The following is a 117,570-nucleotide window of genomic DNA, read 5'->3' as shown; positions in this document are numbered from 1 at the left end:
CTTAAGAAAAAAAAGGTTTTATTTTGTGTTTGTGTGTAATGGGGAGAGACGTGCACGTAAACCTATGCTGATTGTCCTCATTCTCTTCCTTCTTAAACCCTCCCTTTTCTTTTGTCTATTTCTCCTAAATAATGCCTTTTTCTTTTTTTCACTTTCATTTCTATCTCTCACACACTCTTTTTACACTTAATCCACACCTTCATTCTCCCTTTCTCCTTCTAAATTTGGAAAAAAAAAAGAGATTTTTTTTCAGTGATGATTAACAAAAACAATTGAAACCAGTTACTTTCTCTTTGCAGCTTGCGACGGTTGAAAAAGAGAATACAATTAAGCAAATGTTAGATGATGTATAGTCGTTATTAATGACTTAAGATTTTGGAAAAGAAATCTTTTCAAGATAAGAAACAATAACCTTGAAAGGATGTCAAACTTGTAATAGTATGAATTGTTTTCTTGTCCTGCGTAGAAACGTGATAGAAAAAATTTAAAAGTGAATTGTTAATAGAGTTTGTAATATAAATAATATCTTAAAGACTATGATATTTACATAAAAATTTGTCCTTGGAATTTCAACCTACATTATACTTGCACTTGACTGCCAAGAGATCTTACAAATAACAATAATAAAAAAAGAACTTCGGTCTATACTAACATATACTAATGCTCCATTCTTTGCCAAAACTCTTACAACCTCTTAAAGATTGTCGACCAACATGATCAAGAACAATCTACTCGAGCTTGCCCAAACCGTTCTTTCTTTGACCAAGCTTTACATCAACTATCCACCTTATTATATATATATCGCACACACATAAAAGCTTGTTCATATTAATTAAAAAGAAAACAAAATAATATATAGAGAGAGAGATAAATAACAAAGTTGATTCATATTATCGTGAAAAAGTAAAATCTAGTACATATAGTTTATGAAATATTTCTCTTAGGATGAAAATATGAACTTCAAAGTTTAAATCATGCATGGACTAAGATGTATACTAATAATATAAATGGGGAGTTGATATAGATATATTTACATGGCCGTATATATTAACTAAATGAGAGTTGATTCCTTTAATATATTAACTAAATGCTATATATAGAAACTATTAATTCTTAAAGAAATTAAATAGAAAATTTATTAATTCTTGATTTTAAATTAAACTTTCCTCTAATTATTCAAGTATATAATTGAATTATTAAATAAAATTGAAAGTTTGAATGTTATATATATAATTGACTTAATTAATTCGTCATCTAAGAATTAACATGGTAAAGTTTTTCTTAAGAATGATTCTTTTCCATGATTTTCTATTCTCTGTGATGAAAAAAAAAAAAACTATCATGAATTGATTGAAATTTAGAAATTAGAATGAAAAGGAAGAAAAATGATTTTGATCTAATTAATTTATTTGATTTTGAATAAGGGATTAGGTGAAGTTGGGAATGGCGCAATCACCGGTTCCTAACTATACTTTATTTCTCTCTCACCTTCGGTCAACTCATTCATTATTTCTTTCCACCTTCATATATTCATTCTATTATACCTATTTCTTCTTATTACTTTTATTTATTTGATAATAAATTTATAATTTAGAGAAATTGTAACTAATTAGGTGAATAAACCTATACGTTCGTGTCGTGTTTCCCATATACATATCAAATATATAATTGAAGTTCTCGAGTATATTATAAATAGAGATAGTATCGATCTCTTTGGAGTTGTTATAATGTATATATAATTACATATACAATTAATTTAGATATGTCTTGTCACGTAGGTTTTAATGTTGTAATATTGAATTGGAATTATTCTTTCTCCTAGCCATATTTTGGACTAAGATGATCGTTTTGGTTAAGGTATGCATGCACCGTTAGATATTTTGTAGGTTTTGTTTTAAGCACTTGGACATGGGTCAAGCCTCTTTTTCTTATACTCGTTTGCTTCTTATTAAGTTGCCATTTTCTGCTCGAGTTTTTGTTTTTGTTAACCCTGTAGGTTTTTTCTTTACTCAAAGACTAGTTTTAAAATCATCCCTAATGAAGAATGTCATTAATAGTTTAGTTAACTAACATAATATATATACTAATAATCGAAATATTAAAGTTTTGAATCTCTCTACTTGTATTCCACCTATTTTACAATACTTGAAATGTATATATAAAAAGTTTAGAATAAATAAAATTTTCACTCTTTCATGTTCGTTATACACAACAAACGTTGACTAAAAAGTGATAGTCACTTGAATCACAACCCAATACTAATATTAACAAAAATAGAAGCAAATGGTTAATGTCTCTTGACAATATCAACTCTACGTGAGTATGACAAACTCTCTAATTCTATTCTTTCAATAGATAATTATAGGAATAATGCATTTAGTCTTAAACAAAATCTTATTAGTCCATTTTTAATTGATTTAATCAATAACAATATGTATAGTTAGAACTCAAGTGTTTACCGTTTTAACTCGAAAATATATCTAAAACGTAAATTAAATCTCTGAACCATAGCTAGATATATGTATATATGTACGTATGGTGAGAAGTGTAACCATAGCAATAGAGAAGTTTGAATATCAAAATAGAGAGTGGTTTTGATATGTTATTTTTGGTCAAAGGATAAACAAGAATCAATCAAGACCTAAAGTCTGAGAGAGAGAGAGGGTTTTAGCTGTTGATTATTATTATTTTTCTTTGAATAATAGAGGTTTGGATGTTGATTAAGCATATAAGCTGTAATATAGATAGACAGGGGATAAGTCTAAAAAGTTGATGGATCCCACTTTATGTGAAAGGAATATTTATGTGTTTATTTATTTATTTTTGTATTACAAAATTAGCTTTTTATTTTTTAAAACAAATAAATTTCTCCATCATAAAAACAAAAAGAAAATGCTCATATTATAAAAAGAAAAAAGGGCATGTTGTTTCCTAGAAACTTCTCTCTCTCTCTCTCTCTCTCTCTAGAGAATATCAAAGCAACCTCTTATGGCTCCTCAAGAAATTATATGCATTATTATCAAAGGAGTTTTGTTAATTTATTGCATCTTCTGTTTGTATTTAAAGTCACTTTCTAAATAATTAATACCAATCTTATCTAAACTTTCATGCCCTAAAGAGGAAAATTAAGTGTTAGATAAATATAGTTTATTTTCACATGGAATAAATTAAAACCTTTTCCATATTCATCTTAGGTTTAAAATCTTTTTTTTCTTTTTTTACTCCATGTCCACTTTTTTTTTTTAATTTATATATTCTGTTTTTGTATTTTACTATGACCATTAATCTTTTCAAATGTCTATTTTAGTTTCTCAACCTTAAAGTTTAGAAATGACTATTGAATAAAGTGGAAGAATATGTCATGGAAATGATATTAGGAATAGTTATTTTTTAAAAAAGTTTAGAGCATAGGAACATTTTAAAAGTTAGAAATCTAGTTTCTTTTTCCTGTTTTTTATTTTAGAAAGAGGTATAATTTTTATTTTATCTCCATATTTTTCCAAATATATAATATACTTATAGCACCTAAGTCTTTAAATTGATTACAATATTTAGTCCCTGAATTTTATAATCTTACAATTTTACTTTTAAAATATAAATCTTTTAGTTCAATTTATATTTTTAAATTTCACTGTATAATCATTTTAGTGGTTTATTGAGACTATAATTAATTAAGTCTTACTTTAGTATTATTAAAATCAATTTAAATATTCACTGCATAATAATTTAAATTTAGTCAATCAATACATCTAACATTCAAAACTAAAATGGATATTTAACTAAAGATTGAGGTTAAAAAGTGAACTATCAACGTACTAAAACTTAAATTTATGATAACACATTTTAATTTAAAACCTCCTAATTAAATAAAAATGAAACAAAAAAAAAAAAATTAAAGAATAAGAGTATGACGTTATGAAAATTTAGGTTAAAAAGGAAATTTTTGCTAATTACCAACGTTTAAGTTATAACTTTTGTATACATATAGTTGAAAAGGGCATCCCAATATGCATTGTACAAAATAAAAGTGCCATAATTGGAAAACATGCAACACACACAAATAAATGAAAGGTGTGAAAAGTTCATTTTTAATGCCTTGTAAGTTATTATATTAATACACTAGAGAGATAGCTTTTTGAACAACTTTTTTGTTTTAATTTGAATGTCTTTTAAAAGGTAGATTATGTATATCTATATATACATTACATAGTAGTATGAACTTTTATGATTTTAGATCTTGCAATAGTTAAATTATCTCGAATAATATTAAAATTTATTCTCTTTCTTATCACGTCCTATCAAACTTTGTACTAGTTAAGTCAATTAATTTATTTAAATATAAACTAAAATAATAATAATAATCAAACATATTAAAAGAAAAAGAAAATTAAAATATTTAAAATGTGCAAAAACTACACAAAATTAACCTTATATCTAATAGGTCAAACCGAAAAAAGTTAGGCAAGTGGAGTCAAAGAATAATTGTGCAAAACTATTTATTTAGTTACCAAAAAAAATTAGATGAGACCAAATATTCATTCGTGTTTGTGACGTAAGACTCGTATGGAATCCAAAATTTATAAGGATCGTGAAGTAACTTGAAGTAGAAGTAACTTAATTAGTGAACTTCATTTTTTATCCCATCATATCAAACTTTATATCAACCTTTATCCCATGCATGCATAACTAGATAAATTCATTTAAACATATGGTGAAATCTTTAATATATATATATATATATATAAACAGAGTAAAGAGTACATATTAACTTAATTGAATAGGAAGAAAGTTATAGATGGTGAGTGATTGAGTTAGGGGAAATTGTAATTGTAGGGAATGAGAGACTTGGAAGGGAAGTAATTGAAATGATAAAGGGAAGTAATTGAAATGATAAAGTTGAAAGATGTGAGTTAGGAAAGGGAAAGAGAGAAAGAGAGTCCCTTTTAAGTAGATGGATGGATGGATGGTTGGTTGGGTTTATAAAGAGCTGACTGATAAACTCATTGTTCAAAAGCTTTGACGTTCTAAGTTTGACCGCTGTATTTTAGAGATCTCTTGATCCCTCATATCGCGACACATTGAACCGCCTTCCCATCCAACCATTCCCCCTCTCTCTCTCTCACACTACATTATTATCCTTTTAAAAAATTTAAATTTAAATTTATTTTTGGTCGGTCCCGCCTTAGTTTTTGTTATCTGTCGTAAATATTTTGTCAAATTTGTTGTTTTTTACTACCCGATAATAGTAAAATATAACAAATTTGATCAAATTTGTTATATCAAAAATAAATTTGAACAAACCATATATTTTAAGTTAAATTTGGATTTTAGGTTTAATGAAAGTTAGAGTTCCAAATTTACATTAATTGGATTTGTGTGGATTTTTCAAAGAAATAAAATTTCATTGACTAAACTTGTAGTTTTGAAAGTTGGAAGAGATTAAGGAAATACAAATTTCAAAGCCTGTGGGACTAAATTAGTAAAAGTTCAATAACTTTTTCATTCCAAATATACACTAAAATCATAATGGTAAAAAAGAAATTAAATCTATGGTCACTACTAAAATTATGATTATATTATTGATCTCTTTTCAAATATAAAATAACAAATCATAAAATATTTACACAAATAAATATGAATTACAATTTGAATTTCGATTGTTTATTTTAAAAATTCTATCCAAAATCTTTCAATTTATGAAACTATACAAATTAAATTATAAAAAAATAATAATATTGGAGTCTTCAAAAGCAAATCACAAAGTTATGGGCTCTTTTTTTTTTGGGGGGGGGGGGGGGGGGGGGGGTAATTTAGTCTTTTCGTTTTTATTTGTCCGATCTAGTCGGTGAGCTCTCTTTTTATTTCTCCTTATGAACCACGCTCTACATTATGTGGTGTAAAACACGTGCATTTTGAGGGCTGACTTTAGAGCGTGCATCTCACGGAAATACCTGTGCAAATGGGGGTTTTTAATGTGAAAAGAATAAAGACGTTATGAATTAATATATTTTTAAAAAAATGAAAATAAAAATGACAGCGCCTTTAATATTTGGTCAATACGTGAGACTCTTTCCTTTCAAACTTACATCTTCCAATATCAATCTCCTACTTTTTATTTTTAATAATCATTCAAACCCCCACCCCCCATTCAACTCAACTCTTTTTTAATTCACTTCACATTTCTGCTATTAATTTTCAATTTGGCTTTTCTATTCTCTTACTTTCATCCATGGTTTATCTATAAAAAAATTTCTTTTGATGGTTCTTTTTTCTTTAGGAAGAAACCGTTATATTACTATTGTTCAATTTAAAATTGAGAGGTGGGAAACCATTTAAATGAAAAAGTGTGAGTGGTTGGATAGGAATAAAGCAGAGGAGAATAATGTAATTTAGTAGTTTTTATGGTGCAAATGGGTTTTTGGCTGACAAATACTGACCTTCCCCTGCCTTTTGAATCTCAATTTTCTTATTCATACGTCTTCTATGATCTAAACTTTCCTTGTTTTATATAATTCATGTATACATATATATGATTATTGTTATTTTCTAAAGTGGTGCAATGCTAAGAAGTTATGAAGAGATGGGATTAAATATTTCATAAGATTAAAACAAAACAAAGGGAAAAGAAGTGAGGGTGTAGTTGGAATTGCGGTGAAAGCAAGCATAGACGATAAATAAAAAGGGCACGTGCAGGTTAAGAGAGCCGTCCGATGAGACACGTAGAAGACAGGGTAAGAGGAAAGATGTGGGAAGGGTGGGCAGACGTGTAAGTCAGGGATTGGTTATTTTTTGTTGAATTCAAACTTTGGGCGGTGGGGACGGCGGCCATGTATTGTGGCAAAGATCAATGCGCTTCACGTACCCACTCCCGAGGTCCGCCGGAAACCAAAATAATTATCACCAAATTCGATCTCTTCAATTACATTTTTACCCCTTCCCTTTTCAAGTTTATTTTTATTTACTCTCTTAAACTCTAAAAAAAAAGAAAAATTATTCCACATTTTTAATTGAAAATTAAATCTAAATAACTAATAAATATTTTCAAAATTTTACTCCTTTATTTTGTTATATTTTTAAATAGTTTAATTTCTAAACTTTTAATTTTTTTTTCAAATAAGTGTTTTATTTATTCAACATATTTAAAATGATTGACGTGTTTGTGAGATATCAAATGAAAAGATTAAGATAGAAGTACATATCAAAATTCAATTTCGTTAGTTTTAAAAAATAAAAAACGTGCATATTAGATCATTTTAGTTCAGGAAATAAATAAACACAAAGATAAGAGTTGAGAGAATAAACTAGTTTAATCTATAACATTTTGACATTATCTATACCAATTTTTAGTTCAATGATACCTGGGATGGCGATAGTAACATTTTAATCTCAAAGTTAATTGCATATTTTGATGTCTATTCAACCATATATATGCATGCTGGAACCTTAGAGTACCTAATATATTGTATAACATTCCTTATTTTTAAAAGAAAAAAATTGTTTTAATTTTAAAAATTCAATTATATTTTATTAAAAAAAAATGAAAACCATCCTAAAAAATTGACAGAAAATAATCTTAATTTAAAAGGAACCAAAATCAAATAAGTTAGCAAACCATATCACTTTAGATTCATCTAATTAATTTGAGGCACATTAATTTTTTAATATGACACTCATATTGTAATTGGAACCAAATCAAGTAGAAAGAAGTTAATATATAATTAGAAGTAAAAAAGAAATATAGAAGACACAATTTCAGTTCACCAAACATATGGTTGGAAGTTGATGAGATGGATGAAATGTCAATATTTATAGCCACGTGTCATTTAACTTTTTCAACCTAATTAAAAACATTATTACAATAATCTTTTAGTTCAACAAAATATTAAATGTTTTCTTAAACTAGCTCTCTAACTTCATACTAATAATATAAATTTTAACCAACTAAACTATATATTACTTGAAATAACAATAATAGCTACGTTAAAAGCTTGATTTTCATAGTGTTTAAAATGTGATATTATATTGTTAATTAAAATTTTGATTTAGTAATTTAGGATATATAATATTAAGAAAAAGTAAAAGAAATAAATCATTGAAAAGAAGATAGTCTATTATGTAATCATAATTATTGACTTTTTATATTTAGTTGTTATATACATACATACATATATATATATTCAATTATATATTTTCTACATAGTTCGGTAAAGAAGCAAAACTACATGACCTTTTTATACTTCATATCAAACCCTAATTTATTATTCCATCATCATAGTTTTAGGGGAAAAGAATAAAGTTTTGGTATTTGATCCCTATATAATTTTTTTTTTTACCCTTTAATGTCATGGTTGACCACTGTTAAAAAGTATATCAAAATAAACTAAATATTTATAAAATATATCAAAATCTTATGATCGCGATAGACCAAAATAGATTACCATTCTTGTCTATCAAGATTTTTTATATATATTTGTAAGTATTTACTAAAGTTTTGTTATTTAAAATAAATTTTTAAATATGTACGTGTATTTTTGTTTTTATTATTTGAATTAAGTTTTAAAATAATTTTCGTACAATAACAAACATTACTTGAGCGTAGTTTAAAAATTGTAAAATGAATACTAATGTAGTCTAAAATATTGTTTTAAAAAGACAACAATACTCATGAAATACAACTTATTGTAAAATACATAAACATAATTTAGACAATTGAAAAACATATAAGGACTACAATGATACGCCTTAATTAATACAACAAACAAATCCTAGAGGGTTTACAAGTATAAAAGGACAAGTTTTCAAAATAATATATATATATTAGTCTTCCTTCTATAGATTTTAGAAACATATGGCCATCTATGGTCGATGATATAGTACTTTTATTTCCCTTTGAAGCAAATTATTATTGTTGAGGATTATTAGGGTCAAAGCCTAACTGCGAGTCCTATTCCAAAATTAAAAATTTGAACACTGCCACATGGGGCAAAACATGTCTCAAAAAAGAAAATTATAGTTTGTGAAACGATCAACTGTGAGCATACGTGAATATATGCCAATCAAGAATTAATCTAATTGACTCGTAGTCGACTTGGTGTCCTACAATACTCAAACTACATCAACATTATCAAAATTCCACTATAACCATGGACATATGTCAAGTAGAGAGAAATGTCATCATAAATAAGCTCTTTCAATTACTTTGACATGTATTTAAATGTTAATAAAACTCCTCGTACTAATAATTTAAAACATTAGAGTATAATATAGTAAAATTGAAAGTTTGACCACACAACAACAAACCAACCATTTGTTATTACGTAACAAATTTCAATATTGAGAAAGTAATGTAAAATTTATCATAAATAAAAACAAAACTTTAAGTACCGAGACAATTTTTTAAAAAAGGAAAAACAATAAACCAAAAAATTCTAATGAACAATGAGAGATAGTTACTTAAGAAGGACTATTTATTTATTTATTTATTATTATTATTATAATTTAAAAGAAAATAAAAGTTTAAAATTGGAGTGAATATTAATTTATTATATGGAAAAATGGGTTTGGAGTTAAAAGAGCAGTTGAATGAATCCCAAATTTCGAAATAGAACTATAAGGGAATAGTGGTAAATTGGTAATTTACTAAGGAGGCGTAAAAGAATAAAATAAAAAGAGAAAGAGGGGGGGGGAAGTAATCAGATGTGGAGAAGAGTATATTTATTAATTACCGAATGCCACGTGTGAAGGCAGGCTAAAGAAGGTCAAAAAATCCGCGTATAAGAGAAAGGGCCACCGGTGGTCCCGGTTGCATTTAATGTTACAACACCGTCCCTCAGTCGACATATTCCGTACACATAACAACCGACACCTGCCGGTCATCCTCCCTTTCTCTCTCTTAAAACCTTCCTCCCCCCCTCCCCGGCCCCTTCCTTCTTCTTTCACATTTCACCACTCTCTTTTCTTCATTCTCCTCACACACAACAACCCCCCCCCCCCCCCCCCCCCCCCCAAAAAAAGCTCCAAAAAATGGAATATGTGCTTTTATTGTTATTATTATTTCTAAAATAAATTTGTATTTATATATATGTGTGTGTATTTTGTATGGAGGAAGAGAAGATCAAGGAAGAAGTGTTGAGAAACAATAGAGATCAGAATTCGATGGGAAATCCTGGATTGTTATTCTCCGATGCGATTATTCCCAATAATCATACTACTAATTTGTTCGATTTTCCATTAATCGACACCATTGATTCTTCTTTCAAGCCGTCCACTTTCTTGGATTTGTTAGCTACTCAAGATTATACCCCTTCTTTGTTCGATCTTTTCTCTCCTCCACCTCCGCCGCCGCAACCGCCGCTTCCTCTGCCATCCTCCGCCGTGGCCGAGTCTTCTGAAGTTCTTAATACTCCGACCACTCCTAACTCCTCCTCCGTCTCTTGCTCCTCCACCGAACGTGCTTTCGACAACGATGACGTGGATCGGGATAAGTCCCCTTTCAACAAACAGTAAGTTTCTTACTCTATCTCTCCTATATTATATTGCCATTTCTTAAGATTTTGAGATTATTTTTTTCAAGACAAATTAAGAGTAACCATTTAAAAAAATTTTTGTTTTCGAAAAATGAAGGCTTATACACACTTAACCTCAAATTCATTTGAAAACATAAAAAATATAGTTCCAAATTTTGTTTATTTTGTTTAGCTGAAAATTCAACTCAATTCATGAAAGATGCATATGGAGAAACAAACAAAAATAATAAAGTTTAATTTTAAAAAAATTAAGGAAAAAATTTCTTTTCTTTTCTTTTCGGAAAATTTCCATTAATTTGATGGGGAAGAAATAAAGTAGCTTTGCATATGATGAGGCGTAATTTAAGGACCAAATCTAGGGGTGGTGTTATGACAAATGGTTTTATATAAATATATATATATATATATAAAAGAACCTAATGAAATTAAATAATATATTATTTTTTCATGTATGAATAATGTGTAATTTTAATTATTTATAATTAAATAAACGCAGATTGAAAGCAAAAAAGAAAAACCAAAAGAAAGGAAGAGAACCAAGATTTGCGTTCATGACAAAAAGCGAAGTGGATCATTTAGACGACGGTTACAGATGGCGAAAATACGGTCAAAAAGCCGTTAAAAACAGCCCTTACCCAAGAAGTTATTACCGTTGCACCACCGCCGGCTGCGGCGTCAAAAAACGAGTCGAACGATCCTCCGACGACCCTTCCATCGTCGTCACCACTTACGAAGGCCAACACACTCATCAAAGTCCAATCATGCCACGTGGAGCTTTATCCTCCACCGCCTTCACCCCCTCACCACAACAACAACCCCCGCTTGTTTTCTCACAGCCCCAACAATTATACCGCAACCAATTTACGTACGCTCCGGCGCCGCCTGCGGACGTTGTCACCTGCGGCGGAGGGTTCGGTCACGTGTTTCACAGTTTTGGAGAAGAACGACGTCTCATCGATGGTAGAACCACCACCACTACTTCTACTACTACAACTGATTCTTTCCAAGACCATGGCCTTCTTCAAGATATGATCGTACCTTTCCCAGAAGAGAAAGAAAAAAAAGTTAATTAATTATTTAATTAATTAATTTTTATTTCTTTTTTTAAAATTTTTTTTCCACGGTACGTCGTCGTATTACTCTAACAAAAAATTATGGGATTTTCACCATAAACCATCTTCACTAATCACACAATCTCCATCACTGTATAATATTTATATAATTAGTTAGTTTTTTCTTTCAATTTTCCTCCATTGATCATATGGAGATGATCTGATCACCAGTTTGGAGTTTTGGATTTGGATTTTTTTTTTTTTTTTTTTTTTTTTTTGGGTTCAAGCAATCTAGTTAATTTCCTAGAAGGGATTCAATTTATGGAAATATTTATATATAATATATATATTATAGTTTTTCTAATGAATTAGTTATATGTTTAATCGATTTTTTAAATCTTAATTTATTGAGTTATGATCAAATTGATGGCTATGATTTTAGGAAACTATCAATATCATTAGATGTTGTAGTATAGTATTACGTAAGCTGGGATTTATGAAAAAGGAGTTGTTTATTTATTTATCTTTTTAGTGTTATTAGGGTTAGGGTTTTAAAAGCCATTACGCAATGCCAACGCAAGAAGTGTAGAGTTATTGTTTTTACTTTTTGGTTTGTTGTCTGTCTCAAAAAGTAGGGTTGTAGGTTTAGGGTTTGTAGAATAGAGAAATAGTAAGAGAGAAGTTAAAAAGAAAAATATTTAGGTTTTGTTCTCAGGATTGTATTTATCTTTGGAGTGATTAGTAGCCTAGGTTCGACTCTGAGTATATTACTAAAAAGGAAATTATATAAAGCAAGGGAGAGTGAAATTTTGGAAATGAGAATAGTTGAAAGCTAAGCTAGTTTTTTTCTTTTTTTCTTTTTTTTTTTTTGTGTGGGGTAGAAACCTATGATTTAAGTTATAGGAGATGAGAGGGAGAAGAAGAAGAGTGGTTGTGAACAAACAAAGCGTAAAGAGTTCAACATAAATTAAATGCCATGACACATATACACATATTTGGTCGAGAATAGCATTGTTTCATAAAAATATTCGATAAAGTAGTCACAATATAGTTACCTTTTAATATATAACTCTTACTTATATTTGAATTTTAATAGTTTATCGCTCTTATTATAGATTCAAAATACTTTTTTGTAGTTTTTTCCTATCGTGGTACAACGTTTTACTTATAGTTTCAATTCATACTAAATTTCTTATCTTAGGTCGTGGGTTGAGAAAAGAGATAAAAGAAGTGTGTAGATATATAATGATAAGATCTTGATGAAATGCATCCTATGAGTACATAACAATAATAATATAGATGTAATTAATATATTCTCTATTCAGGACCTTTCCCTTAGGGTTTCTGTTGAATTTTCATTATATTCAGTAGTTTTAACATTAATTCATTTCCCTTTTTTTCAATATATATATATATCTAGTATTTTGTTGTACTTTGCTTTATACTTCCTTTGTTGAACATTAATTTATTGGTTGAATGAAAAGTTTTTGGTAACATTTAACACACCATTAAATAAATTTAATTTACTTCTTCAAAAGCAAATCTCAATAGATGAGACTGTACATTTATATTAAAAGATGGATAACTTAGATGTAAGGGTTAAGTTTAGGGTTGGAAAATAGTTTAAAATTTTATTTGGTTTACTTTAGTTTTTTTTTTTCTTTTTTAACGTATTGATAGAGATAGCTGACTGAAATATATATATATATATAGTACTGTTTATTTTAAAATATTATTGCATTTAATTAATGAGAACTCAAGGGATAAAGTTTGGTTGTATGGGAAAGGGTATACTAAATATATATAAAGTCAATCTCAATTTCTTGAAGAATAAGATTGAAAATTTGTTAAGAATATAGGCATTTGATTCCACAAGAATCTACTTTCATGAATAAGTTCAAATAAAAAACATGAACTAAGATAAAAAACACATGACGCATTATGCCACAAACATGAATATAAGCTTTTAATAGACTCTTCCAAAATATCATCTTAACTGTCAACAGAAACTTAGCTCAACCAGCACACATAAATACTCGAGAATATTTACAATGTGTACTAAAAAAAGTTGTATTGACTACGGAACATCAATTCCAAAAATTTTCAGAACCCTTGCAATAGATTCTCAACACTGCCTTTAGTTAGAGGGTATGATCGTCCTATCGTTGAATTGATGTTGCAATTGTTAAAAACGGTATGATAGATGGTAATAGGTATTTTTTCTTGAACGTTCAGGAAAGGTCGATATATATAATTTGACTATTAGGCTTTTTACATCATGAATGTATGAGAGAGGAATCACATAAACATTTGAAATCAACATCTGGAACCAACATGTAGAAATGTTTAAATCTATTAGTTCATATTAGAGAGTAAGAGGCGTGCAAAACTTTGAACCTAACTCATCCAATAATTACTACTATTGTTCATAAAAGGAATGTGTATGGGATCTTATTTTTATTTAAAACATTGGTGAAAAAAGTAAGATATTTATCCTTACAGAAGATATCAACAAATTTGGTAGAAAAAGAAAGTTAAAATAACGTTATAATTTAAACATGGAATAAATTCATTTTCTACCTTTCTTGGTTAACATAATCCATTTTCTACCATAGATTGAGAGGATGTTATTCGAATCTATATATTGAATGATCTCATGACATACCTTAAAAAAGTGTTTGGGAGTGATTTTTTTTTATTACAATCACTTTTTTTATTATGGTAGTAGATTACCATTAAAAAAGAATTGTAATCGTGTTGTTATATTCAATATTTGCAAAACTCAATTTGACTCGTACGCGTGTTAAAAAAAAAAAGATAATTTTCTTATGACGATGGAAATGTTCTCACATATACTTATATTTTCATTTCCTTAACTAATGTACGTAGGACTTCTAAATTATCCTCTTCCACCTAATAATTCTCAATATCTATCATCTTTGATAGAACTTACGACAAATCACACACAACTGTCTTTTTCCACACTCTCTATATATTTTTTTCACTTACGAATTGCACATAGAGATCATGAAGGTCTTCCTTGAGCATATAATTAAGTGTTCACATGGATTTATTATCGAACTTCACTCAAAAGATCTTATAGTTTCCTAATTTTGAACCAATGTATTGAACTATGTTCGTATTTCCAACAAATATTAGGTACACCGTACACATTCATCCAATTATCAGACAAAATCATATAGATGATCACCATACTTGGACACAATTTCGTCTTTCTTATGTACATGCCTCTTTATACTTTATTATATTGATGTTAGTGGGAATGGAATCTAGAGGTTAATTGGTGTCTAAAATAGGTGTGACAGGAATCAAAGAGGAAATAGGAAAAGAAAGGTAGGGGGAAGAAGCCATTGGCAAAAAAAAGAGAGAACATTTTGATTAAATGGTATCAATATGGTATGGTAAATGAGACCTAATTAAAGAAATTCATGCATATAGATAGACATCCATTTCCATCCCATCAAATTGCTTTGCAGATAGAACCAATTTTTAAGAAAGCTTTGAAATAGTGAACCCTTCAGATTGATTCAACATCAAATCATTTTGAAGATCATAAAATTAAAATATCAAATGTCGATGGTGCACAAATCTCGTTGTCAAGTGGTTGTGGTTGAAGAATGCATTATTACATTTACGCTTATTCACAAGAGAAGTCATATTTATGTGGTGTTGAGTTGAACACGAAGCGTTTAGTCTGAATAAACACTCGTAATATTGATTGCTCCTTAGGATAGAGGAATAAAACTATTTATACATCAAACGTCTGGTATTCTTTGAGATATGTGCAATATTGACAATGTCGGTTGCAGACCTCCACTCGATCATTATCACTTTTTGTGATAAGAAATAGACTAATTTAGACCAACTTTAGCTAAGAGGCTCGCGAATTTAACTTTTGGACCTTCAAATTTTACTCGGACTTAGGACATGCCAATGGGCTTGCACAACATCACCAAGGAAGGTGTTTAAAGAACGTTAAGGAAAAAGGAAAAAGTGGAGTTGTTGGACTGTTAATTGAAGTGGTTAAGAACTGTCCACATATCATAACAAACAAAGGGCATGGAAATGGTCCACAACTACTACAAATATATCTAAGCTCATCAAATCCACTTACTACCCAGAAAAATAAACCTCTTTAATCTCTGTTCTCTTCAGACATTCCACATATAGCTCTTCCATGGAGACTAATTTATGGCAAAATGATAAGCCTTTTGGCTCTCTTCAAAACTCTCAACTAATATTTTGGGCACAAACCCACATTATTGTATCCCTTTCTAAGTAATTGATTGGCCACCTCAACTAATCTTTATGGCTACATTATAAAGGGGAACAACCTTCAAATAGGCTCGTTGTTCTAAAAAAATATTTGTATTCTTTCTTGCAATATTATATCTTGAAGTCCAGAACTAATATGATCTTGGAGGGGAAATCATGAACGAATTTTAGGATTGATACAGTGTGAGTGACCAAGAACAAAAATTAGAATTTGAACACGATCAAACAAGTTTCTAGTCATTGCCATACTTGTTAAAAATCCTAAATGAAAAGACAAGGGTGATGGTGTAACTTTGGAAACAATACGTTTTTCTTTTTTCACTTTCATCAAACTTTATCCTCGTTGCCATTTCTTCATATTCCAACTAACGCTTTGCAATTAGCCCCACTCACTGCCCATTTTGGCATACTTCGCTTTTCTTCCCAACAACTCACTGGTCGTGTAGCAGTTTGATTTCTACCACTTTATACATATATATAAGCTACTCCATTATCACCCTCAGCACTTCATTTCATTTTCCTTTGGAACTCAAAAATGGCCAAGTATCTTTTTTTCCACCTTTCTCTAACTATATTTAACCTTTCTGCAATTGCGTTGGCAAACATGCAAGCTTCGTATGGAGGAGGAGACGAAAACCTGCCACCATTCGGCACACCTCCTATATGCCCGGAGGCAGAAGCCATTGTCTTCTCTTGGGTCCAAACAGTCATCGCCGAGGACCCCCGGATGGCGGCATCTCTGCTTCGACTCCACTTCCATGACTGCTTTGTTAATGAAAGTCGTACTGTTCTACCTTTTCATTGCCTTGAAAGATTTCCATGAATAATGTGAATGAATTTTTTTTGTTTTGATACAGGGATGTGATGCTTCTGTTTTGCTGGATGATAACGAGAATTTTGTAGGTGAAAAGACCGCAGCTCCAAATGTGAACTCACTTAGAGGATTTGAAGTGATTGATGCAATAAAATCTGAGTTGGAATCTGTTTGCCCACAGACAGTTTCCTGTGCTGACATTCTAGCTCTTGCAGCCAGAGACTCTGTTGGACTAGTGAGTTCATTATTGACTAAAAAGTTCTAATATTGTAGTCAAAGTATTTACAAGAGGATGTTGTATTCACACATCAAGTTTATTTTCTCATTAAATTGTAAATTTGATACTTACAAAGTTAGAATTTAATCTCTCTATCTTAACAAAATTAATTCTCATAAATAACCTCTATGATTTGGTGAAGTTCTTATAAATAGTTCCATCCACTTATCTAAATTCGAACTTTCTCTAACTTTTAGAACTAAATTTGAAATTTGACCTTTTCTTCTTTTTTTTCCAAACAATTTGTAGTCAGGAGGACCCTTTTGGAAAGTTGAATTTGGAAGAGGGGATAGCATAAGTGCCAGCAAATCAGCAGCACAAAACAACATTCCTGGCCCAAACTCCACTGTAGCTACCTTAGTTACTAAGTTCCAGAACCTTGGCCTTTCTCTAAGAGATATGGTTGCTCTCTCAGGTAAATTTTTTTTTCTTTTTCCCTTAATCTTTTCATTTTGGTTGATCGTTTCGAGAATTTGTGAAGGGGGACACACACTGGGAAAAGCCAGATGTACTTCATTCAGTTCTAGGCTACAAACGAACGGAGGCAGCCCCAATGAAGGAGCAAACCAAGAGTTTATAGAGTCATTAAAACAGCTCTGCTCGGCACCTGGTAGTAGTTCAACACTGGCACAGCTCGACATTGTAACCCCAGCTACATTTGACAACCAGTACTATATTAATCTTCTCTCTGGAGAAGGGTTACTCCAGTCTGATCATGTTCTTGTGACTGGGGATTACCAAACAAGAGAGATAGTCGAAACCTATGCCGTCGACCCAGTTGCCTTCTTTGAAGATTTCAAACAGTCAATGGTGAAGATGGGAAGCCTAAAACCACCTGCTGGAACACAGACCGTGATCCGAACTAATTGTCGAACTGTAAGCTAGATTATGTTCAGTTTCAATATCTACCTAACCGAAAAATAGAAGGAAGAAAAGATTAGATAAGTTACTACATTGGAGAAGGTACTATTGTCAACTAGTATTTCAAGTGAATGAATCACAGCTACAAAAGAAAGTCTACATATCCTCTTTTTAACTCCAACTTTTATGATGTAACATAACAAAAGAGCCGCCAGTATCTGCTGAGAAACTAAGATGGCAGCACAAAAGACTAATTTATAAGTACATACACGTTTGTGAGCAATACAGGAATTTTAAGCAATATGATACATTTATAGCATTATGTTAAACTAAGCCGATGCATTTAAATGTTCTCTACGGTGCCACGCTATTAACTGCAATAGAATATCATTTCACAGTAAAGAGAATTTGTGGCAGACAAACTCCCTTGAAGCATTGCTCATCTTATCTGTGGTTTCTGTACCTTACAAAGCTGTTACTCTCTGCCTTAGAACTTATATCTTCATTTCACAACTTGAATGGCAGATGCATGCAGATCCCATTGTTCCACTTCAAGTTCCTGAAGACCAAATAGTTCTAATTTCTATCATAGAAAACGAGGCTACGTAATTCACAAAATCGTTCTAGACCCAGTTTATCATTTCTCAAGTCAAGTGGTCTTGTTATAAGGAATATGAAATGAAAATATAGACACGTCTACAACATTAATCAAACAGTGTGCGCTTGACACTTCGGATAATTGAGCCCAAGAAATACGACATCCAACTATCACACTTGCATTTATTTGTTTCTTCTTATATACAGTTGAGCACAAGGATATGGAATCCAAACCTTACTAATTGGAGAACCACATGCCTGTTCACTACATCATTTCGTGTCTTTTGCATAGTATATATCAACTCAAGGTTAGAATTTTCACACATCATTAATGATTTTTACATACGTGTATATGTGAGGGCATGCATGTATATCACGATGTTCATCCTAATCCCAGCCCTAACAAACTCAACTCTTACAAACCGAACACACACAACGTGTAATTAGAAAACCAACCTGCTGATTATTTATTCTTCCATGCCCACTCTTGAGTCGTGGGAAATCCCTGAGGTACATAATCAATTACATGAATTTGACTCAGAAATAAACTGGTTGCATTAAAATAAAAGAAACAACGTACCTGATGGAAGCGAGTAGGATCATTTATTGAGTTATTCGCTGGCTGCATTTGTGTATATGCACCTTCCTGCATCACAAGAATAAAATAAGCTACAATATACGCAGGCTGAATAACAAGTCACAGTGGTAGTAGTGTAACAAAGGCGGTAGGTACCACAAGCAAAACCAAAGAAAAAAAGATGAAGAAATCGTAAGAGAATACAACAAAGATATTGCATTATCTAAAAAGTCACTGTCGTATAATAAAGTGAAACAATAAAATGAAGAAAAAATTTCCAGAACTCTCAAATCCAACAATGAAAAGTGGAACTGCCAATAAAGTAGACTGGCCTGTGAATGGAATGAAGGTTGCTGCAGCGGCTGAGGATGGGGCATCTGTGACTGTGTCTGGAACTGAGTTTGAAGCTGGGCTTGGGGAGTTTGAGAAAGTTGCTGGGTTGATAGCAGTTGGGGATGTGGCTGGTTATGGGGCTGCAGTATTGGTGGCTTTTGTTGTTGTTGCTCAATCACTGAAAGCTCTTCAGGTCTCTCCCACTGCAGGTTTACACATGAGAACACTAACCACAAAAATCACTTCAAAGGTTCATAAAGTTGGAACCTTCAATGAAACTCACCTTGCTCTCACCGGTAACACTGTTATAGTAGTATTTATAGCCATCAGGAGATGTGTGCTCTGTCCAATTGCATTTTACAGGAGCAACAACTTGGGTGTTTATAGCTGCAGGAGGAACAGTAGATGTATGTGCATCTGAAGTGGCGGAAGCGGCACTGGCAGCTGTATGTGTCACAACCCCTGCCCAATGAGGCTGCAATAGCATTTAAAACAAACAGACATTATATGTTTAACCTGAAATTGGGGGTTTAAAATGCCTTAAAATCCAAACTTATTCTACTAGTAACTAGTATAGAGATATCCTCTTGCTATTACTCAATACCTGCTGCTTAATAGTCTGGGAACTCGGTTGCAAAGTTGAACTTTGATTTGGTGGTTGTATCAGCTGCAACTGCTGTTGTAGCTGTGAGAATGCCTGCTGGGAAGACTGGAACCTAGCCTGTAGAGTTTGTTTTTGTTGTGACAGCATGTGTGCTAACTGAGAAGGTGAATTCTGAGGTGGTTGAATTGGCGTAGGTAGTTGCTGTTGACTCGGGGCAGCAGCATGGGATTGTAAATTCATACTCAAAGGAGTATGTGTAGCTGCAGCAGATGAGGCACCCATAGACTGAGATACCGCCAACTGCCCACCTAAGCCAGGTGACTCCTGGGAGGGTGCAGGCTGACTAAAGGGCAGTTGACCAGAAGAATTGAAGTTTTGTGGTTGATTATGCTGTTGCGCTAATGCTGGAGATGTCTGTGTCTGAGAATAGGTAAGGGCATGAGAGTGCAATTGATTCGAAGGTGGCAATTGTTTAGGCGACTGAGAAGTTTTTAACACTGGCGACACTTGCAGACCAGGCGGTGGATGTTGGCTTGCAGACTGATTAAAATTCTAACAAATGCAGATGACATTAGAAATATTTTGGAAAGCCTAGAGTTCGATGTATCAGGTAACCTAAAAAAAGATCATATATCAGCATCCAGTTACCTGTTGAGAAGCTGAAGATGCTGGATTGACTAACCCTTGATTGGGACCTCTAAACCCACCAGCAAGACCACCCTAAAAGTTAGCAGGTACATTCGTTAGACAGTGTACATCCATACCCATAGAGTACTGCTAAAAGTAAAATCATGAGTGAAATGAAAAATAGTCCACGGAAAGAAAAGCCAGATCAGGAAATGAAATTTTAAAACTGAACTCATACACGATGATGATTGATTTTATCATTCACAAACTGAAAAGTCCAAAATATGATCATAACATCAAATGATTTGATAACCAAAGAGGTTATCATTATTTTCAGTACCATCAGAAAATATTAAGAAAAAGAAAGCCCAATTAGGCGCAAATACCTGAACCCTAGCAAAACTACACTATATAACTGACTATTGAACTACCAGATGCAGCAGTGTCCTCTAGTAGAGCCTTGCAAACATATTTTCAGGTTTTTAGCAGGCTGTGAATGTGTAAGAATTTTTTCATGTACACTGAAGCTGATTATGTCTAATCGGAGGCCTCCTTGTAATTACCTATATATCTAAACAGGACTAAGGCAAGACCCAACACGTGGAATGGGATTATACAGTTAAGGCCCACAGAGTCCTTGTGTCACTGCATCGGGATTGGAATTTCACTCACAGTAATGTTGCTTTTGTTAGTTAAATGGGGCCGGAGATTTTTACACCAGCGTGATTCTTTATGAAGAAAGACAATTACTAGCACCCATGGCACTAATGATTTTGCTTGGCACACAAAGAGGAATCATTGAATCTTTCAACAGTATTCTCAACATTTCTCATCCATCATTGACTCAACTTGATTAAAATATTCTGTGTTATCTTTTCAAGAAATTTGATGCAATTCAGGATATCTACAGTCTGCAATTGGTTGGTGTTTATCAACCCTCCCTAAGTTTTTCTTTCTTGTTTTAAGTCTCTTGGTTGGTGTTTATTTACGCTATGTTTTGTACATTGTAGTAAGCTTTTGTACCTCAAAGCACTAGTTTCTTTTTATTCTCTTAATAAAAAGATTTGTATCTTCTTTTTTTCTTTTCTTTTTTAGAAAAAATCCTCATGCCATTGCTCTTTTATGATCGATAAGTAGGTTCCCATATTTAATGTCTCCCTTTTGAATGGGGTTCAGATGAAGAGTTTAAGGCTTCTTATAACAGCCTCTAATTTTCTACTACTTTGAGCTCGCTATCCTTTGTTCTCTCATCACATGAAATCTTCAATTGGGGTGGATCGAATACCTATATAACCACCCAGTTCCTCGTTCCCTCATCTTTATCACCGGTAGAAGAAAAGTTCGCACTAGGTAGCCTTTGTCTAGCCTTCCTCTAATAGTCCTTCCTTTTCTCAGTTTTAATTGTGCCCTTTTTGTTTCAACCCTCCTCGTCAGAAGCCCTGCATTTTTCTCTCTTTGAATGGTCAAAGTTCCGAAGAAAGTGAATCTTTTGCCCACCAAGTTTTGCATGGGAGAATGAATACTCAAGATTGTATCCAAAAGCTTTCCTCCATGGTGTTGCACCCTTAATGTCAAAGGTGTGCTCATTTTAAGAGAGTGGAAAAGAATCTTGGCCAATTACTCCAGGATTGTGCATTTGTTACATCTTTGTAGAACAGGCTCTTTAGAATCTTTATGCTTCTGCTTGCTTGTAATAGAGGTCGTTGTTCCATGTTTGAGGAGCTACTGAATCCTCCTTTTCAGGACAAAGAAATGGTTCTTTGGCAATCTTATTTTTTCCTCGTTGTGAGACATTTAGCTTGAGAGGAATAGTAGAATTTATTGTGTAGACAAGCAGTCTAGAGTCGACCTTTGGTTGTGGTTAGGTTTAACTCACCTTCGTGGGTGTTTGTTTATGGTTTTTTCTGTAACTATCAGTTCAGTATAATTCTTTGGATTTGAGCCCCTTCTGTAATTGGGCGTTAGAACTTCTGTTTTTTGAATTGGCTTAGTATTTCAATGATTAGATCTATCACAATGGAAATTTAAATTCTTATGATATAATATACAAGAATTTATAAACCCTGAATCCTAATACATCGAGATAAAATGACACGTTAACTATTATAAGTGAGAAAGTTGAAAATTTTGAGGTTGTGAGGTTGATGATTTCTTGACTATGTATTAAAATATTAATATCATATGAGTTCTCCAGTTACAAATATGCTTCGGTTAAAGAGGGTGAAATGACCAAAAATACTGCTTTTACTACGTAGGCCTACATAAATAGCAATCAAAATTATATGTCAAACTCAAAAGGTAATAATAAATTACCAAATTCAAAGGTAGTCCCATTTCACTGGACCTAGGTGGCAACTGACCCCCAAAGGGATGAATACCAGCATCAATGGGTGGCCTGAAACCTCGTACATCAATTGGAATTCGATCACCCATAAATTCACCAAAATTAGGTGTTGGTCTGCTAAAAGCACAAAAAATGAACAGCGTGATTAGAAAATGTCAAGTCAATGCAAAAACAAGGAGTAATATAGCATGCTATGAACCATGGCTCAAGAAGGACGTTATAGACCATGTACTTGTGGCTTTTCTGTGGGAAGTTTTTTTGGGAAGAAACCTGCCATTTAGGAAGATGTTTGGTAGGTTGCCAGATTTGTGGCCCCTAACTGGAGCTCCCTTTTAAAACCATTTTCCAACTATGATTACTTCTGGTGAATGCCAGTTGGAGAATGTTTTTATTCCCTACTAGAGGATTGCCCACCTTTTGTTTTTCTCATTTGCAATGAAATTTGGTGATTGGATTTACTTTTTCTTTTTTTTTTATTTTTATAAGAAATATCAAGCAACTTCATGCAAACCCCTCGCGAACTAAAGACAATGGGTATCTTCCACAGTGAATTTTACCTTGGCCCAGGTGGTTGAAAGCGAGAGCCAAAGCCTGGACCTCCAAATGCAGGAGTGCCCCTGAAAAAGCAAGATCCTCAAGTTATAAGGGCTTTTAGTGATTGACTTTTTTATTGAGAGAGAGAGAAAAGAGACAGAGAGAAAGAGGAAGAAGAAGAGGGAGAGAGGGAGAATACATGAAGTGAAGTTAAGGGTGTCAAATAAGATGTTAAAAGAAGAAAATAAAGGAGAAAATCCTTCAAAGAATCTATTTCAATTTCAAAATTTGATCATAAAGCTACATGATATCAAACCTTGAATCTCCAGGTCTGGGCTTCTTTGGGTCAGCAAAGCGGACACTTAATGGTTGATCACAACCCTAATTGTAGTTAAGGAGATTCATTAAGTAATAGGCTTTGGTAGTAAATAGTGTGCAGAACAAAAAGAAATACCATGAACTCAAGAACATAGACTTACTCTCATTGTAAAAATTCCATTAAGAGCATTTATAGCCGCCAGTGCCATGTCCCTATGTGAATACTTCACAAATCCACACCCTAAATTGCATGATTAGAAATATACTGAAAACCAAATAATGGTAGCAATAGGAATAATGACGTGATGATAAATTTTGAATCTAATAGTTGAACAGCCTAGCATAGCAGTGAATAGCTGAAGATGGGCAAAGTAGAATAGTATAATATCATATTGCCACCACTGGACGCAAATTTATTCAGTTCAATTAACTACATTCTATTTTCTCAACTTTTGACTCCAAAGATCCATCTTGCACTGACATTGGAAGACACTCTACAAGTTTCCGTTTAAAATAATAAAAATAAATATAATAGTAAAAAAATAAACAAATGGTATCATAAAAGATATTGAGACTTGTTTTCTTATTTCATCTCACATTAGTAGATCTAAGCTAATTTTTAATCCTCCCTTATCTTCTCTCTTAGAATTTTGTCAGACAAAACCTTTAATCAAATTCCTAGATTCTGTTAGTTATTGACGATCTGATGGAGTAGCCAAAGTTGGTCTCCCATGGCCATCGCTTCTTCTCCACTAGAGTTATTGCGGAAGTGGAGACTAATCAATTCCTAGATTTCCATATTGATAAACGTTGAATCAAAGTTGAGAGTCATCCATTCATTTTAAGCACGAAGCGTCTATGACTCCTTCCAATATAAAATAATGAAGAATTCTAGCCAACAGAGCATCAACATCTAAATAATTTACATTTAACAACATACACTCTCCACATTACAAAAAACAGGGACCAAAAATTCATATTAATATCTAATTGTCAAAGTAACACTTAAAACAAGATCAAATAAATTTGAAAAGCATACCACGACTCTGTTTCATTTCATCCCGCATTAGATAAACATCTTCAACTACTCCATAGGGAGAAAAGATCTGTAATTAAAAATATTGATTAATGTCTTGAACTACTGGAAGTAACCCACAAGATCTTACTCCATGCAGAAGCACTAAGATGACCAAGGCATACACACCACCACAACCAAAAACCAAGTGACAATATGCGAAGAAAATAAACTTCCACTCAGATAGCAAACTTCATAATTTATTTGATGGCTCAAAAAAAGAGAAACATGTGACAGTAATATCGGGGAAAAAGGGTATAGCCAGACAGTTATGACATACTTCCTTGACTTCTTTTTCTGAAGCTTGTTTATTTAGTGAACCAACAAACAATTTGTACTCAACTGCACCTGCAGAAATTAAGTATGGCAAAAAATGAATTAAATGATCAAAGGAAATTTTTATAGCAGACCGATTCAACTTTCTCCTGACTTGGAATGTCGGTGTGCCTAATTCCAGAACCATTAAATCATTCTTTAAGCTTTTCATTCACACTCATAAAAATAAAAGCTAAGGGGGCGTTTGGCCCTAGGACTATGGGGGAGGGGAGTGGGTTACGTTTGGGGGAAGGATTATGGAAAACCTAGGGTAGATCCTAGGTTTTCCATAATCCTTCCTTTCTCTCTTTTTCACTATTCCACTTTTTCCCCAATCCTTCTCACTCCTCCAATCCTCCCCCAAACACATACTATCATAACACTACCTATCATAGTCCTTCTCTCAAATGCATACTATCATAACACAGCCTATCATAGTCCTTTCCCCAAACGCATACTAAGTATTAGAGATAAGTTCCACCAAATAAACTATCTCGCATTATACTTCAATCACGTTATGTTCAGATTGAAATTCACATCTTAGTCTAACTTCTGTTTGTCATTCTCAAAATTGAATTTCTTAGATGTAACAACAAAATGTTAAAAAATAACAAAGCTTAGTACTGTCTCTAACCCCTTCCCACATCCTATCGCACAAAAAAATGAGGGGAAAAGAAGAAAAAAGAAGATGGTGAGGATTGATGAAGGTTAATAAATAAGAGACAAGCCAGAAGAGTCAATTACCAAGGCGCTCTCGCTCACCATCAGCATATCTAACTTGAATCGGGCCCACTCCCTGTAAACATATTTAAGACATATAGTAGCATTGCACACAAGGTATATATCAATAATATTTGGGGGAAAAGAAACTCACCCCAGGAAGGGTATGTTGATTGTGCAGGTTCCTAATTGCTCTATCAGCTTCTTCTGAGGTAGTATATTTTACAAAACAACATCCTGCATGAGTAAAGGCTATTCTGATTGGGCTACGTTGAATCACAACTTTTAAATAATGGAATAACATTTATGTGTGAACAGATAGGTAAACAGACATCTACATATAACGATAACGAGGCAAATGAAGAGGTAATAACACAGTCGCATGTAAAATTAGGTGCTACACCCACATTTATCATTTCATTATAGTCTACAGAAAGGCCGACTTTGCAGTTCCATTATAAAAAATATGCCTACTACAAAATCATGAAAATGTAATAGAAAGGGATACAAACACACACACACAAATGGAGAAGGAAAATTAATATCTATAGATGTTGATGGTCATGTTGGTTACAAACTGCGATCTACAAACACACAGGGAGAAGTAGGTAAAGAACACCAAGAACCCCACAGCTTTCATAAAGATAAAAAGCCAGTTAAAACCATCCAGAGAATATAAGTACACAACTTTAATTCCATTCATTCAATCCAAATAGAACAACTGTAGAGATAAACTATAGCAGACATCCACGTAAGGTTCTATATGTAAATGTCAAGGAATTGAAATCCACTGATTAACCATCTTATGTGAAACAGAAACTAAAAGACTGGGAAGAGTTCAAATGTTGGAAAAGCCAGCTATCAAGAAGTTCTCAGCATCAAGCATTCAGAATAAGCTAGTAAAAACACTGACATGCACATTATGACAGCCTAAATAATCATATGATTGATTGTTGTCTTCATCCATCAGCACCCCCACCACAACCACCATTCGATACCAATGATTATAATGGTAGAAAGAAGCCACAAGCTCTATATTTAAATGTCATTGATAAATTCTTTTACCATTCCATTTCATAAATATCCGTCTTCCGTTAGCTAGAGAATGTCTCATTTACAAACTTGAAGAAAATATCATATTCCAGTCCTAAAAACTTTAATTTAGCAAGCTAAGCTAGTAATAATAAAGACATCAAACAGCCTACTATCCTATAATTTTCTTTTATAGAAACAACTTTCACCGAGATAAAATTGAGAAAATATAGGGGCATACAAAAAAAAAACCCACCAAAAGAAAAGCCCTAAAAGAAAGGACTCCAACTATACAAAATAGAGCCTATAGAGGAGTTACAAAAAGACTTCGAAACCACAACCCAAAGAGAAACATGATATCTAACAAGAGACCAACCCACAAAAGATCACCTCTCTAACCCCCAAACAACCTATTATTATGCTCCCCCACAAAACCCAGAAAACAACACACACCGTTCATCCATAAAAACACGAAAATGCAGATGGAGGGGAAACTCCCCCTTCAAATCATTAGAACCCCTATGTCGAGCAAGTGAGAACCCAAACGTCTGAAAGAAAAAATCCCACATAGCTCTTGCAAACTCACAATGGCAGGCGATATGATCCAAGTGTCACCCCACCTTCCAACAAAGAATACAACAAAGTGGTCCAACAAGCAAGGAAAGCTTCATCTATTAAACAACACATTCACTCAATCAATAAAACGAGAACTTGCTGCAATTTAACCACAGAAAAGTACATATTGATTACTGACTACATGCAGCCATGAAATACGTTAAGTAAAGCCATCAGAAACCACCTCAACTACATTATTCTACCGTATCAAAATTTTTACATAATAAAATTCCAAAAGGTTTGATAACGACCTTATACTGCCTCCTACAATCTAAAGCAGAGAACTTGAATAGGAAGACACACTATCATCCAAGTTAGAGTGAAGCTCCAAACGTGTAAATTCAGGGACTTCAGCAAGTATCCATCCAACAGAAGTATTGAAATCTATACTTGACACGGGATATATAACAAAAGAAATGTCACTTAGCACGCCAGTCACCAGTGCCTTTAGGTAGATTGAAGGACATATCCTCAGAAACTCAACATGATTGCATTGACAGCAGCATCGTGTTACTCAAACTAATTCTACAGTGAGGCTATACTAATTATCCAAGCCCCAAAAGAAAGTTCCGTAACTCCTATGGTCTACGCCTATGAACTTAATATTTCATACGTTCTACAAATTGTTTGTTTCCAGAAAGAAAAAGGTTTGAGGATTTATCCTGCAGCTGCCACAATGCAACATTGATATAAGGTAGTGTTCATGATAATAATAATATTTGTATGGACTGGAGAAAAGCATCATCAAACATCACAACCAACACACAGGATCTCCTTCTGCAAGAAGGAGAGAAGATCAAGACTTCAAACAACAGAAGATAAACATCAGTGCTGAACACTATAATGTTTTCATAAATTCATAATTCATGAAAAAATAGCAAGCCAGATAAAATTAATCACGAACACGGGGTACAAGCAAAAGATACAAGTTAACAGTGGAGCTAAGTGTTCCTTTTACAGGCTACAGCAAAGATACAAAAGGGAATTTTAAAACATCACTAGATAAATGTGGGGAAAAAGAGGATGGTCAAGTGGTCAAAAAGGCAGAGTTTCATGTCGCAGCAGAACTCCTGAAGAGTCTGGCTTGAGACAACATAATTTGTTACAAAACCACATCTATCATCAGACATGATGGGTCTTCTTTCATTTGAAGGATAAAAATGAAAAACATGATCAACAAGGCCACAAACCAATCTATGTGCTCCATACCACAATAAACTTAACCTACTCAGAGAAACATACAAGCAGCCCGAAAATCTCGACACTCATCCATTCATTCTATGGATATCACAAAAGTAAACTATCAGTTACCAACTATCCATCCATATATACACTGTACGAAATCCATCGCAAGCCACTAGGAGATTCAACTTCATACCCATCACCATTTTACATTCCACACCAATAACAATCCAACGTTTGAAACCATTTAGAAAAAAACAACATTCACCACAACTAAAAAGGGGTTAAAAAAGAAAAGAAAAGAAGAAGCACACACTCACACACATTCATATCTTCCAAACTTACATTATATATGAACATAATTTTTTTATAAAAAAACGTGTATTTTCTAAATTAATAATTCTGTACATTTGTCACTATAAATCCTGACATAAGAAAACCCAAACTGCTGGCAGCAGAAACTCCCATTACAAAAGGAAAACAAAAAAGGGTTATATCCTTCATTGCTGCAGCTAGTCAGCCAAGGCACGGTCTTTTGTGCTCCACTGCCATACAAAACTTGATATTATAGCAGGTTTACATGCCTTGTCTTCTTCTTGTTTGGCATGGTGGTCAAAAAGTTAGGATCGCAACGAAAACCAACAAGCACCAAACTTGTTGCAAAAACAAACTGAGACGAGCTCACGATTTCCTCGAGCCTCTCAAAACCTGAAATCACATGCGTATGAACCAAAAGTGATTCATACAAAATAGAAAGTTATGCTTACCTTGTTGTTGGCCTGTTCTCTTATCCTTTATCAAAGCTACTTCAATCACATTTCCATGTTCTTCAAACAATGGACGAATCTGGTATCAAATAAGCAAAGTTTTATCTAAGAAATCCATCTACTTTTTTAATTTAAATAACAACTTTCATTGAAAAAAAATGAAAGAATATGTGGGGCCATGCAAAAAATAAAAAAATCAAAGAAATCCATCTACATGCCAAAGCAACTAATTGAAGCCCCCAAAATTACACTGGCTCCAGGAGTTAGTGATCTAAGGGTGACAACATAAATAATTGGTCGCACGGAATAAAAACTTGGGATTGAAGTGAGCTAAACATCTTTTTCCAAGTTCCCTCACTCCCTATAATCCAACCTATTTCTCGCAAACCATATATCCATGGTCACAAAACATTGCTAGCCACAAAGGACTTATATCCAAAATAGAGGGTGTGAGACACCTTTCAATGAACCCTTTGAACAACAAATGAAAGGGAGGAAAGCTCAATAAATTAGTCAGATAAGACCATTCTGTAGTTGAAATTATGAGATACAAACTCTATTAAAAAGTATACGAACAATCAAATGGAAAAATTATTTGATAGAAAAAAATAAGATAAGCACTTGGATGTAGCTTTCCTTAACTTTCTTTAATTGCCAATTTGCCAGCAGCCATGCTTGTGTCCCAACAGTTGTAAGTAACATTAAGTTTCACATCGATAATGTCATAATACCTTCTTATGGAACCAACCTAACACCTTGAGGAAGTCCAATTTCATAGCATTCTAATATCCAGAAGAGAAGGGATGCAGGGAAGGGACCAGGACCATAAATTAATCATCAAGATCTACAGCAATAGAGCCCCAAAACCAATACTTTGCCCTCCTTATCTCTTCCAATGTGAAATGGTCCTCTACAACTCCCTATCCTATATATAAATGGACTACCGCTCAAGACCATCAGCATTGAAGTGTTAATAGGGAACCTCATAAAGCAGGAGGATCTCTCTCTCTCTCTTGATACATGTGTATATCCTTGGAAAACAAGGACAGTGTCCTCATTCCTCCATAACAAGAGAAACAATTATGTTTCTCTCTTTCCTAACAAAGGCGATCCTATGAGAAATATAGAAATTGTAAGATTTACCCTATTGGGCCCACTTGACTTAAGTCTTCAACATATTCCACCCATGAACAAACCATGCATAATTTCAAACTTATTAAAAGTACATTCCGAGAAACACCAATTTGTATGATCCTAATCTCTCACCACCTCAAAACAAGAGAACCAATAGGAATGTCATGCAACAATAATGCTTCGATGCCTGCCATTCCTTAAACCTCCCAACTCACCAAGAGCCCATTCTATAATACAAGTAAAAGAATGTGAAAGCATTTCATCTCTATAAGAAATCCCACAAACCTAGAGTTTCTCATAACATAAAAGAATTTAGACATGCCTAGCTTCAATTTTGTTAATACAGTGTGAACAAGTGGAGGACCGACTTTGAGGATTTTCAACAACTTAATGAATACTTAAGACTTACAATTTCTTCCGTGGCTGTCCTTGGAACCGATCCAACAAATAGCTTGGCAAAATTGCTTCCATCGGAATGATCTGAAGATAGAAGATGACGAAATTAGCAAGCTGCAAGCTAAGTGCTGCCTGAAATACATGAGAACTACACAAAAAATATATCTCACACATTGATCACACTGAAAGGAGAGTAAGTGTTTCTTCTCAATATACGTTAACATTGTCTTTTTTGGGTTAGAAAACAATTTCATTGATGAATGAAATAGCCAAAGATACAGAAGGAGTGCATTAAAGGGTTGTTTCCCATTTTACCCTAAAGAAAGAAAGATTATCGCTTTCTATACCCAGTATATCTTTACACCAAAATGTTCATCACTCAATAACTAAAATGACAGCACACTGAAAGGTCAATGCCTCTCATAAAAAGTGGAATTACGATCACTAGAAAATGAGAAAACATTAATAGACTTTAGAAGACTATCCACCCCAAATTGATGCCTAACGGTTACCATAAGCTTTTTTTTGTTTTTTCCCCTTCTGACGGGAGCTAATTATGATCAAAGTAATCGATATAACTTCACATTAACAATAAAGTTCATTTTTTTAAGAACATAATTCAGACATTGTATAGAGTTTTAATAATCTCTCAAAAAAAGCCCGAAAGGGTGAAGTAAGCACAAAAATCATTTAGAATCAACGAAGCGAAAAGTTGCGTGAAAAATAACTGCAAAAAAATTACCTAATGTTCTTATCAATAAACGAAATAAAAGAAACAGAAATTGAATTAATCCACAAAATCTAACCTAACCTGGAGAACTTCCACGGCCGGCAAAAGGGTAACCCCGTTTCTGTCCAACAACAGGTGGCGGTTGGAAACCGGACCCAAAACCACCATCCCCAGGACCAGGAATTGGACGGAATCCCCCGGCAGTTCCCATCGGGCGAAACCCAGCAGCAGGGGGAGTAGAGTATCGAGGAGGGCTGTCGAAAGGGCGACGGTTAGCTCCAGCAACGCCACCACGGAAGTTGCTGGGACTCCGTCGAGTGTCGTGGTGGTTCACGGGGGAGTCCGAGAAGCGAGAAGGAGCTGCAGAGTGACGAAAGGGGTGGGAATCTTGGTCGGGGCCATAGCGGTCTCCTCTGTGCCTATCCAGCTTTGCGGAAGTGAGAAGGCGAATACCCAAAATTTGTAAAGTCCTGCTGGAGAACGGTGAAAGAGAAATTCCAAAATCTTAGCACTCGGTCGGTATCTTTGAGCGAGGCGAAGAAGAGAAAATGGAGTCAGAGTCGGGAGCAAAAAGAGGAATCCCGCCCTGTCACATAGAGGAGAGAAGTACATTTAATAATAAACAACGATCATTTATATGGGCCCGAAGGTAAATAATAGGCCCATCAAACCCATTGGGCTGTTTTAGCAGCCTATTCCGATCTCGGCTGTATTTTGAGTCCGTCGTTGATAATATATTTGAAAAAAAGGGCTAAATTGCAAACAAACCCACAGAGGAAAGTTTTAGACAAAATATGAAAGATAATATTTTACAAACCATTATAACCTTTCATTAATTATTAATTATATAATATGAATATTAATGACATATTATATTTATAAGATTATTTGAAAAATTATCTTTTTAAATGGTTTTAATTTAATATGAATTTCAAATCTTTCTTAAATTAATTAATATGGTATAAATTTGAAGTATCTTTTAAATTAATTATAAATTAAAATATTTTATAATTTTTATAATTTTTTTCTAAATTGTAGTAAACTATTTATATATTCTTTCCAAAATTATATTTTTACCTAATTCTTTTCTTAGTCCGATAGTCACAATATACCTATTCTTTTTCATCACCGACAACTATTTTTACCTATTATTCTCCATCTTTTGAAGCTTTTAGATATTCAATCATAAAATTCGAATTTTTTATTATATTGTTTTCTCAATTTGTATCCAAATTTCTCATAACTGTAAGCTGCAAAATCTTAACAAGTCGTCGGCATGTACAATTCTTCATCACACAATTCTCCATCACCTGAAGCTACGATAAAATCCACAGTAAGTCATTTGTTCTTTTACCTATTTAAAATTAAATAGTTAAACAACAAAACTACCTGATTAGTTCATTCTTATTATATCATTTGCGTATATATCGTATATATTAACAATATACCCCTCGTTTTAATATTATTCTGATATGATTTTAGAAATATATATCACATATTATTTATTATTATACTAGTTTTATAATATTGTCGCATTTGTATACGTTATTTATTATATATATATCACATCTTATTTACATTTATATTAGTTTTATATTACTCGTGAGATATAATATTTTTAGTTGATGTTTTATATGATATATATCATATAAAACACTAACTAATGTTTTTCTCAACATCACATATACTATAAAATAATTAATGTTTTAATGACATATATTATATATACTTATCATAATTATTTCTCATTCATGTTCATATAGTCATAAACAACTTTAATACATAATAAATAGTATTTCAAACATAATGTATTATTTACCACATAAGATATAAATATTAAAATAAAAAACATAAACAAATTGATATAAGAACCTTTCACTAATAAAATATACACTGAATTTATATATGTTATTTGGTATATATACCTCATATTATATACAATAATACTCATATTATATACAGTAATACCTTATACATAATTCCTACAAATTTTGTGTTTAAATTTGTTGTTTGTAGAATAAATATTACTAAAACAGTAGTAAACGACATGATCATACATACTTTTTTTTTTATATATATAAATGTATTTGATTACATTATACTTTAATATATATGCAATCTACGGTAGTTATGTTCTATGTTTTAGTATATATATACCTCATATTATATACAATAATAGTATATACTGACATATAGTTCTATTATTATTTTGATAGGATGATCGTTCTTTTTCAACGTTGAATTCTTAATAAACTCTATAATGTATCACATTCAAAACTAAATTTTCGTTTGTTTGCTTATTTAATCGAATATTTAAAATATACCTAATATATCAAATGTTTCATATATTTTGAATATAATCTAAAATATACATAATATACCAAATGTTTTTTTACCTCCGAACTCTCTAAAATTTCGAAGTAAAAACAGTAATCCACGATGGAAAGGAGTAGACAACAGTTTTCGTGGAAGGAATTCTTTCCAAAATTGTATCTCACTATTTCTTCCATTTAGATATTTGTTATAAATCAATTAAATAATAGAAATTTGTATTAAATTATTTTGGGCACCACTCATTTTCAATACGGTATCTCATCTAGATATTTGTTATAAATCAATTAAATTAAATAATAGAAATTTGTATTAAATTAATTTGGGCCCCACTTCTTTCCAAAACTATATCCCACGATTTTTTCCATTTAGATATTTGTTATAAATCAATTAAATAATAAAAATAGGTATTAAAGTAATTTCAGCCTACATTTATGTAATATACTAGTCCATTTAGGACTTTTATGAAATTTATTAGTAATTTGGATCATTCATGTAATATCATGTAGCAATTTAGGCTATATGAGTTAAAGACCCAAAAGATAAATGAGAAATAAATAACTATGAAGTTTTAGTTAATATGGGATATACACCTAAGTTTGCTCAATTTTAGTCTCGATTACGATAAATCGTACATCTAATTTTCCCGTTTCCTTTAAAAAATTGTTGATAGAACTAAGACATGCACAACGGAAAAAGAATCGAATTTCTACCCTAATCGTCACAATTAACATGAACCATAAACTAATCAAATTAGGGTTTTAGGAAATATTACCTTTGAAGCTTTCAAAAAACTTTGATACCTCCTTACCAATTCAAACCGAGACCACCACTAGTATTCAACTACTATCCTCTGGACAAAAAACCGGGTTGTGGGACCCAATTTGGTGTAGAAAGTAACGGAGATAAAAGGGAATTGGAAGGTAGAAGTTTTTTTATTGGTTGAGATATTGGAGAATGATAAAAAAAGTCAAAAGTTTTCAACCATTTGAAAACACCCCTATTTATAATCTAATTACATGCAAAAATGCATGTAATTAATTTGTCAAATCTCAACACCTAATGTTCCACTAACAATTAGTGGAACTTAGTGGCTAGGTGTTTACATCTCATATAGCCACATATCCCACTAACTTAGTCCAAGGGTAAAATGGTCATTATATATTTTCAAATCAAACTTTGACTTTTACAAGTCAAAAGTCAATATTTTGACTTTTTAGCATTTTGTCCGTCTTGACTAATTCCAACCTCCCGAGCATGAATCCGCATTCACTTTTTCAAAATTCAAATCACATTTGAATATAAGGTCGGTCAAAGTTTGACTTTTTCAAAGTCAAAAGTCAACATTTTTACTTTTTACAATTTTTGACCAAATTCCATCAATTCCGAGCTTCTTAGTATGAATCCGCATTCATACTTATAGCATGTAAAACACAAAGCTCTATTTCTAATTAGAAGATCGACGACTATATCACTATATTTGTTGATTTATCTTTCTTCTCCCAATTCGAACAATTGGGCTTATTTCATCACATTGTTCTAAATTTAATCCATATGAGCTAGCAGAGGAACCTAATGGACCTATAGATCATGGGCTCCAACGATTCAAGATTAACTAGTTAAACTCTTAGACCCAGTTAATTAACATTCGTTAACTAACGGGTCATTCCACTAAAGTCCCGTAGTTGCACTCCCCTCACTATAGATATATTTTGTCCATTTGATAAAATCATAATCAGTAAGTTAATCATTCACAGGTTGCTCGTAACCTTGGCTGGGGCAAAATACCGTTTTACCCTCAAGATTACATCTTGCTCCTTAAGTCTCACTAATCCACTATTGAACAATTGTTTAAGGTTCAACCTATAAACTTAATCCCTCTCATATCAATGAGAGAGTGGGCCCCATTGTTCAAGACTTGGATTCAGTGCTTAAGAAACAACCTATCTACTAACCTTAAAGTGGGTAGGAGTGAATTTCATCTTGTACCCTATGTTTCCAGCTATCCACCCGATCTACCCTTGAAATGGAGGCTTATTGGGCCAACTGATGAGCTGCCCTCACCTATGCAGACCTAAGGATAATTCGTGTGAACAAGAGTTCATAGTTAACTCAGGATTAAGTTACCTAGGTCATCAATAATCGGGATAGTCAGTTTGAATAGTAAACAGTGTTATAACGTAAAAGACTAATTCATGGTTCAGTCTTATGTAAACACTTTACATAGGATGCCCCCAACTTTCATGTCTCTACATGAACGATTCAGGATCACCTCGTTTGTACTACAAAGTGGGCCGCATCCATAGTTTATCTAAATAAGGCGCCCAACCTTTATTCGTATATTATGGACTATTTAGGCTATATACTAACTTGATCCACGTTATGTTTACACATAAAGTTCAAGTTTATTAAAAAAATAGCATTGGAACTTGATTTTTGGATTTAAGATTATAATATTTAATTTATCAATAACAACTTTGTTGAACATAATATGATTACAAACTACGAGTTTTAGGACAAAAAATTTCAAAATTGTCACTTAGATGAAAGGTAGTTGGTAAAAAAAATGATAAAAACTTATAAAAAAAAAAAAACTAAAAAGTTAATTTCAAATGTTTTTTTTGAGTTTCTCAAAAATGGATAGTTATTGGTAATAAGGGCCATTTAATGGGGATTTGACATTTTAAACAAAATTACTAGTTGAATGTTGAGCATTAGCTGTTTTTACAGATATTTTATGGTGTGTTTTTAATTATTTTCATAAATTGTGCTATTTGCTATATTTAAAAAAATAAAAAATAATGTCATTTTGTATGTATTTTCATTCTAAAAGTATATTCACTTAGCATAATAATTACAATGAATAACAAGTTTTGTGGCTAATAATTAAGCGATGGCAATTGTTTGAAATAATTAAAAATACAAAAAAACTCTTATCACTAATATTATATGTAGTTGACTATTAGTGATGTAGTTGCATTTCATAATTGAATTTGAATTTGATTGTACATGCGAAGGATTTTGCCATGGTATCATATTTGATAATAGTTTGGATCATTGGTATGTCTGCATACATTTCTATTCACACACTCTATTGCACTATGCTGTAACTACTGTCGTTGTTCAGTAGAAATTAATGTTTAAGCTATTCCAATTAAAAATGACTGGAAGTATGAAGCTGCAATAATGACAATCAAGAGTACACAGTGTATACATACATATATTTATTATCTTCCTTAGGTTATTGAACTTTATAAGATATACAATTCAGTTAATGACATCCCTCCAATCACTTGAAATTGGTTCTTATACCTCATCCAATTTCGGGCTAGAATAACAAAGAATCATATGTTTGTGGTTTCATTTGTGACATTCATCGATGAGGATATATGTTCATGGTTTTCTTTTGGTACGTGTAATTAAATATCCGCACACGAGTTGTCCACTCACACTCTAGAACTCAATAATTACAAAACATGGCTTGATGACATTTTTACCGAACAAATTTGACATTTCATCTTGACGTGTTTCGTTCCCAATTTCCCTTGCTGCCTTATGTTGTACTAAACAAACTAGCGTACTTGTAAAATCATTTTTGTTGTTATCTAATAGGTCATCAACCTCGAACACTTTATAATGTGATGACGATCAAATATAAAAGTTAACATTCTATCCAATCAGATAATCGTCAAAATTTTAAACAACAAACACATTACACACTTATCATACAAGAAATTGAAAAGTTTAAAACAAGTTAATCATTACACATGTAGAGAATAGATTTATTAGACATAAAATTTAAAATTTATATACCCATATATTTGGTTAGATTTAAAAAACAAAACAAACAATAAATTCAAAATACAAACATTAAACCTTCCTTTTCAACAACAAAGAGAAAATATGGTATTAGTGAAAGATGACCATGGAGAAATGTTTCTTTTTAATTCAACAAACCAAAATAACAATTCAATAAGCGTACATTAATCCCTCCAGAAAAGACTATCACACACACAAAAAAGAAAAAAAAAAAAAATCTAGACAACATTTAAAATTAGCGATTATTCTATAATCGTAATTAGCGACATAACTAACCATTAATTAATAATTTGTAAACAACACAACTTTATTATAGAACTCCCCATGCATTTGCAAAAAAACGTAGAAAATAAATGAACCAAGCTTTGACTACACGCCAACGTTCCCCCTCCGTGCCGCCGCCCATGGCGGTGCCAAATTCTCGCCCCTGGAAGAAACTCCGGGCTGCAGCTTCCGCTAAATCAAAACCAAATTCATCTCGAATTCACGCCGAAGACAAACTTCAACTTCAAGTTTTCTGTAGCGGTGATCTTCGGCGTTTGCAGCGTTTTCTCTCGAATCGGTTTCACTCTCAGTAACTTCAACGTTAGTAACTCTTCAATTTGTGGTTATGCTTCCATTTATTGTTTAGAGCTTTCTTCTTTCTTTGATTTACTGTTCTTCTTCCTCTTCTACATATATATATATATATACACTTCCGATGGAACACTTCTCTTCACTCGCCTTCTTCTGTTTTCTTCTTTTCATTTGCCAGCGCCAAAACGTAATCTGTAATGCTTCGTGTTGTATTGTAAGCATTTCTTCTCATCGACTTCTTCCATTTCGGATTTTCGGTAATTGACAGCAATGGCTCTACTAGGCTGTGACTCACGCCCAGGTTTGTATTCCAGTCACATTCCAACTATTTCAATTCATTAGATTATCTGATACCTTGATTTGAAGCTAAATTCTAATGTTGTAGTTTTTCTTATTCTTTCGTTCGCCAGCTCCACTATTTATTAACGACAATTCATTATGAATGGAACCTCGTTTAAAATCATTATGGATTTATACGTCTTCGTCACTTGATCGATACAGGTTTCATGTCTTATCGGATTTGTATCCATTTTCGTGCGTGGATTTATTCGGAGTACTTAGTATTTAAAAAGAAGTCTTCCAAAGTGTAAGTTGAACGATTCCTTTCTAACTGTAATTTTTGTTGTCCTCTCTTTTCTTAAGACGTGTTCATTTTTACGTCATCTCTCTTCTCTCAGCATACTTCTACATCTGTTAATCAAGAGGAGCGCAGAAATTAGGTTTATTAGGAAGAGCTACATTACTTTTGATTAGAAATTCAACTTTTTTTTCTTTTTGACCCATTAGACGATATAGGCTAACCTTTTGTTAAGCAGTAATTTAAGATGATATTAGAGCATGTAGTTTAGGAGATCTTGTGTTACTTCCTCTTCAATTAATATCAATTTCACCTATTAAGTCTTTCAAGTATTTCAAATTTACAAGTGAGAGAGAGTGTTAGATGATTATAATATTAAATTTGATTTCACTCATTAGTTTAAGCCTTTGAACCCGTCCCATTTCTTGTTTTCCTTGAACTCAAATATAACTTTTCATTGATCACTAAAAGGTTTGGTTTCTTGTTGAAAAAGTAAACCAGCCTAGTCAGTAAAAAGAAGACTAATAATTGTAACATTGAGAGAATGTAGTTTCTCCGAAAGTGGTAGTATCTGGTGCTTTTTGTTATATATGTTGGCTCTAGATGTGAGGGTATTTGAGGACAAAAGTTTTCATCTTTTAACATTTTCCATGTTGAAACTGAATTATTTTTCAGAAGGCATTCTGATATTGGCTTGACTGAGGTAGAAAATCTTACTGGAAAGGAAGATGATAGAGCTGCTTTATTAGATGGGGAGGCTATCAAGTCTATTCCTTATGGAGCTCGAATTCCACCTTCTTTCTCTAGTTTTATCAGGTTTACAAAGGGAAGCATTAGTTTCTTCCTACTTCAGCTGCTGTTCCTTTAGGTTTGCTTATGTCTGTTTGCTTGTGTTTATTTTGCTTGCTAGGTTCGTTATGCTGGAAGAGTCATTCTTGATAGAAAATCGAATGTTACTCAGAGCAGCGTACGTAAACCCTTGCATTGAATTTAGCTAAATATTTACACGTGCATCTCTCGAATGTTGAATTTTGTTCCTTTTTTTTATTAATACACACTTCTCTCTTTCTCACTCAGATCCGAACTTGGTCTTCTTTTAGCATACTTCTACATCTGTGACCGTACTGATATATTTGGAACAGGAACAAAGGTGTCTTAAATGCACTCCTTTCTTCCAATTTCTTTTAGTAATTTATTTATTTGTTTTTCTTTTTACATTGTTCATTAGAAACCATTTTGATATGTTCTTATCACACTAGTTGTCCCTGGTCTAATCTTTCTTACATCGTAAAATTTTGCAGAGTTACAATCGAGATCTTTTCGCCTTCCTCTTGCTTCTTCTCATCACGGTTTCTGCAATTACTACATTCAAAATACATCAAGATAAATCACCATTTTCAGTGAAACCCTTGCTCTTCTTGAATAGGCATCAAACGGAGGAGTGGAAAGGATGGATGCAGGTCAGTCACTCGTACACATATTTATTAGCCTTTTCTTCATTACTCTCGATGAAAGCACAGTTTTTTTTATCAATATGTGTGTGTATGTTTGAAATAAGCTTAAAAAAATTTGCATCCATTTAACAGGCAGTTGTTTATTTGTTAGTTGCTGACTCACATCAACCAGCAGATTTGAATTTAGTGAAGCATGTTTCCTATTTACGTTTAGTTTTATTTTCATCCCTAATCTTGCCATTCTTAATGTGAAGTTGTTTACAAAGTTACAAGTGCTAACTTCATTTTTTTTTGTTCCTCTACAGGTAATTTTTCTGATGTACCATTACTTTAATGCAAGAGAAATTTACAATGTGGGTCGTGTATGTGTTGCTGCCTACGTGTGGATGACTGGATTTGGGAATTTTTCATATTACTATGCTCGTAAAGATTTTAGCCTCTCTAGATTTGCTCAGGCATGTTCTCCTGTTGATTCTTCAATTTCTTGCTAGTAAATTTTGAAAGAAAATTTTTTTGTGATCAAAACTATTATTCCATTGACTTTTTACATCTTTTTTGTTGAGCAGATGATGTGGCGGCTTAATTTCTTGGTGTTTATGTGTTGCATAGTCCTTGACAACAGTTACATGTTATACTACATCTGCCCCTTGCATACCTTTTTCTCTCTCGTGGTATGTGGCATTATTGGTGTTCTTCACAAGTACAATGAGATTAAAGCCGTCATTGTGGGCAAATTTTTTGTTTCCTTTTTGGTCGTTGTCCTGGTGTGGGAAATACCTGGAGTGTTTGACGTCCTTTGGGAACCATTTACCTTCCTTCTAGGTAGCTTTAGATCTATTTTATCTATTAGAGGATAGAGAATTTCCTCCAACCAACCTAAACTTTGAAATTTTGATTGCAGGATATAAAGATCCAAATCGAAAGGTAGAAAACTTGCCCCCTATGTATGAGTGGCACTTCCGCACAGCTCTTGATCGCTATATCTGGATATTAGGCATGATATATGCATACTATTATTCAACTGTAAGTTTAAACGTGCTCGATCATGTACTATCTTCATGTTTTTAATACCTGAAAATTCTAGTTCTTTCGTGGCAACATAAGCCATCTTATCGTCCATTTTCCTTTAAGAAATTCTTTACAATGGAATGCTTTTGATAGATTGAAAAGTGGATTGAAAAGTTAGATGATGCAAAACTGAAGCCCAGGATATTCATCAAAACGACAATTGTTGTGACATCTGCAACGGTAGAATGTTTGTTACTTTAACATATAGCGCAGTCTTGTCCTGGTTTTACCTTCCTCTAGTTCAAGCCGTTTTGTTACTTTTCAGGCCGCATATCTATGGTTTGAGTACATATTCAAATTGGACAGCATTACTTACAACAAATATCATCCTTACACTTCTTGGATTCCCATCACGTATGTGAACCTTTTCTTATATGGAATTTGAAATAGAAAAGCTATATATGTTAGTTAAGTATCGTCTTGTTCACGTGGAGCAGGGCCTACATATGTATACGAAATGTTACCCAGAGTTCCCGTAGCTATACGTTGACCCTTTTCGGGTAAATCTTCTTGTTTGCTATTTTATTTGTTATTTAAAACCCATTTACTGCTTTGTTTTATAATGTAATTTAACATTTAATTACTTTAAACCCATCCAGTTGGATTGGAAAGATTTCACTGGACACATACATCTCGCAGTTCCATATTTGGTTAAGGTATGAAACTATGAACCTCTTTTTTCAGCTAGTGTTTTGTCGTTACATGCATAAATTAGTTTCCAAGAAACGCAATACATTTTTATGAATTCCGAAATTTCAAATTCTGTAGGCATAACAATTTATTAACAATGAAACTGGTAACTGGAAACTGATCTTGTAGACTGGCTATTTTGTATATCCTTTAGATTATCTCACCCATCAATGAAATCATTTCTTATCCAAAAAACGATCATACCCTAATACATGTATACTAACTTTAATAACGGTCTCTACTCTACGCTTTAACTTGATCTTCCAGATCAAATGCTCCTGATGCCCAGCCGAAGAAGTTGCTCATTATCATTCCAAATTATCCCTTATTGAACTTCATGTTTACGACTATCCTATTTATGGCGGTAATTATTACTAGTTATTTACTTTTACGTGTTGAAGCTTTTGAATGTGCACATTTTGATCCCATGTGTGTCCTTGCCTCGCCTACAGATTTCTTACAGGCTTGCTGAGCTGACAAATACATTTAAAATGGCTTTGGTACCTAACAAGGACAATAAGCGCATTATGCATAACATAATTACCGCAGCTGCAATCATGGGCATCTTATACTCCTTGTCATTTCTATTCCTTTAAGTTTCTCCAATCTTGGTAAGTCACCCTCTACTTGGTTTCTTAAAATATTTTTCCATTCTTTTTCTTCGTCAATTTGTAGCTTTTTGAAAAGGACAAGAGATAGAGTTTAAAAGAGCATAGCTCAACCGACATCACAAGTATGTACTCTCAATCTCGAGGTTTAATGTTTGATCTCTCCACACTACATATTGTCATTTCGAATGGTTAAAGACAAGTGTGAGATGAATTAATCATTTCAAAATCAAATTGGAACTTGCTCTTTTAAGTTTGAAATATAAAATTGACCATTGGTAATCCAAATTTATGGTGTAATTCAATTTGTAACAACCTATTGCCATTGTTGATATTGCAGGTTTGATGATAATGAAAGATTGTATAGAAGAGCATTGCAGTGTACTACAATTTTATGTGGAAGACACAATGGAGCATTCAAATTCAAAAGAAAAATGTTGAATTATGGAATTTTCTCGTAAGAAAAGAAAGAAAGAAAAACAAAATTTGTTTGATTGGTTAATCCACTTTGTTCTTAGTAGGTTATTAATTGAAATAAAGTACATGTTGCCACTACTTTAGGCCATGGTTACTGAAAATTTAGACGAGGACTCCCCCATTTTTTTTTTTTTTTTGTAATTTTGTAATGTTTTCATAGTCAAATAAATTGGCAAAATCATCTTTTTGATGTGCATTCCAATTTACTTGCAATGACTTGTACGTTAGTAGTTTTGACGATGAAGTTGTTTGTGATTTGAAGCATTATCTTCCATAAAATATACGGTGGACTTTTAAATGTTTAATAATTTTTTAAATTTTATAAAGTGTTCTATTAATTAATAAACTCCTAAAATGTTTTTATCTAATAAATCTTTAAAATTAATCTTATATATTTTTTTTCTTATATATATTAGATCTCCAAGATATTATATATATGGTACGCTTTTGAACAAAGGTGACATACTTTTATGACAATTGAAGTTGATTTAATTATAAATTATATTGATCTTATCAGATCCAACAGGGGGAATTGACAAAAATAGGCCAAAAATGGAGTAGTTAAAGACTTTTAGGATTGATTGTAAAAAAGTTGACATTTAGGACAAATTGAAGGTGAAATGACGAAAATACCCTTATTTCAGATTAAACATTTTAATTTAAGAATCTGCGAGATGTTTGCGAGATGTCTACCAGATGTTTGCGAGATAAAATAATAATAATAATAAATTGCTAACATCCTTTGAAACATCTCTAAAACAACCTTAAATCAACCATAAATCAACTTGATACATTTAAGATGCAAATATATATACATATAACACAATTCATATTCGGATTTAAAAAAAAAATAAAAAAATAAAACAATTTATTATTATTATTATTTTATCTCGCAAACATCTGGTAGACATCTCGTAAACATCTCGCAGGTTCTTAAATTGAAATGTTTAACATGAAATGAGGGTATTTTGGTCATTTTACCTCCAATTTGTCCTAAATGTCAACTTTTTTACAATCAATCCTAAAAGTCTTTATCTACCCCATTTTTGGCCTATTTTTGTCAATTCCCCATCCAACAGCAGTTTGATAGAAAAATCGATTCAATGGATGAGTGCATTATGAATGTTAATGGGGAATTGACAAAAATAGGCCAAAAATGGAGTAGATAAAGAATTTTAGGATTGATTGTAAAAAAGTTGACATTTAGGACAAATTGAAGGTGAAATGACGAAAATACCCTTATTTCAAATTAAACATTTCAATTTAAGAACCTGCGAGATGTCTGCGAGATGTTTGCGAGATGTCTACCAGATGTTTGCGAGATAAAATAATAATAATAATAAATTGCTAACATCCTTTGAAACATCTCTAAAACAACCTTAAATCAACCATAAATCAACTTGAAACAATAAAAAATAATATTTGATTTATACATTTAAGATGCAAATATATATACATATAACACAATTCATATTCGGATTTAAAAAAAATAAAACAATTTATTATTATTATTATTTTATCTCGCAAACATCTGGTAGACATCTTGCAGGTTCTTAAATTGAAATGTTTAATCTGAAATGAGGGTATTTTCGTCATTTCACCTCCAACTTGTCCTAAATGTCAACTTTTTTACAATCAATCCTAAAAGTCTTTATCTACCCCATTTTTGGCCTATTTTTGTCAATTCCCCAATGTTAATCATTAATGTGTATGATTTTGTGTTTAACTTTTAAAAATATTTTAAAAATAAAAGCCAAATTTTGAAGAGAGACGAGAAAAGTTATTGAAAGAAGAGGAGCTGTCCGGAAGTATATGAAGATTGGTGTATCTTGACAGAATTATGGTTTGAATGAGCTGAGTTCTTCGGATTTTGATCGTGTTCAAAGTTTTCACTTCAACCATTCTTCAACAATGTATTTGAAAGAAGGACGTTCCTTATTGATGAAGATTCAAAAACCCCTAATACCGTTCGTGCTAAATTCCAACCCCATCATCAATCCCCGTGATCCCAACAAACAACAACTTCTGCAAGAATCCGACGTGCTCAAACGATTGAAAACGGATCGGAATCTCTCGTCGGTCTTAGGATTCTTTAGCGCCATTGCCAATTCAAATGCCTTCCAGCACACCGCATCGACGTACAGAGTCATGATCGAGAGGCTCGGCCGTGAATGTGAAATGGATATGGTGCAGTACATTTTACAGCAAATGAAGATGGATGGAATTAATTGCTGTGAAGATTTGTTCATATGTATAATCAATGGTTATAAACGCGTTGGCTCCGCCGAGCAGGCGCTTAAGATGTTTTATCGGATTGGAGAATTTGGCTGCAAGCCGACGGTGAGGATATACAATCATCTTTTGGATGCATTGTTGAGTGAAAACAAGTTTCAGATGATTAATCCATTGTATACTAACATGAAGAAAGATGGGTTAATTCCTAATGTCTTCACATATAATATACTTTTGAAAGCATTGTGTAGAATGATCGGGTTGATGCTGCACACAAGCTGTTTGTTGAAATGTCAAATAAGGGATGCCCACCTGATGCGGTTACCTATACGACTATGGTGTCTTCACTGTGTAAAGCAGGCAAGATTGATGATGCTAGAGAGCTTGCGGGAAGATTTAAACCGAGTGTTCCTGTTTATAATGCTTTGATGGGATGTGTAAGAAGGAAAGAATTGAGGTAGCAATTAAGTTGTTGGGTGAAATGATGGATAATGGAGTTGATCCCAATGTGGTCTCGTATTCATGTATTATAAATTCTCTTTGCGTTTCGGGGAATGTTGAATTGGCTTTTGCATTTTGCTCAAATGTTTTTGAGAGGTTGTGATGCTAATATCCACACGTTTACGCCATTAATAAAGGGTTGTTTCATGAGAGGGAAATTGTATGAAGCTCTTGACTTGTGGAAGCTTATGATACAAGATGGTTGTGAGCCAAATGTAGTTGCTTACAACACTCTGATTCATGGTCTTTGCAGTAACGGGAGTTTGGAAGAAGCCTTGCAAGTATGTGATCAGATGCAGAGGAGTGGCTGCCTTCCTAATGTGACTACTTACAGCATTCTAATTGATGGTTTCGCTAAAAGTGGTGATTTGGTCGGTGCATCCGAGACATGGAATAGGATGATATCTCATGGTTGTCGTCCTAATGTGGTGACTTATACTTGCATGGTGGATGTTCTTTGTAAAAACTCAATGTTTGACCAAGCCAATTCACTTGTGGAGAAGATGACTCTCGAAGGCTGTACTCCAAATACTATGACATTCAACACGTTTATCAAAGGTTTATGTGGAAATGGAAGAGTAGAATGGGCAATGAAACTGCTTGAACGAATGCAAGGACATGGGTGTCTTCCTAATATCACAACTTACAACGAGTTACTTGATGCTCTTTTCAGGATGAACAAGTATGAAGAGGCTTTTGGGCTATTTCAGGAAATTGAAGCAAGAAATTTACAGCCGAACTTAGTGACATATAATACCGTTTTATATGGTTTTTCTCGGGCTGGCATGATGGGGGAGGCGTTGCAGCTTTTTGGTAAAGCACTTGTTAGGGGAACTGCCCCTGATTCCATCACGTATAATACAATGATACATGCCTATTGCAAGCAGGGGAAGGTTAAGATCGCAGCTCAATTGGTGGAACGAGTTAGTTCTATGAAGGAGTGGCATCCAGATATCATTACATACACTAGCCTCATTTGGGGTGCCTGCAATTGGATGAATATAGAAGAAGCCATGGCTTTTCTTGACAAGGCAATTAATCAAGGAATCTGTCCCAACTTTGCCACATGGAATGCATTAGTTCGGTGTTTCTTTCGACTCTTTAGGTCATATGGGACCAATTCATATTCTGGATGATATTTTGAGAAAGGGATAAGATGGCCGAGTTTGGAAGATGATCAAACAATCAACTTCAGATGTTGCTGTGACCTCATATTACATATATATTGAGAGATTTTTTCTTGAACCCACTTGTAATTCTCGACAAAAAAACAGGAGCATTATATTCACAATCATCAGGTATTTCTCTGCTGCAGTTTTGACCACTTCAAGTTCATCTGTGTATAATCCAGGTTTTTTTAGGACACTTGCCTGACACAGAAATCATATATATATATATGTATGTATATGGTAGGTTATGCTTATCTTCTCTTGCTTTCTAAATAGAATAGTGGTGAGTCAACTTACATGGCGCTCATGCCAGTGTAGCAACAGGCCAATGTTAAGTTCTCCTCGCGGCACATTCTTGTTATCATGGATAGCATCATCTTGCGATGTTTTATTGCAAAATCGACAAGGTAATGTCGATTCTTCTGGCCTCAGCCAAGATGCGTATATCTTTTCCCATGAAATGAATTATTTGTAGGGTTTGCACTACATTCATTTTAACGTGGTTTTTTTTTTTGTTCCAATGGAAGAATCTTAATAGGATACAGACGTAAATCGTGATTACTACTGGAACTTTATTTTATCTAATTATTATTATTATTTCGGTAGAAGAGCTAGGAGGAGAAAGATGACTCCATGATAAAGAAAGTGAAATCCTCTTTATTGATGATCTATAAGTAGAAAACACGTAGAATAGCATTATTTGCTATATGCCATGGATTTAGCAATGTGGCCATCGGCTCCCTTTGGATAGAAACCCCCAGGAGCATGTTCATTACCCCCACCATACACAATCCTTAGAATCTCCTGGGGGTTCTTGGATATGCGAGTGAGTCCTGATCTCCAGCAAGCACGTTCCCTGTAATCTTACCCTCAGCACCCTCGTTTTTGGGTACCACAGTGCCTTCATCTTTTATACCTGCGTGTCCTAACTTATTCCGCAGATCTGAAATGCGATCCGTGAACTCGGCCACTGTCACTCCGTATGGTTCAACCTTTTCTGCTGCACGTTGATAAAGTAGTGCTCTGATGACTGCATCTTGACCCGATTCAACACCCAGAAGTCCTGCAACAAGCTGAAACATTGGCTCGTAGAATTGTGGTCAGTGTATGTGTGTATGTAAGAATTAAACATATCTTTGAATTTCAGGGAATATAATAGGAATACTAAGCGTTCTTAGGGATATTATAAAGTATGTTAGTGATTAGTTAAGGATTTCATTATGGAGTTTGGTTATAAATAAAGATAGTAGGAAAGGAGGACGTTAGACGCTAATTCAATTGGTTGTGATCTTGTAAGTTTTCAAACACTCGAGTTTATCTTGCAAGTTCATCTTTTACAATGGAATATAATTCTAGTTTTCTTTTGGTTCTATTAGAATACCTTCTTGGCGACAGCAGATTCAAGTCTTGGATTTGCTCCAACATAGCCAGTGAGTCCAACATAAGGAACCAGGTAGGATGCGAGAAGGAAATTCAAGCCATTAGCGTAAGGATCAAAATGTGGTTTCAACTGACGACCAAATGCTTTATCCATCACTTTGGCAAATGACGCTGAACTCAAGTCTAGCAATGGCCTTGGAAATCCTTTGACTGTAGTTTTAATTGCCCTGCATAAATTGTGTGATGTGAAATGACCTGCAGAGACTCATATGAAAGGAAAAAGTCATTAGTGGATGTCAACTGGAAAAAGAGAAAAAAAAACAATACCTCAAATGACCAACTTCCTGGTAGCCAAATTGCAATATGATGTCCCTGATGAAAGGATCCAATTTAGCCCTTTTAGCACCAATGGGAGGTGGCCCTCCCATGGTTAGATTTGGTGCAACTTTATCCAAACCATATCCCAGAGAACCATATAAGAAGAATTCTGCTTCTAGGTACTCTAAATTCAGTGGAAATTCTAAAAGATCAGCATCTCCTTGGGGAATGAAATTGTTTTCTCTTCTGACAATCGCATTACAATGAATTGGCAAATGAAGGATGATGAGGTAGCTGACAGCGGCAGCGGTAATAATGCTCATACCATATCCTCCCATGGTTTGATATTTTACTTTTTTACTGTTGTAGTGTAATAATATGGATTTCAACCTCAACTTCTGTCCTTTTTATAGGCTACTTACTGCTTGGAGTTGGTAAATAAATGAGAAGATTAGATGGCAGGCAGATGGGGGCAGATTTAAAGTTTGATTGCCATGTTGATTTGATATGCTGACAACAAGACCTACTGATGCAAGAAAAACAAGGTAAGTAGGTGGGTTCTAACTTCCTCATAAATGGATGTTGTCTTTGCATGGCCATTAGGCAATCTTGTTTTATGATTACCAAACTTAAAACTCAAAACATGGGTTCTACTCAAGGAAAAAATAATTCAATCAGCTCGTCTGTCTTAATTCCACTGTCTAATTCGAGTTACTTCACCTTACAACTAACTGTGAAAAACCCAACAAATCGCGTTGTAATTGCAAAGAATTTCTTTCATTGTCCCCAATATCTCCCTCTTGATCAATGGATAGCTTTCTTATGAAGTAGTTGTTATAAATAGAGAAATAGTTGCCATGAAAAGGAGAATGGATAAATCCATCAACTTCCATTGTTGTGTCCTTCTCACCTTTCTTATTTCTTCGGTTTATTGGTCAAAACATTTTAAGCATTTTAGTGTTCTTACTGAAATTTCATATCATTGCTTTCAAATGAAATTTAAAAATTTGTTTTTTTTTTCAAACGAAATTACATCTTATGATATTAATATTAATTGTATAAATGTTCGATTCCATCGTAAAGATTTCTTTGATAAAATCACTTTATTAAAGAAAAAGAAAAGTTGCTTTTAGATTTCATAAATAACATTGTACAAGTTTTTCTTTTTTTGTGTTTAAACATTTATTGTTGTAATTATTATGTATAATAAGTAATCGATGTCTCAGTTATTTATTTATTTATGAAACATACTAAAAGTCAAAAGTTTCGTTAATAAAAAAAGTCAAAAGTTTCATAAATAGGAAATTAGTACATTAATTATTTTAGAATTTTTTCTTTTTTGCAAAGGTATTGCACTAAATGTTGGGTAGGAATTTGAACTTGAGACTTCTTGTCCAAGAGGAAGATTTTTAGGTGTTATTTTTTAGTTTTAATGTTTAATTTTGTTGTAAATTATAAATAGGATACAATAATATTATTTTAACATAATCTTATTAGATAAGGAATCGTGTTCAATCTAATTTATTCTATTAGTTTGTAATCTTTTTAAAATCGTAACAGATAAAGGGTGTCGTATGTCCTATTTGATTTGCTATTTTCTGTTACTTTTCTTAATTTAATTTATGTTTGATATCTAAGGTCTATAAAAGATTTCCGAGTTGTAATTCTAAAGCACATTGCAAAATATATAGTTATCTCTCTTGTAGAACTCTAACTGGTTCTTTGTAATTCAATTCTAATTCTCCTTGTTAAGAAAACACAGATATGAATATTATTCCAAAATTTATCAAAAATCAGTAAATAAAAATTAGTTTGTTTTAAGATTTAAAATAAATACTAACTTTTAAGATATATTAAGAAAATATAAACTAAAACTGAACATTTGAAAGTAATATCTTATCGTGCGATACTAATTAAAATGTTAGAGTTGTAAGTTGTTGGCAAACACCAAACTTCGTACTTATAATTGTAAGCATCATCATGATTGAATTTATTTTTGTATACCAAAAGCAATAATTGCTTCTATCATTTTAAGCTCTTGGATCAATCAATGGTATATTCATCTAAGCTCTTGGATCAATCAATGGTTTAAGATGAATATGGAGTCAATAAACAAAGCGGTTAACTTTTTGGTTAATTATATAAATACAAATAATCAAAACAAATAGCAAAACGTTTCTTTCAAAGTAGCTGGTAAAAGGGGTGTTTTTTATACTCTATCAAAATGTGTTTTTTCAAGAGATAACATTCGTTCATTGTTTGACTAAATTTCTTTAACTATTAACAACTTTTCTTTTTTAAAAAAAGAACTTGAAGAAAATATGTAGGACAAACCGATCTCTTAAAAAGAGTACACTCAAATTTAACTAAGCTTGTTAGGAGAATTTTGACAAGATAAAAGATAAATTTGAACTTGTTTGGGATTAGAGAAATCTCATGTCTTAATCCTCTGGCATCAAAATCCTTTTTCTTTGATTTGTCGATCATCTTTTTCCTAAATTAAAAATTTAAGTTTGTTCTTTCAACTTAAATAAAGGCAACTAGTTGAAAAGTTGATGGTAGGAAATTAATTATGACGCAAAAGCCTAACCCCATCTATGGCTCTAAATAAAATAGTAAAAAGTTAGTTTAACTTGACACTAATTGTCATGATATTTCATTCAAATTCGAAAAAACACTGATAAACATAAATCTCACCTAATAACTTTGAAACCCCAACGCTATATATTTTTAAAGGAACTGTTTTAATTGAAGTAAAATTAAAAACAAAAAAATAGCAAAAATAATGTAATTAACATCCAACTACGATCCGTCTCACAAAAACGTCCAACTTTGCAAGCTCAACTCTTAGAAAACGACGTTCCTCATTGTGTTTATCATTTTTACTTCCATATTATGACACTAAAATTCTTAATTATCTCATCCATACATCATCACTATGTTTCCCTTAGAATTTGACAATCACTTCGATATGGACATAAAGAATGATTCGACATGTACCTTTGATTCCTATGGATAAAAGCTGGTAATGAAGATGATTTCAAAATTGAGTGGCATGTGGTTCATCGACATGATCTACAACACCTCCAAGCCTTTTAACTGTGAAAGGGCAAATGATTCAGGAAAAAATAATGGCAGTTTTCAGTAACTTAATACCTGAAATGAAGCCAAACTCCACCACGGATTCGTAGAATTAGCTCAATGCATTCATAGCAAACTTCAAAGCCAATGCCATGAAACTCACCACAACTTCTACTGCCAAAATCGAAGCTGTCCATTCATTTTTTAGTTCTATTTCTCAAGCCTCTGTTCCCTGCAGCAGTTGATTTGGAGGTCGTACTTATGCTGTTATCGTCAGTGTCGTTGTCACTGTCAACAATGATAATCCCATCATCTAAACCTTCGTCATAATCATCCAGCTCCGCCTCATCATCCCATTCCATTTCATCGTCACTGTTGTAATCATCCATGTCATCTTCTTCATTGTCATCATCATCATCTATTCCGGCACGAAGGGTATGAAACTCAGGAGGGGAGGGCAATCTTCGGTGATGGCAGTATCCCTCTTAATCACAAAGATGTCGAATTACTCTTTCATCCATATCTAACATGCTCTTAAATTCATTAATCCATTTGGCCTCCAGTTCAAAATTCATCAATATGTAATGTGCATATTTGGCTTTCTTTATCTTGTACGCTAATCTTCGCATTCCCCAGTCACTCAGTCTCCATAGCTTCCCTTTCTTCTCCCTTAGAAAACCTGTAACAGCGTTTATGTTTCAATCAGAAACTAATGGAAAATTCTACAAAATTCAAGAGAAACATGGATGCAACTAGGATCAACGGGCTGGTCTTGAGATGATGAGCCTGATTTTCGACTTGCACATGGAAAGGAAATCACGTTCACTTCAACAACGCTACATACAGAAAACATATAGCACTAGAACTCGGGAGAAAAAGAAACAGTTACGAGATTTCACATGCTGCACAAATGGGCAGCAAAGAAACATGGAAACATGGATGCAAATATCAATAGGCTGTTCTTGAGATGTCGAACCTGATTTTGGACTTGCACATGAAATGGAAATCACATTCACTTCTACAATGCTACTTACAGAAAACATATCTAACTAGAACTCAGGTGGGAAGAAGAAAAAAGAACTGTTGTGAGATTTCACATGCTATGCTACACAAATGAGCAATAAACTGGAAAAACTGTACAAGGCTCAGACATGCAACTTCAGCCAAAATGGAGTTTTGAAAGAGAACTAAAGGTCATGACCATTTTATTCAAACTAACACCTTAAAAGCAACACAAAGTCACACAAGAAAGCTAAAGGGTCAAAATAGTTACATTACCTTGAACTTTCTCAATTACACTCTCGACCTCTTCTGCGTTCTTCTCGTGAATTAAAAAAACTATCTCATAGTGACGCACTGCAGAAACGAGGTAAGCAACGCAACACATCACTTCAAATATAAGATAAAACTTTTTCCTTTTTAGAGAATAGTTGGACGAGAAAATTACATAAACTAAATAAACACAACATTTTTCTGATTGTATCTATAATTAAAATATCATCTCCCTATTCATTGTGTTATTTCAATCATACTTGACCAGAATAAGCAGAAAGTAAGCTTACTTTGTTCAACTTTGGATTCACTTTCCAACTGGAGGTTTAAATATTCATAAAGCTTTTCTGCAAAATGAGAGCAAAAGTGAATTTGATAACTCCTGTTCATAGCCAGAGCAATAGTTTTCTAAAAGGAAAGCAAATGAATGGATCCAAATTGGAAGATAAACAATCACCTTCTTCGGCATCAGCAAATTCGGGAAGAAATTGACCATCTTCTGCAACTTTTTTCTGCCAATTAAAACCAAAAGTACAGTCAAGAAATTTATCACACTTACAAAAGAATATAAGCAGATTAAACGTCAGTATATCTGAGCAGCTTCCTATAAACTTTAACTCAAAGACAGAGTACGAAAAGTACAACATCTATCCTTCCTATCAAATTTTCAATTCTCATTTCTTATACGTTTCTCTAATGGCATATCAGAAGGTAACCAAAAGAAACCGATTCGTTCTCAGACTTCTTACATAGGTAACCACATTCTAACAAACCACCAAGAATTCCTGACTTATTTAATTTCGGCCTCTCAGTTCTTAGGTCGAAACCGGTTGGAAATAGTTTAAGAATCGCAGGCAGTTAAAGATAAGGAACATAAGTATGAAGAAAGAATAGTATAGAATTTCACCTCCTTAAGTAGAACAGCTTCGGGAAAGAAGCCGATAGACTCGTCAGGTTTGGGAAGGGAGCGGTGAGCGTCGTCCTTGTTAGGCTGAGCGTTGGGCTTCTTAGCAGCGAGAATGATGGATTTTCTAGAGAAAGGAGTTGAAAGATTGAGAGTGGGAAAGGAAGAGCATACATTCGGAAAATCAGAGAAAGAGCGAGAGCCATTTCGAAGAAGAAAAAGATTAGGAGACTTCAGAGAAGAATGAAATGAAGAAGAAGAAGGGGAGAAAAGTGTAAGAGTATCCATTGGAGCCAAACTTCGACGTTGAGAAGGGAGAGATTGTTGGCTCTTTATCCGAAGTACGGAAATGGCAGAAGAAGAAGAAGAAGAAGAAGAAGAAGAAGAGGGGCGAACCGGCTCAATTATTTTTTTAGAAATAAAAGTTTAAATAATAAATTATGCAAATTAATGTAATTTGCATAATTTGATTATTTGCAGTAGCTTTTTTTAAAATACTATTTGTGTTTTTTATTTTGTAAAATTATAACGGTAATATGAACTATAAAGTGTATTATTTTGGTGTATTATATTTGGTAAAATGAGAGTTTATGAACTATGAAGTGTATTAATGTTAGTAATATGAAGTGTAATTGTGTTTGCCAAATTTAAGCTTTATTATTGAATAACTTGGTTACGGGTCTTACATAAATAAATATTACATCATTATTTTTATGTAGTAACTTGTTTTTCAAATTTAATAAAATTAACTAAATTATTTATTAATACAACAAAAATTACATTTGCTAAAATATAGAAATCTATCTTTACAATTAATAAATAACTGTTTAAATAAAGAAAATAATTGTAAATTACAAAATTGCTAAAAGTATTTACAAAACAGGTAGCAAAGTTTTAAATTATATAAATAAGTCCATTCTTATCTTTAATATAACTTGAAATTTTGTTATATATATATTTTTTTTCGACAATGTTTCAAAAACTTTTTATACATCAATTATAAATACCACATTTATAAAATGGTGAGAAACAAAATATAGAAACCTATCAGAAGCTATAATTTATAAAATAGATTATAAATTATAATTTATGTTCATCCATCAAACCAATCTGAATGAAAAAGAAAAATACCGTCATGACGTGAACTGAATAACGAGTGGATGGTAAAGAAATAAAACTCTCGGCCTATTTACAAACATTAGCAGAAGAGAAGCAATGAAAATCGAGTAAAACTCCAGTAAAGGCCTTTTTTTTTATCACACATGTATGAAAATCGATGAAAGAACGTTTCGAATTCTTTCATCGAGTAATGGGAATCGAGCTAGTCCTAGAAGATGCATGTTCACATGTAAGGGAGAAAGTGGAGAAATATGCAATGTGGGGAATGAAGGAAACAGCCAATTTTGAGGCCATCTTCCAAATAATTCTTCATATATAAGGTTAGTGCAATTACCTCAGGGGTTCAGGATACACATTTCCAACCTGTCTAAACTTCGGGGTAAATCAGGCCATTTTATGACAGTTAAAACCGCTACTCTCTCTATATACAAACTCTTAATGCCATCCTTCCCTTCAATGGCTTTCCAATCTTCTCTCTCTACACCATTCGTTTTTTAAATTTCCTATAAGAGCTACCTTACCTTTACCTTGTATATTTAATAATCACTCAGCTACCATACACTTCAAAATTATTAGCATGTTTAACCAAATAACCTCTCCATAATCACCACTGCTTCTTTCCTTTCTTCTTTTTCTTGTTACCACTGCTGCCACTATTGTTACTGCTCTTGCTAAAACTTCCTCCTGCTTTAGACGGAGGGCTCTCCGTGGCGCTACCACCAACGTTGTCAAATGCACCTGTCTGCATGGCATTCTGAAACCACTCAAAGAACTCTTCTTCTCTGTCATGTTCTCTTCTATATTTGATGCAGGCATCTGTCCTCCTCTTTGGCTAGAACTTGACCCTCTAGTGGTGTTTTGCTTAGAGGTTACACTTGTGTTTACGTGAAAACTTGGCTTGTGGGTGTTAGCTGGACATCTCATTCCCTGCACCAAAAATCACCAATATACAAAGTTGTGGGTGATGCTATATAGGTAAGCATGATATCAACATTACTTGACATGATCGTTCACGACATTACCTGACAAACATACCATCCAGTTGCATCATATATTCGGCTCTCTGCACATACGTATGCACAAGGAGCATCTACCTGCACAGAGAACATAGTTTTAGCGTTAAAGGAATAATATAACATGCATCCTTCAGTGCAACCAAATTCCACTACTTTTTTCACTGAAATTAACCGAGTAGGTACAGTCTAATCGGATAAGACTATTTGGTTCGTTATACCAACAAAGAGTTCAAAGCTCTCAAAAGTCAAATTAAGATGCATGTTACTTGAATTTCTTGATAAATCACACTACCTAGTTTGTGTATCATCAAATACATCTACGTGAATACCCTTAAAATCAACATTAGAATCATCAGTACGATACCACTATAGCATTTTCTATAAGCATCGTATTAATGGAAATAGGTAAGTCACATAATTCAACAGATATCCACAAATCAAATTATGTCACGTCTTGATAAGAAGCCAATCCACAAGTAAGCAAATCACACCTTTTGCAGCAATCCAAAAAGAAAAGGCTGTGAAGATTGCTCCACCCACCCATCCCCATCCTTTGCTTGATGAAAATCTTTGCATTCCTTTAAAGAACGAAAATGTACAAAACAATACACAAAGCATCCAACATAAGAATCTATCTTTTCTCTTAGAAAAAACGTGAGCATAAGTACCATAAGATGCATCACTAGGATAATAGATCAAAAACCTAAATAAATCAAGAGTCGGTCTAAAATGGAAGGGAAAAACCTGGCACCATCTTGCTTGAGATTTCAATTTCCTAGTGTGTATCCATAAATGAAAATTGTTGCACTTTTTGCAGGCTATTCGTCTTGATTCACCAAAAGGATCCTCTCTGTTTGTTGCCGAACGTGGAAACCCAAATGGACCACTCTAAAAAATAAATGCATCCATAACTTAAGATACTCGAACAAAAAACTTGGGCATGGAAACTACCATCGAATACTTAACACACTGCCCAAGTATAAGTTACAATGAAGGACAACATCTTTATGAAAAGCGAAGTGTATTACACAGAAAATGTTCAGGTCTTCTCTGATAGGCCAATAGCCTTGTCTTAACTTCAATTTTATTTTCCTTTTGTTTTCGAGTGTTTTTGCCTGTGTTTTTCTCTCTTTTCTTTTTTTTCGTTTTATTTGTCATAGTAGTTTATCAGTAGGAGCCAAATACATACATGATGCAACTTAATCTTTAAAACCTCAGGTCAAAGTATTCAATAGAACATGCCAAAATGTGAAAAGAAAATGATGGTACCAACGCAAGATTATATCAGCTTTCCGTGAAACATCAAGTCCTCATCATTGTAGCTCAATTGATGTTTTTTTGTTTTTGTTTTGTTTCTCTCTCTTTTTTCTTTTTGGTTTCTTTTCGGGCAAATGAATGGGTTCACATAGCCAAGATCCCAAGTTAAGTCATAATTCCATATTTCTCAGCAGCTTGTCTTATAATTTAATTACTGACAAAACACTGTCACTCAATTTCGTTTTTTTTTCCTTTTCACCTTTCTATAAATGAAGATGGGTCAGGAAGGCTAAAGGAATTTCTACAAGGAAATTCTCTCTTCTTCTTTCTTTCTGTGGGTGGGTTGGGTGGGTGGGGATGGGGGTTATACCTTCTGTGAATCACTCTGAAACCTCCGGAAAATGTTTAGCAGCTCTTCCCTTCTCAGCTCATCATCATAGGTTTTTCGCTTTATCGAATCAAGTAAAACCTATGAAAAATAATAAAAATGACTTACAACTCTCAAGAAACACAGTAATACAAAACTCAGAAAAAGTTTTACCTCGTATGCATTTTGAAGTTTCTTAAATGCTTCGGCAGCCTTTTCATTGCCCATATTTTTATCCGGATGAACCAACATAGCCTGTAACCAGTTTACAAGCTCATTCAACAAAATAGAAGATCACAATAATCAAGAGTATTGCAGAAAACACCTAATTTCCCAAAAGTACGACACCACTAATAAATACTAAGTGAGATTTTCTTCCATTAATCAATACAAAATGCAGTGTTATTAAATAACAGAAGGTCATGATCACCAACATGACAAACAAAAAATATGCCAATCCAACAGAAATATACATTGATGGAATCGGAAACTCGTGATTATAAATATTAGAACAGAGAATAGATCATGCAAACTGTAGCAACATTAATGCAGAAGTTCACCTTTTTCCTATACTCCTTCTTGAGTAGGAAGTATCTATATTCTCATACCGAGACAATCCCAAAGCTGCATAGTGATCTGAACAATTCAGCAAACGAACAACTTCATCTTCGGAAGATATCTCAGAATCAGCTCCACTGGTTGGGTGTGCCTGGACACCGATCAGCAGCAAAACCTGTTCCGCTAAATTCAGAAGATGATGTCTGCATGGATCATCATGAGAGAAGCTAGACTGATCTTGCATCCCAGTTGTTTGTTCAGGATATCTGTTTGATCTCCTATGCTCATTCATGTTGTTCTTTAGGACATAAATCAGTGCATCGCTTGAAATAAATGACAAATTCAGGCCCAAAAGCAAACCAAGCCATCCAGTGCATACCCATGCACAATAAACCGAATATAAAGTGGTGATCGAAAGTGCAACTCTTTCGTGGCTCAATATAAAGGCCAATCCTGAAAATTGTTGTGATACCTCAATGAATAAGCCTTGACATGATGTTGGCATAAACGGAAAAATTGTGCACGTTCCAAAGGTAAAGAAATTACCTCCAAGGAAGATAATCAGCATTGTCATCCAAAAGTTTCCGTAGAACCAAAGGAAAGCTGCTCCAGAGATGGCGATGACCAAAATAGCAAAAGCAAACCCGACAAAAATTCCAAGGAAGCAGCTGCTACCTGATCCATAAATTATTTACGAGTCAACATGGGGTATTTCAGCATAATCAATACATGGCTATCTCAATAGTCAATTTCATACCAACACCTTTTTGTATCAAATTTGTCAATCAAGTAATACAAACTACAAAGCATTGCACCAGTTGGGAACTGTATCACAAATCTACACAACTAACATAGGACAAACGACTCGTTGATGCCTTTCTTTTCTAAGAGTAATTAAATTTTCATTGAGAACAAATGAAAGATTACATGGACATATAGAAATAAAATATTAACAAAAGGAAGCCCAATAAAAAAATGGTTTCAATCAAGTAAACTAAGAGAACTAAGGATAGTAGCAAAAAACTTATATGCTGAAGCCCCAAAGGAAATATGAAGCCTAACAAGGACTACGTCCTCCGTTTTATTGAAGAGAGACTACACATCCTCCTTTAGACCTCTCCACCCTTCTTAACAGTGGATGTTTCTCTCACACCAAAGATCTCATAAAATAGCACTAACACCGACAAGCCAAACAAAAAAAAAAAAAAAAAACTCATGGATGTTGTTACACATAAACAAGATAAAACGAGATAGGAAGTGACACCAATGCAAGAGTATTTCAAGAGCTTACCAAGACAACAAGGAATTTAAGAAATCCAACCATGGCAATCGTTGAAAGAATGGAGAACCATATAACTGCAAAGAAGGATGTTGTCCCCATACGAATAAAGGAATCGATGCCCCTGAGGCACAGTCCAACCATACAATCGAGAAGAGAAGTATTATGTTCCCAAAATGCATCATCCATTTCAGAACAATGGATATGCTGTCATAATCTTCTTTACCACATAATCACTTGTGTTTAGTAAGTTGTTCTTCAAAGAATTCAACAGGGGTCTATGTTGCTCCAAAAACACATGGGATGCTTCAAATATTGATGACATAGATTCCACAGAACTTTTCACCAAAATTATCCGAAAAATTCAGATTAGCCATCACACTTCTGATGTGTTCTCCATTCAAAAAGAAGCTGAAGCTTCCATCTACCTGAACCTGGTCCTTATCACCAGAAGACCCCTTGTATTGTTCTCCTACACTAGAGCCTCCGTTGTTTCCATCGCAGTTCTCAGATTCTTCGGAGGGAAAATTTGGTTCCTCTGGACCATGAAGTCCTTCAATTCCTTGTTTTTCTTTTCTCAAGGACTTTGCAGACTTTTTTAGATTCTTCAAACCTTCTCCAGAGTCACTATTCATCATCCCTTCCTCGAACGGTCGACTATGCTGGTTGTCATTTGGTAGTTCCTCTCCGGGAAATACCTTTATTTCTCGTGCTCTTCCTTGCCCCTTGGACTGCAAATCTGAACCTTTTTTTTACTGTTCGATGCATGGCCTCTGACCCTGTTTTCTGTTGATTACCCTTACGAGCCATTGAAAAGTGAATTTAATGTACAATTTCAAGAAATATTCAATTCAATCATTTTTAATGACCATACGAGGTCCAGAGCAACCAAGCAGGATTGTAGCCTGTAGACAAAAGAAGTATATAGTCAAGGCTGATTTCTTTTCCCTTTGATTTGTAACAAATAAGTTCACCAAAATATGGCCAATCACATTAATAGATTGAAACGAAATCTAGCCTTGCAGAAAAAGAAAAAATAACAATAAAAATATAAAAAATAACTGAGAGAGATCAGTTGTAAACATTCACGACCAGTGTTGTTAGAGGCAAAACTTGCACATTTTGATGGTGAGGTTTCACTACGGTGCACCTAACACTCACAATCCTTTCCCTTTTAACTTCTGCAGTCAAGGTTGTGTAAAAGGTTCCTTTGCGGGAAAAAAAAAAAGGAAATGTAGTAAGTTGGTGTGCTTCTATATTGCACGACTACAACTATAAACTATTGTTGTACTTCTTTAGATTTTATGACCAATTGTGTAATAAATCCTATACTTATTGTATTTCTTCTTGTGAGAAACATATAAACATCTCTTGATCCCAAACGAGACAAAATCAAGACAGGAGTACCCATTTTCCAGAGTACAGCTGTGGTGAAGAGCGTTATCAATGAAGTAGAGCCGTCCAAAAGCAAAAAAGAGTATAGAAAATCAAAATAATAGAGTTTACTAAAACGAAAATAACACAATCTGATGGATGATACAAGTCCATAATCCATATTTAAGAAAATCCCTCATCTCCATTACCAATGTGGTAGACAGATGAATACGAGTGACAAAGATCAATCACAAAGTTAATTTAACATGCATTCCCAACCCGAACCAACTATGAAAAGATTGCATGTAGTAATTCAAGAATCACATTTTTTCCGAATCAATATATACCCAGGGAGAAGCACGTAATTCTTTTTTTCCTGATTTATCCATGTTACGTATTCCAAAAAACTAGGTAAAAGTTAAGAAGCAAGAAAAATTCAAAACAAACAGAGAGCATCGATATTTACGATGTTAGGCAGAAAAAAAAAAAGAATCCAATGAATGAGGAGAAAAAGGAAACAGCAGAAGAATCCAAAATGCCAAAAAGATAGAGAAATGAAAAAATTAAACCTCTAATTTCAGCAGAAGTACGCCAATGGAAGTGAGAAAAGTGGAGGCAAGGCGAAAGAAAACCCTAATAACCAGAACTCAATAAGAGCATGAAAACGAAATTTCGAGTCTAGATCTTCAGAGACAGTGGAGTTGATAAGAAGGAAGTTGTAGCCGGGGAAGAAGAGTTAGGTTGTGCAACAAGGACCGGGAAGAAGAGTAGGGAGATAGGGAAAGAGTAGGAGGGAGGGCGGGAAGGTGGACTTGAATCCAATGTCGAAGAAGACGGCGGCGTTGGGGAGTGGAGGTGATAATCTGAGGGAGTCGGAACTTCAATCTGTGCGTTGAAAACACGGGGTGAGAATCCCGTATTCCGGTTAAAGCAATCTCCCCGTCCCCATTATCAACGACAAAAGCATAAAAGAGTTGGAAATCAGCCTCCCCCAATGAAACTTTAGATAATTTTTTATTCATTTTTTCTAATAATCACGTGACATCTCACGTGGCTTCAAACTGTTTAATGGGTAATTACTCACTCCTCCAATGTGGGATTTTCTTTTTCTTTTTTTTTAATGAAAACCGGCTTCCGATTAAATTATAATGAGAAATAGCCTTATGAAGATGTCGTAAAATTATCAAAACATTCACATCCACACATAAGGCTAGTCCACAACGAACTTTTTCTCGCTTTTCATTCTCATCTTTGTTATTCTATTGTACTACTCTTTAAATAAGGCTTCCTCCACCTTAAATGCTTAAAATACCTATTCCGTGTTGCTTTCGTGATTGGAAGCGTACTGTACATCAGTTTTGTTGAGAGTTGTCACAATCTATCTTGTCACAATCTATCTGTAAGCAAAAACCCCTCCTTTGAGGATTTGACATTCACTCCACTGATGTCAAATCTCATTGTGCCTACGACTTTCCTTGATAAAATATGATGGACAAGAGGGCCATTAAAGACAATGTTTATATCTAAAAATCAATCAAACACAGTCGATTTGAAACAATTAAAGATATGAGTATCGAGAAAATAGATCTTACAATTACTAATTTGACATGATTTTCTATTTTGTAAATGACTATGATCATTAGCAAGCCATCATTGTCTCAATACAACAATTTTCAACTTTTATAATATAAGCATTATAATTTGGACTTATCATGTCTAGTAACATCCAAAATAAACTCATAAAAGCCTTTTATTAGTTCAATGAATAAAATAGAAGGATTGGTCGTACTAAAATTGATATATAATTTTGTATAATAAAATAAAACCAGAGTATCTTTTAATACAACCATATACATACACATACATGGTTGATCAAAATATAGGAATAGAACTAGTTGATGAGACCCATCATTAATTTGATTTGATAGTTTTGGTAATGGCTATCCGTGGAAGAGGTAATTCGATTCCTCTATAAAATTTAATCAACCATATTCTCATTCCTTATTCTAAGGATTCCTCCAACTTTTTCATTGATTACCTTACATGTTTATAAATTAAACTCGTATTCCTTTATTGTTATTGTTATTACGATTATTAATTACTTATTTATAAATTCTCTCATATTTACTTTTTTAACAATCTATGGTAATGATTAACACAATTTGATCGTATGATATATTACAATTTTCTAAATTTACATAAATTCATAGATGTAATCCAATTCGTAAATCGTGAAATAAAAAAAATTAAAAAAAAGCTATTCAAGTGGCATTCATTATTATTAAATATCAAATGAATCTAATGAAAAGTAATTTTTTTTCATTAGTCAGCAAACCCTCAATTGATGGACTAAATTTGTAAATTAACCTAAATAATATTATGTCAAGCACAGAAGTAGATAAATAATGAGGCATTTGTCAAATTGAACATATTTAAAAATTATTTTGAAAAGGGTAAAATTACTTCACTTTAAAAATTATTTCAAAATACACACATTTAGTACCCAAAATCAATTCAAATTTTAGTTCTAACACTCTTAAACACAACTATTGAAATTTAATCATTTTCTTTGTGATTTTAGAAATAACAAAATTAATTTTAACAATTTTAAACATTTATGAGCACCAACAAATGAGACTATTCTAATCCTTATAGACTAAAGTTTAAGTTTCACTCTTTTTCCATCTTGTTTTATTAAACTATAAAGTACTTTATAAGTGTAGTTGAACACGTTAACTCAACTAAATGTTCAAATATTAAACTTCTCTAAATTTCAGTCCAATTATAAATTCTCATTAAAAAAAGAACGGTATGGACTTCAAAACCAAAAGTTTGTAGAGTCTAGTGTTCTTGGTCAAAGCCTAAAAACATATCCCCAATTCCTACAAACCCCAGGGTATGAAGCACAACAATATACAAAATCTCTATCAAATAGATGCAATGTTTGGTCTAATTGCTACAAAAATACAATATACCAAAAGATAAAATAAATTTTAGCCTTTTTTTTGCCATACCAGCTTTCTCCCATTTTTTCAAAATATAAAAGTCAACACCATTAATACAAGTTGTAAAGAAAATTTAATTCTGCATTGAACCACCTTTAAATAGGTAAAAGTCAATCAATTAATTCGAAAGAATATGACCCCGATATTATCAAACAAGCTATAGGAAAAATTAGTTTATCTGATTAGTTGTTTTGGAGGACTTGAATGCAACCAAAATTACTAACAATCCAAAAGGTGTTGAAATGAATGAAGAATGGAAGGATGAATAGTTGGGTAGAAAAATGTGGTAGCAAAATGAGTTAGGTATTATAAATAGACGGTCGATCAAAACATAAACTTTAGATTAAATTACGTTTCATTATAGGTTCAGGTAGAAGTTTTCTTAGTAACTATGAGATGATACTAAAGCAGCATGCAGCATGCAGCATGCAGCAAACAAGCAAACATATAGACACTTGAATTAAGATGGTGAATGATGGTTCAATTTGTCTATTTGACTACAATATCACCCATATCATCTTAACTTTGTTCGTTCGTTACCTAATACGAGGAAACAGGCGCTCCCTACAATTTCTCGACTCGTGGAATTCTTCAAGAACAACCCGAGTACCTGCGATATCTTTTTTAAAATTATACTTCTAATCGAAGTTTAGAGTTCAAGAGGTCTAAGAAGAAGCCTCGTTTTATCCTTGGCAGTTTTCTTTTTCTTTTTCCTTAAAACAGAAAAAGGCATAAGGAAGGATCTGTATAAGCGACTTAATGGGTCCTGAAGCCCTTCCATCTCATAGTACCCAAACCGCCAGTCTCTTTTGGCATAAGGCCGTTGGATAGGCTCATCAAGGCCTCCTGTAGCAGAAATAAATAAGAATCACAATGATAAGTTCTAATTTAGCAAACTGCAATTCCATAAACTTACCTGCATACATCAAACCGTGTTTATTAACAGCCCGATAAAATGGTCGAGTCATCTTCTGTTTAGCAGCCAAGTGCAGATCACTCCATGCTTGAATACGATCTTCGCGAGTAATTTTACCAGAGTTTACTATCTGTTTATGATAACCACCAAGTGTTCTAAATGTCAGAAAACAATTGTTAGGAGGGTAGATTTTAACGGGAAAAAAAGAAAAAAGGAAAGTTGTCTACTTTAGAGAATAGGTGATAAGATTGACGTGGTATTCGGGCAAGATCATTGGCACGATCAACTGCTACAAGTCCAAACTTAGGACCATAACCATCAGCCCACTCCCAATTGTCAGAGATAGTCCAAAACAAATAGCCAAGTACAGGAACACCCTATGAAGGTAATAAGCAAACGTGACTCTTAAACCAATTTTATTTGTAAAATTAGAAACATAAACTAATAGTGTGACAAAAAAGCTGAACGCAGACCTTCATCATGGCAGCATAAACAGCAAGCAGATGTTCGATCAAATATGGCCGACGAATCAAATCGGTTTCATCGGATACCCCATTTTCAGTGATTATAAATGGAAGACTCAAATGTTTGTACCTTTCATGGTACTGAAGCAACATGCGATACAACCCATCAGGATACACCCCACGTCCAGATTCACTATACTCGTCTGACTCTACGAGTTTTAGTCCAGTCCCAGATACCACTTCCTGATTCATGGAAGAGAAATCTCAAGACGTCAGATAACAAAAGCATTACTTTATAAGTGAACCGATATGAGAGAGAAAAAAGAAAGAAACCTGCCCGTAATAGTTTATGCCTATAAAATCAAGTTTTTCTGAAATGCTATCTATATATGGGAAAAGTGTCAAAGTGTTTGCCAACGTAACAGCGGCAACATCGAAAAGGCCATATGGCCGCATAAAAGAGACGTGGTGTGCGACTCCGACAATGGAACTTGAAGAGTTACTGCAAAAGTAAAAAAATGAACTTCAATTCAAATATAGAAAAGAGAACAGAAGAGATATGGTTCCAATGTAATTCTGTCTCCAGATGTTAACTGTGGCCAACGAACTTTTACTATCCTTCCCCATTGATAAAGCAATTAGAAAGGTCTTTTCGAAACTCAAACTTCCTCATCACAAGAAAATATTGCCAATTTTTTTCTATGTATTTATGCTGTTGTTAATTATTAATATTTGTGTGTGCGCGTGTGAGAAGTAATTGTGAATCTTTTGACAGTCTTCCTGTTGCACAGACTGTAAGTTCTTCCAACTGAATTGCTAGTGCAACGAATTATGAAAACTGAACTTCTTTCAACTGAAATATAAGTAAACGGGAAAGTATGACATAGGTGAGCATGAGTTGCTGCAGATATTTAGAGAATGCAACAGTGCTCAAAATATTTTTACGCATATTTTTCATAGTTTTTAAGAGTGAAATATACCTTTTCTCATGGATATAGTCATAGGCCTGCAAGTGTGCAATGGTTATCCAATGCATTGCCTGTTGAAAAACACCAGTAGGCAGTGCAGAGGTGGCAACTTCAAGCATATCGGGTTGACCTCCAGGCCAGGCACCAGCACAGTAGGTGAGCATGCAAAAGACATGAGGCTCATTAAAAGTCACCCAATAATCCACCATATCCACTGTGTTGTCGACTACTAGCCTGCAAAATAGGAGCAAGTAGTATTGGATCAGCAGCAAAACAAAAGAACCCACGGAGATCTACAAAAGTATCATCAACGAACAGATGGTATAAATCTAGACTTCAATTCATAAGCATGCATTCCGTTACATTCACATCTCTCAACTAGCCTCAAAACATGTCCTTTACATTCTCCAAAAGAAGAATCATAGAAATAGATCAATGAGAGTTATACAATTACATACTGTCAGACAATTTGACAAGAAACGAAGGAAAAGAACTCAAAAGTTAAAAGTAATTTAGATTAAAAAAGAATGATATATCCATCAGCAGCTTTTCTAGCCGCTTCAAGGTATCTAGCAACTTTTCTATCAGCTAAAAAGCCAACATGACGTTTCTAGTAGCTACAGGGCATCAATTCATTGGGGTCAAAACACTATCCAAAAATTAACCATGCCCTAAAGTTGGAATCTTTTGGAACCACCATCCATAAGCAAATGCTAACCAACTAAACTGCAAGGACAGAATTTTGTTTGCCTTCCATGACAGATTTCCTTTACCATCTTTACAATTCAATGTTTTGAAGAAGTTTGACAATATACATGCAGACATTTGTAGAAGCTGAAGTGAGCTTTGGGCTTTGCTTATTTGGCTGAATTTGCTAACTGAGGGGGTTTGGAATATGAGAGTATTTTGAGATGTCCGAAAGTCAGTTTATATATCCATCGCTCTGAAGCTTCTTCATTAATAAGATGCATGAATCCCTTGTGAAAGTGGATGCAAACCAACCTTGGTCAAACCACTATATAAGTCCTATGTTTCTTTTCTTCTCTTACTCTTTAGTTCTTTTGGTTGCTAATCACATTCACAGTGAGATAGTTTGAAAACTAAACCATATAGTTGAATAATTTTTTATTCCTAGTCGTCTGTATTGCCTACATGCAGCTACATGATACATAACCCATACAGCATTTACAAGCACTAAATAATAAAGAAGGCAGGTAAAACCACCACCTGAAGGATTATGATTAATCACAAACCTAGTGAATTCCAAGAAATAATCAGCGGTTTTTTCCAGCTTCCACCCTCCATACTCCCCAGCCCACGGAGGCAGGGAATGATGAAACAGTGTGAGCATTACTTTCATCCCATATGAACGAACCCTGTTGATGATCCACTTATACCGCTCCAATGCTGCATAATTAACCTGAAAGGTAACATCATGAAAATGACTTGGACCATGTTACATCAATTAAAAACTTCTCCAAATATAATATTTAGTGCATTGTCATTTATGAACAAGAGTAAGTCATTTAATGTGCTTCACAAAACTATCCAGCATGGACTAATTAATCGTATTATTCCCAAGTAATGATAAATGCATGTGAGCAAAGTTATGGAAAAGTATTTGTGCATCACAGTCTTTGCAGTCTACACTCAATAAAAGAGATGAGAGCAAATCAAATGTCAAGCTAGGGTGACAAATAAAATTGAACTCACACTAGCTTTAAGTCCATTAACTGGTTCTTGAGTCATGATTCTAGACCAATCTATTCCCATCCTAAACACGCTGCTCCCAGTATTTTTAGCCAGTTGCAGCTCTGTATCAGGATCAGACCAAAACCTAAGTCTCTCTTCTCTGAAATAAGCCCAAACAACTCATTCAACATTCTGAAAGACAAATAATTTTTGCATTTATTTAACAATCAATAGTAAGCTAGCAAGAAATGATTAATCACGACAATGATTTACAAGCGTGGAGGATTAAAGGATTTGTGCTTACGGGTGAGGAACATTGTGCCATGCAGCTACGTTATGTTGACATTCATCACTTGTTACAACCCCTCTTCTTCTCCTACATACTTCTTTAATCCTCGAATCATGGCTTCCATCGCTATCTTAAGAGGCTTTCCTTTATCACTTTTCTTTTCAGAATATGCAGCCTGCTGAGACCCACCATCGCCAGCAGCAGACGCCATCAAAGCATCTGCTGGCTGCATCCCCTGTTGCGATTCCGATGTATCACAGGGTTGTTCTTCAGCAAACTGAAGCCAAGCATCGTTGAGCCGATCCTCAACATGGGCAGGGGCAGTCGCGAGACCAAAGAAGAACTCACGTTCGCCCTCTATAAAGAACCACAAACAGACAGAAACAATAAATCAAAATTGAAAAATAACAAAAATCAACAGTAAGTATTCAGATACACCAACTGTAAGTGCACAATTAATCTCAAACCCTATAGACATACTTCGAAGTAGAACAAAATAACACCATAAGTTAAGAAAACACCTCGGAAATGAAGTCTTCACGAATCACTCGGCATTCAAGGCATATAATAATCACTGAAATTCTAGGGCTGTTGAATGAAGAAACAAAAGAAATGGCGTGGAATTTTCATGAGAAGTTGGGAGTGGAAGAGAAGAGAGATACCGGTTAGAGTGAAGTCGGCGAGAACATCAGAGGAGTCATCAATGGGGGAAAGGAATGGGCGGAGATTCTTTCTCCGGTACCGGTGGAAGGAGAAGGCATTGGCGGCGACGGTGAGAGTAACCAAAACGCCGGCTATCTTGGTGGCGTAAAGGAAGAGAGCCACAAGCGTCATTTGAAGCAAGCCAGGAAAAGTAAAGTGAGCAATGGCGATAGCACAAGGAAGAAGAATTTCGGTAGCTGCTTCCGTTATGCTCTATCCACGTGTCATTATCAGATTGAAGAATGGTTCAAACTCGCCGATTATTTAATTTCGCTCGCAACTTAAAAGGTCGTTAGTCCGCTCGAATGCTTGGATTTCTCTATTTTCTTTATTGATTTCTTTTTCAATTATCAAAATATTCTAATGAACTAAAATATAATGTAATATGAAATTTTGTGTTATATTTTCAAAATATTACCCATTTTCAAATGTTAATATTTAGTTTCATTTCAAACTTTTAATTTTGAATATTTTAAAAACGTTATAATTTTTCTTTTGAGATTTTGTTTATTTATGCTTTTTAAATTTTTTTTCTTTTATAAATATTCATTGTTTTTGTTTTGTGTTGATGTATATTGATTAATTTAAAATTAAAAAAATATTCTAAATGATAAAATGATTGAAATTTTGCAAACATAGCAAAATATCACAATTTATCATGATAAATTGGAGTATACTATAATAAATTATTATAGTTTGGGTCTATCGCAATATAGATGACCGTCTTTTATCGTCAATAGAGATAAGAAAGTAAAATTTTGTTATATTTAAAAATATTTGGGTTAATTTTGCTATATTTGAAGGGAACAAGTTTGAAAATAACTATCTAAGTAAGGAGAGTTGTTATAAATAGCAAAAAAAATATATATATATATTTACAAAATATAGTTAAAAACTCAAATGGTACTAAAGAAAGTTGTAGATTTTGTTGTAAATAGTTTAAATATTTTGCTATTTTAAAAGATGTCCATGACAAATACAATTTTAAATTTAATTTCAGTATTGCAAATTAATATAGTTATTTTAAATAAATTAGTACAAATAAACACTAAACATAGAGTAAGGTTAAAAGTGAAACAAAACAAAGACTAAATTTGTAGCATTATGAAAGACTAAATTAAAATATAGTTCAAGATTTTAAAATTTACTTAGAAATTAAAGTATACACCCGATATTTAAGGTAAAAAAAGTCTTTTTATTTCTTCATATTTCAATCAGACTTTGGAGTCATATCAATTTGGTTAAATATAAAGTTTAGTGACTAACCTTTTAGATTTTCATATCTATTTGGATTGCCTAAAAATTTTTTTTAAAAAAACTCATCTTTATTTTAACTTTTTTTTAATCAAAATTAATTTTAAATACACTCTAAATATAGTTTCAGTAGTTATAAAATCATTTTTCATTATAAAGGCATTCATAAAAGTGTGATTTTTATTTATTAAGTTCTTAAACTTTAAATTTTCTCTTATACTAGTAGTTGAAATTTTAATTTTGTATCGAATTGAAAAATATAAAATATATATATATTGTCTATTTTAACCTTCAAAATGGAAAATTCATGAAAGAATTTTAGCCTATGTTTCGTCTAGAACTCTCCTACTCCTTTTGTTTCTTGTTCTTTAAGTTTTGTTTTATTCGCCAACTTTATATGAAATAGTTTGTTCTAAAAAAAAATGTAGTTTTCATCATTCACCTTCACGTCCTATATCTCACTTTATTATGTCTTGTTGTTTAGTGAGGCTATATCTACAAAATGTCTTACTGAGAATATGGTACCTTCTTTCCAATCAACATTATAATAAGTTAGATTTTGTAAATTTGAATATGTTAAAATAATTGATGATCTAATCCTTAAATAAAATAACAAATATAAGTTTCTCCCTGGTGCCAAAAGAATGAGAAACAATTATAGAGAGAAGACGAATGGGCATGGGTTGATTGGTTCATGAAGTGATCAATAAATTGGTGTTATGTGTGATGAATAGTCAATTCAACGTGATTTCAGTGTGGTGTGGTGTGGTGAACTAGTTGATTTTGAACTAATTTAATATCGCGGTTTTTGTTACGACACATTAAAAGATGGTTTGAAACAAAACAATGTATGATCAATGAACAATATCATTATCATGATAAGAATCTCGAATCTTAAATTGTCAATTGACCTACAAGTTTAAGTTGATGAGTGAAAATAAATTTAATATTTTATTGTCTAATACTACATTCGATCCTTGTAATTTGTTGGCAGTTAACAACCTATCAAATGATAATTGGTGACGATCCTCCAAACATATCTACAATTGTGTATGATATTGTTTACTTTTAAGACATAAATCATCATATATTTTCATTTTTTATTTCACTTAAGTAACCAATATGGACCTTTGGTAACATTTCCTACTTGGTTTACATTTGTTAATGGCTTAGAAACGAAAACGAAGATAAGGGACGCGGAATGAGAGTTGCCCAAAGGGCCATAAGGGCTATCTTAATGGGCCTATTTGAAAAGCCCATAAAAATGCGACACGACATGACGGCAAACGTAAATCCAAGAGTACGATTCGTCGGAAGCCATTTCTGTTTCAAGGTTCCAAATGTTTTGCGCTTTTTCTCATTTTACAACATTATTGGTTTCCCGATTTGGTTATTTTTATCTTTCCCTTTTAATTTTAAATTTATTTTCGATTTTACAGAAATGCCAGAAATGCCCTCATTCATCCATCAATTCCACTTTTCCTCTCATTTGTTGCCGTTCTCAGCATTTGTTATTCCTTTTTCTCCATTCATTCACCCGTCACTTCCATCTTCCACTTTCGTCTTTTCCCCTTTTTAATTACACAAAATATTTCAATTTACTTTCATTTTTCAAAAACTTCCCTTAATATATAATTTTTTATGAAAAAATAGTAAAAAAAATATAACATTTCACAAAAATATAATTTCAGTAGATAATTAACTTTATTTTTATTGATTTTGTTATATGAAGTGTAAATTGTTGGTAAATTTATTTTCTGTTTTTTAAAACTTCTAATTTTTTTAAATATTTGTATTAGAAAAATAATTAACAAGTAACAATACTTTAAAAATCATATATGGCAAAGTTCATCGATGATAGACTTTTATAGTGGTTTTTTAGTTATTAGTGATAAACCTATTTATAGTATGATATGCTATTAAAACTTTTATTATTGATAAACTCTAGTTGATTTTGTTATATTTATATTATCTTGTAAGGTTGTTATATATGTTAATATGTTAAATCTAATTGTTATATTTATCATTATTTTAAATTTAAAAGGTGTACGGAATCTAATTTACCAATCACTTTCATTGTATATATTTTAAATTATTGTTAGCATTCAATTTAACTTAAAAAATATTAAATACGTCGTTCATTATTGTCATTTTTGTGTGTATTGGTTACATTTATTTACATGAATTGCATTATTAATTATGCCGTGTATGCATAATGTTTACCCATCAATTATTTGCTAGTTATTTATCGTTTAAAATGAAAATCGAATTTAAAATCTATATAAAGTTTATTGTTGTGTGTGTGTATATATATTAGTTTCCGTGTAACTCATAAACACAAAAATTAAATAGAAAACCATTAATTTTGGTTCTTCGATTGGCCTCTAAACTTGAAACGGCGCAGTTTTGGCGGGGCTCGTATTTCCGGGGGACAGTGGGGTTTCCAAAATCAGATTTTGTTTTTTGATATAAAAAAAAATATTATTATTGTTGTAATTTATTAGGTTAATCTAAGCATATATTTTCGTTACAATATTTAAGTGTTTTTCTCAAATTTATTATTTTGCTTAAACACACCCATTCTGTTCGTGTATAATTTTGAAACAAGATGATCACCCATTACGAATGGAAGCAAACTCAAATTTGAAATCTAAAATCAGTAGCATTTTTAAGTATAAACGATGCTTATTTTGTTTTTGGTTGTTTTAATTTCTCAAATCAAAATAATTTATTTTTGAAGCACACGATTATAATCTAAATTGAAATAATCTGTACATCAAGCATAAATTATAATAACTTAAATGTCACTCGAAAATGCAACGTAAATTATAATAACTTAAATGTCACTCGAAAATGCAATGTAAGATCAAATAAAAATAATTCAAACATCGAAACTATTATTATTTATTATTATTTAAATTATTTGTATTTAATCTTTTGTAATTTAGTAATTAAAAAAAATGATTAGAACGCAGGCCAAGGCCTAGAATCGGCTGTGTGTGTTTGTTTGACTTTGACTCGCCTTGCCCTTCGAACTATGTGACGCAACCTCCTAATCACCTAACCCTTCATTTAATAATTCACATCTTAATTAATTTAGCTTCACTTTGTTTACTTATAACATTTAAATTTCTTATACTCTACCATTCATATTTTAATTAACATTTCCCATTCCATTAGCTAGATTTTTTTTCTTTTTCTTTTTTTTTTTAATTTTGATATCTAACATTTATTATAACCAGCGTTTTATATTGTCTAAACTTTGAAAAACTAGTCATTCATGTCATATTTGTGACATAAGTTAAGAGATACAAGAACACGTCATTGAACATATTCGTTTAGAAAGGTTTGAGAGCAATATGTACTCATCGAAGGTTATTGAATCCATGACTATTTATTAAAAGTGGTACAATATATAATGGTCTTCTCCTAGTGCACAAACATGTGATTGTGAATCACGTCGTTGTTTGGAGGTATGGTGTTGAATTTTTTTGAACCATAAGTGAATTAGTGATATATTATAGCTAGAGGTGGAGAGTTTGTTGTTGACAATATAAAAAGTCACTGAGTTAAAATTGTTAAGAAAGTCTCATTCACTTACACCGACAATTGATGTAACGTCTCGACAATACAAAAGTAAATAAACCTTACTCTCTTTCAATTCAAAGGTCATTTTAAATGACTAATTTTCGATTCAATAAAAGCAAACCAAACAAATAGAAAAAAAAACTAAACATACCAAAATGGTATTTAAACAATATAATCAAATCATATTTTAACAATATAATCAAATCATAAATAAATAAAATAGACAACACAATGGCCAAGGAGTTGCAGCATTTGTCTTATTAGATATTCACTGTTGTAATAATTAATATGAGAATCATACTCCAAAACATTATCATGTGGATGGAAATCTTGCTACTCAAATGTGGGGTGATGAGCAGTTACAGGAGATTTCCCCTTCAAACAAACACTTTACCAACAACTATTATTCATGCTATGTAGCAAAAATAGTCACCACACAAATATATTACACTTCATCTTATCGTAAAGAACAAATATTTTATGGCTCAATTCATTTTTTTATGAGCGGAAGTATCTACCTAGATCATTAACATTTAAATTTTTACCTTTACAGAAGTATATCAATTAATTATCTCGTCTTTTAGGTTTCTAAACTCCAGAGTCATTAATCGATCTAAAAAGTAAAAATTATTATTAAATAAAAAGAAAACAAAAATGCAAAGATTTAAACAAGTGAAAATCTTAAATACATAAATAAACTGATAAATATAAATGGATATTTTTTAAAATAACAAATAAATTAAATTATTCCTATAACAAAATCTTGGATTCTATCAAATGATAACCTTCTATCACTATAGTATATCAATGACCTGATAGAATTTGTCATAAGTTATAAATATTTTGTAAAATTTGTTATTTCTTTACAATTTTTTCAAAATAAATATATATATATAATTTAAAATTTTACGAATATTTTGGTAGATTGGTTTAAGTAAAATTTGAAAACATTGTTTAATTTTTTTATTTAATTGTTCACTTGTGTAACTTTTTTAGTTAAAGTTCTATTCAGTTTTGACTTGGTCACACACACACACATATATATATATTTATATATATTTGTAGTATTATATTAAAAATAAAAGTAATAAACATAGTATTTGGAGATGGGTTGGAGGTTGGAGGTTGGAGTAGAAATTTAAGGAATTGTAAGAGATGGAAAAAGCCGGAAGTTAGGGGCCAAAAAGATTTGTTGTTGAAATCTTTGAATTCTAAGCAATGACCAACGTCGGCACGGATATTTATCTCTTCCACTACCATTTTTCCATAGAGAAAAAAACAATTTACCAATTCTCTCCAAGCATCTATCTATCTATCTTTGCTTAGTCTACAATATTTTAAATAGTTTTCAATTGAGTTTTTCGAAACTATTAGCTATTCATTAACAAACATTTAATTTGAAGTAGTAAAATCATTTGTTTAGATATAAAATAATAATAGCTTTATCAGTAGTATAAAAATTGACTAAATGTATAAAATAATCAACCATATGTTTAGTTTTTAATAATTAAAAACAATAATTTTACAGTCTTAGTAGGTAAGAAATCATACATTTTTTTAACAATCATCCTATACTAACATTATTACTTGCTTATTGAAAACTTTTAGAACCAAGACTTTTGTTGTTAAATTTGAATATAGTTTCGATTAATCATTGAAATTCCATAGATATATTATATGTTTGGTTGTAATGTTCAAAACATATTTGATTTATTTTTTTATTAAAACCATTTCAACTTTCATTTATTTTCAAAATTGAAATTCAATTTTTAAAATTTTTCCCTTTTGAGTTGTTATTTTAGAGTTATAATTATATCAATCAACACCGCAAATAAATCTATATTACAACATATTTCAGTATACTTTAAAAATTGGATCGCATATATTAATGGTTTACGTTTTATTGTAATATTTACAATTGTCAGTTAAAGAAAAAAAATTTCAAAATCGAAATAATTTATATTCAAATCTTAAAGACAAAAGTGTATTATATCGTATAAAGGACGTCACGATTCACATCATTTATGGGCCTTTAGATAATATATGTGAGAATAAGGGGAGAGCCCAAATTTTAATTTTACATCTAATTTATTTAAATTGTCTCTTCCCCTTTTCAACCTCCATAAAATCCCATCTTTCCCCTTCTCATTTCTCTCACTCCCACACATCTCAACAACAAAAGCACAACAAAAAAACCACTTCCTTTCTCCATTATCTCTCTCAAAATCCCTTCCTCCCAAACTTTCCCATATCCTTCCTCCTCCTCAAAAGGTCAACCATTCTACATCTATTTTCTTTAATTATTCCCCCTTTCTCTTTTCACAATTAATTAACCATCGTTAATCTCTTATTTAGTTTCACTAATTCCACACCAAAATGGTGTAAAAATTAATGAGATTTTCCTTTTCAGGTCGCATGCATGGACCAACGAGGAGGCAACTGCCATGGCGGCCGGCGTTTCCGGTGGGGTTTTCCCATTGGCATCTCCTTTTAGGAGATATAGTCACTGATTCTTACTAGCCATGGCACTATCCTAACTGAGCTTTTTATACGTTTCGTTTTTCTTTTTTTCTTATTTTTTTCTTGTTTCCGTTTCTTTTTTTAAGCTTTTGAAATGGAGTCTTCTTGACCTTGTAAGACCTTTTCTTGACCTTGTAAGACCAACACCATAACCTTTCCCTTTACCATCCATTTGATTTCATACTCTATTTTGGGTAATACCCATATGGAGTTTGAGTAGAATCTATCCCTATTTCCACCCAACTCATCTTCTCCTTCCTTGTCTATCCCTTTGAGCTGCATTTTAGTTTTATCAAATTAAATTAATTAATTAATTAATAATAAATAAATAAATTTAATCAAACCCCACCAAGCCAGCCGGTGTAGAAGATCAAGAAGAGCAAGCAAACAGGAGGACGATTGAGTTGAAGAAGAAGAAGAAGAAGGAGAAAGATTACTTCTGCTCTTTTGGCTGTGAGGATCGGAGTACTACTTGTGTGGAGTTTTTCGTTTGTTTTTTAAATACATTTTTTTTCTGTAATAATAATAATAAATAAATAAATAAAAGAATTGTTTGTAAAATAGAAATGATTGTGTTGAGAAAGAAGGAATATATGAAATAGAAAAGTGAATGAAAATTGGTGTATTTGTGAGGGGTGGAGGAAGCAGGAGATGAAGTAATTTGTTTGGGTTTTTGTTTTACGTGTTGTTTTTGTTGTTGTTAATGTTGAGGAGAGAGAGAGAGAGAGAGAGAGAGAGAGAAGGAATAATAAATATTCTCTGGAGAATAAGCTAAGTAATTAGAATAGTGGAGTCCACCACCACTCGTGACTGCTCAATGCTCATCACTTTGTACCTTTTGTGTGTTTATATATAATTATATTCCAATTTACTCCATCTATTTTCTCACCAAAGTTAAGTGGTTAAGTTTATGGCTATTGTCTAAAAAATTGTAAATATTTTTTTTGTTATTTATTTAAATATAGAAAAATAAATTAAATAAGGCAATGTAAAATGTTGAAACCGAAAATGATAATAATAATAATAATAATAAGGAAGTTTTCTTTATGGAAGAAAGTTAAAAGCCGAGAGCTGAAGTTGTGAAGAGGAATAGGATATATTCATATTTGTATTTTGTATTGAAGGCTGAGCTGGGAAAAGTGTGTCCATGTGGGACAAACTCTCTTTCTTTCTACTTTCTACTTTCTACTCATATATCTAATAGTCAATCCCTCTAATTTGACTTCTTTTTCAATTTTATATATATGATAATATCTATTTCAAACTTGAGTGAATCCAAAATGTCTCAATATACTCTCAACCTAAATTCAACTTTTTTTTTCTTCTTCTTCTTTCTATCTCTCTATAAATTGCGTTTTTTATATAGTCGTAACCAGATTTCATTGATGGATCAATAATAACGAGTTTAAATCGTAAACATGATTAGATTGTTTTTCTTTATTACATATACTCAAAATTATAAATTTTGTAAAATTTACTGTTATTGTGCTGTCGTCACCGACTTCCTAAGGTTAAACAATATTGGTAACATTAAAAAAATCAAAGGCAACAGTAACAATAATGATTTTTGTCTCTACTTAGTTTTATTTTCAATATTTACATGCGGACAATTTTCTAATTAAATTCAAACGATTTTTTGTATTGTTGATGAGACTTAAATTGTTATAAAAATTTTCAAGTGTTTTATATATATTGAGTTGGTTTGTTACAACATGTGAATTATAATTGCATAAGTATTTGAAATCCAATGTATTATAAAGTGTATTAGAATAATAGTCTAAATAGGAAACAAACATATAGACAAGAAGAAAATAGCACATATCGTAAAAAAAATTAATAACAATATATACATTGTAATAAGTTTCAAAATACAACCGTTGAAATACTAAAAGCTTCAAACATAAAGTGAGTTACAAAAATCTTCTAAATCCAATTTAAATGTTGGCGTCAAACGTTCGATCCGTTAAAATTTATAAACAAGAAGAACCTATAAATAATTTTTTTTTTCTACACCTAAAGATAGCATAAACTTTTTGGTGGCAGCTGAGGATGTTTAAAGTCAATGTCAATAATTATTGGCTCATGTGAGTCACTGCCTCAAAATGTTAGTTAGCAGTCAAAAAAGTTTTTTTTTTCTTTTTTCTTTTTTTCAATTTTTATTTTAAGAATTATTGTTATTATTGTTTACTTTATTGTTGCTTAAAGTGATAAAATAGGTAGGAGATTGAAAGAGATGAAATATTTGTTTGAAGACTCCTAAGTAAGAAATAGAGAGTTGATAGTCAAAGGACTAAAATAATAGAAAGAAAAGAAAAAGAGTAACAAATTATTTTGGTGAATTGTTTTTAAAGTAGGTATAGTTTGTTTAATGATATACACAACTAAACTATTATCGTATATCAAATACTGGTATTTGTTTTTGTTCCCAGATGATCTCTGGTCAAAATTTGATTTAGTTCTTACGTTTTCAATTGCTATGCGTTTAGTCTTTAAATGTCGATTTCTATTACAATCCAGTTCTTAAATTTCATAATGTTATGATAGTAGGTTTGGATTTTGTTTCAATTTAGTCTTTATATTTCACGATTTTCACTTTTAACTTTGATTTTCACCAAATACTTCATTCTTTATTGTGAATTTATTATCAATTTAGATTAAAATAAATATTATTTTAAAATATAATAAAATATCATCGTAAACCACTATCTATGTCTATCTATATTATGTTAAACACAAATAATAGTTATACTGGTTTATCACATATAGATTGCAAAATCTTCGTATATTTATAAATAATGTCGTTTACAATAATTTCTCATAAAAAACTACCTATGAATTAAATTTTACTTCATAATTAATAATAGACATTAATATCAAATACTAAAGCAAGTATTTTACCAAAACTAAAGTTAAAAAGTGTAAATGTTAAAGTTCAAGTACCAAATAATATAAAATCCAATTGTAAACTAAATTGAAATCAAACTAAAAAAACTAGTTAAATTGAAGGATCAAAAATAAATAGTAAGCAAAATATATATTTTATTTTAGAAAGAAAAAGAAAAAAAAAAGAAATAATTAAGAATTGATATTGACATATCCCACTTGCCCAAAATACAAAGGGGGAAAATTGACAATGATTCACGGGGATTGGTATTTCTTGTGAAAGAGATTTTGTTTTTGGTAGCATCACATGAAATATTATTGTTCTTTATTACTTATTATTATTATTAGGACGGTGGAGATTGTGTCTCTTTCTCTTTTCTTTTTTTTTCTTCACCCCATAAATATTATTTTCAATTTATAGTTTTACTCATCAAGATTCCCACTCTTTACACATTCATAATTTAACTATATAATCTTTTTTTTTTCCAAATTTTTTTTTAATTTTTTTTCACTTTCTCAATTTACCAATCCATCCATCAATCCATCCCTTTTATTCATTTTTGTTTGGTTTATTTTAATTCATAACCTCTTTCCAACAACCTCAAATCAATGTTTTTGTTTCATCAACCAGTTCGACTTACAAACGAGAAAGATAATAGTTATATATTGAAAATGTTGAAATTATTTTCTTATTATAGTGTGAGATATAAATATGAAGTGAGTTTTAATAGTTTATTCAATTAAAGGTACCGAGGGACTAAGTGCCGTCTTGATTTTTTGAATTTTGTGTTTTAGAAAAATGTGTTTTTTTTTCTTGCGAACTCGGATTGATGTTTCTTAGGTGGGGGCTTGAATTTATTGTAAAAAATTTAAGACAAAAGGACATGTATTTGTTAAAGTTTTGAAAATTTTGTTTTGGTTTGAAAAAAAATTATGTAAATTAGCATACAAAAACAACAAAACTCGCGAGGAAAAATGTTGGAATTTAAGTTTGTTTTTTTAGAAAAGTTTCGAATGGAAATTTCTTGAATTTTAGATTTATTTTTATTTATTTTAAGTACGCCCTACACAAAACCTTGTTACAATTAATCGTTACCATGCTAGATAAGTTTTAATCTTAGTTATATCTTTCATCAAATCTCTTATTTTATCAAATTAACCATAGAGTATTAACAAAAAAACATACCATAGAAAACTTAAATTAAATAATGGAAAACACACCTACAAATCATTTCAAAAATTGAATACAATCGATATTTTACAGACATTTCAAAACTACTTTTAGAGTACGTAAGATCGAAATCAACTGTCTTCTACAACGACACATTTTGGGTTGGATGGAACCTGGAGTAAGGACGAAAATTATAAGAAGAAAGTTTGTTGGATCCAATGCTTAACAACCAAAAATGAGTTTAATATGTTTGCCACTTTGTTTGAAGTCTTTAATTTTGTTGGAGTAGAAAGTTATGTGTTTTAGAATTTTACTGAGGTAAAATGGTAATAAAAGGGGGAGGGAGTGGGGGGTAAAGAAAGATGAAAAAGGTAAAGCTGCAAAAGAGGGAGAGGGAGAGGGAGAGAGAGAGAGAGCGAGGACATATAGTGAGTAGTGGGAGATAATGATTATGTTGCATAAGTGGGGTTGGGAAAAGCTAAATTCCTTTTAATAATTTGTCTTCAAGTGAAGGAAGAGGAAGAGGAAGAGGAAGAGGAAGAGGAAGAGGAAGTGTGTAAGTAAAAATAAGTAATAATAATAAGAACAATAAAGAGTGTGTATTGCAATGGGGAATGGGGAAAATGGCAGTCCATTCCCAAACCCCATATGTGACAACAATAAAGTTACAAACTTTCAATTTCAATTCATCCACTCTCATCATTTCATTCTCAATCATCAATATACCCTCGCTCCATTCCAAACCCTTTTCCACTTCCTTTTTCTTTTTCTTTTTATCCTTTAAAATCAAAATTTCTTTCCAAATACACAAAACTCTCTCCCCACAAATAATAATTTAGTTCATTTATTCACGAGTCTAAATCTTCAAAATTGGAAGATGACGTGTACAATGCCATAATTTAATTTTAGTTATAAATCGTTCATTGAGTTGATGAATATATACCAATCAAGAAATAATTGAATTATGTTTGGTATGACGCCTTGCAACCTTCATCTATCAAACTACATTGACATTGTCTCAGTTACATGTAACATGTGTGATGGAGAAGGAGGTTATAAATAATCTCGCTCGATGACTACAAATGAGAAGAATAAGCCGTCTCTAAAAAAGAGTCGTTGCCTTACTTTTATGTGCTTAATTGAATTATACAGTCTATGTATTGATTCAAATATCAAAGTGTAGTTGGCTCAAAATACATATACTGATGTACTTGAAATAAGAGATAAACCTAGAAAAAGTGGGACATCATTTAAAGACGATGACAACAAACATGTGTGAGTTTCCTACTCCAATGAGCTTGTAGTGATTTAGCCATCGCATTTTTTAAAAAAAATTATAACAATTAATACAAGAAAACGTGCACGAGATAAATATGAAAAACGTCGAAAAAAAGATTTTCTCCCGTAAATTTGCGTCAAAATCAAAGTTGAAAAAAACAAGTATGGAGAGAATTTCCCTCAACGCTTTATTTTGTACGTCGTAAAAAGAATGTCACGTCAATCATGTAGTGTCAATGAAGTGTTACAAAAATATAACACATGTATATCCATACTTAGGAATAGTGAAACATTTTAACAATATACTCTAAATAAAGTATATGACTATACAATCAATCATCCCAATACGTGACCATATAGTATGTTGAATGAGTTAGTGTTGTGTATTATTTAGTCTAATTCTAGTTTTATAGAATAAGTCTGCTTTATTTGACTCCATTAACTTTCTTTGTGATTGCTCTTAAAAGAAAATCCATTAACTTCTTTTCCAACATCCACCTCCATTGACCTACTAACTATAGGTTGCTTTCATATGTCAATGCTTCTTTTAATTCATACTAACTTTTCACAAGTTTGGTTGTTGGTGTGAATAAATATATGAGTCTTCCATTCTATTTCATTGTTTGAACGATTTAATATTAAATTCGTCTCTTCAGATAGTTTAAGTGGCAAGTCAATTGATGATTTAAGATGATATTAGAATAGATAATTCATAGAAGTCTTGTTGTCAATCTCTATCGTTTTTATTTTCTCTAAAATTAAATTCATTTTCACTTGCAATGCATTTTCTCTATTTTCAACTCACTATGAAGTGTTGAATAATAAAATATTAAGTTTGTTTTTACCTATTAGCATAAACTTTTGAATGAATCGAGGATTAAAGATAATATCAAAACACATATGCTTAAAATCGATTTTCACTTACGAGACATTCTTCGTATTCCTAGTTTAGAGAAATGAAGAAGCGTTACTAAATTACGCTTTTAGATCAATTGGTGATTTAAAATTATTTTCATCGATTAAGACACGTGTCTGATCGAATGTGGTATGTTTTAAGGTATAACTCAAACTTACACGAAACAAATATATGTCTTTTTAATAAATTTTAGCTTCAAACTTAAATTTATATAGCGATGAAAAGTATTAGGGTTGTTCGAAGAAGGTGAGGTTAAATGGGCTGTGCTCTAGTTGTGCCTTGTGAGTGAAGAGATCACGTTGGACGATGAGCTATGCAGTTGAAAACAAGTGTCGAGAAAAAATAGAGCCCACGTCGTAGAGATCAAACTCTCGTCTCGAATAAATGGACGTGTGTGTGGGCTTGTGGGAGCCCACTTTTAGATCACCTTTGATATGTGAGTTCCCTATGTTTCAAATATTTATTTAATTTAACTTCGATTTTAAAATCTTCCAATTCTATCGTTAAATTTTAAGTTTTGTCTCTATTAGGTACTTAAATTTTCAGAATAATAATTTTATTTTTGAATTTTTACTAAATATTCATATTTCATCCGTGAAAATATTGATTTTTGATATGTTAATGATAATATTGATTGATTAGTTCAAATTAAAGATTTTTTATTTAGGGAATTAATATGAAATATTTTTAATCAATATTGAATTTAGATGTGAAGACTTACTTCGTAGTTGTCTTTAAATTAAGATTGAGTGAGTACGTATGAAAACTAAGCTTTAGAAGTGCAAATCATCAGATTTAGGGACAAATTTTGATAGTAAAATTGTAAATTTGAAACGTGTTGATTAGATTAAAATTAAACTCAAAACTTGAGTACTACTAATGTATCATTTCTCTCTTACACGTGTGTGGTGACATCTTACTTTCCAATATTATTTCAAGACCACTTCAAACCTTACCTCATTAGATAACTATTTAGTCCTTTGAAACTAGGTATACAATCTTAATTTTAGTTGTTTATAAATTGGCTAAGAAATTCAAATGCATGGTTAGAAAAAACGGAAACTACAATAAGGAAGTCGTAAGAAAACAATTGTTACGTAGTAACAATATGCGTACTATGGTTTGTGTTTTGATAAGACTTTTGTTGTTATGGAGTCATCTAAATATCTTAGTCATCTTTATGGAACACACTTGATGAAGTTGTAGCAATTGTCTTGGTTTTCTTACTAGAGTTGAACCTATCTAGTCTTTTGATTACTTTTATGAAAATATAACTTTACTTACCAAATTATATGTGTTACTTCATTATAATATAACAATTTTGACGCTTTCTGGCCTCTTTCTTTAACAGAGTCAGATATGACAGCAACATCAACAACTATTTTGTCAGTTGGAGCAACTGAATCACTTAATAGTAAACTCAACTCATTTTTCCTATCAAAGTCTACTAGCTTAAGAATCAATTCACACGAGACGCTTCATAGCTTATGTTGCCACAAGGCAGATTCATCCCTTCATTTTGACTTAGAGTCGTCTTTCTTAGGGAAACAGAGCAGAGCTGCCCTATTGCATCATCTTGCTCCAACAGCACAAAAAGTGAACTCGAATGCACACAAAATCTTCAACATAACCTCAAGCCTCTTACAAAGTTGTTGTTCTTGGAGCTGCCGGGAATAGGTCGGCCTCTGGCCCTTCTTATCAAGATGTCGATGCTAGTTGTTTCCTTGAACCTTTATGATATTGTAAATGTTAAGGGTGTTGTTGCTGATATTAGTCACTGTAACACTCCCTCAAAAGTTTAGGATTTCACTAGACCTTCTGAATTAGCCAACGCTTTAAAAGGTGTAGATGTTATTGTCATACCTGCTGGGGTTTCAAGAAAGTCCGGTATGACTTGTGATGACCTTTTCAACATAAATGTGAACCATAGTGAAAAGTTTGGTTGAGGCTGTTGCTGATAATTGTCCTAATGCTTTCATCCACATCATTAGCAACCCTGTGAACTCAACTGTTCCAATAGCAGCAGAAGGACGTGTAAAAGAAGCTTTTTGGTGTTACTACTTTGGATGTTGTTCGGGCAAACACTTTCGTTGTCGAAAAGAAGAACCTTAATCTGATTGACATTGATGTCCTAGTTGTTGGGGGACATGCTGGAATAACAATTGTTACTTTGATATCAAAGACACGCCCTTCAGTAAGTTTTACACATGAACAAATTCAAGAACTGACTGTTAGAATTCAAAATGCAGGAATCGAAGTTGTGGAAGCGAAGGCTAGGGCAGGATCTGTTGAATCATCTTTTCATGCTTTGGACAGAGACAGTGATGTTTAGGAGTGCACTTTTGTGCAATCTAATCTAACTGAGCTTCCCTTCTTTGCATCGAGGGTTAAGCTTGGGAGGAAAGGAATTGAAACCTTTGTAACATATAATCTTCAGGGTTTATCTAAGTATGGGCAAAAGGCACTTGAAGCTCTAAAGCTAGAACTGAAGACAAACATTGAGAAGGTAAGCAAGTCGTAGCTGCTTAAAAACTCGCATTTCCAGAACATGCTTGGAGAGTATATTGAATCCCAATAATTGATTTGTGGCTTTTCTTTTTGTTTAGTAGTTTGTATGTTTTCATTTTATCTCGTAATTATCAAAATAATGTAATCGTTTCATTAGGAGTTCTTAGTAATTTAAAATTTTGTAATAACACGGTTAGCTTAACCAATCAACTTTTCTCTTTGTTTATAATTTGAGTTGCTTGATTAGCTTTTACAGAAACTTGTGAGCTTTATTTCTGCACTTACTAGTCAGCTCTCTTTTTCCACTCAACCATTATACTTACAAAAAATGTAAATTATGGTAAGAAATAAAAAAAAAAAAGAGAGAGAGACTTGATTTAAAAATCGAATGGATTGTTTGGTACAAAGAGTGTGTAGACTATTATACAACCATCCCTAGCTACTGTAATGCTATTAAAATTAAAAATCTTCTCGTAAACACGGTTTCAAAACATTTCTAATTCAAATGTCGTTATATATCTATGAATTTCTTAATTGTTATATTCATTTGTCATTAGTTGTATTTAAAAGGGATGACCAGAAAAACATTAAAACAAGAGGTTTACTTTTGATAAAAGAAAATTTAAATTTAAATTGCTAAAATAGCAAAATGTCATGTCTAAGTGAAAATTATAAATTTATTCAACAATAATCACGGTCGAACTCAAACTCCCAAAAACAATGATTACATTTATTCCCTAATTTGCTAATTCATTTTTGACAACAATAAAAAAATTGAGGTGTGGAACAATGATATTATAAATGCCAAAGAGTAGTTAAGATGCAAAATATAAATTTATATTTGCAATATTAGGTCAAAATGAATGATAATTTAGTTAGATTTTTGTCAAATAAATAAAAATGTGAACCATACCAAAAGCAAATATAGATGCTTTTTTATTATTGAATTTTCATAGAATAAATAATAAAAAAAAGTAGAAAATATTTGCCTTTTAACTTTTTCTTTTTTAATTTTCATAGAAAATATTTAATCCAAAAATTAAATAACTCTCCTCCACGGTCAATTTTCTTTCCCTCTTCTTCAACCTCAACGGTCTCTTTTATTTCAAATTTCTTTCCCCTTTTTCTTCTCCATCGGTTTACTCTGCCTCTCATCTCCCCTTCTCTTCTTCGTCTTCCTCAAACCCTGCGATTTCCTATCTCTCAAATTCCGTTTCGCTCTTCCTATACCTCCAAAATTTCGCTCTTCCTCTCTAACGTGAAGCAGCCAAGAAACTCTATCTTGCGACATACCCATCTCGTCGATCCACCACTTTCTTCTTCTTCTAGCCTTAACGGTGCCGAAATCAAGGGCCGCAGACCCCCTCGGAAACCCAAGTCTTCCAAAGAAAATTCTCCACCGTCAGATCGGTTTTCGATTCCAAATCCTGAAGAGCCCGCTTCCACCTAGGCCTCCCTCTTCTAACCCGACCGTTCCTGAGAGTTCGCTATCACATACTGCTTTTACCTGCAATCCCGATCCAAGGTAATGCTAAAATAATGTTGCTAATATCTGGAATATGGTATTACTGAATTTAGTAAAATAAATAAATAAATAAAAGAAGTATACCTGTAACAACTAACAGTTGTGAGCACTGTCGGAAAAAGGCAATGAATTTGTAAATCGAAGTGCAGATAGTTCTGTTGTTTAGGATGGAAAAGCATGAGTATCACGTTTCTATATTCAACGGACTGGTACTTGTAAAATTTAGGCTCATAATCATTTTATTGTGCAGAGACTGGCAGATGGTTTAAGTAGCTGGTTCCGGAGGCAGAAGCTAACAGGTGCAGCTGGGGAGCGCTTGAAGGAAGCACGCAATATCAACCGATCACTCTCACAACTCGGGTAACCGATCAAAACTATTGGGAGATATTTCAAATTTCATTTAAGCAGTGATCTTTCCAATGATTTTTTTCTTTATTTATTTTGTAATGTCAATTAGTTGGCTAATTATTTATCAGAATGCTTGTTGATATCGCTGCATGTTTTATTTTGTAATGTTTGTACTTTTTAGTTGTGATTTGTGAATATGCTAGGATTGATTTGATTTGCTCTTCTGACTGTTAAGATCGGAATGATGTTGCTCATCTGAAAGAAGGCAGCATCATGTGCTTGAAGACTTGTGGAGTATGGAGAGTGAATGGTCAAATTTGAGGAATCGTATCTGCTGGCTTTGTAGTCCAAACAGGTTGTCTGGCTAACTTTCTTTTTCTCATTTTCAACCAATTAGGATAGCTGTCATGTTTTTTGAATTCCTTGCCATTCTTGAGTAGTAACTTGGCATTTGTTTATTAAAAGGTTTTAATTAAGATTATGGTGTTCATAACTTTGTAGTGTCACACTAAATAACTTAAAAGAGTTAGTTTGACAGTTGACAAACATGATAGTAATGTGATAGTGAGTGCAAGGGTAAAAAGAGCTGCTTCTGTTGGGTTAAAGGGATGTTTGTGTTTTTTAGTGTGATGTGTTTTGTTTTCAAGTTCGTTAGTAGACGTATTACTTAATTGAGCATTTTGATACCATAGCCAGTGTAGGGGAAGATGAATGGAGGGTGCTATGAGACTAGTTAAGACTTATATGTATCCTAATTTTAGTAATATATAAAATTGAGAGAATTTCCTTTGATTTTCAGGAACAAGGATGAATAATCAATGAAAAATGAATGAAAAGGTTTATCCATGCAAGCTTCAAACCAAAGTCAAGGATGTCGATCCTTCCAGGGGAGTCCAAAGTTCCAAGATTGTTTATCCATGCATCATTTTGTCGATCTACTAAGATTAAATTGTCTCGTTGTAGTTGCAAGACTGGAACAATAGACGGCAGTTTACACCACCCAGTGACTTCCATGCTGACGCGATGAATGATTATTTCATTTCTCAGGTAATTGTTCTCAATGAATGTTTTGGTTCTAACGACCTGCTATCTGATCGTAATTCTAATTATTTACTTGGCCTTGTTTCTTTGTAGGCAGTGATAGAAAATACCAGAGCAAATGATATACACAAGCGAGTTCCCTTTTTAGTACCGTTTACTAGCAGGGTTAAGATTTTCACTGTAAGCAAGTTATTTTTTTGGTTTCCTTATCCACAATATTGAATTTCTTGGATGACTGTTAGTTATAGAAATATGTAAGATATTTTTTATTTATGGTTACTTTCTCTATAACTCATTTCACAGACACAACTAGCAGCAGCTAGGCAAAGAATGGATCTCTTGCTGTTTTTGCCAGAAACCGGTTTAGAATTCGACGAAATCATATATTGGAAGATGCTTTCAGTCAGATGAGTGCATTGTCTGAAGTTGATCTTCGAGGATCGGTAATTTCAGACTTCCATGATTTATGAAAAATGAAATTGTTATCTTACTTTTTTCTATCTTTTTCTTTGCCCTCGTGAAAACGACCCCTTCCCTCTTCTGCATCCTATAGTTGCAGAGTTACTTGTAATTGTTTATTAGTTTTTTCTTGTTTGTGTTGGGTCAATTGCTTCACTTTTCTGCATGCAGATACGTGTGTCTTTTGTTAATGAATTTGGAGTTGAGGAGGCAGGAATTGATGGTGGTGGTATTTTTAAAGATGTCATGGAGAACATTACACGGCAGCCTTTGACGTGCAGTATGGTTTATTTAAGGTTATCACGACATTCCTTATTATTAGCATGGCATGGCTTTGTTAATCCTGTAGTATTATTGGATAACATGAAGCGTGATGAGACAGCCATAGTTGTTTGAAATCGCTTTTCAAAATAAAAATAGTTGTGAGATCACATTTCAATATAAAAATTGGTTGCTTGAAATCTATTTCATAAAATTTCAGTAATATGTGGGTATGTATTGTTCATTTTTTCTAATATAAGTTATTTTCTGCTTGGTAATCCAGCAAATTGCTGACCATTTGCTCTACCCCAATCCTGGTTCGGGAATGATACATGAGCAACATCTCCAGTTTTTCCATTTCCTCGAAGTTCTTTTGGCAAAGGTATGGCCATAATTCCCAATCATACATGGAATTTACTTTGGTTGATTAGTTTTTTCTTTTTTTGGATAAGGATATCCTGGTCTTGGCCTTATCATGGAAGATTCTTATATATCTTTCACCCCATACTTTGGTTGAATTTTGGAACATTAATGTATCGCCTGACATTCATAAATACAATGTCATAATTTGAAATCTGCTGTCTTCCTACATTATGCATGTTTTTCTGTTATTGAAGTTGCTGCCCGGTTGTGCTAAAAGTTCTCAAGCAGTCATGCTAAAAGATCTCAATCACATTAAATGATTTTTGACAGGATGTTGTTTTACCCTTCTTCCTGTAGGTCATGTTTGAAGGAATTCTTGTTGATATACTTTTTGCAACATTCTTCTTGAGCAAGTTAAAACAGAAGTAAGGTTTTTAAAGATTTACTGTCTTACTGTTTTGTATTTTGTGCTGATCCACTAATCGTAGTATTGATGGTCATGACAATGACTAGTTGCAAGTTACTTGAATTTTTAGGGTTCTAAAAATCTTACATTTTATTATGGGTGCACTGCCTACTAATGAGATTGTCAATTGCTAACTTCCAAATGTTGAATTTGGGATTTCCATGCTACATTCACTTTCTTGATCTGCAATTACAGAGCTACTCTATACTGGAATAAAGTCTCATCTGAACTGTACATTGCTTTTGATGCTGTAATTGCAAAGCTAGGAAATCTTTATGTATAATGCCTTTTTTTTTTATCATTTATTAATGAAAATGAGAAGCCTTTTTATAGGCTGGAGATTACAAGAGTTGTTAAACTAACTTGGGGTTGAGTTAGTTTACTTATAACTAACTCAAGATACAAAATTGTTAATTCAAATAACTAATCCTAAACTATAAAAATGGTAATTCAAACACCTCCTCTAGGATAAAACTCAAGAAACATAAAGAAGGGGATGTTCTACATTAGCTTTTGTCAAGGCTTTAGCCAAAATTTTATTTATCAACTGTGGGGGAGGATTTGAGAGCCCCAATCTCTACACACTTCTCTAATGAGAGTCTATACCAAAATCAAGATACCCATACCCTCCCACTCAAGAAACTTAAGTAATTGCTTAGAGAAATAACAAAATACTTGGCCCCACTCTAACAAACACATTCCTAAGGGCCCACACAAATAGAAAAAATCAACTAACTCTCAATCATTCTTTCTTCTTCCTATTCTTGTCTCTACGGGAATACACTTTACTATGGGAGGTCTATCATTACCCGCCCCCAAATAGCCACCTTGTCCTCAAGGTGGAATTCAGGAAACTGTTCTTGAATAAGAGCAGCTTGTTCCCATGTTGCACTTTCAAGTGTCCCCTCACTCCAACGGATCAAAACTTCTAAGTTGTCCTTTTTCTATTGTTTTGCGAACTCCCAATACTTCTACGGAGACACTTGCATAGACAAATCAGCAGCCAAATCTTTTGAAATTGGGAATAATGGCCTGTTTGAACCACGACCTTGCGAAGAACAGAAACATGAAAGATGGGTGTATAAGCGATTCCTTGGGAAGGCCAAACGGTATGCAACGAAACGAATTCGTGCCACGATCATAAATGACCAATGAATCTTGGGGCCAATTTGGAGTGCTTAAAACGGCTGAGAGAGGACTGTTGGTAAGGGCGTAACTTCACATAAACCCAATCATGAACCTTAAACTGAACCTCCGTCTTTTAGCATTAGCATATTTGACCATTCGCTGCTGTGCTTTCAGTAAATTGGCCTTCAAAACACCCAAAATTTCATCTCTTTCTTTCATCAAATGGTCTACTTCATCATTCACCCGCTCGAGCCCTTCACATACGGTAATATAGAGGGTGGTCGCCCATAGAGGGCCTCGAAGGGGGTCATCAATGTGGCTGTACGGACTGTTGTATTATAGCTCAATTCAACCCAAGCTAGCCATTTAACCCACTGTTTAGGTGTGTTCATAGCAAAACACCCTAGATATATCTCCACCCTCGATTGACAACTTCGTTTGACCATCTGTTTGGGGGTGGTAAGTGGTGCTTCGTCTCAACTGAGTTTCCAACAACCTCCACAACTCTTCCCAGAATAGACTTGTGAAAATACGATCACGATCCGACACTATACTTCGGGGGCATCCATGCAAACGAATAATCTCTCGCATAAAAACAGCAGCAACCACTTTTGCACCAAATGGATGTTTCAAGGGAATGAAATGTGCATACTTGGAAAGACGATCCGCAACTACCAATATAACATCATAACGCTCGGATTTGTGGAGCCCTCAATAAAATCCATACTAATATCTTCCCACACACGGTCCGGAATGGGTAATGCTTGAAGGAAACCAGCCGGAGTTAAAGACAAGTATTTGGCTTGCTGACACACGGAACATTCAGCAACATAGGTGCGGATATGGGCTTTCATACCTCGCCAATAGACCTCCCTTGCTAGCCTTTGATATGTTTTCAATGCACCATGATGTCCCCCTATCGGGCTGTTATGGAACTCAGCTAATAATAAAGTAATATCAGGTGAATCCTCCTCCTTGTAGCAAATATCCATCTGGAGCTGGCTGTCCATTTATCAAGGACAATCGAATATTGTTAAGAGATTCATTTCCAGCCACTTGATCGATGAAAACCGAAGGTTTAGCCCGCCCACAATACTTACGAGGCCCAATTCAAATACCGGTGGTAATCTCTATAAGGCATCGGCCGCTTTGTTTTCCAATCCTTTCTTGTACTCAATCACAAAATCATACCCCAATAGTTTAGCGATCCATCTCTGATATTCTCCCCGATAGCCCGTTGTTCAAGAAGAAACTTCAAACTTTTCTGATCTGTACGCACCACAAAAGGCTTACCCAATAGATATGGTCGCCATTTTTGAACAGCCAGCACTATTGCCATAAGCTCCCGTTCATAAACAGCCTTAAACCTATGGGTAATAGGTAAAGCTTGACTGAAAAAGGCCACTGGTCGTTGATTTTGCATTAGGACAGCCCCAATACCCACACCCGAAGCATCAGTTTCCAGCACAAAACTTTGTGAAAAATCAGGAATACCTAGCATCGGGACAGACATCATTGCTGACTTTTAACTGCTGAAATGCGTTCTCGGTCGTCTCATTCCACTTAAAGTTACCTTTTTTTAACAGTTGTGTCAAGGGGGGCAGCACAATAGAACCGTAGTTTGCAACGAATTTCCGATAATACCCCGTTAGCCCCAAAAAACCCACCTAGCTCCTTCACGTTCTTGGGTGCTGGCCATTTAACCATCGCTTCTATTTTTGTTGGATCCGCTGCCACCCCCTCTGAAGAAATAACATGGCCCAAGTATTCAATTTTGTCAACCGCAAATTGGCATTTTTTAAAGTTGGCTACCAGTTGATGAGCTACTAGAGTTTCCAAAACCATTGCCAATTGGTGCAAATGCTCGTCCAAGGACTTGCTGTAAATTAAGATGTCATCAAAGAAAACCAAAACAAACTTGCGTAAATATGGGCGAAGAACATCACTCATGATTGATTGGAATGTTGCCGGAGCATTTCAACCCAAACAGCATCACAAGGAATTCATAGGGCCCCTCGTGGGTTCGAAACGCTGTTTTGTGAACATCGGCTGCCCGCACCCGAATTTGCTGATAACCTAACTTTAAATCAATTTTGGAGAATATGGTTGCCCCAAATAATTTGTCCAACAGTTCATCAACAACAGGAATCAGATACTTATCTGGTATAGTGGCAAGATTCAGTGCTCGGTAATCAACGCAAAATTGCCAGCTACCATCCTTTTTCTTAACAAGGAGCACTGAAAAGGCACTTTTGCTTGGCTGAATTATTCCGGCTAGCAGCATTTCCTTAACTAGTTTCTCTATCTCATCTTTCTAAAATTGGGGATAACGATACGGGCGCACGTTCACTGCACGAGCCCCTGGTTCTAATTCAATAGCATGATCATGATCGCGAGGTGGGGGTAATTGATTGCTTGGTTCAAACACAACGCTAAAGGACTGAAGAACTTTTTGAATTTCTGGTTGTAGTTTACTCAAGTAGTCTGCTATGTGTTCCCTTGCTTCGCCCACTCCCCACTGTACAACTGCACTTAATTCGATTGACACGCCTTGATCTTCCTTCTCAAAGGTTTTCATTATCGATTTCAGTGACACTTGGGATCTTACTAAACTTGTATCCCCTTGAAGAATTACCACCCATTCACCCAATGAGAATTCCATCTCCGACAACTTGTAATAAAAAATTACTTTCCCTAACATTTCCAACCAAGTAACTCCTAATATAACGTCAGCACTTCCGAGTGGTAGAGGGAGAAAATCGTGAGTGATTGATAAATTGGCGATTGTCAGGTTTACATCCTTACACACACTGGTTGCTTGGACTATGCCTCCGGTTCCCAGAACAACCCCATATGCATCCATTGTTTCTACTGAAATTTTTTAGCTCTTTGACTACCTCTTCTGCAATAAAATTGTGCGTGGCCCCCATCGATCAGCACCACAACCTCACGTCCCCTTATTTCTCCTTTAATTTTTATGGTTTTCGGCGAATTGAAACCTACCAATGAATTTATCGACAGATTCACTATTTTTTTTGTATTGACTTCCTTATTCCCGTTGGTTTCGATTTCTTCCCCCACTTGATCGGTTTTGTCACTTAAGTCTTCCCCTTCTTGTACACAATGATGTTCAATTCACGTCTTTTGCAGCGGTGCCCTAGACTAAACTTCTCGTCACATCTAAAACACAAACCTTTTTCCTTCTTAATCGCACTTCGTTGTCAGTCATTCGACGGTATGGTTGAGACAACGTACTCTTCGCGCCCGATTCCTGCGATGAAGTAATCGTCGTGGACGAGTACGACGAATTTGGCTAGGGTTAATCGTAATCGTTCGTGATGTAGCGACCCGATCTGAGGCCTTTGACCCAGTTTGACTTCTCGACCTGCTTGGCCCACTATTTGACATTTTAATTGATAAATTAGGGTTTCCACTTGCCCCATGAATTCTCTTCAATTGAACCACTCGATCATCTTCTCAATTATTTGGGCCATTAACATTTTAGCCTCTAGGCCCACTGAATTCAATTTTCAGATCTCACTTTGAATCTCTTCCTTCAGCCCACACACAAACTTACTTTCTAGGGCTGCATCACTCATATCTTTAAGGCCGACGAAAATTGTTCAAATCGCCGCCGGTAATCCCTCACGGTGGTCTCCTGCTGTAATTTCATCAACCTTGCGTGTTTATCTCCTTGGTCGGACGCTTTGAATCTGGCCCACAGAAGCTATCGGAATTCTGTCCAGCTGCCGATTTTCTTTCTATCCTCCTTCCATTGATACCAGTCCAAAGCTTCCCCCTCCAAGCACAGGACCGCCGCATCCAACTTATCTCTCTTCGTCAGATATTCACCACAAAATAGCGCTCCACACGTTGTAGCTATCCATCCACATTCTCTTCTTCCTCCCCTTTAAATATCGACACCTCCAGTTTTCGTAGCCTCATGTCAAAAAGGGGTATCTCACGAATATTTGGTGCACATGGTACTCCAACTCCCTCATCCACCACTGGGTTAGTTTTTTGTTCACTTTTTTCTTCTTGAACTTGTTCCTCATTCATTATTCCCTTTCCCTTGTCCGTAATCATTCTTTCACTAGATGTGGATCCTTTTGAAGCACTTCCCATCACTCCCATCCTGTGTATTAACAATTTCATATCCTCACTCAATTTTTACAGATTATCCTCAATCTTTTGTTCAGCCATTGTACTTCGAACTTCTGCTTCCGCAAATTGTTTCTTCATCTTCCTTTCAAATGCTAATTGTCGTTCTTCTACTTGTAAAAATTTTGCTTCTACTCTACTTTCCATTTCAGTCGTCCCTGTGGTTACTCCCTCTAAACCTTCTTCCAGTTCAACTATCCTAGCTTCCATCTTACCAACCATACCAGGAAAGATGGCTCTGATACCAAAATTGTTAAGGCTTTAGCCACAATTTTATTTATCAACTGTGGGGAAGGATTTGAGAGCTCCCCAGTTTCTCCACGCTCTAATGAGAGTCTATACCAAAATCATATGTCCAAAAAGATACCCATACCCTCCCACGCAAGACACTTAAGTAATTGCTCAGAGAAATAATAAAATACTTGGCCCCACTCTAACAAACACATTCCTAAGGGCCCACACAAATGGAAAAATACCAACTAACTCTCAATCATTCTTTCTTCTTCCTATTCTTGTCCCTACGGGAATACACCTTTACTATGGGAGGTCTATCAGCTTTCTATATAATTTATGAGAGTTTAATATTGCATGGTTGCATGGTATAAAGATGGAATAATATTTAACCCAACATTGAATATTTCCAATGTTTATCATCACAACATGTATAACTATCTAAATGACTTGCCATCCTTGGATCCTGAATTGTATCGCCACCTTATTTTCTTAAAGGTGTGTATTCCCTGGTATCACTTTTAGCTGATACCACACTTAGCCTGTTGATCAATGATCTAGATCAATCTAGTATCCTGGTAGAATCTTTTTCTCACTTCTTATCTTAAATCATGAAGGTGACATTCCTGAACTAGAGCTATATTTTGTTATTATAAACAATGAATATGGAAAGCAAATTGAAGAAGAGCTACTTCCTGGAGGAAAAAACCGTCGTGTCACCTGTGAAAATGTCATCACATTCATTCATCTTGTTGCCAATCATCGTTTGAACTTTCAGCATAGTTTGTCCCTTGTTTATCCAATGTGTCTCCCTACTCCAATGTTGATTGAAAACATGTCCTCCTCAGATACGACAGCAAAGTTCTCATTTTTTGAGAGGGATTCAGCAGCTTATACAGAAAGAATGGATCAACATGTTCAATGAGCATGAATTCCAGGTATCACTAACTCACTGAGATAGTAACGTGGTTTGCATGAAAAGGCTGTTTTGCTGTTATATAATCTCTTGATGACTCGTTTATCATTGCACATCAACTGCCTCATGTGCCTTGAATCCTGTTTCATGCTAGTATTAATTATACTATTTGGGAAAGAAGTATGTTAAAGGAGGAACATTTTTTCTCCTAGACCATACAAAGTCAGTAGGGTTAAGCACTTAGATTTGCATTTTTATTCTTCTTATTGTGTGGGTGTGTGGGTGGGGGGAGGGGGGAGGGGGTTAGTAGTTTTGATAATGTGCCATTGTCGACCTTTAATTTTCATGTGACGTGAAACACTAAACTAATTAAAGCAAGAACCTAGAATGATTAGGAGTACACTTGATCTTGTGATCTGGGCAGCAACCAACCAAAGCCTAAACCCTAGAGGCATCAGGGTCTTCCTTATTGAGTTCACCTGAAGGAATAGATGTGGGTTTCCTTGATGAAGTGAAGATTCAGGTTCTGGATAAGGAAACTAGTCTTCCTTAAGATTCAAGTTGTTCATTTTCGAAGAGGCACAATGCTCGTAAAAGTGTAGAGGCAGAATTTTACTAATCATTAAAATCTGAGAAATAAACAAAGTGAACTAGATTATTTTTAGCCTACATGGACTCTAAGTGGTGACAACTGAAGTCCTTGTAAGGGGAAAAGATGTGGGAAAAAAAGTTCCCTTGCGATGGGAAATGATAAGAAAAACATAAAGAGAACCCTAATTTAGGTCAAATCATGGACTAATGGCTAAATACTATGAAGTTTTGTTGCTGTCTTTTGTGGTTCCAGGATAAATCGAGTTGCTGTCTTTGACTGATTTATTTCATTTCAGCTTTCAATATCAGGTTCACTGGACAGCTTGGATGTTGATGACCTACGGACACATACTACTTATTCAAGTGGTTATCATAGGGTAAGTTCTATTAAACCCTTTTTTCTACATATGTATTTTTGTTTCTTCTCTTTTCTGCGTAATTGTTTTGCATATTGTGTTCGATAAAATTTTGAAAAGTTGAAATCTTGCAAGAAGATTAGTTACAATTAATCTTCCTTTGGAGGTTTAACAATTCTTGGTTTAGGATATCGATACTAGATTTATTGTAGTGCAATCGGAATTGTGATGTCAAGTCAATTAAATTTCATAATTGTAGATGATGTTGGAAGATCTCACCCGGGTAATTGGGAGATGGTTTTGAAGTCTTTGGAGTTTAGGGAGTTGGTCATCGTTTAGATTCTTTTTAATATTTTTTAATTAATTTCGAATTCATACAATGTATATGCCTGTATTAGTGTTTGAAACAGGGTGATAAATTGATTACCATTATTCATACTTCTAGTCCTCTCTTATGTTTTATGACTATGAAAACAAACTTTGGACTTGTATTGTTTGTAATGCTCTGTTTGGTCAGGCACAACCATGATCAAGAAATTTGTGATAGAAACGGAGAAATATCTTCACTTTTTTAATGATGTTCTTTTATGCTTCTGCTGGATTGAAAAACCAAATGTGGGAACTTCGGAATTTGAATTTTTATTTCATGCTTTCAGGAGCATTATGTCATTGAGATGTTTTGGGAAGTTATCAAAAGTTTCTCAGTGGAAAACCAAAAGAAATTTCTGAAGTGAGTATTTTCATTACACATCAGTTGGTTACTTCTTGTCTCAAGTTGGCTTAAAGAAAAACTGAACTTCAGAAATATAACAATTGTATCTTGCTTTTTCATTAGGTTTGTAACTGGTTACTCTCGAGGACCACTTCGTATCCTCATTATTCTTAATTATTTGTTTTGGTTTCCCTTAAGGGATAAGTTGGTTCCTTCTAGAGCTTAAACTAATTTATCCTGCTAGCAAAAATCATGTGAAAAAGTAACTCAGTATGAGACAAGGTACATTTCTGACTAGTACTTTATTGTGCAGAGACTGACAGATGGTTTAAGTAGCTTTAAAACAAGTAGAATAAATCTTATTGATTTACCTGTTCCGGAGGCAAATAAGCTAACAGGTGCAGCTGGGAGCGCTTGAAGAAGCACGCAATATCAACCGATCACTCTCACAACTCGGGTAACCGATCAAAACTATTGGGAGATATTCAAATTTCATTTAAGCAGTGATCTTTGCAATGATTTTTTCTTTATTTATTTGTAATGTCAATTAATTGGCTAATTATTTATGAATGCTTGTTGAATCGCTGCATGTTTTATTTTGTAATGTTTGTACTTTTTAGTTGTAATTTGTGAATATGCTAGGATTGATTTGATTTGCTCTTATGACTGTTAAGATCGGAATGATGTTGCTCATCTGAAAGAAGCAGGATCATGTGCTTGAAGACTTGTAGAGTATGGAGAGTGAATGGTCAAATTTGAGGAATCGTATCTGCTGCTTTGTAGTCCAAACAGGTTGTCTGGCTAACTTTCTTTTTCTCATTTTCAACCAATTAGGATAGCTGTCATGTTTTTTGAATTCCTTGCCATTGTTGAGTAGTAACTTGGCATTTGTTTATTAAAAGGTTTTAATTAAGATTATGATGTTCATAACTTTGTAGTGTCACACTAAATAACTTAAAAGAGTTAGTTTGACAGTTGACAAACATGATAGTAATGTTATTGAATAATGACATTCCTCTAGTACTTCTGCCAAAAGGAAATCTTTCCCGAGCCCAACGAGTGATATTAAAATCCCCACCTATGCACCAGGCCACGGCCGAACAATCAGCCAAGGAAGACAATTCGGGCCAAACCAATTTCCTTTCTCTGCAACCACAAGGGCCATAGACATTTGTGATCCAACAAACCTTTTTGCACAAAGTGAGGCATTTGATTGACAAAGAGAGGCGTCTTTTAATGACCTCTGTTACAGATATTTTACTGCTGTCCCACATGGTAAGAATTCCCCCAGAAGATCCAACAGAAGCCACATAATCCCAGCCAATATCCTTAGAACTCCACAATGATTTTATAAAAGCCGAGTTCAAGGTGTCCTTCTTAGATTCTTGAATCATGACTACAATTGTTGATGAATTTTTTAAGTGCTGCACGTTTAGAGGAGTCGTTCAAACCCTTAGTGTTCCAGAACACAACCTTAATAATGACTGGGAGGAGGAAAAGCAGTTGCACATCTAATTTAAGCCAGAATGATTCCACAATCACCGACTATAGACACTAAATCTTTAGGCAAATCCAGGGAATTTTAATAGGGAGAATATCTTCATCATTGAACAAGACATTCAGATCCATCCCATTAATTTCTGGGACTAATTTAGGGTCAACTTCAGTGTTGGGGACTGCCAATTTAACTGATCTCAACAGTAAGTTGATTAAGTTGGGCAGTAGGAGGGACATGAGACAAGGCATCTGCTGCTTTGTTTTCTAGTCCCGGTTTATACACGACATCAAAATTGTAGCCAAGAAGCTTAGCAATCCACCTCTGATGTTGAGGTTGGATAACCCTTTGTTCCAATAAAAGTTTCAATGATTGTTGATCAGTTTTCACTACAAACCTCTTGCCCAAAAGATAAGGTCTACAGCGTTGCACAGCCAAAACTACAGCCATTAATTCCCGTTCATAAACTGGTTTAGCACGATCCCTCATAGCTAATGTCTGGCTCAAAATAAGCAATTGGCCGATGATTTTGAATTAAGACAGCACCTACCCCGTATCCAGAAGCATCGGTCTCTATTTCAAATGGTAAGGAAAAATCTGGCAGTGCTAAGATTGGGAGAGTCATCGTAGCCATCTTTAAATTCTCAAAAGCTTCAGCAGCTGCAACAGTCCATTCATATGCTCCTTTCTTCAATAATTGAGTCAAAGGAGCAGCCACACTTCCATAATTCATTACAAATCTTCGATAATATCCTGTCAACCCAAGAAATCCACGAACTTCACGGACATTAGTGGGCACGGGCCATTCTTTGATAGATCTAATTTTCTCGGGATCAACCTCTACACCCTTGCCCGAAATTATATGGCCAAGATACACCCTTGCCGAGAGTCACATTTGATTCAACACATACTCAAGCATGTGACAACCTTCTCTTATCGAATTTTATGTTGTTGTTGAATTTAAAGAAATCAAATAATTATCAATCAACTTTTAAAAAATTAAAAATTTGTTTCTAGACATCCATATTCTTACCGATTAAAATTCAACTTACATATTCTCTTTTTTACTTAATATCTAAAATTTACATATACTTTAAAATTTATTTCTTCTCTTTTCATTTTTTTTCTCATATTTCATTTTTCAAGATTTAAATAGTTTTTTGTTTTATCTGTACTTTTTTTGATAGTTTATGAGTTATGAGCTTATAGTTTAGCATTGTTAGGTCGTTTTGAAAATTCAAGTGATACTCCAAGGTTATTCTTGGAATATTCTTTTACATTATATTTGTTAAATCACTATTTAATTTATTAAGAGCTTGATAAATAACCACTAAACTAAAACCATAGAGGATAATTGATAGACCACTAGTACATGTTCTATCACTAACTAACAGACGGTAAAACTTTGTTATATTTGTGAATATCTTCAGCAATTTTATCATTTAAGACAATTTTTCGTATAATATCGACATGAACATCGTAAGAAAACTCAAATTAGTAAGTTAAATTAAAAAAAAAATTGTATGAATGTTTCGAGAACCATTAATTATAAATTCAACATTTTTGAATGAAAAATTGGATTGGTTTGTGGTGACGGCTAACATGCATGTCTAACAATTATTTTCAATTTCTAATACTTTCATCCATTGCCAAAGTTGGAAACTAATGTTCACAATTTTTTTATCTTATTAAATGAAATTTCACATTTCTTGAAAATTTTGGATTATAATTATTTGAAAAACAAAATATATATTTTTTGCTTTATCGTTACTGAATATTTATCTCGTAAAATTTGATTTTTTTAGTCTAAATTTTAAAAACAAAATATTTGTTTTAGTTATAAAGAAATTGTTTTGGGTTTTAAATGGGTTTTATCACAAATAATTCAAATATATTTTAATCCCTCATCTCCCCTTCTCTCTCACTCACGTTTCAAATTTCTTCCCTACTTCTTCTCTAACGGCTCTCTCTCTCTCTCTACTTTCTCGTCCTCTCCCCTTCTCTTATCTTCTTCGTCTTCCTCAAAATCGCCCTAACATCGCCGGATTTCTCAACTGTCGATCGAGTGACAATCATGCCTGCCTGCTTGACAAAGCCTTATCGGTCTACCAATAAAGGAAAAACGATTGCTGGTGACACGAAAGCTGTGCTCAACGCTCTTTTTCCTATTCCACTGCGCGTCATGGTCTTTCCCTTGCTGGTTGGATGACTACTATGGATGAAGAGCACAACTACTTCCAGTCTCTGGTCGATAAGTACTCAAGGAAGGTAAATTCCAGCGGAGAAAGTCGAGAGCTCCTTAGTTGATCACAAATCCTTCCAAATTCTTTGTTCGTAGACTAATTTGAAATCCTTCCAATATGGATCCATGTTGTCTTTTATATCCATAAGATACCAATTAGATTGTGTTAATTATTGTTTATAAGAAAATATTTGTGTGCAGAGTTGCAGTGGGTAAATCTTAATGGCTGGCAGAAAATTGGTTCGGGATATATTACTCTCAACACAAAGTATTTTTTATCAGTTTACTTCCCATCGGGTATTTGCTCTTCCTATGCTTTATCCTTATCCCATCTTTCTCCGCTCTAGTCTTCATAGGATGGATTTCTGTGGTGTAAATTTATTCATCTAGTTTGTTTGATTTATGGTTTCATTTAGGGAGAAGGTAAATTACATAAGCCAAAGTAGTTATGGAAAACATCTCCAATTTACAGCAAGTTAAAGAAAAAAAGAAGAAGAAAAAACAGCAGTTCAAAAAAACTGGGCATCTTGCTTCTTTCTTATTGAAAGTTCTGCCGTTCCTTTCAAGTCAAATTGACCACAAAATGCTCAAATGAGATTCTTCAAATAGGAATATATACAAAAATATAATATGTAAAAGACTTTTGTGAAACGTGGGAGAGAAGCGATAACATTATCCTTCAAAAAATTCAGGAGTAAATATTTATGTGAAAGGACATATTATTTGGCCATTTGACCTTATTTGTTATTGAATTATTTGGTTGGAAATGATAAACTACACATTATTGTTTGCTTCAGTTGTGATCTTGATTATGTGCTATTTGGTATTTTGCCTACAAACTGTATAGTTAATGATCTGTTAGCTTTTGTTTTCCTTGTCACAACTTTATGTTTATGTGGCTATTGTAGCCGAAAGTTTTATTTATCAATCTTATTTTTCACAGCATAAATGAAACTGTGTTTCAAGAATCAGGTGCTGCTACATCATTCAAGGAAATTCGTCGTAGAGGTCCGTAAGTTTTTTTCCTTTGGAGATGTGATACTAACCTGTTTGAATAAAGGAATCTGACTTGGTCTTTTCCTCTTTAACATTATGGATTAGGTCTTTCTCTTTACCAGATTTCGTAGCTGAAGTTTATGAAGTAATCAAACCGGTGTTAACTTCTTATATAAAGGTTAGTGCTAACTGCTAAGCTTATTTCTAAGATGAAAGATGCTTTTATCCCCTCCCCAAAGAATATCATTACTATTTATGTTGTGTTTCTGCTAACTAATTCTTGCATAGCATCTGGTTTGATAATTAAAGTAAAGTTTCTGACATGGAGGTTTTCAAGTTGTAATATATATTTTTATGTTTTAGGTAAATTCCCAAACTTTGAAGAAACACTACAGTACTGAGGTAATTGAATTGTAAGGTAAGGCATCGGGCTTACCAGAGCCAAGGTATCTTCTTCGATAACAAGGTAAGGATAGTCCTGATACTACCTTTCTTTTGTTATTGAAGTTTATTGTTCCTTTTGTTGGGGGCTTGGTGGTTGTGCACCTATATTGATTTGTACTTCTGTTAATTAATTATAGTCATTCTCTCTTGTCTGAGTAATTATTGTCAACCATTTTGTTAGCAAAGGCTTCCCATGGAAATTCAGTTTGTTGTGCTGCATGTCCACGATGATTTTCGTGATTTTAGTTTAGGTACATAAAAGGGCCTTTGCATCACGACATGAATGACTATTTTTTAATATGAACCTACAATACCCCAAATGAATGCTGGATTAAATTGATACAGGGCAGATAAAGAGAGTGAGAGAGTGTTTGTGTGCTTTAGAGCCATCTGTCTAAAACATAGTTTCTTCCCCCCTATAAGAAGTAAGTTTATTGATGTATGTAATTTACAAAAGGTTTGGTGGAACACCTACAACAATCTTTTTGAACTTTTTGGTAGGTTATGAATTACGAACTTGTATTGAATATTTGTTAGGTCGTTTTAATAATTCAAGTGATGCTTAGAAAATGCAACCGAGCTTAAACAATTCTGCACATTTTTCTAAAATTTTAGTTTAACCTTTTAATAAAATTCGATGGAAATTCTTGTTTTCTTTTTGTAGGAATAAAGGAAAATGAAATATAACCAAACTTGGGATCTTTGCAAGCAAGCTTCCATGAAGAAACTAGGTTACAAGGGGAGGTCTTCTGTTCTCCTTTTTTTTTTCCATCCGTAGAATCTTGCTTAAAATGCTTTGAGGACAATGCATATTTTTAAGTGGGGGGTGGGGTTGTAGCCTTGCACATTCCATGTCCTTTGGGAAATTTTCATTTTGCAAATTTTGCTAAAAATGTCAAAATTTAGAAACTTTTGTAATGCTCTATGCTTAGAATAAGTACCATGTCTACTTCGCTTTTTAGCATAAAAAAGCATGTATGCCTAACGCATGAGAACGGAGCTCGGATTTGTGATTGTATTTGTTATTTGAATATGTTACATATGTTGAAAATGCATATGTTGATAGCTTAGAAATGAGTAGAACACTTGGTTCATTTTCTGAATATTGTGAATTATGTACATAATAATATGTGCGGTTCTCTTTTTTATCTCAATTTAATCCCCTTTTTTGCCATATTCTAATGCCTTTTTTATATTAATTTTAAATCCCTCTTTTGGCCATACACATTTGTATAAGATTGTTTGAAAGCAAAATATGATTGTTAGGTCAGGTAGAAAGCAAAGTCGGCAAGTTCTTAGAGTTCTTCACCCAACAGAACAGCCGATAAAAACAAAACAATACGACCAAGCTGCTAAGGGTTGCAAAACCCGACCCCCGCCTAGTGGGTCACTAGAGTTCCCCAGCATGGCAGCCGGTAGAGAGGGAGAGAGAAAAAAAAAGAGGGAACCAAGCCAGCCGCTTAGGTCAAGTAAAATGCGCGCCGAGATCCCCCGGTTTCAGAGTTTTCGTGGGGATCCTCTCCGCTTTTCTTGCCTGAGCAAAACCCGATCCCGCCTAGTAGGTCCTTAGATTTTTCTTCACCAGCATGGCAGCCGGTAGAGAGGGAGAGAGATAAAAAAGAGGGAGCCAAGCCAGCCGCTTAGATCAAGTAAAATGCGCGCCGAGATCCCCCGGTTTCAGATTTTTCGTGGGGATCCTCTCTGCTTTTCTTGCCTAAGCAAAACCCGACCCCCGCCTAGTAGGTACTTAAAGTTCTTCACCCAGCATGGCAGCCTTTAGAGAGGGAGCGAGAAAAAAAAGAGGGAGCCAAGCCAGCCGCTTAGGTCAAAAAGAAGAATTATCATTCCCAGCCAAAAAGTTGAAAGCATTTTGGTTTTCACCTCCCTCCATTTCTAATGCTGCTGATGATGGTGATGGAGTCAATGGACCTCTGCCAAGAGTGTTCATATCACAAATTCTCGTGGATTAGTTGAGTAAATAAACTCAAGGTGCGTTTCACCAAATTCTCGATATGCAAAAATCTGAATATATATTTTTTTCCTGAAATTTGGCTACAACCTGTATCTTGGTGCTGCAGTAAGTGTATTGTTTTTTTTAAAACACAAACTACTAGCATTTTTATTATTGAACTGATGAACAAAAATTCAGACAAATTAATCATTTACCTCATTTTTCCCTCCTCTCAAAATACATCATGGAAAGAATAAAACAAACACAAAATCAATAACGTGAGGCAAACCACAGTTTGAACCATGCACAATGCTCTCTCTTTCTAGACTTTTAATGCACGGTCATTCTGTTTTCCGGCACTGGTTGTAAAGCAGTTCTCACTTTCACGCCACCTCCAACAACTTTTGTGTTGATGTTATTATTTTCCATCTTCTTATGGTTAAGTTGGAGTTTTTCCTTGAACAACTTCCTCAGCTGCCTTAGGCTAGTATTATCATTCTTCACCACTAACTGAATGAACTTTGCTTTGTTCTGTTCTTTTTCAGCTTCTTCTTCCTCAGCATCTGGGTTGTCCATTAGCAAACTAATGGTTTGTTCTTCAACGGGAGATTTGGCTTCTATTGTTGGCCTAGGGAATTGGTTTGCCAATGATTGAACTGCATTGTTGTTGGAGGATGTGATAGTGATTTCCACCAAAGCTTCCTCACATTGAACAATGGCATTTGGGATTTCTGGTTGTGAGTCGATAGCTTCGACAATTATGTCTTTAGGAAGAGTTTCTTCTTCCATTTTCCATTGGATCTTGACATCAACCAAATCATCAGAAACATTCTCAGGGAACTCCTCCGTGGACTTATTGATAATTGTATCATCTTCTTCAGCTTGAACGGAACTTTTCTCCATTTTTGTTTCCTTCTTGTCTCCTTCAATGTCAGCATCTGATGCTACATTTCCGGTTGTGGGATCTGATCATTTTCATCTTGATCGTCTTTCACTTCCAAAGATTCTTCATCACTGCTCAAGGCATCATCTCCATCAACTTCAGTTTCTTCTTCCACATTTTCGTGGGGAAGAGACAGTTCTTCAGCAGAGTTATTCACGTGTGTTTTCTTCTTCAACATCTTCTTCAATTTTATGTTCCAATTCACAGGTAGACTCATTTTGTTGAGATTCAAATTCCATACCAAATTCTTCTGCAATGCTCGATTTGTGAACTTCAGTAACATCCAAGTCTTCAGTAGGCAGAGAAGATTTGTCAGATTCATTGATTTCCTCAGCAGAAATCTCCACAAATCATCATCTTTCGAAACTTCATTTACTTTTTCATCTTCAGAGAAGCATTGCACATCCGAGTTAGCATGAGGTGCCTCTGTTTTAGAATCATCAACGCTCTTTGCACTAATTACATTTTCATCAAAAGATTTTAACAGATCATCAAGAACCATTTCTGGTTCCTTCTCTGAGAGTGCAGTAAGTGTATTGTTAGCAATGTAGTAGGCATAAGGTAGGAACATGATGCATTTTGTGTTTTATCCATCTAAGTTTTTGGTTTATGCAACAAAACCTTAGCTTGAATTACAACTTCATATCATTTTTCCTACTGCATTCAGGGCATAATCAGAAGATACACTGAATGTTCTTGCATTGGGAAGAAGCCTGCTTTAGCTGGTTCTTTGGGTTCCTTCACATGGGAAAAGCCTTCACATTCATAGTTTGAGCAATTAGCAAGGCTATTATTCTCCCATGACTCTGAAACTTATGTTATTTAGTTCACCATATTATCGTCGATAATGAACCAAATTTCATTTCTGAATTGCGATTTGACCAAGAATTTGAAAACAAAAATGCATATTGTTTTCTTTTTTATTCTTTTCTATTGCGTATCATTTTCTATTGGTCATTTGTTGTGCAATGTCTTCTTCTTAAGTCATTGGTTACTTTGTAAAGAGAAAAACAAAGTGATTTATTTCATCGTTCTACTCTTTCTACAACATTTCCGTACAAAAACAAGAACACTGCTAACAGGTAGATCAAACTTCGCTAAAATTCGTTTCCCTTCTTGGAAGATATTCGTCCATGCCTAAACCTGCAGCTGGAAACTGATTGTTCTCGATCATGTCCAGTGCTGAACCCGCAAATGGATTGGAAGGATCAAGGGTGAAGGTTTATTTTCTTCTTATCGTTGGTTAGAGTTTTTCTTTCGTTTTGTTCTGCTTTGAGTCAATTCCATTGTTTTTTAAGAATTTAAAGTTATGGGTGTGATGATCCTTTGTTAGGAACGTTTTGGCAAGACTGGAGACTGCTTATCTGAGTCGGAATCCCACTGCAAAATCATTTTGGAGCTTATTTGATCAGTTCATGTTGATACAAATTTCTCTTGATCGTAATGCATTTGGAACTTTTGGAGTATTTTTCTTCCTTCCATTTATTTTCAACTTTCAATTTCATTTTCAATTTCTGCGTATTTTTTATTCTTTCTTATGTATATTGTTTTCTAATGGTCATTTGTGGTGCAAATTCTTTCCTTTTAAGTCAATGGTTATTTTGTAAATAGAAAAACAAAGTGAACCATGTCATCGTTCTACTCTTTCTACAACATTTCCATAAAGAAGCAAGAAAACAATAGTCTTTTGTGATTTAACATTTTGCCATTCGTGGCGATACCCTTAAATCTCCTCACAATCTCTTTGTTCTTCCAACAATCATTAAGAAAAATCCCTCGAATCTGAACCCCATGTCTTTTCTTTTCTCCTCACCAGCTAGAATTTTGCCCACTCTCCAAACAAAATCTTTTCAACCTTATTTTTCTTTACTACCCATTTCCAAAAATTTGATTTCCCTCCTCGAAAAATCATCGTCCATGCAGAAACCTGCGGTGGGAGCTGATTGTTCTCGATCAAGTCCAGTGCTGAACCCCCAAATGGATTGCAAGGATCAAAGGTTAAGGTTTATTTTTTTGTTATCATTGGTTAGAGTTTTTGTCTTTTTTTTTTCTGCTTTGAGTTAATTTCATTGTTTTTGAAGAATTTAAAGTTGTGGGTTGTGCTGATTCTTTCTTAGGAACGTTTTGGAAAACCTGGAGACTGCAAATCTGAGACGAATTCTACTCAAAATCCGTTTTGGAGCTTGTTCTATCTGTTCATGGTGAATCAAGTCCGTTTTGTTCTGCTTGCACTTTCATTTTGAATTTTTGCATATTTTTTATTCTTTTCGATGTATATTGTTTTCTAATGGGCATTTAGTGTGCAATGTCTTTCTTTTAAGTCATTGGTTACTTTGTAAAGAGAAAAAAAAGTGAATTATGTCCTTGTTCTACTCTTTCTACAACATTTACATAAAAAAGCAAGAAAACTGCTAAAACAGGCAAATCAAACTTCCTTAAGCATTCAATTGGCCATTTAGTCTTTTGGGATTTAACATTCTTCCATTCTTTTTGTTACCCTTAAATCTCTTTGTTCTTCCAACAATCATTAAGAAAAATCATTGTAAACGAACCCCATGTGTTTCATTTTTCTCCTCATCGGCCAGGATTTTGTTTGGGGAGTTGACAAAATTCTGGCCATGAGGAGAAAAATGAAACACATGGGGTTCGGTTTACAATTTTGTCAACTCCCCAAACAAAATTCTTTCAACCTTATTTTTCTTCACTACCAATTTCCAAAATCTTCATTTCCCTCGGAGAATCTTTGTCGATGCCGAAACTTGCGGCTGGGAACCAATAGTTCTCAATCATGTCCAATGTTGAACCTCCCATTGGACGACAATGATTAAGGGTTAAGGTGGATTTTTTTGTTATCGTTGGTTAGAATTCTTGTTGTGTTTTTTTTTGCCTTGATTTAATTCCATTGTTTTTGAAGAATTTAAAGTTATAGGTTTGTGATGCATGTTGATGGGAAGCTGAATCCTTTGTTCGGAAAGTTTTGGTCAACATGGATGCAATTTATTGGAGTCAGAATCCCATTGCAAAATCTGTTTTGGGGATTGTTCAATTTGTTCATGATGATACAACTTGTTATGTTCACATTGCATTTATAACTGTTGGGGTATTTTTCTTCCTTCCATTTTTTTTCTACTTCCAATTTCATTTTCAATTTCTGGATTGAGCATTCAATTTCAAGAAACCCATTGCATATTTGTCAAAAGAAAATTTCAGTTGGCAAGTGTTTTGGAACATCAGGAAAAAATAATTGTATAGTTTATAAGTTCGGGTAATTTTGAGGTAGTTGTCCGGTAATGAATTTTTCTAAATTACCTTGACTCTACCTTAATATAGGACGTGTGTGTCTTCTAATTTCACTTTAGTTGGGCCTTTCTTTTTACTGGATCTTATTTTGTATTGGTCATTCGTTGTGCAAGCCTGAGCCGGCTTCTATGAGTCGGAATCCCACTACAAAATTCGTTATAGAGCTTGTTCGATTTGTTCACAGTGAGACATGTTTGTTATGATCATATTGCATTTAGAACTTTTGGGGTATTTTTCTTCCTTCCATTTTTTTCCTACTTCCAATTTCATTTTTAATTTCTGCATTTTTTTTATTGTTTCTTGAGTATATTGTTTTCTATTGGTCATTTGTTGTTCAATGTCTTTCTTTTAAGTCATTGGTTACTTTGTAAAGAGAGAAACAAAGTGAACCATGTCATCGTTCTACTCTTTGTACAACATATCCATAAAGAAGCAAGAAAATTGCATATAGCCATACCAAACGTACAATTCAATTCCCATTCCTCTGTCTTTTCCCTAGCTTGAAAGAGAATTTCTTTCTTCCTTCTTCCTCTCAATTGGCCATTTAGTCTTTTCGGGGATTTAACATTCTGCCATTGTCGTTGCCGTTAAACCTTCTCACAATCTCTTTGTTCTTCCAACAATCATTAAGAAAAATCTGTGTAAACTAAACCCCATTTCTTCCCTTCTCTTTCCTGGCTAGAGTTTTTCCCACTCACCAAACAAAATCCTCTCAACCTTATTTTTCTTCACTACCCATTTCCAAAATTTTCATTTACTTGGAAATTCTTTGTCGATGTTGAAACCTGCAGCTCGGAATCGATTGTTCTCGATCATGTCCCGTTCTGAACCTCCCAATGGACTGCAAGGATCAAGGCTTAAGGTTTATTTTTTTGTTATTGTTGGTTAGATTTCTTGTTTTGTTTTGTTCTGCTTTAAGTTAATTGCATTGTGTTTGAAGAATTTAAAGTTATGGGTGAGATGATCCTTTCTTAGGAACGTTTTGGTATGGATTGATGTGGCAATATGGATTGATGTATCTTTTTCAAGTAAAAAATAATTAAAAGCTGATAAATACACAACATAAATTAATTACAACGTAGAAACAAAATAATTACAGTTGAAGAATGTGGATATTTTGGTATTTTATAAAATACCGTGCACGTGCAAAAAATACTATTTGCTAAAATTCAAAAGAAAAAGTAGTTTGTCATTTTTCAAAATGATCCATAAAAATGTTGTTATATCTCTTATGACAAAGAGTGTGAATCTACTAGTCCATATTCGACTTGTTTTTTTGTTGGTAAAATTGGATAAGACCGCATTATATTGAAATAAATACACTAATGACATTTTAAAACCAATAGTGATAGAAATTATAATTTAATTAATGTTCTTAAGTCAAATAAACATGGTTTAAAAGTCTTTATAAACACAATTAGTGTAATTGTTTTTAATTTTAATTCATTTACACATCTTTGTGCGTGTGTGAGTTTGTGTGGGTGCGTGCGCATGCGCATGTGCGTGTATGTGTGTGGATCTACTGGTCCATATTCGACTTGTTTTTGTTGTGGTAAAATTGGATAAAACTCCGTTATATTGATAATAATTACACTAATGACACTTTTCAACCAATATTGATAAAAATTGTTATTTAATTAATGTTATTAAGTCAAATGAATATGGTTTAAAATTTTTCTATACACAATTAATTTAATTATTTTTTAATTTTAATTCATTTACACATCTTTATACATATGTTGTTGTGCGCGTGTGTTCGTGTGTGTGTGCGCGTGTGCGCGTGCGTGTGTAGGTAAGTGTGGATGGGTGGCGTGCATATGTATGTTGTGTGTGCAAAAGTGCGTGCGTGCGCGCGTGTGCGAGTGTGCTGCGTGCATGTGTATGTGTGCGTTCGTGCGTGTGTGCGTGTGCAAACATGTTGATATTTTTTAGTGATGAGATTCTTCAATTTTAAAATAATAATTTCGTTATCTTGATGTTTAAGCCATTAATGTTATTTTGAGATAAAAATAGCGAACAAGTTGATATTTTTAATTTTGAAGTTCAATTAAGGTTATTTTGATACAAAATCTATGTTGAGATTCTCAAATTCTGAAAACAATAATTTGTTATTTTGAAATTCAAATTCAATTGGGTTATTTTGAAATTAGTAAGATTGAATAAAGTTATTAAAATATTGAATCAATTAGTTGAGTCCCAAGATTTTTAAAAAAAGTTGCAATATGGATTTGATGTATATTTTTCAAGTAAAAATTAATTAAAAGCTGATAAATGACATAAATTAATTACAACGTAGAAACTAAATAATTACAGTTGGAGAAGGTGGATATTTTGTAAAATACCATGCACGTGCAAAAAATGTTATTTGCTAAAATTCAAAGAAAAAATAGTTTTTCCATTTTTTAAAATAACCCATAGAAAAGTTGTTATATTTCTTAGGACAAAGAGTGTGGATCTACAGGTCCATATTCGACTTATTTTTTGTTGGTAAAATTGCATAAAACCGCATTATATTGAAATAATGACCTCTTAAACCAATGTTGATAGAAATTATAATTTAATTAATGTTTTAATCAAATGAACATGATTTTTACTCCTAAACATAATTATTGTAATTGTTTTTTAATCTTAATTCATTTACACATCTTTGTGCATATGTGTGCGTGCGCGTGTGCGTGTGGTGAGTGTGCGTGTACACTAGCGTGTGCATGTGTATGCGCGTGTGTTTGTGTGTGTGTTTGTGCGTGTGTCCGTGTGTGCGCATGTGCACGTGTGTGTGTGTCTGTGTGTGCTCGTGTGTGCGTGTGCTTGTAACGAACAAGTTGATATTTCTTAATGTTGAGTTTCTTTCAATTTTAAAATAATAATTTAATTATCTTGATATTCAAGTCATTAATATTATTTTGAGATAAAGATATCGAACAAGTTGATATTTTTTAATTTTGAAATTCAATTAAGGTTATTTTGATACAAAATCTATCGTTGAGATCTCAAATACTATTAAATTATAATTTTGTTATTTGAAATTCAAATTCAATTTGGTTATTTTCAAGTTAGTAAGATTGAATAAAATTATTAAAATGTTGATTCTCAATTATATAAATTTGGTTACACTAGAAGAAATTTGCCATTCAATATCGGTTTAAAAACGACATTAATGATCTTTGGTGTCAGTTCGGAACTGACATCTATGCTAGCGTTATTAAAGGCCTTTAATGTCGTTTTTGCTTTGATGTCGGTTTAAAACGATATCAAATGCATCAGTAATGTCGGTATGGTCATTGATGTTGGTTTAAACCGACATTTTTTATGGTGCTATTGTTGACCTTTAGTGTCGGTTTGCCTTTGATATCGTTTTTAAACCGACATTAAAGTCTTGTTTTTGGATCTATTTTTACAAAAAAAAATATATAATTATTGCATTATTGTTCATTTTTTATAAACTGACATTAGATACGTGTAAATAAATATTTTTTCTCACACCAACAAATCAATAAAATTAATATTATTTTAGGAACTACAATATTTTTCTTTTACATTTGTATATAGAAAATGAAATCTTAATATTGCGTTTGTATATACATTCTATAATAATACATGAAACTAGATCCTAATACAAGACTTAAATAAGAAATCTTAAACGCTTTCACAATCTTCAACTTCAACAATTGCTTCCATCTACTTAGCTTAGCTTGGCTGGCTATCTAAGACCAAAATATACTTTACAACCTGGGGAAGATTAAATCTAGAATTTGCAAAATTAGTACATATTATTTAAAATCAAACTAAACAGACTGCAATCTAAATGTGGAAAATTAAAAATTACCACAAAGTTTCAGTAGAGTAAATAATGTAGCAGCAACAAAGAAGACAATTGAAATGGCAACCCAAAAGTGCTGCAAAAATAAAGAAGAAAATAAGCTTTGATCAAACAACTCATTAAGAAGAAGAAAATAACCTAATTTGGTTCTTCAAAGATCTATAAGAAAAGAGGAATACAACTAAAGAATATTATACCATCATCGACTCTTACTTCAAAGCAAATTTTGAATGTTCAATTTAGCAATGCTAGTCTATAGGCTTCTTACTCTTAATTGTATAAATTTACCCATCAATAGCAACATTGTTTTTATAGAGAAAGTTAAACAATGGAGATGATAAATAATCTTACAAACTCCTATTGGATCGTTTTCTTTTCAAATGAAAATAGTTAATTTATTTCATTTATGGAAGGTGAAAATCTCAAATATATAGTAAAAGAACATGGAATATAAGGAAGCCCATAAAAAGAAGAGACTCCACTAGCTAGGTATTGATCAAATAAATATATGGATAAATAGATGCAACCTACAAATATATCAAAACAGACTAATACTCAAACTAAACTAAAGAAAACAAAAACATTTACTACTAAAAGATAAAATAAAACACAATTCAAAACAATTAATTACCAAGATTGATCTCAATCGAAAACCAAAACGCATCACATTATGAAGATATTGTGCTTCACATAACACTTCAAATAGCTATACCAAAATTACTTACTCTACATTTTCCATTTTGGCAAATCCACCTACAAGAATGCTAGTTACCAAGCTCATTTCTATGCCTTCTCTTCTTTCATTTTTCTAACAAAAGATAGTATGAATAAGGCTGCACATTTAAAAAAATAAAGACAATTAATAATCAATAATGCTACCTAGCAGTCACAAGTTAACAATCAAATGAAGAAACCAAGGATTTTTGCGGTGGAAGCACGATGAAGATTGGTTGCCGTTCGCGATCTAGGTCACAGATTGAGAAGAGAAGAAAATTAGAAACCAACTTGAGAGAAAGAAAAGAAAAATTGATAGGGAAAGAGTAGAGTAAAAGAGAGGAAAAATTTAGTTTTTAAAACCTAACAATTTTTTAAAAAGAAATTAAAAATGGGGAGTCATTAATGTCAGTTTTTACAAAATACAAAAAATTAAAAAAAAATAAAACTGGTCGATCATTAATGTCGATTTAAAAACGACATTAAACCCTTATCATTAATGTCGGTTTGATCCACCTTTTCAAAAACGACAATAAAGACATTTTTTCATTTTTTTCACCTGACACTACAACCCAGATTTGTTGTAGTGTTATTATGGGTTGATGTATCTTTTTCAGATAAAAATGCTATTTGCTAAAATTCAAAAGAAAAAGTTGTTTTGTCATTTTTTAAAATGACCCATAAAAACGTTATTATATCTCTTATGACAAAGAGTGTGGATTTACTAGTCCATATTTGACTTGTTTTTTGTTGGTAAAATTGGATAAGATCGCATTATATTGATATAATTACACTAATGACACTCTTAAATCAATATTAATAGAAATTATAATTTAATTAATGTTATTAAGTTAAATGAATATAGTTTAAAAGTCATTCTCAACACAATTAATGTAATTGTTTTTTAAATTTAATTCATTTTCACATCTTTGTGCATATGTACGTGTGTGCGTGTGTGTGTGCATATGTGCGAGTGCGCGTTTGCCCGTGTGGATTGATGTGCGTGTGCGTATGTGTGTGCGTGTGTGCATGTGCATGTGTGTAGATGTGTGTATGCATGTGTGAATGTGTGCGTGCGTTCATGCGTGTGTTCGTGTGTGTGCATGCGCATGTGCTTGTGTGTGTGGGTGTGTGCGTATGCTTGTGTGTGCGTGTGCCCATGTGGGTGTGTGTGTGTGCGTGTCTGTGACTGCACATGTGCCCGTGTGGGTGGATGTACGTGTGCGCGTGCGTGCATGTGTGTGTGGATGTGTGCAAATGTGCATGTGTCCGTGTGGGTGGGTGTGCGTGTGTGTGTGCAAGTGTGTGTGTGTGCACGTGCGTTCATGCGTGTGTTCGTGTGCGTCCATGCGCATGTGCCCGTGTAGGTGGGTGTGGGTGTGTGTGAGTGCGCATGTGCCCGTATGGGTGGACGTGTGTTCATGCGTGTGTTCATGTGTGTGCATGCGCATGTGCGCATGTATGTGGGTGTGTACGTATACGTGTGCGCGTGCGTGTGCGTGTGTGCATGCGCATTTGTGCGTGCATGTGTGTGTGCGTGCATGTGTGTCGGTGCGTGTGTGCTCGTGTGGGTGTGCGTGCATGTGTGTCGTGCGTGTCGTGTGAGTGCATGTGCATGTTGTGCACGTGTGTGTGCGTGCGTATGTGTTCGTGTGTGTGCATGTGCATGTACGTGTGCGTGTGTGCATGCGCATTTGTGCGTGTGCGTGTGCTTGTACGCGCATGTGCGAGTGCGCGTGTGCCGTGTAGGTGGGTGTGCGTGTGTGTGAGTGCGCATGTGCCCGTATGGGTGGACGTGCGTGTTTGCGTGCATGTGTATGTGGATGTGTGCATGTTCATGCGTGTTTCGTGTGGTGTGTGCGTGTGCGTGTGCGAGTGCGTGTGTGGTCGTGAGGATGGGTGTGAGTGTGTGCACATGTGTGTGTGTTTGTGTATGCGTGTGCATGTGTGCATGTGTGCATGTGTGTGTACACTGCCTTCACATGGATGTCAAAGAAGCAACCCATTGTTACTCTCTCTACGTGTGAAGCATAATATGTGGTTGCTACCTCATGTGTCATGTAACTTGGTTGAGAAATCTATTAAAGGAGTTATGATATTGCCAAAAGAAGAGCCAACCAGAAGTTTTCATAGATGACAAATCAACAATTGCTTTGGCCAAAAACTAGTTTTCCACAACCAGAATAAAGCACATTGATACACATTATTATTATATTAGAGAGTGCATCAGAAGAAAGGAAGTATAGTTAGAGTGCGTGAAGACTCGTGATCCGGTAGCCAACATTTTCACTAAGCCTCTTAAAAAAGAAGAATTCACAAAATTGAGAGACCTGCTTGGAGTAACAAAATCAAGTTTAAGAGAGGATGTTGAAATATAAACTTGATTTTGGGTTTAACAATATTTAGGCATAGCCCAAATAAAAGCCAAATTTCTATAAAGTATTAATTACTACAATATTCTAGATAAATCAATTGTAGGAGATATTTAGAGAAGATTGAAGATACATTTAGAAAATATAAGAAATGAGTGTAATTGTAAAGAATATTCTAGAGAGTCATTTGTAACCGTTAAATAAAGAATGTGTTGCCAAAATCCTAGCCATTCATTTAGGAGTGACAACTAGGATAAATATAGAGGGATGTCCTTCGACTTGTATTAAGTCAAAAAAATAGAAGTGTCTAATAACACAAGTAGCCTCTTATCTCAATTCTCTCTTCCAAATTTCCTCCAACCTCCAAAAATCCTTTCCAACAGTATCATTGTATGAGTTAGTAGTAGTAGAAAGAGGAGGGCGATATTTGTTGGCTTCATCCCGTTTTAGGCTTATAGAACGTAGTTTGGGAGGGGTGTCCACTAAAGTTGATGCCAAATCTTTGTTTTTGGAGGCATAAAAAATGATGAAATTGTTAAGCAACTCTTAGAAAACAATACAATTTGACATTTTATAGTTGAGGAATTGATCTGAAGATTGATAAGCTTATTTGCTTGGACTAAAAAAGTTTGTTTAATTTTTTTAAAAAATGAAAATGGCTACAATTAGGTTTTTCTCCCAGCGTTACTAAAGTTTGATTGAAATGCCTTCAGATTTAAATTTCTAAATGGTTTGTTGAATTAGTGTTTAATTATCTCATAGGTTAACTTTCGCTCTTACTATTGATGCGTGACTACAATTGGTATATGTCTGAAAGTGAAACCTAAACCTTTCCTTCACTAGAAGAAATATGGGCTTTAGTGTCAGGTGAAAAAAATGAAAATCTGGCTTTAATGTCATTTCTGAAAAGACGGATCATTAAATTTCCATTTTAATTTTTAATTTTTTTTTTATTATGTGAAAACTGACATTAAAGACCCTTCCCCTTTTTAATTTCTTTTTTAATTTTTTTAAGTTGTAAAAATTAAATTTCCCTCTCTCTCTTACTTTACCCATTCCTATCAAAATTTTCTCTCTCGATTTCGAATTTCCTTCTCCCTTCTCTTCTCATTCTATGACCTAAAACTCATCGTCGTCTTTGTGCCCATAATTCATCCCAATCGCCGTCGTGGCTAAAACTCTTCCTTCAAGTCTTTCCCAGTCGCCATTGTGCTTTGGCTATCGAGAAACGCCTCTGTTGTGCTCAATCATCTTCGACCATTCGCAGTCGCCATAACTCTTCTTCAAGTCTTTCCCAGTCACAGTCGCCGTCGTGCTTCCGCCGCAAGAGTCCCTCGTGTCCAATCATCTTCAAATCCACCACCATAGCCACCACCGTGCCCAGCCATTGCAACCATCGCGTGCCCAGCCGTCATCTTCGGCTAGCAC

The 117,570-nt window shown here is 33.5% G+C and overlaps 10 protein-coding genes, 5 long non-coding RNA genes and 1 pseudogene across 20 annotated transcripts; 10 read left to right on the top strand and 6 right to left on the bottom strand.

The window, feature by feature from the left end:
- The first annotated feature begins 9,992 nt into the window (after positions 1-9,992).
- Positions 9,993-11,805, top strand: LOC101205991 (probable WRKY transcription factor 48). The gene is made up of 2 exons (XM_011658992.2): positions 9,993-10,502; positions 11,023-11,805. Exons 1-2 carry the CDS (start codon positions 10,099-10,101, stop codon positions 11,597-11,599), a joined length of 981 nt encoding a protein of 326 aa, XP_011657294.1. The 5' UTR covers positions 9,993-10,098; the 3' UTR covers positions 11,600-11,805.
- A 4,316-nt stretch (positions 11,806-16,121) lies between these two features.
- Positions 16,122-17,987, top strand: LOC101205763 (peroxidase 40). Of its 2 annotated transcripts, XM_011658991.2 has the most exons (4): positions 16,143-16,649; positions 16,732-16,923; positions 17,215-17,380; positions 17,447-17,987. In XM_011658991.2, the coding sequence occupies exons 1-4, from the start codon at positions 16,410-16,412 to the stop codon at positions 17,848-17,850; spliced, it is 1,002 nt and encodes a 333-aa protein (XP_011657293.2). In that variant the 5' UTR covers positions 16,143-16,409; the 3' UTR covers positions 17,851-17,987. The 2 variants fall into 2 exon arrangements, with proteins under 2 accessions (XP_031742928.1, XP_011657293.2); XM_031887068.1 differs by having other exon boundaries at positions 16,122-16,649; positions 17,215-17,987.
- LOC101205530 (flowering time control protein FCA) lies at positions 17,965-32,325 on the bottom strand. 4 transcript variants are annotated; one of them, XM_031887065.1, is made up of 18 exons: positions 31,808-32,325; positions 31,010-31,080; positions 29,467-29,545; positions 26,025-26,107; positions 25,895-25,946; positions 25,116-25,183; positions 24,800-24,866; positions 23,922-24,001; positions 23,759-23,823; positions 23,466-23,525; positions 22,878-23,025; positions 20,586-20,657; positions 19,938-20,489; positions 19,617-19,808; positions 19,333-19,536; positions 19,004-19,069; positions 18,880-18,928; positions 17,965-18,385 (listed from the first exon to the last, which is right to left on the bottom strand). In XM_031887065.1, the coding sequence occupies exons 1-17, from the start codon at positions 31,935-31,937 to the stop codon at positions 18,887-18,889; spliced, it is 2,031 nt and encodes a 676-aa protein (XP_031742925.1). In that variant the 5' UTR covers positions 31,938-32,325; the 3' UTR covers positions 17,965-18,385; positions 18,880-18,886. The 4 variants fall into 4 exon arrangements, with proteins under 4 accessions (XP_031742925.1, XP_031742926.1, XP_004148821.1 ...); XM_031887066.1 differs by having other exon boundaries at positions 19,938-20,477; XM_004148773.3 differs by having other exon boundaries at positions 22,878-23,022.
- Positions 32,326-38,229: 5,904 nt separating this feature from the next.
- Positions 38,230-43,183, top strand: LOC101212512 (protein REDUCED WALL ACETYLATION 2). The gene is given in 16 exon segments (XM_031886741.1): positions 38,230-38,461; positions 38,631-38,753; positions 38,954-39,038; positions 39,705-39,845; positions 39,940-39,996; positions 40,107-40,179; positions 40,331-40,489; positions 40,789-40,938; positions 41,050-41,305; positions 41,385-41,506; positions 41,645-41,731; positions 41,817-41,905; positions 41,989-42,051; positions 42,151-42,207; positions 42,509-42,605; positions 42,694-43,183. Coding segments are annotated over 15 exon segments (1,698 nt in total). The 5' UTR covers positions 38,230-38,461; positions 38,631-38,722; the 3' UTR covers positions 42,925-43,183.
- A 1,872-nt stretch (positions 43,184-45,055) lies between these two features.
- LOC105435845 (pentatricopeptide repeat-containing protein At3g48810-like) lies at positions 45,056-49,603 on the top strand. Its single transcript, XM_031886934.1, is given in 8 exon segments — positions 45,056-45,805; positions 45,808-45,984; positions 45,987-46,131; positions 46,133-47,150; positions 47,152-47,357; positions 47,505-47,635; positions 48,605-49,235; positions 49,340-49,603. Coding segments are annotated over 5 exon segments (1,971 nt in total). The 5' UTR covers positions 45,056-45,237; the 3' UTR covers positions 47,215-47,357; positions 47,505-47,635; positions 48,605-49,235; positions 49,340-49,603.
- LOC101220147 (desiccation-related protein PCC13-62) lies at positions 47,863-49,351 on the bottom strand. Its single transcript, XM_004148748.3, is given in 4 exon segments — positions 47,863-48,034; positions 48,037-48,301; positions 48,610-48,835; positions 48,936-49,351. Coding segments are annotated over 4 exon segments (930 nt in total). The 5' UTR covers positions 49,265-49,351; the 3' UTR covers positions 47,863-47,924.
- Positions 49,604-51,685: 2,082 nt separating the features above from the next.
- On the bottom strand, positions 51,686-54,590 carry LOC116404473 (probable dual specificity protein phosphatase DDB_G0281963). Its single transcript, XM_031886935.1, is given in 7 exon segments — positions 51,686-52,461; positions 52,464-52,500; positions 52,502-52,686; positions 53,286-53,363; positions 53,570-53,626; positions 53,737-53,791; positions 54,187-54,590. Coding segments are annotated over 7 exon segments (954 nt in total). The 5' UTR covers positions 54,472-54,590; the 3' UTR covers positions 51,686-52,204.
- A 971-nt stretch (positions 54,591-55,561) lies between these two features.
- On the bottom strand, positions 55,562-60,414 carry LOC101205292. The gene is given in 14 exon segments (XM_031887021.1): positions 55,562-56,083; positions 56,086-56,229; positions 56,325-56,396; positions 56,810-56,896; positions 57,063-57,206; positions 57,946-58,044; positions 58,117-58,197; positions 58,503-58,528; positions 58,531-58,643; positions 58,645-58,714; positions 58,717-58,953; positions 59,047-59,175; positions 59,792-59,807; positions 60,208-60,414. Coding segments are annotated over 14 exon segments (1,602 nt in total). The 3' UTR covers positions 55,562-55,906.
- Positions 60,415-64,471: 4,057 nt separating this feature from the next.
- On the bottom strand, positions 64,472-69,425 carry LOC101219670 (beta-glucosidase-like SFR2, chloroplastic). The gene is given in 11 exon segments (XM_004148746.3): positions 64,472-65,004; positions 65,075-65,204; positions 65,302-65,451; positions 65,548-65,781; positions 65,872-66,040; positions 66,519-66,740; positions 67,760-67,926; positions 68,220-68,358; positions 68,503-68,560; positions 68,563-68,844; positions 69,150-69,425. Coding segments are annotated over 11 exon segments (1,920 nt in total). The 5' UTR covers positions 69,322-69,425; the 3' UTR covers positions 64,472-64,807.
- Positions 69,426-76,144: 6,719 nt separating this feature from the next.
- Positions 76,145-77,427, top strand: LOC101219509. The gene is made up of 2 exons (XR_180854.3): positions 76,145-76,302; positions 76,442-77,427. It is a non-coding gene; the product is annotated as an uncharacterized LOC101219509 (long non-coding RNA).
- Positions 77,428-84,062: 6,635 nt separating this feature from the next.
- LOC101205052 lies at positions 84,063-85,566 on the top strand (annotated as a pseudogene).
- Positions 85,567-86,414: 848 nt separating this feature from the next.
- Positions 86,415-87,504, top strand: LOC116404352. The gene is made up of 3 exons (XR_004217194.1): positions 86,415-86,832; positions 87,083-87,192; positions 87,416-87,504. It is a non-coding gene; the product is annotated as an uncharacterized LOC116404352 (long non-coding RNA).
- Positions 87,505-87,506: 2 nt separating this feature from the next.
- LOC116404350 lies at positions 87,507-88,941 on the top strand. The gene is made up of 5 exons (XR_004217191.1): positions 87,507-87,535; positions 87,980-88,227; positions 88,315-88,401; positions 88,525-88,664; positions 88,852-88,941. It is a non-coding gene; the product is annotated as an uncharacterized LOC116404350 (long non-coding RNA).
- A 7-nt stretch (positions 88,942-88,948) lies between these two features.
- LOC116404349 (E3 ubiquitin-protein ligase UPL6-like) lies at positions 88,949-98,178 on the top strand. The gene is made up of 6 exons (XM_031886565.1): positions 88,949-88,976; positions 89,225-89,323; positions 89,662-89,729; positions 97,094-97,174; positions 97,810-97,883; positions 97,989-98,178. Exons 2-5 carry the CDS (start codon positions 89,267-89,269, stop codon positions 97,880-97,882), a joined length of 279 nt encoding a protein of 92 aa, XP_031742425.1. The 5' UTR covers positions 88,949-88,976; positions 89,225-89,266; the 3' UTR covers position 97,883; positions 97,989-98,178.
- Positions 98,179-101,317: 3,139 nt separating this feature from the next.
- LOC116404351 lies at positions 101,318-103,065 on the top strand. Of its 2 annotated transcripts, XR_004217193.1 has the most exons (5): positions 101,318-101,628; positions 101,804-101,899; positions 102,546-102,610; positions 102,704-102,776; positions 102,962-103,065. It is a non-coding gene; the product is annotated as an uncharacterized LOC116404351 (long non-coding RNA). The 2 variants fall into 2 exon arrangements; XR_004217192.1 differs by having other exon boundaries at positions 101,318-101,899.
- A 9,729-nt stretch (positions 103,066-112,794) lies between these two features.
- On the bottom strand, positions 112,795-113,915 carry LOC116404710. Its single transcript, XR_004217725.1, has 3 exons — positions 113,782-113,915; positions 113,063-113,132; positions 112,795-112,981 (listed from the first exon to the last, which is right to left on the bottom strand). It is a non-coding gene; the product is annotated as an uncharacterized LOC116404710 (long non-coding RNA).
- Positions 113,916-117,570: the final 3,655 nt, after the last annotated feature.

This window comes from Cucumis sativus, chromosome 6 (genome assembly GCF_000004075.3).
Source record: "Cucumis sativus cultivar 9930 chromosome 6, Cucumber_9930_V3, whole genome shotgun sequence".
Lineage (NCBI taxonomy): Eukaryota > Viridiplantae > Streptophyta > Magnoliopsida > Cucurbitales > Cucurbitaceae > Cucumis > Cucumis sativus.
The sequence above is the reverse complement of the archived record's forward strand: the minus strand, read 5'-3'. Positions and strand labels throughout refer to the sequence as shown.

Excerpts from the sequence above, each read along its gene's own strand:
- LOC101205991 (XM_011658992.2), top strand. The coding sequence starts at position 10,099 with ATGGAGGAAGAGAAGATCAAGGAAGAAGTGTTGAGAAACAATAGAGAT. Across the intron at positions 10,503-11,022 it reads AAGTCCCCTTTCAACAAACA|ATTGAAAGCAAAAAAGAAAA; the intron begins GTAAGTTTCTTA and ends AAATAAACGCAG.
- LOC101205763 (XM_031887068.1), top strand. The coding sequence starts at position 16,410 with ATGGCCAAGTATCTTTTTTTCCACCTTTCTCTAACTATATTTAACCTT. Across the intron at positions 16,650-16,731 it reads TCCATGACTGCTTTGTTAAT|GGATGTGATGCTTCTGTTTT; the intron begins GAAAGTCGTACT and ends GTTTTGATACAG. Across the intron at positions 16,924-17,214 it reads CCAGAGACTCTGTTGGACTA|TCAGGAGGACCCTTTTGGAA; the intron begins GTGAGTTCATTA and ends AACAATTTGTAG.
- LOC101205530 (XM_031887065.1), bottom strand. The coding sequence starts at position 31,937 with ATGGGAACTGCCGGGGGATTCCGTCCAATTCCTGGTCCTGGGGATGGT. Across the intron at positions 25,947-26,024 it reads ATCAACATACCCTTCCTGGG|GGAGTGGGCCCGATTCAAGT; the intron begins GTGAGTTTCTTT and ends ATATGTTTACAG. Across the intron at positions 19,537-19,616 it reads GTGTTACCGGTGAGAGCAAG|TGGGAGAGACCTGAAGAGCT; the intron begins GTGAGTTTCATT and ends GTAAACCTGCAG.
- LOC116404349 (XM_031886565.1), top strand. The coding sequence starts at position 89,267 with ATGATACATGAGCAACATCTCCAGTTTTTCCATTTCCTCGAAGTTCTT. Across the intron at positions 89,324-89,661 it reads TCGAAGTTCTTTTGGCAAAG|GTCATGTTTGAAGGAATTCT; the intron begins GTATGGCCATAA and ends TTCTTCCTGTAG. Across the intron at positions 89,730-97,093 it reads TTGAGCAAGTTAAAACAGAA|CTTTCAATATCAGGTTCACT; the intron begins GTAAGGTTTTTA and ends ATTTCATTTCAG.